The following is a 125233-nucleotide window of genomic DNA, read 5'->3' as shown; positions in this document are numbered from 1 at the left end:
ACGTTTTCTTCTCAGGGCCACCAGGGTCTTTTAAATTGTTAGCTGTCAACGTGTTTCAAGTGATATGGTGGTGACAGGGTGGTGTTAAAGTGAGACCAGCGAGCATCCAACAGAGCAGCAAACTTGTCACCTTCTGGCAATATTTGCCACTTTGAATGTCACATTTGACCCCTGTGTGATTCACGCAGAAGAAGAGGTTTTTTTATCGCGTGCACCTGATGCAGGATCATGACGGACTGCATGTTTGTGATGCAAACTGTTTTCAGTTGCTGTTAAATTGAGCAACAGTACTTTAGCTTGTTTTCATGGCAAAGCCTACTTCATGATCATGTCCTTTCTCTAAAGTGGCTCACTTCTCATACCAGTATAGCAAACAGCGTATGATGTGCATCAAAACATCCACAATATGTAAAGTCCTATGCACCAGCGGCATCTTGATATATGTAAATTCTCCACAAAAGCAGCGGTTTCATCACATTGGCTTGGCAGATCAGTACATCTGGACTACTGAACCCTGACTCCTTCTTCTGTCGGTACCGTGGATTCAATGTGTGCTGCTTGCCATCCTCAAGCGGAGAAAAGGAGAGGAGTGTCTGAGGATGAAAGGGTGTAAAGAAAGAGGCACGTGGCTAAGCAGAGACAACTAGCACTTTCGATTTTATTCAGGCAAAAAGACAATTGTTCAGTCTATAAAATTCAGGAAAATAGTGAAAAATACCCTCCATAATTTCCCAGAGCCAAAGATTGGACTGGCTTCCTTGATGATGCTTGTTGCACCGCCTCTTTAAAACTCTGCACATGCATCATTCTGCACAGTGAAGCTCAAACAGTCAACTGCAGGAACAAGAAGAAAAAACATACGAGAGAGTTTCATTACCATAGTAGTACCATAATAGTCCGCGGCACGCACGAATGAAGAGTGTAACCGAAGGAAGAATAACGTTGCCTTGAAATTAGTTTTCATGGCAACAAATAAGCATTCCAGTCAGATACAATAATGGATTGCCACATTCATCAGCCGGTTTTATCTCATCGCTGTCAAAATGGTTTCAAGGTAGAATAAACATAACCTAACACGGGGTGGCTGTGAGCCAAGGTTGCTACTGTAACTGACAGACTCTCAGCCACAATGTGCCAATGTGGTTCTTCTGGATCAACACACTGGAGCACAGATGACTGACAGATAACAACAGACACATGCAAACAACTTTTTAACAGCTGGGCGCTGTAGTTTTTAGCAGTTGTTACTCAAACAAGAGCATTTGTTGGGGACTTCTTTTCAGTCACATGTAATTGGTGCTCTAGTGAGTATTTGTGGCAGCAGGAAGGTGTATGTGGGACTCAAACTACGGTGCACGTTCTTCATGGTGAAGGAACATGTGAGCCAGTGCAACAGTGCGGCTCATTGACTGTTTTTAATAGTTTCTGAACAACAATGAGGCTCTAGGGTACAGAAGGATGAGCTGCGTCTGGTTTTGATGAGGTTACTTCTTTAATCGGATCAGTTGATCGTTGATTTTGTTCTTTTCATGGGATTTGTCGCCATAAAAAAATATCACCAGCCTTATCCTTTAATGCCACAGCAAACATTCAGTTAAAGCCCACAAAAGCCGGTCTACATGAATCAACTTTGATTATGAGTACAAAAGACCATTACAAAAAAAAAAAGTGTGCGTACATCTGACTAGGAGCTTTCACTGATAATAAAAGAGGCATAGAATATGGTATCAACTTTTCACCAATCACTCACAGTGACTAAGCAGCCAATTTCATTTCCTCACTGCCAAAGAAGTTTCAAGGTAGATTTATTTAGTGCAGGCTGGCTACCTGCCACAGTAGCAACTACAGTAAAGCTGACAGACTTCCAGCCGCATTTCTTCAGCATTTTATCAGTGTGATGGGCAATAATCACCATTTCTGTAGTTTAACACACAGAAGAGGGAGTACAACCAAATTATTGTTGCTGACTGTTTTATGTTATAGACAAGTGTCCAAGTGACAAGTAACAAGACTCAGCTGCAGTGATGTGTTTTTAGTTGTGTGCTGGTCATGTGTCAGATGGGGGTGAACCTTGATTATCTGCCTCTCCAACCAGAGGTGAACTCTCCTGTTAGGCAGATGTTTCAGGCCTCCCCCGGAGTGCCCTAAAATGTAAATTAAATGAAGAAAGGATGTTGTCGATGGAGGCTATGCCACAAAATTCCCCTAAGAGCACTTATTTGATCCGTGTCACTGACAGGCAGTAATGGACGATTCTAACTTACTTTGCATCTGCCAGCGACGGTTCAAATAGGAGCAATGTGGCGTGACACCTTGTCACACTGCACCACATTCACAAATGAGATGTATTCAGTTGAGTGGAAAGAAAAAAAGAAGCAAATTGCTAAATTCCCAAAGGTCCCATCTGTGTCTTCTCTCTCCAGATGATTCTGCTTAGAAAAGTGCTGCTAAAGCTCAGTCCAGCACAACTGCAGTGGTGTTGACGGCTCAGGGCTGATGGCGACAGTGAAGTGTTCGAAGACACAAAGCTCGTTCTGCTGTTTAAACCACAAGCATTTCAAAACTTAAATGGAAGCAAAAAATACTAATCTCTTACATCCATAACAGTCAAAGATCCATAACCTTCTGTGTTTCTGGGTTGTGATTTAACTATTTCAAGTATGAAAAGATGGAATACAACTTGTGAGATTTATTGTTAGAGGAATCTAATCCCTCCGAGACCCTCAAGGAGTCAGCTTGCTTTGAACAAAGTGCTTGTGCTCCATAGCTTTCCCACGTTGGAATTTGGGGTGCTGCATTCAAACCTACCAAAAACAACAAGTGTGCAAACTTCACACAGTGAGACGTACTGAGGCGATGCAGTACAGAGAATTTCAACTTACAAGTCAAGCTCTCTGTTGAGTGAGTTGTTACAACTTGAATCAGTATTTGCTAAAACACACTGTAATGTCATGTAGACATGTAGTGTAGTGGCAAATCAAATACATGGAAGTTTCCTCAAAGTTTCCTCGTAGGTCTAGTGAACAGCGTTCTGGATGTTCAGGTTAAACCTCGTCAAATGTTTGTGTTTGTGAGAGGTCTCTGCAGCCCAGACGTCAGGAGTTTGTCACAGTTAATCACTGGTGACATTTTCAAGGTCGGAACAGAAAGACTGGTGCTGATAATATAACCCATTTTGGACTCTGTCACTATTCTGAACGGTGGTAAGTCAAAGCCAGTTTAATCAACCCAATAACTGGGGTTTTATGCTCCTTTGCCTGACATTTAGATGGAAAAGCGATTAATGTTTCACCCTTTACACTTAGTTGACGATGAGAAGATATGGAGGCTTGTTGCACCGTTAAATCCTGAATGATCTTTCATCATAATCTCTTTCATTCAGGCCGTGAATCAAAGCATGAAGGATGCTGGATGGACTTCCCTTTTTTTGTTGTATTTTTCTCTAACTCTGTGGCTGTTATTGAACCGCGCCTGCAGCCATTCAGAAAAGCCGACATATTGGTTCTTTGAAGGATGAGGAAGGTAAATATTACTGGGCAGTTAGATGACGATGCTCGTTAGGAGTTTACTGAGGCCTCAGGCTGCCACATCAACCTGCATGAAATCCATTTGGACCTCTCCCAGCTGGTTGAAACTTCACTTGGACATGCTTGATTTTTTGAAGGAGCGCATAATCTGTCATTGACGTGTGTGTTCCTCTCAGCTGTTCCTACCTGGAAATAGGAACAGTGTGTTTTTTTAAGCACATGAATATCAGGCAAATAAATATCCTGCAGGGGCCATGGCGCTATTTGTTATGACTTAAAAAAAATGCATCTCAGTCTAAGCATGGCTGTCATTATCCAAAGCGTTGAACAAGGCCCTGGAACAGACAAACCCCCAGAGGATCAAAAATCCCTCTCCCGTCCCTCCACAGCCACTGATTTCAAGTGACGGTAACCAAGCAACCGTCAGCAACGTCATTATCATTCATGTGGTAAACCACTTACTTTTACAGAAAAACTATTCTCCTCGCTGGCCCGCCCGGCTCTGTTTCCAAACATAAATGCTGAGGTCGAACAACGGAGGCTGGGACTGTCTGCGCTGTGGGAGAATAACGTAGATGCAATTTTCTGCAACGTTCTGTTTCCTTTTTTTTTTGTACGTATCAAACAGGGAGATGGGTCTGGCTCTGACAGTGAACAGGAAGATGGCTATACATTGATAGATCTACATTGTACCTCTGTATTTGGGCACTGTGTCTTTGACCCTCAGACCTTTTGTAATTGCTTATTGCGTTTCTATCTGCAATTACACTGAGCTTTTTATTCCACTAATAATGTGAATAATGCCTCGCGTAACAAACCTCATTTAGAGTAAACTGTCCCCTTTCAACAAATTCAGTAAAAATGTTTTATATTCTGTACGACAGACAGACTACATTGTCATGCAGATGCTCCCTCTGATTAGTCTGTTTTTATAATATCTGCAAATTTGCCCACCTCTCTTTTTTTCAAATCCATTGCAGTAGTTTTGCCTGTCTGAGTCCATTTAATTACAAATTGAAGACTTACCACTATTGCTGACCGTTTTCATCATTTCAGTTTTTAGTTTGCAAGGACAATCACACTGCATTGGCTTGAAACTTTCCTGAGATCACTTGAAACTTTCTGTATCCATTTTATTCAAAGCTTTCTTTATCATGTGATAAGCCTACTGCAGCTGCAAGCAGAGACCATGAAAGTCAACTCACAGAGGCTCAAGAAGAGCATCCCATCACAATGATCAGCATAGGGCCTTTGTTTTTGTGTTATAGTTGTGTTACGGCAAGGAGCGACTGTGACTCCTGTTGATGCATTCAAGAACACTGTGACGCCTGAAATTTGGAGTGTGAGCTGTTGAACAGCAAACTTCTTAAAGTGCTTTTCGAGAGCAGAACCTCAAAACAGACATGGAATACAAACCTGAGGAGAGTAAAACCAACCCAAGCTGGAAATAAATAAAAAATTACACAAAGGTAAGTCTACAGGTGGGTGTTCTGATCTGTGTTCACTGTGAACACAAGGTCTAAAGTTTACGGGCCAACCGAACAAATGCACATCATGACTAATGCATTTTTTCTTTTGCTTCGATTTTATGATGCAACTTATCAGCACAATCCTGTTTGGCAGACAGGTAAATGTTTTAAGATGTCAGTCAATGATGAACTACAGAGGAGGGTTTTAAAAAAGGCTTCTGCTCCCGGCTGCAACAGAGTTTGGAGTGTAAGGAACAGGTTGTTGAATTTGCAGATGCAGCTTCTCTTCTTCTGCTTACAGACTGTTTCAGAGTATGCATGAGTATTTGTTTGCCTCTCCAGGGTGTCACAGGTCCATTAAAAAAGCAATGGCAACATCAGAACATAAAGTACCTATAGTGTAGGAACTATGAGACTTTATTACATGACTATGTCCCCTCTGTACTTCACATCTATGAAAAGACATGTGTCTGTACATCAGTCAATATAATCAATTTATGGACAATTGCTTTGCAGAATTTGTGGGACATTTTGCGCCTTTATCACAGGCAGCAGAGTGCTGCCGGGGAACGAGGGAGAGAGACCCCAACTGGATCTGAACCAAGGACGTTGCAGATTATAGCCAGCCTCTTAATTCCTCTGCCATGGGGGGCGTCCCTTTATGAGCAATTATTGAACATATTTCTGATTGCTGGGTTTGGTGCACTTATTACCATAACAGCCCTAATCAGCTGTCATAACCAATTTGTCACTCTATTAAAAATCTATCGAGGGATGATTGTTAAGCTTTTCTCTGCTAGGAAGGCTGACAAATTGGATTTCTGCCCCTTCCGGTTTGTTTCGGAAACAAACAACAGTCGCAGGATCATATCTTTACATTCTGTTTGTGCAGTTTTTTGATTTCCACAAAAGCTTGCCTAAGAATTACGACGCTGTGAACTAAAGCTATGAAATATTTGTAAAGATCAGCTTTATCTTTCATAACGATGCACAGAGGATCAACAAATATGACTAATGCAACTAATTTTCACCGTGCCAAGTTGGACCCAGCTGGTGCAGCAACAGGAAGATAATATTCAAAGCCACCCTGGCTTTGTGCCCCGAAGAGGGGACACTGGTGTTTCCTTCCCATCCCCCAGCTCCTCCTTCTTCTTTCCTTTACCCCACTCTCGTTTCAGGGAGCTAATTGGGCCGTAAAGTTGACTCAAGTGCTAAAGCTCAAATAGAATTAGCCCCGTTCTGCCTCATTTGGCAGAAGCAGAGTAATCCAGCCTCCCGTTGCCGCGCCGCCAGCAGGCCGCTCAGTGGGCCGACGCTCCCTGGTTTACCAGCTGTGGGTAAACAGAGAGGAGGCAGGCTCAAATCCTCCTCCGCCGACGGATGGTCAGCACACAGCACACCGAGCTGCTCAGGTGACAGAGCCAGAACAAACCTGTTGGTTTTCTCTGGTTTGTTTACAATTAAAAAGCTATGTAATTTCTGATTCTATCTCTAATTGTAATGAAGATAACATAAACTGACATCTGGCCTGCAGTAAACCAGCAATTCATCCTCTAATCCCCATCCTCTAATAGATTATGTTTGAGCCATCAAGTGGCTTTCCCACAAAATACTGACATTTCTGAATATATATTCATTTCACATGTTAAAGTGGATATAAATTATTTGGAATTTAATAATTGGGTTGCGCCATAAAAGGTTTTGAAGAAAGGAAAGTTGAATTCCAGTCACTCAAAGCATACTGTCAGTTTACTGTTCCTGGCATTAAGCAGATGCTGCAACAGAATTACTTATATTTCCTCATTTTTGTGGCGGCAAAATAACTGAAAACCTTTACTCAAGTGAAAGCAGCAGCAGCAAAATTCTGAAATATTCCATTACAAGTAAATGCAATGCATGCTTAATGTAATTTAAGTAAAAGGACAGGGCTCCGGGTCCCTAAAGGTTCTTCAAAAAGTGAAGTGAAAGTACTCACGATGCAGCAGTGCCATGTGGTCATACATATATTATTAGATTATTAATGTTTGAATGTGCAAGCATGTTGCAACTTGTCAAATTAATTTCAGCAATAGCAGTGATTTTATAAGCTGATCATATCCTTTGGTATATAAAAAAATGCGGTATCTGCAAAATAGCTACAGAGTACAAACAGAGTACAAACAGAGTACAAACAGAGTACAAATTAGCATAAATCACAACTCAAAACCGTATTTGAGTGCAGTACTTACATTCCACCACTGCTTCACTAAAAGATAACTAATAGATTACAGATACAGTACATTGTGTAGCTTGTGCACAGCAGAGTTTAAGAGTGTTTACCTTTCTCAAAACATGCCATAATGATGCCATAACGTAGACTCAGATGTTAGAGCAAGTTTCCACTCAGTGAAGACCACTGAAGTTGTGCATGTTGAGCTGGGCTTTGTATAACTCAGGCTCCTGATCCTGCTGAATTTAGACCACTGCAGTCTGAGGTCTTATTATACCGCATGCTGACTACTCTCCTCTTTCCTGGGACTCATTTAAAAACTGTATTTTGGCTGCTCGACTGTGCCGTGTGGCATCGTACGCTTGTGACATTGCTGATTTCAGGGCCGTGTCCACAACCAATTCATTCTATTCCTATAACAAACAACAGTTCCAGGTTGTATGAAGAATAAAACAATACAAATATTTTACATTCCTGGCCTTAATCCCCTGGGAACACTGAGATCTTGGTTTGGGGAAACAGATGAGGCTGTGAGCTTTTGTGCATTTTGGACATCTTGACAATAACATCTAATATGCGACTGCTGCCCGGTTGGTCCTGGACTGTGGAGGACGCGTCTCCTGGTGACACTGAGTGGGAGCAGGTTGTACTGTGTGTTGCAGCATTTGTATGAAATACTACCCTGGAACAGGAGGAGGAGGAGGAGGAGGAGGAGAGTGGGGAGGAAGGGAGGTACGGAGGTGGCAGCCCAGAGCTAGTAAATAACACTGGCCCATGTAATGAGCTGCAGGCTGGGCACTGACATTCTAAATTTGTTATTGATTTGGACACACTGGCCTGAGCCACTGCTGTCAGCTGAGGAGGTCTGTGGAAGGGAACAACGATGAAGGATTTTGACTAATTTAGCTATAACAACTTTTTTATTGCATTCTTTTGCTCTCCTGCTTTAATAAAATGAGACAAAAGTCCTGTAGTAACATGAATGAAATGTCTGCATGTAATGTTTTGTAAATCCTGCATTCACAATCTTCCTTCAGCTTCTTGGCCGCGTTCCTCTTAAATCACATACACGCACTTTACATGCTTTATCCGGAGCATGACACATTACAGCAGAAAACAGCACAGAGCGCCAGAGACGGCGTCTGCACCATCTCAAACATTAACAACCCTTTCATTGACACGGTCACCAGCTCTGTAGCCCTTGTGTGCTATTTCGCACCATTAATCTTGTTCTGTTTACTCTAGTTAAAATCACTCACCCAGACACCTGCAGGGAGGGTTTAATGACAACTCCCGTCGACAGACTTGTGTGGTCGGCGACGGTGGGTGATGGCCTGCTAATGTGGTGACTATTAGCCTGCAGGCTTTGCCTCCATTTTTCTTTCCCCACATTCAGACTCGCCGTGTGCATCCTTTTCCTTTTTGGGCTTCAACCTTGCAGCTTTTTTTTTGCAGGCAGGCAGGCCACTCTCCCACTGTGTCTCTCTCTCTCTTTCGTCTCCCATCATCCACTCCCAAACACACAAGTTTAAACTGTTCATCTTGTCTGCTGTCCTCTCAATCTTTTGACACTTTTGCCAGAGTGCAGAAATTGCACTTGATGGTACGGTGAAGATGCTTTCCTCTCTCTCTTTCTCTGTCTCTTGTCTCTTCCTTTCACAGTCTTTTGCTCTCCAGTTCTTTTTCATTTTCTTGCTCTCCCCATCCTCATCCTAGCAGATGGTTATCCTGAAAAATTGTAACCCATTTTCCCTGTATCTCATTTATCTTACTCCTCAAGCAGACTTTTCCCTCCCTATAGATCACCTTCGCCAACTATGGATAGGAAAGTGAACCACTGCTCAGAATCACAAACAAGAAACAGGTCCAACCAAAGAGTTTCCCTTGGTGGAAGAAGATTTTGTTGAGCAGGTGAAGTTAATTTGTTAAATCAGCATGAGTTTCTTTGTTTGTTTGTTTGTTTTTGGTCACTTGGAGATGACAAACGAATATCTTAGTTGCAGACACAGAGAAAGCATTTATTTGGAGTCATGTTTAAGGTGACCTGACAAATAAAAGGCCACTCTTCACTTTCTTTTAGCTCCGTTTTGCTGTCCACCTCTTTAGTTGTTAAATGCTCCGTTATGTTCAACAGCCAATCCCTAAATCCTGCTAACTGTCTGCCATTTGGTGCAGAACAGGTTGCACACTGTGAGCTATCAGACAGAGAAAATGAACCAAAACAGTCAATTTAAGAGCAGTAAGTCAAAACAATGAGCTAAAAGACAGGATAACGCTCAGAAGAGCTCATTAGAGTCACACTTCATGCTACAGATGGTCACTTGATCCAGTGTTGATATGAAATTATTGATTAGTAAACCTTAAAACCATTTTCTGCTTTGAATCTACAAGGACAAAGTAAGAAAACCATCATCACCATCAATATTACATAAGTAAATGCAAGGAAAACTCAAATGAAGAGCAATTTTAAATATGTGTCTGTGTGCACTGAAGCCTCTGAAGCAGCTGTATGTCATCATCACTGCAAAACAAACATTTCTCCACCTCCTCACACAGCAGCAAAAGGAATCAAGAGGAGTTCATTGCCTGGAGGTGGGAGGAGGGGCCAATATCTCAAAGTTCATATTCAAGCTCCTTCTCATTTATCCCTCAAACGTGCGTCATTGTCATGGAAACCATCTCACATAAATGTAGCAGAGAGGTCCTCCTCCAGGCAGAGCCATGAGGTAAAAGTCTCCGGTTACCTCTTTGTGCGTACACTTTGAGACGACTTTGATTCATCGGAACTTTAACGCAAATCTTTACTCCTGCTACTTCAATTTTCCTCTAGTGTAAGAGACGGAGAGAGACTCTCTCAGGAAGCAGCACAGCAAATAGAGGAGACAATTTGGGGAATGGGTTTGTCAGAGCTCCAGACAGTTCAGCCATGGCTCTATAATTTTAATAATGTTATAGATGAGTTGGGTGTGCACTCATATATGCATCATTGGATCTGGTACATGCTCATATCACAGTCATGAGATCTCACTAATACGGCATATTCACAGCCAATTAACTCCTCGCCTGTTAAAAGGACCCGCAGTTAATGCACAGCCATCATGTCAGCCTTGTAGGAGGTGTGAGGTTTCGTGAGCTGCCATGTTCACCTCGCATAATGAGTAGCTGTACATGCGAGGGAGAACGTTAAGCCTGAAGAGGATATCAGCACTCCATACATGCACTGACGAGGGGCAGGACCTTTTCAACGTGTGCATGGAAGTTAAAAATAGCAAATAGCAAAGGGGTCAAGTCCTCTCTGGCTAAGTCGTGGCAGAAAAAAAAATGCAAACGTGGATTCATGGCTCCAGGGATTGAAATGTTGGTCTATCAGTCGGCCCTCCACTTTGGTCCAGACTCAAATGTCTCAGCAACTATACGATGTATTGGTGCACAATTTTGTACAGGTATCTGTGGTTCCCAGAACATGTATGCTTCCAAAATGCGATGAAATTTGGTACACACATTTATGTTCCCTCATAATGAACTGGTGTGACCCCTGAACCTTTCAACTAGCATCATCTTCAGGGGAAAGTGTCAATTTGTCTTGACAACAATACATTTCAAGTGTGATCAAACATAATGATGCTCAGTGTTCAGTGCTAATGAGCAGATGTCGCCATGCTAACCCTCTGGACTAAGATGATGAACTTGCTAAACAGCATACCTGCTAACCATTAGCATGTTAGCACTGTCGCTATGACCATGTAGCATGCTGATATTAGCATTGAGCTCAAAGCACCAGTGTGCCTCACAGAGCCGCTGGCATGGCTGTAGAGCCTTAGTGTTGTTTTGCATTTTGCAGCCCTAATGTTCATCTGTTTATCTGAGCACGAGATACTTGCTGTGGATTCATGCTGTGATGAAGCTCTCACCAGAAGTCCATCCACTTCTCTTACTGTTGTTTTCACACTTACTGTGAAGCTGCTGACATTTGCCATCAAAGGCCAATTAAATTTGGAGCTTTGGTGTGACAAGATCTTGATTACCACCATTCAAATGTTCTCTGTATTTGAATGTGATGCTTGTAGAAAAACTTGCATTCAGATGAGCAGTTGAGGACGAGCTGTAAAGTCTTTTCTATCTGTGAGTCCTGATTTCTTGTTTTTTTTTTTGGGGGGGGGGGTTGCATGTCAATTGGTCACCAATGTGGCCAAATAAGTGCTCTGCATCCCGCAGATACAGAACAACATTATCATTCATTGAGAGTCGTGTTTGTGTGCACTCAGTGAAGTGCAATAGCCACTCTGTTTTAGCTCTGTTTTTGGTCTCCGCCAACTCCCGGGGGGAGAATACTTATTCTTTATCTTAGAAATGCTCCACAATGTTCACCAGCCAGTTGGTAAGGGTGTCTGTCTGAAATAGCCGCTTATTACAGCTGGAAACGTTGCTGATGAGGGTGAACCAAAGTAGTAAACTTGCAGGCTGTGAAAACAATAAGATAATCCTTAATTAATCCCAGAGCAGGGAACGAACAGAATGATGCTAAAACGCTCAGTTGAGAGATGAACTGCAGTCAGCTGGTTAATCTCTGTAGGTTTATCACTATGAGTGACCCCTTTGACATTACAAGTAGTCATTTGCTTCATTTCTGATAAAGAAATATCCAACGCGGTATCACACCCAAGTGTGTCATACACAAGCCACTCCACCATGTGAGTGTCACGTGTTTAGTTTTAGTGCAGCTTTAATGTCATTTAAAAATAAATACGCAATACAGAAGTGACTGACTAATGGCTGACTGTTGCAATGATAGGCAATAAATCATTCCAGTGGGTTTAGGAAGGTCTCAGGTTTGCAAAGTCAGTGCAGAGGACACCAGGATCTAAAGACAATTTCACAGCTGTTAGAAGGAGATAAGATAACCTGTCATCAATCACCAAGTTCACCAAGACACTTTGCTACATATGTATTGCTGGTTACTGTTGGAGTATCAATCAAATTGTTGCTTTTGCTCTGATTTTATTATATACTAAAATATTGTTTTAGAGTAGAATGAAACAATTAAAAGATGTCTAAGTGAAGTGAATTTTAACTGTCGAACCTAAATTGGGATATTGGCCATGGAGGCGAGGCATCAGCGGCTGAAAACTAATAGTGATACAGCAGTCGAAACATGTCCCACCGACAACTCATTACTGCTCAGTTTTAGTGAGAGCGTGGACTCCTGTAGTTCATCTCCCGTTTCCCCAAGTGGGATTAATAAAGTGCTTCTTGCTTCTTCTCATTAATACAAAGCTTACCCAGTGCATGTGAGAGCGCATGTTTTATTATCTTACCCTTTTGTTTGCATGATGCAATTCTGTCACTCATGTTGACTGCGTGTGAATTAAAAATGAATGAGCCGAAAACAAAGAGTGTTCAGGTGTGCTCAACAGCACTGATAAGAGAGAGAGAGAGACGTCGGAGACAGAGGGAAGCAGGAGTAAGGTGTAAAATGTTTCACACTTCTTTTTTATGCAATCCAAAGTTGCAAAAAACCTGGTCGGGACTGATAAATACAGGAGTTTTTTTTTTAAAAAAAGGATGCATCATTATCTGGATCATTATGCAAATACATAGAGAGGAGAAACCAGTGCATCCATACATACAGGAGTGGGTAAACAGCATTTTCTTCCAAATGATCTTCCTCCACATCTACACGAACAGTCCATGCATATTCATCCCACATGCAGAAGACGTGTTGTTTGAATTCACCTATGTGCGACATGAGAGGTGTACTCTGAACAGGTTTCCTGGCACAGAGCCAAGCAGCCTCCCTCTCGTCCTCTGGAGGTATAGCGAGGGCTTCAAGATGTGAAATCCTCCATTTCACCACACTTCAGCCAGTGAGAGGCGGACCATCACGAACAAAGCACAAACAAATTACTCAACGCCTTCTCAATGAATACACAGCTGGCTTACACATACAGCTCTCTGCTGGACACTGTGTGGGATGTTTTTCTTCTTTGTGTGGTAATTCAGGCAGGTATACATGAAGATATTTCGTGGCTACTTTCATGGTTACTGATGCTGCACAGTTCATACTGATGTTGTGTATATACCAATGTATGATCTTATTAGGGCCGAAGATTTTCACGCGATTTCAAATTTGCTGTTCCTGATGAAAATATCACTTTTTTCCTAATGACTCCTCACTTTAAATAACAATAAAGAATTTGTCATTATTATTGATATATTACGTTTATTCATAGTTTCTGATTAAATTCTGTCATTTTCAGATAGATTATGTGGGAGCAGAGCAACAAATTCCTCTTAAAATCTTTGAGGTGTAAAAACTGCACCAGCCATTTTAGCATGTTGTTTCAGTGGTTTGGATTATTATTGCTGGATTTTTAGTTGTGACATTAGGGTGATCATCTGCACTCAACGTACACTTATTAAATGTCTGCCTGTACTCTGATTTTCTTCCGTCCTGCAACTCTGATTAAGCTGCTTGTTGAACTGCCTGCAGAGATTTTGTTTACAGATCCCCTTTGTACACTTCTTCTGAAAGATGTTGATCCACGCAGCAGGACAATTTCCAGTGAAATGTTGATCCAGCTGTACTACTGTAATGGCTTTTTCAAGGCAAGGAAACAGCTGTAAGAGTCATGAAGTAGAGTTAACAAGCTCCGGCAAAGGCGCCCCTACAGCTCACTAATTAAAACTTTACATCTGGTTGTTTTCATTTGTACAAAAGTTGAAGAGTAAAGGCCACAATTCACCTTTTTACGGGAGATTATATGCTAGACTATTTCTTGGCTAAGAGAGGTTGCCAGGCAACTAGCAAAGACTCCAGAAAGCATCTGCTCTCAGCCAAGAAATAGTCCGCCACATAACCAGTAGGTGATTTTTTTGGGGGTGAGGCGAGATGCCACCCCACCCAAATGCTACCAAAATGCATCCACCCTGTTAACCCTCCACCCCCGGCTCTCCATCCCCTCTCCAGAGAGAGTGCAGAGGGATTGGTTGTCAGTCAACTCTGCCTGACTCATTGATCCTTTATCTTACTGAAGTTAAAATCTATGGCCCTGACGATGACTCTGAAGTATCTGAAGCCTCACCCTGCTGTGTATTGATAAATCCATGGTGCTGTCCCTGGTGCTGAATTAGCAGACGGATTTGTGATTGTGCCGTTTTTTTCTCAGTCCTGCACTTCTGCTATTTTAATTTTGGATCTATAATAGTCTCTAAATTATATACTCTAGTTTATAGTTCACACTATGTTGTAGTCTATGTACTCATCGTATAGCAGAGGTTCTCAAACTTATTACTCAAAGGTCCACATCTAATTCTTATTCAAGCTTGTGAATGATTGATGGCAGACGAGGCTCAGACAGTTAGTCCATATTTATTTCTGACAGAGACATATTCTTACAGCTACGTTTACACTGGTTATTGTGTACTCGAGAAAATAAAACTGTTGCGGGACGATTTAGGAGCCGATAGGAAATTCTCCTTTGTATCGTTAATGTGTTAATTAACAAATCACCGGCTGCACATGATTCCTGCAGAACGGCTAGTCGTTGTTCTTTGGGGGATTTTGTTACCTTTGGACAGAGCCAGGCTACCTGCTTCCCCATGTTTCATGTCTTTATGCTAAACTAAGCTAGCCAGCTGCTGGCTGTGCCTTCATATCAAACAGATAGCAGACACGAGTGGTAGATCCTCCAAGCAATAAAAGAAATAAATAAAATAATCATATTTCCCAAAATGTCAAACTATTCCTTTTGATGAAACATGGACTTACACTATGAAAACTGCTCACCCGACATACCTTACATGGCTTCATAAATATAGAAGCGTGCATCTTTTGAGTTTTCCAGGCCCTTTTGTTTTTGTTCAACTGCAGTCGTTATTCCGGACACGTTCTTTGTCTCTTATGCTTGCACAACATACAGCTCACAACAACCTTATATGTATGCAAGCCTCCCCTCTGATCTTCACCTCACTGAGGTTCTTCTGACCACAACAAGCTCATAATGCAGTCATCGTCCCATTTGCCGTTCTGCAGGGCTGACTGAGTGAGGAGAGAGCGCCCGGCTATACGTGAGGGGCATTCATGCTCACTTTCTTGCTGCGTTTATGATGAACCTTTTTTTCCCCCGACAGACCTGCTTTCCCGGTCTCTGTGATCCCTCCACTCCGGTGTGTGGCGCCTCCCTCCCACTTCCACATCGAGATTCCAGGCATTCTGGGAGAAGAGCTTTTCTCGACAGACCTGTGGTGCTGACCTGTTCTCTGGTCACATCAGGATTCTCCACAAGTCTGATTTAGAAGCTAGAGGGCCTTCATATCAGTCATAGAAAAAACAACCTAAAATTCTATTCTAGAATAAAAATCAGCTAGATATACGTACATTATATAGAAGAGTAAAAGAATACTATTGCCAAAACTAAGATATATCTCCATCTTTTTACTCTGACTGTGTCATTACTCTCTTCATTAAAATGACAAAGTGGTGTTTTGAAAACATAGATGCAAATTTGTTGTTTAAGTGTCCTCAATGAGCCGACACGGTGGCTGCTGCAGTGGTGTTCGTCAGTTTTTTTTTCTTTTGTCATTTCCTCTCCTTCAGAAAAATAAGCAAATGTCCTCCTGTCCTGAATTCATCATTGTTGCGCCAGCAAAGCCATTTAAGTGCTCTTTCTTATCTTTCTGTGGAGACATGCATCGTTCTTTTTTTTGTTTTTAACTTTGCCTTTGTCTCCATCAACATGCTGACTTTGGTGTGATTTCAACGGGCTCTGTGGTGTCATGTGAGTCATGTCTTCAGTGGAACAGATGTCACATTTGCACACGACCAGCAGGCTGAAAGATGAATAATGACAATGATAATGATAAAAAATGTTCATGTTTTTCCAAGCACTTGAGAGTTGAAAAGTGAGACAGAAACAAGGAGACAAAGGCAGGTGTATTGACATAATTAAAAGGCAGGGCGTCCCCTGTGTTGCTGCCAGCAATCCTTGGCAAGGACATATTGGACTTATCGAACTCCACAGCAGCCGTCTAACTCAATAAAGACAAAACATCGAGGAATTTCTGCCACACACATACCTGACACCTGTACAAAAACATCAAGTACACATCCAGAACTCACTGTACCTTTAAATCACCATCACTGTCATTTTCAGTAGTTACACAGTCTTGTAGAGGAGTTAATGACGACAACCTCTGAATACTGGTGTGGAAAATGTATCCCTGAGTAATTTAATGATTACCTCTGCTGAAAGAGATGAAGATGAACAAAGACAGTTGGGTAGCTTTCACATCAGATTCAGAATCAGCTTTGGCCAAGTGTGTACACATATGTAAGGAAATCTGACATTTCTCTCACACAGGAATAGACCTACAGCTGCAGCAAATACTGAAGAAGTGAGGGCAGAAGGTGAGAGAGAATCACCAGTGGCTAACGACATGAATAAAAGTCCACTGTAAATGCAAGTCAAATCTTTGGGCAAAGAAAAATATTGAATAAGTGTACGTGAATTTATAAGTCCCACCACTGGGGAGGACACAGTCTCCAATTCAAAGTCACAGCAATTAGCCTTTAGCAAATGAAGTTGAGCTAATGTATCAAACAACATTTTCCTGCTTAGTCCTCCAGCAGAAACAAAGCAATAATATCAACCAATTTGTCTTTCTGGTCACCTGACAAATGCCAGTTCAATATTCACAAAGCCTTTAGGTGTCAGTTGGCCTCCAACAACACCTAAAACATGATATCAGACCAATGAAACAACAAACAAAGCAAAACTTGATTCTTTCTCTGTATTTTTTGCCTGTACCTGCCTCATGGATGTATTAAATTTAGGTTTATCACTCAAAATGTTGGAAATGCATTTATAGTTCAAAGTCAAAAGCACTGTGGGAGTTGGAATTGCTTTTATTTTCCAGTTAAATTGCAAGGTTTCTTCCTGAGATGTTCTGTCGCCCACTGCAGCAGTTCTTCTCGAGGCCTCGCTCTTCAAGAAAAATCATCCCTTTCAGGGAAGCAAAACAGCAGTGGAGAGATAGTGACTCATTCAGGACTGATTATGTTTTCTGTTGTTTTTTTCCCCATCAGGTTTCGAGAGCTCTTAAAGTCATGTAAGTTGTCAAGTGGGGCGCAATAACATCAAAGACAACAACGCTGCTACAAAACATCAAACATACAGTTAGGATGGATGGCTTTGAATGAATTTGCAACATTTTCTTCATAAATCGTCATATAATTAGATACAGAGCAGAAATCTGTGCGTTCGTGCTTTACATGTTTATTGTTATCATCATTTCTGGTGCTGTAGTAAATCATTTTGGTGTGGCTGGGATGTAGAATTCACCAAAAGCAAGCAAACAAGCAAACATCTGCTCCAAATCTACACTTTTATATCGTCTCACTTTGTCCGTGTTCTTGTTCGTTTATTTTGTGTGACAGTTCATAACTCTGTAGGCAAGATTTCCATACATTTTTTTGTGAATATTCAAAGTCTCAATTTTTTTCAATCTATTGTCAAGTCAAGATCAAATCCTCCAATCAACACTTTGTGCCTTGACGAGGTATCTCAAAGCTTATAAGACACTAAAAGACTTGGTGAGTTCTGCAGAGTCAGGTGATAATTCACTGCCCACAAAGCTCCTAATGTCCACACACTGTTTTCTGGACCAGTCATGGGCATTATTTTGCATAAAAACAGACACTGTGGTCCATTTAGTCCAAATATAGCTCATATAAATGATATCCTAATGTAAAATTATCATTTACATCTTGATGAAAACTGTGTTTTTGTGCGTGTAAATTACGTTAATATTACATATATGTTGGTATATGAGAGAAACTTTTCACATAGCAGTTTGCTTCATTGCCAATGTAAACCAACTGATGAGTATACCTTGAACTGTAGCAACAAAATATAACATTTTCTAACTGGCAGATTGCTATGACATGTATTGAACACACTCATCCCCAGGTGATAGACCATTTCAATCTGATGGCTCGAGACCACCATCAGACATTAATTGTGAACTTTTCACAAGGCCACTGATGCGGCGCTTCACTGTAATGAGCTGTGATGCTGTTGACATTGTAGCCTCTGGAGGCAGCTGGCAAGGTTTTACAGTTCTGGTCTTACTTTTTGTTTATGTGCTGTCTCTCTTCCTGGGATTTGTATCTCTTAAACTACCTACATGCGGGATGCTGTTTGTTTTTGTTTGCTGTATTGATTTTTAAGAACTGTGCCCTGCAACTAGATGTATCTATCTGTAGAGCTCAGCTCTTTACCTTGTTGGCTGTATTACTATTGAGCACCACAGGGATTATTTTTCTTTTTGCAAAACTCAAACTGTGCCCCCATTTCGGCTTCTTTTCAGCCATGACAAGAAATGATTTTGCAACAGCAGTGATTTTAGGAATATGAGTTTTGTGTACCAGAAACATTCAAACCAGGATTGTCTTCCTCCCCTGTGGAATAGGTGTGGGATGGGCTGCTTCTGCCTTGGTTAGCAGTGCAAGACTACACGAGCTCAGAGAAATACAAGATGTAACATGGCGTGTGATTACAGCTTTCAGTTGGCAATCAGACTTTGACAGCCTCTGGGCAGAATTTGGCAGTCAAACCATAACAGCATTGAGGCTGAATATGTGTCTTGAAGCCGCAGAGAAGAAGCCCTGACGTTGCATTTTCGTAGGTTATGGCAACCTTCTGGAGAAAAGTGGCAGATGTGCATTCATCATTTGTTTTCATTGTGGGACATTTGAAAACTTTAAGGCATACAGGCTAGTAGAATAAAAAACAAATGTTTTTTTTGATAAAGATGGCCCGGGGACGTAAAGAGCCTCTTCATTGTGGGGAAGCATGTCGGCATTCAAATAAAGACTAATAAAACACTCAGCAGAAGGAGAAGGGGACGGCGCATAACGTGCAGCAGGTGAAGCAAATGAGGCTAAAAGCTGGCAAAACCATAAAAAGAAATCAGCTGCACAAATGGCGAGAGGCAGAGAGGGAAAAGGAGAATAAAAGGAACTTCAGAAAATGACGACCACAAATACAAATAACCTGAGAGGCCACTTCCACCTGAGGGGAATGCATGTTTGTTTATGACAGATGGAGAGCAGCAGGAGCAAACACAGCCAGAACACGGTGAAACAAACCAAAAAGCGGTGAAGCATTAATCACTAATTACACCTGTTCAACATTTGCAACAGTCTGCAACAATTTAATTGGATTTTGCCATTTGCGTCCGCTGTTTTGATAATGTGAAAGTTTTTTCCTCCGTTTCTGAACAGATTTGTACAGTGCATCAGTGTCAGAGCTGCAGTTGTAACGTTAAGGTGGAACAGTCAAATTAATTTCCCCAGTGAATCGTATCTACTCACTCGCATCTATTCTCTCATGTAACCAATATGAATCGCTGTACCGTTGATAAAAAATGAGTTTCCCTGCTTCCACTCTTCACTTGTTTTTCATTTCTTTCCCTCACACGTCTCTTTTTCTCGGATCGGCCTCATCTGAGAGCAAGATTTTCAGACGAGTTGTGAATATTTTCTCTGATCGATGCACTCTCCAATCTTGGAAACTGAACTGACCCGTCTTCCGCTGCTTCCAAACTAGCACTGCACATGCGGTTTATAGTGCTAGCATAGCATTAGCAGATGGATTAACCATTTCAAAATATGAGCAGTATTTTACACAGCTAGCTGTAGCTAGCTAATTCACGCATTCAAGTGTGTGCTCTTGACAACTCGGCCGTCTGCAGCTTATTTTATATGCTATGTTTCCAGCTCACTCACTCTATGTGAACTCTTTCATTGGTTCTCGCAGAAGACGCAGAAATAAAGAAATAGCATTGTTCTTGTATTACAGTGTGCATGTGTGTACTGCATGAGAAAATGGACATGGAAAATGGCCAGAGAGTGCGTGAAAGGCATCAACTGTGTGAGCCTCGCGGTCAACGAGTGAGAGTCGGCAGCCTTGCAGCATCTGTCCTACATGGAGATTGTTCTAATGTCACCTGTAACCCCGCGAAATTATGTAGTTAGCTAACAATGAGCTCACGTTGAGCTAGTGAGTCACATATGCCAAAGTTTGCAGCCTGCATTAGTGCAGATAAAGTCACTGTTTAATCCATTCCTTACACTTTTGCTGTTGCGTTTGAGCGGCCACGTGCACACAGCTGCAGCCTTTGGAGATATCCAAATCCGCGGTAGGCCTGCTGGTTGCTGTAAGCCGTGACTGGACGTTGGCTGTTAGTTGGAGGGGTTTAGCAAATGGTCAGTTGGAGATCATAGCAGCTTTCCCATGGCAACTCTTCCCACACTGCCATCCTCTCAAACCAGCAAGCTTTTATTTGAACATCTCCAATGCTTCAGTGTAGCCTCGCTGATAGTGAGATATCATCTGCCAGCTCTCTCTTTCTGAAGCCTCCCCTGGCTGTGTTACATAACGCAAGCTGCCATCTTAGCCAAGCGGAGCAGATACCAACTCCCTGCTGTCTTTGCATTAATTAATTGTACTAAATGTCAGTCACTGCCGGCGAGGGTGCAGGCGATTAAAGACAGCCATCATTTAGCAGGTCATAATTTTGATAAGGGCAATTAGCCCACAAGCTGCTGCAGAAATCGATGTACAAAGGAAGAGGCTGCCTTCCAGAAATTCCCAGTACTGAGGCCAGCGCTGGGAGGCAGAGGAGGAGATAGAATCACATGAACAGCAGAGAGGTGGATACACCTGAACCCCGAGGCGCCACCATCTCCCGGCAAGCTTTGAAAAGTAAGTCAAAAAAGTGAATAAAATGCTTGTTATGCAAATCAAGCTTTCATGAAACTGTTGAGGGATGATTAAAGTGAGAGATGAAAACGAGAACTTGTATCCAACTTGTGTTATTTAATGAAAGCCCAGCTTTCATAGAACTCCAATCTGAGGTGCGCTTTCATTTCTTCCTAATCATCCGGCTGTTTCGGCGGCCATTATTCAAACACAATAAAACGCTTAATGTCAAAGCATTATTGATTCATTTCTATCTTTCTATAATAACAGTCACTCCCAGAAAAGACTTGATGTGTCAATAAAAGGCTTCCCCTCTCCCGTCCTTCCTATTCATCTCCATTCCTCTGATTATGTGTCCACTGGCAGGTTTGGTTCACATGCATATGTGATGCTGAGGGCAGATAAACCATCCTGTGGTAATGAAATACTCCACAGCCGACAAATGGCACTCTTCACAGCTCAGGCGTTATTAGTTTTAGGCCTCGTTAAACGTCTCCTCAGTGGCTCAGAGAAAACTTCACTTTCAGCTGTGAGGCTCGCACAGCACAGACAATGTTCAGGAGCATTAACTTTACTCGTTCTCAAGGTGGTGTCGGCCTGTCGCCGTCTATCAGGTGGAAACCTCTCATCAAGCAAAGGAAACAGCCATGTGCTCATACAGCACAGCCTCACGGCAGGTCGTGAAGTAGTCACGCGGTTGGATCTATGGCATTTTCCAGACACTCAGCACGACTTTCTAACTGTTGTGTTTCAATTGGAAGTATCTTTAGTGCCCGCACCACATCCACCGCGGTCAAGTCAGCAATGAGAAATATCTGACGTCCAGTTAGACTTTCAGGTTTGGGTCAAGATTAGGATTTCCTTAAAGCGATCAAAGATGGCTATTGGTTTCACGCAGGATGAATGAAAGCGTTGTGTTTGACTCATCCATCCACCCCAACCACCACCACCACGACCTTCCTACACAGACGTTGCTGCTCTTTGTGCTCCATTCGTCATTATTAGTTTGATGGTCCAGTCAGGAAAAAAAAAAAGGGAACATTGTTGTCCGTGTACACGAAACTATAGATTAAATTTCGTGACTATTTCACAAACAGAGCTGGCTCATGTTGATGTATGGCTGAAATTTTACTGTGACATTTTGTCTGCTACGCAGCGGCCATAATATCGACCTGTCGTGTGTGACACGAGAATCTGTCAGTGATACGGTGTTAAAAAGATGATGAAACAGATTGTTTTTGTCAGTCACTGTATGTCACAGGCCCTCAGGTCACACAACGTTTCCTCACACAGAAGTGACCAGACAATAAAGGAATCAGCCACAAGGTTTTCGCAGCAGTGGTGCAATCAGTGCATTTTCTTTTTTTTTTTGACATTTTGATTTTCTGTGGGTTATTTTTCTTCAGCAGATATTTGTCACATTGTGGAAAAAAGGCTTTTCATTGCCCTTCGGTTTCCATGAAGCGCCAAATGTAAGCATTCCTCATTGAAACCTGCTCTGCCTCATAACTTCAGCGCAATTTATCCGGTCTCTATTGGCTTTGATTTGGACTTTCTCTGGTCCAGGAGAGATGCCAAAAAAATAAAGAAAAGAAAAATCACACACATCCACTGGCTGTGTCTCAAACCTCTTTATAGTTCAGCGTTGTAAAGAGTTGACAAGCCATGTAGTGATTTGGAAGTCTTTTCCAAAAGTGTTTGCAGTTCATTCAGCGCATTTAAGACTTTTTTACACTTAAACTCAAGGGAGATATGGTGCTGCTATGTCAAACAGATGCATATAGACTTATAGGTTATCAACCCATCGATACAATAGGTTACAGTCTCCCACACGTAGACGAGGAGCCGCAAAATGGTGATTAAAAACATTTATCATTATAGCAGATCTAAATTAATACACTTTTTTCTGTTTTTTCATTGTTCAGATAAAGGCTCATAAGTGTGTAAAAAAATTCACACACACATGTGAATCCATGTAAATATCTGTATGCGCCTCATGTCATTTACTGTCGGTACACTCCTGCAGCTGCTCTGTGCTCCCCTGCTGTGTTAATAGTTTATTTATCCATCTCCACCTGTGTGGTTCTGCCTTTATGTGCAAGACAGACATATTTTAGACCAAAGTCTAACGCACGTTCACCAACAAGCCATAAAGGCTTATTTGGAGTGTCCAAACCAAACCTGTCACCTTATGTTCATCACAACCATCCACACACAAACACTGTCCTCAGTTAATTTCCACTGATGGCTTGCATGCAGTATTTTTTCACTTCTCTTGACTAGTTGTCCACCAGAAACAGCATTTTGATCTTTGCTGTTGGGAAGTGAAATGTTAATGCTTCTCTTAATTTTCCAGAATTACAACCAGACTACATAGTGATCTATGTAAGATGTGATTTTATGGACCCAGAATCCCAGAAGGAACGACTTGTTAGCTTGTTATTTCCATCATGAAACTCCACGATTCTGTGTCTTGATATGAGAAGAAATGCATCATTTAATGGCAAAACATGTCAGAAAGGAAAACATACGAGCTAGACAGAGATAATTAATTTGTTGTTGGAGCGGCTGATAACAGCAAAGCCCAGACAAGACCTCTTTTCGTCTGTGAAAACTATAGACTAAATGTAGTTTTGAAGATCATGACCTCTATTTTGATGGAATTTGATGACTATATGACTATTTTCAACATCCAACTGCTGGAATCCTTTACAACATAACGGTGATAGGTGAGTTTACAGGTAAGGTGGCCTGTGGTTCATCTACAGGTATGTTAGGAGGTCTCTTGTCTGCTCCCGAGGCAGCTTAGCTAACTGCCACACCTGAATATTTGTGTGATCTTTCATTTCCTGACCTTTCCTGTTGATATTTTAGATTCCTGAAACACCATTAAATGCCATTACAGCTTCACTGGAAATATGTTGGTGCGATGACTCCAGCTTGTACTCATCTTGGATCATTATCTGCAGGAGCAAAAACATGCACCACTCTGCAAAGAGGCATGTGGAAGAGGTGAATCTCTGATGCTCCCAGCATCTGCAGCTGCCTGAGAGAGACTGGCTACACTGGTGTGAAGGTATAAATGTGTGGGGTGTAATGAGGGGGTCTTTGCCAATGTGCCTGCTTAAACAAAGCCTGAAAATTGCTACGATGCAATGCATACACAATCAGCATGGTAATTAATTGCGTTAATCTCCTCTGCCAGACCGTCTGTAATTGTCCAAAAACAACAGCTCTGTCTTTAAATGTGTTGCTGAGTCATGGCAGGAAATAAACACTGAATACAACAGTATTGTTGAGCTGTCTGCTTGCCACTACAGAGAACATGTAGAGAAGAAAAAAATGGCAAAGTCTGTTCCACTTTTATAAAGAAAATGTGTTACAGGACATAGAAAGAATGTAAAACCTTGTTCTTCACACCACCAAATATTCTTTCAAGCACTTCAGCAAAGATTTCTCAAAGAGTTTTGATCCGTGTTCAGATGGTTCAAAGTAAAGCACACCCTGTCATTCCTCCACAATTACAACTTGTGACAAGTCCCACTGCTTTTCTGCCGCTGTCCGTTCCATTCTCATTTCTCTGTCAAAAATGAAAACGCCACAAACTGATAGACGAGCTCAGAAGAAGAGAAAATTCCACACTCTGCGTAGAGCAGTGGGAGGATCACTTCTGTCCCTTTCTCCCTCAAAGTCTGTGCGTCATGACAACATTTCCATTTCGAAGTAAAGCCTGGGAGTGATTCATGTGGCTCTTGATTTTTTACATAAAAAGGTGCTTTATTAGTATCACCTCTGTGCACTTGGGGGAGGTTGAGCTGGGGCTGCTAATGCTAGGAGCAAACACTAACCAGAAAAAAAAAAAATCTCCCACTGGGACGAATAAATGAAACACAATGCATCAAGTGGCAAGCGGATATTGCGGAGGCCAAAGCGTCATATGATGAAACCATTTGTGCAAATTAGGTATTTACTCATCTTTGGGAGAAAAAGAGAAGAGGGCAGATAGGCGGGGGCTGATGTAATGTGGATTCACAGCACAGAGCAGACAGTGTTTAACGATAATGTCCAAATACAAAACAGACCCCGGGGTTCGGGTCGCGCTACACAGCAGTGTGTTTTGTGGCCTAAAAAACACGATAACCATAACCGACAAATCACTGCCATTAATACAAATAAAGACTCAATTTTCTTGGTGTTTGTGGTGCTCAGCCACAGCACAAGCTTTTATCATATTGCAGACACATATCACGAAGTAGAGGACAGTATTGTCACAAAACAATTTTAATATCATACAATTGAAGAGGATACCACACCGACTCAAAGAACAATAAAGCGATGTGCTAAACTTTATAATGCAGCTGTTCTGGAGCAGTCTGCCTTGAGGTTTTCACGTCAGTTGGATGCAGCTCTACTGGTCCTTTGCTGTTGGCGACTGTCTGTCAGCCTATTTATACTGAAGGACGATGCCGTCCTCCCAAGAGGAACGACAGCATCGGTCGTTCCAGCAAGTAAACCAAAACAACATCTGTTTACGTCCAAGTCACAAAGCCCTCCAGCAGCCGCCGTGTGTATGACCAGAGCTGAGTAGGAAGTCATGTGACATTGTTACACAGCGACAATGTCTGTGGGGGATGGACAGGTCGACAAAACATTGCACGTGAAAACAGAGAGTGCCGATGTTTTGTTTTTTTTTCAGGTCCGTAAAGCACGACTCTCGCTAAACCTAACCAAGTCCCCGATCCAGCACCAACATTTTCTGATGACAAACAATATGAATAAGACATGATCTCACAAAATATGCTAGCTCGCTTCGATTATCTGAACGCCAAAGCAAGAGTGGTGAAAAAAGTATGCATGTCCTTAACGACCCTAACCCTAACCCTAAAAACTAGCAAGTAATTTCCCTCAGCTGCAGCTTCCTCCAGCTCTTTGAAGGTATATATATCGTCTTTTAGCTCATTGTTTTGGTTTTCCAGCCGGCAGCTTTAGTGTTTGTACACTCACATGACATCATTTTTAGCCGCAGCAGGCAGCTGTGACCAAGCTCTTGTAAAGACACTGTACACCTCCTGCCAAACACCAACTGGCACACGGACAGTGAGCGACTGGCTGGTGAGTGTAGTGGAGCAGTTAGAGCCAGACATTTGCCTCAAGAGTTTGTACAGAGCAAACCAGAGCGGGAAGATGAGTGAACACTGGACGAAACGTGGCGCTAAATGAATATTAATGTCGCTCTGCGACTGTGTAAATGAGAAACTGCTTGCTAACATGTTTTACAGCCTATCTATGATAGCAAGATAATCACATTTAATGTTCCCAGCTCGTTTCCACTACGCCCAAGTGACCCAATGTTACTGTTTCATTTCAGTGTGTGTGCACATATTGCATGAATACTCAGTCCTGTACTTCAGTGATTTTCTTAAGAAAACAGGTTACTTGACTGTCTTGTGAAAGTATAACAACACTAGTAGGCAATAAGCATACAAGAGAATAAAATTAAAAACCAAAACCCATTTGAAGAAAGCCGATTAAAGCCAAGGTAATGCTGACAGACACGAGCAGTAATAACCACAAATGGCACGTGAAATAAAGCAATTCCAAAAAAAATATTTTGTATTAAATGTTTCTAGAAAAACAGGCAATTTAAGAGATCTATGCATAGAAATAACCACACACACACACATACGTACATGTACACACAAGTAGACTCATTCAGTTACACTGGCAGGAAAACTCTTCTACATCAATGCAAACAACAATGCTCACACAGGCACTAATGATCATAATAACATTCAACACATGTGCATTCAATCACACACCTACACACGTACACGCGCACACACACACACACACACACACACACACACACACACACACACACACACACACACACACACACACACAGGCTATGGGGCTCAGCTCTGTGTCTTTCATTCACTCAGTCAATTACCTTTGTTTTATGATGGACAGTCTGTCCTCTGAGTAAACACCTTAATCTCTCTCCAATCAAATATCCCCGTGGGCCGTGTTGTAAGGAGATAGCTACACACTTCCTAAAACTACCCTGTCCACCCGTTCATTTGATTTTGTGTTTGTTTATAACTAATGGCTGCAGACTTTCTGCTCACGTCTGCTCCAAACAACAAGAAACAGATTATTTTTCTGCTCCTTCCTTCTCTTTTGAGCTATTGTTTATAACGTTCTAATGCCTGAGTCAACATGGCAGCGATTATTTTTCCACCGCAGCAGATTTAGGACAGCAAAGCCCTGAAATAGGCTATTAATTGTACTGTTTCTGAATGTTCCTGTTTGCAATGCATCTCCCCAGTGCCACATCAGAATGATAAGTTCATCATGTCCCTGCAAAACAACACTGTAATTGGAGTATGGATGCAGCACCTTTGGGAGGTCCCTGAAATTACCCACAAGGTCCCTGTAATTGAATCCCCCTCTGATAATACTATAATTCCTGTACTGAAACATAGCAGCCGTAGCAGATGTGTGTGTGACGGGGAGCAACTCCAAAAATCACAGGCAGTTTGTCTCTTATCTCCAGGCTGCAGTTGCATCCCTCTGCCTTGTGTCTGGCTTGTTGTTTTCATGTTTCTGCTACAAGTTCCCACTTAGTCAACTGGTCGCTGGGGAGGAGAGGTCAGCAGATGCAAGAGGAGGGAAAGGAGGACGTGGAGAGAGGATAAAGAGAATGAGTAATGAAAGGAAAGGAAAGGAAAGGAAAGGAAAGGAAAGGAAAGGAAAGGAAAGGAAAGGAAAGGAAAGTGGAATGAGAATAAAGGAGAGAAGAGGAGAGAAAGAAAGGTGAGATAAGGAGAAAGCTAAGGAGGTGGAAAGGAAAGGACGAAAGACAGGTGAGATAAGAGGGATGAGGAAAACAGAAGATATGACAGGAGATGAAAAAGCAAAAACTGTAAACACAAGGAAAGGAAATGGTAGATAGTAAAGGAGAGAAGGAAAGAAACAACAAAAAATGCGGTTGAGATGAAGAGACAAGGTGAAAATGGTAAAAAGAGGAATAGAGGAAAAGAGAGGAGCAAAGGAAAAAGTAAAAGATAGAAAGGATAAGGAGAGGAAAGGAAAGGAGAGGAGAGGAGAAATCAGCCAAAAGTAAAGGAAAGGAAACAGTGGGGAGGAATGAAAAGGGAAGGAAAGGAGAGAAGTAGAGGAGAGGAGCAGTAAATTAAATGAAATGAGAGAAGACGTAAGGAAGAAAGGTGAGATTCAGAGGAAGAGGAGGTGAAAAGGAAAAGAGAGAGGAGGAAAGGAGAGAGGGGAAAAGCAAATTAAAGACAAGAAAAGGAAACAACTGAGGAAATAAGACAAAAATGATTGTGAGAGAAAAAGAGAAAGAAAGGAAAAAGGAAAGGAGATGAGTGGAAAAGAGAGGAGGAGGGCAAAAGGTAAGGCAAGGAACAAGAAGTTAGTAGAGGAGAGGAGGTGAAAAGAGGACAGAAGGAAAGAACATGAAGGTAAGGAAAGGAAAATAAGGAGAAAATAGGCAAGGTGAGTGAAGTAGAAAAGAAAATGAAAGAGAAAAGAGAAAAGGAAAGGAAAGAGGAGAGGAGCGAAGAGGATGTGAGGAGGAGAAGTGGGGGAGGGATGTTCCAGAATAAGCTTGGCTGTTTATCATTAAATTCCCGCAGGGGGGTTGAAATCCTGTGAGAACTGACTACTGTGGAGCCCTGGACAGACTCCATGTAGAGAGGGTGGAGAGGGCAGGAGGCACCGCACACACACACACACACACACACACACACACAGTCTGGAGGAGCCAGCTATGATCAGAGCTCAGCAGGGCGCTAAGTGCTGAGGACCGCTTCACAGCGACTCACCACCTGCTCAGTCAAAATCCATTTTGACAGCAGAGTTATTGATAGAAATATGTTCAGCGACACTTTCATCGAGGCATTAAGTCTGAAGAAATAGATTTTTCGAGCTGCCAGGATGTTAATGATGAATAAGGATGACTGATAGCCAGAATGTAAACATCCGCTTGCTTGGCTTGATCGACTTCTCAAGACGGGCCTAGCGAGGCCGTGACATGTTTTATGAAACGGGAACAAAGGTTATGAACTGTTTCCCATGCATGCATTTGTGATGCTGGGGGGCACTGCGTCCTGAGCGTGACATCACGTAATTCTTGACTGATGCCCAACCGAGCTCTGAGAACGCTACTTTGATGTGTTCCAATTTCTCCTGCGTGTTATGGGAGATTGATGTCTGTATTTCCCTCGGATGACTCCCCCACGGGCCGAGCAGTTCCCCCAGGAACAAACAAGAACCCGACAAAACGTGACGAGGAGAGAGTGAGAGACCGCTCCAGATGTCGTCTTCCCCAAAGCTCGGTTCCCACTTTTACTTGTCCCTTTTTTTTCCATCCTCCCCTGACTGGCTGCTTCGTACGCAATCAAAACACAAATGATCATCCCATCAGTATTCACAGCCAGGCCCTCTCCCTGCTGACGTCTGCCTCTCCGCTGCCCATGCATAGCCGTCTCTTTCTGTCTCGTATTTCACATTTTGCATCTCTTTTTCAGCCCACCTCCTACTCCCCCGCTGAAAGCCACCGCAAATTAAAGAATGAAATCAACTGATGCAGAAGTTTGACATCGAACCTGTGTGTATATACATATATAGATACATGGTCATGGCGGGTATTTCAGAGGCGAATGGTCAAAATGCGTGGCAGCCTGAGTTTAACTCCTACACAAGTTAACACACACGCATGCATGCATGGATGGACAAACACACACCAAGACGGCGTGCTGTATTGATTAACAGCGCCCTGTGAAAGTGGGAGCACATAATGTGACTCCCTGCAGACTTGCACACAGAGCCGTTTTAAGGCTGACCTTTGTTGGATGGGGAAGCTATGAATTCATTGGCATAGTTTAAAAGTGTTTCTGCTGAGCACAACCTGGGCAGAGATCAGCGAGCAGGGGCTTCATAGTGGGAGATCTCTCAGATATGAGTGCGTGAAGGGTTTGCCGCGAGGAGACTGTTGTGCAATCGTGGGCTCTCTCTTGGCATTTTGGAACAATGCCTTAAGCTCTCTTTCACAAATGATAGGCTATTATTTACACAGCATAATGCAGTCTAATGTGCCGCAACAAGCCTGTGTTATCGCTTCGTTTGAAGGAACAACGCCGACATGGTAGCAAAGTCCAGCTGTAGCCGTCACTTTTCCCCTTAGATCTAACAAAGGAATATTTGCCCCCGCCTGATTTCTCAATTATGCTTCATGTTCCACAGCTCAAATATTTATAAATGCACGCTCCCAAGGGAGCGTTAAACTCAAATTGTGGGCACGTGCTCTTCAGGAAAGGCCATGCATACTGCAGGACATTGCTTCATTTTTGAAAAGCGACAGGAGGTACCCGGCTTTGTCTGGATGGAAATGAACGAAGGCAGTCAGTCAAAGTGAGAGGGCGTAGATTTGCTGGCGCTCTACGTTTTACCATACGCAGCTGATTTTGTAATGACTTCTTCAATTGTACACAATGTCCCAGGGGTTCCAAACCCATATTCTCCCCACCGCGCCACTGTTTAATGTACACACGACTTGTGCGCTGCTGCCGCCGCCGCTGCTGGGAGCGTTCCAGAGAATACCGGTGGTTTCTCTTCCATTTGTGTTTGCCAGCCACATAACCCAATTCACCCATAAATATGGGCTATCATGTCCATTTTCCATGTCTGTGCCTCAGACTAATTTACCACGAGTATTGATATGAAAGATGAGCCTCATGTCTCAGGGAAATAGGATTATTCTCATCCATGGGAAGAAGGGAAAATCACATCAGCTTTGACAAAAAGGGGCCCGCTACATCAGAGACGGCGGTCAGAATGCAGCATGGGATGTATGCAGGAATTAGCAGGGCACAGATTGTAGGGGTTTCAGCATCTTGTCATGCAAATAGAGCCTGAGGCTTTAGCATATAGATGAGATGAACTGCTGGTGATGATGGCTTGTGAACTCACGTCTCTCTCTCTGTCTGTTTCACCCACTCCTGTCTCAGACACATAACACACACCTGCTGCTCAGGAACCTTTGGCTCTACTCTCAATTAGCTGTTTGTTTTCACAATATCAAATCATCCTGGGAGTTTACCTGCTACTTGTCTCACTTCCTGTTTCTGTCTTTTTCTTTTCTTCTTCCTTTTTTACCTCCTCTTGTTATTACATTTCCTCTAACATGTTCATCCGTCTCCCATGAAACAAATGGGATCTATAGCATGATAGCGCCCACATATTAGATTATACTATACACCATTTGGAGTCATGCTCACTGGCATACCCATGACATCTTTCATGGTGCTGATAATTACCTGTCCTATCATGCTATTCTCTTCTGTGATCTGTAGGCTTCAAGTCCTGCTTTTAGTTCCACTGAAAAGTTTAACCGGCACATCAAATACCACCCCGCTGAGTTATACATATTCAGCAGACACCGATGTGACCGCTACTGTGCTTGTAAAATTAAATGAAATTACAAGCCGAATTGTTTCTGCAAGTGTTTGTAATTGTCGTATGATGATGCGATGTCGTGCATGAGATTGTCGCTCAAATCACGATTACATTTCAGATGCAGGGGAGCGGATCGGAGAACAGCGAGGCTGCTGTCTGTTAGATGAAAGTCAGAACAAGAACGTAGGAGTGGAACAAGCCGCAGAAACCAGGTAACAGAGCAGCTGCAGCTTTACTGAAAACTCAACAGGGAAACATCCACTTTTTCCACAGTCATTTGCACGAGCCTGAGCACGCCAACCTGAGGGTCTACGGGCTAAAGGTGGTTTTTGACCTGACGACACTTTTTGACCGAGGATGGACGCAGCAGTGCCGTATGAGCGAGGGGCCACGGCAGAAACTCACTCTTCAGATCTATGATGTCTTTAAATTATACCTGTGCCTGAACAGTTCACAATGAACTGGAGCCTCACAATGAACAAAACACATCCCATTGTTGCTATGGCAACTTCTTTTGCTCAGCCAGTCCTGGTTTTATGCTTCTTTACAGTTGAACAAAGTAAGTTTTGTATGTTTATTCAGGCCACATCTTAAGGGCCCTGGAAGCTTCTTCTCAATGGCTGTAAGCGTCGAGCTCCTACTTAAAGTTAGAACAGCGGTGGTTATTTCACATGAGAGATGTCTGTATTCAGGGTTTTTTTTTCCAATGTGCTCTTCTCAGTGGTTTGAAGTGGACGGGGCTCCGCTGGGAAGGGGTGATGTCACTGCGTGCTTGCACCAATCAGGATTTAGCGATCAGAGTCTGATAGGTGGTGGGCTGTTTGCTCATGTTTCCAGGCCTGCGTCAGTGAAATCTCATCAAACCACACACACACGCAATTCTGATGAAGGGGATAAACTGAGTTTTTTGTATTTTTGTAATAAATCAGACATACTGGTGTTTAGTTCTAGGGTACGTCATAAATTTCCGAGGGTAGCAGAGGATGGAATTAGTGGTTTTTGTCTGGAAAAATAACTTTGTTTGCGATCAACAATGTAAAATTGGACCAGGATTTATGAGTAGTCTAATAAAGTGACTGTACATATGATCCAGATCCAGTTAGATCCACTAAAATATGAGGTTACCGAGACCGCCTTTCAGGTCCATTTCATGACTCTTTCAGAGTGAAAGTTCAACTTAGAAAGATAGCAGCATTGTAGGTGACTCCAATAATATGTAAGAGAGTGTAAAACCCTGGAGAATAAGGTGTTATGGCCTTAAGATGTGGTGCTGCGCAGGAAATCAAGCACTTTTGCTAATCAGCGAACAGAAATGATAAAGGGCAATGTTACCTTTCCACATGAGATTCTCTATTCAAAGTAACCTGCCCGCACCAGACAGCAGCAGCTTGAAGCTGGTATGCAGTTGCAAATAGATTTTACATTTACACAAACTGCCCAATAGGCATTGTAGAAATAAGATACAGAGCTACGAGCTGTCCGAAGATACACATCAAAAGCAGGTTATTTTTGTCTCGCTGTCCCTTTAAAACACACTCACGCACAAAAACTTGGCCAACTTCATGACAAACACAACAAGCTGTTACTCACGAACAGGCTGCTGCCATTAAGACACGTCATTAAGGGCTGCGGCGATGAAACAGCGGAGTGCTCAGGTATAATCTTCTTCAAACACCCACCGGCCTGTCCATCAGTACACACTAGACAGTCATTACAGACACTACAGCAGCCCATTTCAACTGACCTCGCTGCTTCACACCGACTCTGCTGCTCCCATGTCACCGAGCAGATATTCTTCTCCGCCGTCCGTCACTCGTGGAGAGACGAGGAGTTCCAGCACAAAGAGCCTGAATAATGGAGGGAGAGACGGGGAGCGCTCAACTCTTTGTTGCTTTTATACGCAGTAATTACAGCTCGGGCCTCGAAATGTGTCGGCTGTTTTGTTAATCTTCAGCTTTTGTTAAACACTTGCTCATAATACTCTTTTAACCAGCATTGTGCCAAAACAATGCTCGAATGCATCATGGCGGTGACAGCCGTGTGTGTTACGTGTCCATCGGGCTGATTGGCTCTTTAACAGGAAGCACTGCTTGGACACGCAGTGTACGTTCATATAGTGCGAAAATCAATCGAGAATTTGTTGAACTGCTGCTCATTTAGTTGTTCATCTTGTTCGTCTGATGCTTTGAAACACTACAGTGCACTATTGTCGCTGTCCAGTGAAAGCCATGTATCTCCATACGTGTTGACTTTGAATTTTGAGGAGGTTGAGGAAGAGGTTGAGAAAAATTCACCTGCTTCTTAAGCTTAGTTAAGCGGTTTAAACCCACCATATTACCTGAGAGGTTTTAGCTCATGAAAAGCTGACATTTTGGAGATACGTGGTTTTTATAGCACACAGTGAACAATATGTAACAACGTGTATATGCGTCACTACTTTTACTTGTATTACCTACAGCTTTATATACATACAATTTGAATAAGACCAAACTAAAGATCAGCTTGATTGGATAATCAGGTCAAACCTAAGATATCTTTTTAACGAGAGTAGCTAACAAGGTGTTAATTGTGGTGCAATTTCTATTAAACAACACTGTTTTATTGGTCCTCATCATGCAACAACATTTCCACTTAGACTTCAGATTCCTCCTTTAGATTCTGGTGGGCGTACTATGAGTAGTAGACCACATTTTCCCTTCAGTGGTATATGCAAGATTAACATCAGCATTCCAGCTCCTCAGATGTCAGGATTTGCCACTTTTCTCATCTTTACATTCCCGTAAATGAAACATCTGTGTGTTGTGGGCGGTTGGTCGGGAAAAACATTTAATAACATCTTCAGCTTGGAGAAATTTTAATTGGTAGTTTCACAGTTTCATGACATTTTACAGACCAAAAGATGAATCAGTTCATCAAAAAATACACCATTAGTTCCAACATTCTTCAAAGTGCTGCTTGCTATTAATGCCACTACTGTAAGACTGATTGGCATGAAAATAGAGATACATACTTATTTCATGTTGCATGAAAGGCTGTTTAAACGCACACGGCTATAAAAGGTCAAATGTTTGATGCAATAACTCTACTTGAACCATGTGTGTTTGTGTTACTTTCAACCTTTGGAAGCTGTTTAAATGTTTCTGCAATTCAAAACTATTCCTTGACATCTTTGCCTTTACTGCAAATTCCCAAACCAGAGTGCAAAAAGACAGATTTCAGGCACAAATATGGCCATGTAGGAAATGATCCCCTGCTGCTCCGTCTCACAAATGCTTTATTTATTTATCTGTTTATTTTAATGCAGGGCAACGCCAAACCCTGCACCGTCTCCTTCCTCCAGCCAGGCCGAATCACCTTGCAGGTCTAATAATCACGTCGCGTAATGCTGCGTGGTCTCTGGAACTGATTGCTCTCGATCATAATGAGCTCCTGGAAAATAGATTTGTCTGGGCAAATTATTTTCCAGGGAAATATCCGCTGCCCAGCCTTGTTTTGTGTCTCAAATCAGACCCAGAGGCCTGACAGCTAATCAGACCACCATTAATGAGACTGGGACTCCATATTAAATGATTCCTCTGAAACACTTCTAAGAGCCCTCCCTCAAAGAGCAGCCGCCAGCCGCCTGTGAGCTGGCTGATAGAAAATATGATCCTACCTCAATAATATGTTCTTGGAAGGTGTAAAGTATCATTTAGATGACAAATACAGACCTCCTGTGAAATTGCCGCATTAAGGACAAGCAAATAAAGTAGGGGGGAAACAACAATGAGTCATCAGTAACAGGGTGAATAATGTGTGTGTGTTGCAGCCACCTCAAACAGGCAGAATGCCACACTAAAAAAAAAAAGGTACGCATGGGTTGTAGCATGTGGGTGCTTGACATTAATCGCCATCATGACCTTTGCCCCCCGGCCACCTCCTGTACATGTGCACAATGCAGACATGCCCCGCCTCCAAAAACCCCCCCCCCCCCCCCCCCACACACACACACACACACACACACACACACACACACACTCACACACACAAACACAGAAACAAACAAATCAAATGTAACTTCACCCCCCCTCCCCCACTCCCCACCCAAATCCTCCAACTGCAAATGATTGTTTGCATGATTTTTGTGCCTGCTGACATTTTGTCCCTGTCTTTTTGAGTGGTCGCTGCACTTAGCCACCATGCTTAGCCTTTTGGAGACGGATGTGCACTCTAACCTGATGATCCATGCCCCGATTCCCAGAGGCTAAGTGCGCGCATGTGTGTGTGTGTGTGTGTGTGTGTGTGTGTGTGTGTGTGTGTGTGTGGAGAGAGGGGTCTGCTGACTTCAACAGCTGGCTTCTTCCAATAGGCTGTCAGCAAGCACATCCGCTTAATGATATCACTGCTGCTTGTTGATGTGTGAGCTAAAGAGAAGCAGGCAGAGAGGAAAAGGAGGCCAAGACAGGACAAACGTACACATATTTATCACTGAGCGTCAGCCTGACGGCCCCTGTGTGCTGCTTTACGTTACGGCACACGTTGACATTTTTTCAAGGCTGTCCATGTGGACGTGGAAAGATTTATTAGTGATGGGAAACAAAATCAACAGTCTCCAATCTGTGCAAAAACTTCTGTCTAAAGCTAATTTGAGGCTTCAGCAGGCCGAGTTAGCCAAATTAAATGAATAGCTTTCAAAGTTACAGTCATTTTAGTGTGAAATTCCCTCTTTGTGCTACTATTCCCCTGCCACAGCTGAGCAAGGAAACAGTCAGTCAAAGAGGAAAAGATGCCCACTTAATTTGAGTAACGCAGGCAGCAAGAAGCCTAAAATTTACACTATTCTCTGATGGCCTCTGTGTTTTGAACGGGGATGCTTCACGACTGAGCATCCGTCAAACACCTTTCTGTCTGTTCGAGCTGGCTACGAATGTTTGGCTTCCCTCTGAAGTAACCTGCCAACGTCCTACAAAACCGAACGTGGAGCACCAGCACGACCGCAAACTGGCCCGTCCGGTGGGAGCTCACCCCGTGCGTCTACATGTGCCGCAAATGCACACTCTCACACGCGCGCACACTCCGTCTTTCTCATGGACTCGCATGCTTTCACATTTGGTAAACGTGCTGGGAAACACTCCGCCAGCTGAATGCGAGCACGCACCGGGCTCTGCCAGACAAGGTGCTGGATTTACTGTCAGAGAAACTCCCAGAAGAACCCTTCAGCTTTGCGAGGACAGTGCTGTTCAAGTGCCTTCCTGACTGTCAAAACGAATGCATTTACTTACACCTCCTCCACTGGGAACGGCCACGTCCTCTGCATTCACCGCACAGATGAGAGCCGCTCTTTTGTTTTATTCAGCCTTTCTCCTAGACATGATAGAGGGAGCAGAGAGACCAAGACCAGTAAATCAGGTTCTGGTCTGACAGGCTCCATGTCTTTACTTAATGACGCATACCGTGGTAACACAAAACGGCAAATGAACCGTTACTCCTCCACTTCCAGTGCCTCGCATTATGGCTGTATTCATGATCCACAGTTGATTCATAAACTGACTCTGAGATCCAAAGCCTGAGCAAACACACACTTGGAAGAAAAAAAGAACTCAGTTTAGGGAATCTCACAATCAAGGCAAAATACCTGCATCTAATCACAAACACCATTAATCCAAGGACCAAAGCATGTTTGCACATATTCCACTCAGGATCATTAAGAGCTGAGCTCCTTCTTAATCCCTTTCTGCCCCAAAGGTCAGATTCAACAGACCAGCGTATTTGCACTTTTCTGTCGGAGCGCTGGCACGAGAGGATTTACGGGTTGGCCCTCCTGGTCCAAGAGTTTCCACACCTTCACACAGATCACAGCTAAAACAGCTTCTCGCTGTGACAAATCTCTTAACGCCAGAGCACGTTCTGAGAGCAGATCCAGACTCCACTGCTGCCTCCCCCCTCTTTCTCAGCCTCTGTTGTGTGTGTGTGTGTGTGCGTGTGTGTGTGTGTGAAAGAGAGTGTGTCAGCACTGTGTAACGTACAAAATGAGATAACGTCACCAACCTGATGCCTTAACTTGCTGTGGAGCCTTGAGATCAGTTGGTTGGTTTATTCTAATAGAGCCAGCATTTTCCCTGACTTTATCATCACCATCATCATCCTAACCATCATTGTCTTCACATCATACAAAATGGCACAACACTGTATCCATAACAACAAAAACAAAGACAATTATTCAGACAGGTCATTTTGTACAACGTTCTGTCGTAAAGCACAGCACATATCACAACTTCACTGTTTGTTTTATAAAAATAAAAAGGACATTCAGAAATAAAAGCATGGCTTCACTGTGGCTTTCTGTTCTGTTCTGTTGGAGCTCTCTCTGGGGTGGTGGTCGGCTCAGAAGCTGCGCGTGGCGGACGGTTTGAAAGGATGCTGCACGTAAAGCTCATCCTGGGAAAGTATTTCCAAGCAGTTACACCTAGAGCGTTCACAAGCCAGTGACCCATGCACAATGCTCAATGCACTCTATAATTTACAATAACGTAAAAAAAAAAGTATGTACATAAAGATCGAGTCCATCATGCATATCTTCTGGTGTCCCTCCTGCACAGTATCTTTTTGAACGACCGCCTGAAGTCGTTGTTGAAGATGGTGTAAATGATGGGGTTCAGCGCGCTGTTGCAATAGCCGAACCAGAAGAAGAACTTGAACAGGGTGCTGGGCACCGGGCAGGACTCGCACAGCGTCATCAGCATGTATGTAAAGAAAAAGGGAAACCAGCAGATGACGAACACTCCAATGACCACGGCGAGGACAAAGGTGAAGCGTTTCTCGCGGTTCTGTCGGCCCTTCCAGCGGCTGCCCTTGGTGCTCGGCACCCGCTTTTGGATGTCGTTGTCCCCCGGTTTGATCTGGCTCAGTTTGGTTTTCCCCTTGGACGATTTCCTTTTGATCGAGCAGGGGTTGTTGACCTTGTGGTCAGAGGAGGACGACTCCTCCAGGTCCACCCCGTTGACCATGCCCTTCTCCTCATCTGCTCCTCTATCTCCTCCCACTCCCTCCTTCAGCTCGATGTCTTGCTCGCCGTTCAGCTTCTCGTGGCAGAGGCGGTCCTCCCCTGCACCCACGCCATTCTCCTTCTGGTTGGCAACAGCGATGGTGGCCGTCTTCGGCATCTCCCTCCACTTCCTGTCTCCCGGTGGCGCCCGCGTTCTCCTCTTGGCGATCTGGTAGATCCGCACGTAGACCAAGACCATGATGACGCAGGGGAGGAAGAAGGAGCCGATGCAGGAGGAGATGACGTACCACTTATCATTATTGATCTTACACACAGGTTCCTCCACGCTGTTTTCTTTCTCCATGGTGATCAGAGGCGGGAAGGAGATAACCGCCGCAATGACCCACACGATGAAGATTATGCACTTGATTCGCCGCGGCGTCCTCTTCAGGTTGTACTCGATGGCCTGAGTGATGGACCAGTAGCGGTCCAAGCTGATGGCACAGAGGTGGGCAATAGAGGCGGTGCAGAAAAGAACATCAAGCGCCAGATAGATCTCACACCACACCTCGCCAAAGTACCAGTATCCCATGAGCTCATTGGCCAAGGAGAAAGGCATCACGAGGGTAGCCACCAAAATGTCGGCCGACGCCAGAGACACCAAGAACAAGTTCTGCGGAGCCCTCAGGGCCCGGCTCGTAAACACTGCTATGACCACCAGCACGTTGCCAAACACTGTCAGCAGGATCATGATCCCCACCAGCACAGTGAGCGGCAGGGAGATCTGCAGGCTGTAAGGGGCCACGTTTGGAAGAGTCTGGTTGGTCTCGTTGTCAAACCCCATTGGAGCAGGTTGGCCCACTTCCTACCTGAGTTCACCTGAGGTGGGAAAATATCATGACCAGGAAGGACAGAGCTAGTCGCTCACAGCAGGGCCGAAGGAGGAGGCAACTGAACCACTCCTCTGATGCTTCTTCTCTTTCATCGCGTGTGGCTCCTCAAGGATTAGCTCTTATCATTTATGTCACTTCATCTGAAAATATGAGGCAACAAGAGGAGAAAATTGGCTGTTTGCACTTTTCAATCAATTATACACGTCTTTTTTTATATACTCACTATCAGCATTAACTGAAGCACTATGTCAGCTCCTTTCCCTGAATGATAAGAGAGCAAGAAGTGAGAATTAATCTTACCTGAGACAAAAAGCGGTGACACGAGCTCTCCAGCGCCGGAGACGCGAAAAACTGTCAGTGTGCAACTTCTCTAAGCGGATCGATGTTGAGCGAAAAAGATCCATGCGGCGGATGAAATCCCCCGTCCGCGTCCCCTCTCTCTCCCCGCACGACGACCCCTGCGCAGCATCCACTCGTTCTCGGTGGCGGACGTAATAGAGCACTAATCATGTTATCCCGGGCGATGTCTGCGCGCGGAGTCTCTCTCCTCAGTGCCGAGCAGCGCGCCACTCCCTCCCTTTATAGCCCGCACGCTGCAAAAAGTGTCCGCGCTCACCGGGTCACCGTGCGCCCGCAGACTGTCAACACAGGCGGACATGTGACACAGACGACGACAGGAGCCGGAAGCGTGCAGCCAGTGAGGGAATGACGGCAGGAGAGGAGGCAACACAGGAGAATCAAATTATTCGCAGGGACAGGTGTTGGACAAATCACGTGCAGCCAATAAGTTCAATGCAATAAAAACAAATTAAACCGCTTGGTATGTTGACTGTACTTGTGTATATATAACAAGTGGGACGTGACACATAAGCATGGTGGTAAAAAGTGAATTGCCTTGCAATAATTACTGCCTGTGTTGACACCATCAGTGTTCATGAAAGTGGTCCTAGTTGTTCTGATGGTGTGAGTTAAAGTGTTTCTGCTATTTTGCCCCTATATATAATGGCTGCAGCCATGTTAATTAAATTAAGGCAAAATTATTTGTGTGGTACCTTTCAAGTACAGATGCAATAAACAAACATAATAATGGCGGGAAATAAAATCAGCAAGAATTAAATGTTGGGTAAAAAAAAAAAATTAAAATGCAAATACACAAACACAGCTGCAGTGCAGTAAGGAGTCTCCCCAAATTCACTGAGAGAAAGCAAAGTGCTGTAGAGCAGTGAATCACTGAGGGAGTTTTTATTCTATATTCCAAAGACAGTTAAGTTAGGGCCTGATAACGAGGAAGTTAGTTTGTGCTTAAACCGAGTTTTTAATTAAAAAGGAATAAAACAGGTGTTGTGTTTGACCACAGTGATCTAAATCTAACTGTTTGATCATAGTTGGCATGGCAACATGGCAATCAGTTGGCATGTTTCCTGACACAGATATGGGATCAATGTCTACTTAACTGAATCTCAACTGAAAACAATAACTGAGAACAGTTTTTTTGGAAGTTTGCAGAAAGCGTAAATCTCACGACCTGTTGGGAGAGACATTTCTTGCAGTGCAGCTGCTGGACTCGGTTGCTAAGCAGCAGCCACACCACATGGATATCAGCAGAGGCCTTTTATTACTTTGTCCAAACTCAATTTATTTAGCCGCCTTTTTACACTTCAGGTGCAACACGCGAGGGAGTCCCCAAACTCCGTGTGAGCAGACCTCAGACTGACTGACAGGAGATTTGCCCAAAGGTGTCCACAGGTACGACCTGGCAGCAGGTGCAGCACGGTTCATCCTCACTGTGCTCAGGTCTAAGCAGCCTCTTGTTGGCGAGTCTTGGAGCTCCCCTCTGTGTTTACTTTGTCAATCTGTGGCCTTTTATAAGCCAGATAAGTTTGATGTGTGTCTTCCCTGTGTACAAACAGCTGAAGATGTCTAACCTGATGTGTGTCTGTTGGACTCGGTGTAACAGCTGCAACAAGGCAAATATTGAACATGACATTCATCTTCCCAGCACTGTTTAACCAGATCATATATGGCCATTAAACGTGCGTCATGTCCCTCAAAAACATCTTGTTGACTTTCTCCACATAAGCAATGATTGCTGATGCAGAAACGCAACAGTGTGAGTACGTCATCCCTTAAAAACAAGTTTATTAGCAGTGTTTTTCATCATCTGATAACAGGATTATGGTGGATTGGACCCTTGATGAAATAAAGCAGCGGTGAGCGAGACAGTGTGTGAGATGTGTGTTTCCTTTTTTTCATCAGCCATGAAGCCCGAACACTCAATTTAACACCGACTCCCCTCATTTACGGATGGAGCACACTGACGGTCACTTTGCATCCTGACAGCAAATGAGCAAAAAGAAACAACGTCTGCTCAGATGTCATCCGTTTGGGGATTCATCATATTCTCACAGTCTTCCTGGAACTGGAGCCTCCTCTGACCACTGACGCTCTGATTCTCAGTTACGCAATTTCATGCACCGCTTGTGTTCCACGTCTTTGGTAAATTTAATATCAGTCATGGGGGATGGAGAAAATTCCCGAGGAGCTTCAGAGGGGCATGGAGCACGCTGCTCGTCATCAGCCCGTGCTGGACGTGGAAATTTCTGCTTCCAATCTGGGAACACATTTCAAAGATGTTTCCTGCAGAGAACTGTGTAATTTGCTACTAATTCCGAGGAAAATGGAGACAGGGTTCAATTTGTTTTTCAATTAAATCATTTCAGTTAGTTTGAGTCCTCAAGTCAGTGTACAACAGGTCAGTTAAGTTGGCAAAAATGTGAAATTGTCTCTGTAATTCATTCATTTAATTCAACCAAGCACTCCACTGCCTGCTATCCTAACTACCTGTTTTTGTCTAACAATGTTCTGGTGTGAAAATGTCACAAAATTACGAATATAAAAAAAACAGCTGAGGTATGTAAGAGTGTTACATCATCCACGGTATGCTGGGTGCCACTGATACCTCATGATGGCACTGCTGTCTGGCTCTTACTAATGAATGCGGACACGATGATGAGGGAGTTTGTTTCTGTCAGCAGAGTGGTGGTGCAGCACCTGGCTGTCAGGTTCAGTGCAGAGCAGCAGTTCCTCTGATGCTGGAGGCCTCTGGAAGATGACGATGACGACGATAAAAGCTCGGACGACATGAGGTCTGAATGTGACAACGGTCAAGATGCCATCCCAAGAGATGTCAGGGGCGGTGGTGGAAAAGTAACTTAGTACATTTACTCAAGAACTGTACTTGAGGATAATTCTGGTGTTCTTGTAGCCTGCTGTATTCGAGTAAACTTCCACTCTACTATATTTCAGAAGTAATATAAGTTCAGTGACTACTTTGCAGATTCAGAAATGAATTATGATGCATTTGGGCCATACTGCATAATCAATGCTTTCACTTTTGGTACTTAAAATATATTTCACTGCTAATCCTTTTGCACTTTTACTTGAGTAAAATTATGAATGCAGCCATTTTACTTGTAACTGAGTACTTCTGTGGTACTGCTATTTTTAATTCTTCTGGTTAGAACCGATGAGAATATGCCAGTCGTTCTCTTGTCTGAGTTTGGGAAGCTGGAGGTTCTCACAAGCCAGGCACTGTGTAGGAAAACCTCAGCCTCCAGCTGTAGTGGCTGGAGAAAAGGAAGAGCTGATGGATGCTCTCAGAGCCTTTGGTTCCAGACACTGAACTGCTTCTCAGAGATTACTGTGCTGACTGCTTTGAGTTTGGTAGGTGTCAGTCTATAGGAAGTTACCACTGCCTACATAGACCAGTTTTAACATGAAATACAGCAGGCAACACTGTAACATATATATATATATATACATTGTGAACACACATATTTGAGTGTTTGTTATTGTTAATAATGAAAATTAACATGCAATATATTTGAATCTGCAGCTTCATCTGTTTTCTCTACTGTAAGTGCTGAGCTGGTAGGAATGTTTGAAAAACATGCATTTAGGCTTTAAATTGAGCTTTTCTTTAAAAAAACAAACAAACAGATGATTACTTCAGTGACTGACTCACTCACACCTGTCCCTGTGGAAAGGGAGGCGTGTCAGCTGACCCTGTTCTCCCCCTGCTGAATCTGGACCTGGTAAAACTTGCCACATTGCAGAAAACACAGCCTAATGGACTATCTGATATTCATTTGCCCAATGATGAACACCGTTTGAGCTCAAGAAGCACAAAGCACCTGTGAGAGGCTTTTAACCTGGAAGTGAGTGAATATTCAAAGCGGACACCTGGGAGACGGTGCGCGCACATACACACACACTCACGCACGCACACAGCATCTTGATAATCCCGTCTGTCCAGGCTGGCTAAAAAAACAACAACTGGAGAGACTGTTTTGGGGTAAACAGCTTTTTGAGCGGCGCATGTGGATGCATGAGGGTGCAGACGAAGCGCAAGGATACAGTGACACCTGTCGTCTCCTGCAAGAGCCTGCCCGTTTCAGGAGGACGACTCCGCGGGGGAAATGATGATTTCAGGGGGGTAACGGCACCGCAGAGGAGGAGGAATTGGAGCAAAGTGCGCTCATTGTTACCTACTCTAACTTTTGTTCCCACAGGTGGAAGAAGGGCGAAATAGTTCCGCAGCTCCACACAGTTCAGTGAAACTACACAATGTGACAGACTCGGTTCATCTGCCTGACAGAAGTGACTTTTACATGACAGCGTTACAATAATGATCAGGCTGCGCGCCGGGCGAAGCCGCCTGAGACGCACCAGCAGCTCCAGCCTGTAGTAATGTTAAGACTGTGGCTCACCAGCAGGGGGCGGTATTGCACTGGAGCAGAGGCACAGCTCAGGCCGCTGGACTAAGACCACAGGAGTAAATCTGAAATACTGACTTTAGACCATACCTGTGGCTGCTCTTTATATCATTTTTTCATCACACATTCTGCACTGCATAGGTGAAATGCGAAAATAACCACTAATAAATCAATGAGTGGAACAGGATCGCTGACAGGTTACTCTGAGAAGGAGAGAAGGAGTTGTATATTTACAGCATATGTGAGAATTGCAGGATATAAAATAATATAATAATAATTTACTTCTGGTATATGGTTCTTGAATACAGAGTGTTGATTTTTAACAACCAAAGTTTATGTCTGAGGTATGTCTAGATTTTCAGCTGCCGTAATTGTGTCAGTTTTTGTAACTGACTGATGTTAAATGCATGTTGCAGTAATAATAATAAGATTAATAATAATAATAATAATAATAAAAATAAATAAAATTCAGATAGGAATAGTTTTGAGGGAGATGCCAGACAGTGTAAACAGTGACAGCAACCAGATCAAGTTGTGCACCTCAGCCAGGTGAAACCTTTACCTTTCAGCACTGCAGTCGAAGTCCCTTTGAAATTGTGACGCCAGCTGTAGGTGACATAACTGCAAAATTATTTTCATACATATGCTCATTGTAGTTTTACCCCTTTCTAAGTCTCTTTTTTTTTTCATAGTTTTTTCTCATCATGTTCTGCTTGTGGTGGTTAGGAAACTGAAATATATATACCGACACGTCATAAATTTGTAAATATTTATCGGTTTATTACAGTTAAAAAGATGTATGTACATACAGAACATCACCAAACATGGTCATTTTCACTCGTTTGCAAAGTAGCACTCTGCAACTAGTTGGTTTCAGGATAACTGTCTTACAATGGGGCGGCATTGATTATGTTTGTCATTTACAACCAAGCACACAAATCAGTGTATTTTTTCTCTTTTTCAAAACAATAATTTGCCAAACAATACTTATTAAATGTGAAACAGAAGAAAACAACAAAAGGATGCTTAGTAAAACAAATTGTTGTTGAATTGCTGGTCCAAATCCAAGTTCCTGCTGCCAACACGCAGCCTTGTATGTACACAGGTAGAAACGCCTCAGACTGGATCTTGGTCACTGTGGTTAGCAATGAAGACTCACATAGAGGTAGTCATGTCTGCATCTGCTCGTCCAGTCAAGAGACAATTGACCCAAAAACTTTGCTTTCAACATCTGTTCAGTCTGTGGACCCATATCCCTTTACTGACACTAAAAGAAAAGAGTGATTATCTGTCTTTGAAGATGAAATCAAACGGTCATAAAGGTTTTGCTTGGTGCACATAAGGCAGTCAAGTAAATGTATGGAGATACTAGAGCGGGCGGCTGTGAGTGAGGGTGTGTGGGTGGGATTCAGGGTTTAAGGTAAGAAAAAGAGCTGGCGGCTTCACATTAAAAGGCCATTCCACCAAAATCAACTTGGTTTAATTATGGAAAGTAGACATTTATGTAGTTATGAAGTTATGAACATGTGGTCAACCTCAACTATCTGAAAAGTGCAAGTCATGTTTGTGTCTCTTCTGAAAACAAGAGTTTTATTCCTTCCTGTACAAAACTGCCAATTCTTGATATAGATGTAGTAAAAAAAAAAAAGTTTCAACAATTACTATTATTATTTAATAAAGATATTATTTCCCTATATGTTGCAACCTTATGACTCAAACCTGATATGACTTGTGAGAAAAACATTAGAAAAACAAAAACAAAAGAAAATCTCAGCCATTCGCGGAATAAAAATGCAAGTCAGTTTTGGTGGAATTCCCCTTTAATGCCAAAGACAAGTGAGACGCAAGTTAATGCACATCCACTTGGTAGCATAATGGCATTATCTTCCATTGCACTCTTTGTCGTGTTGTAAAACTCTCATCACATTACAGGTTTTGTAATACTGAGTCTACTGTAATGTCAGATTACTGTACAGAGTAAAAGGAAAAATAAGACAGAAAGAAACTAGACCCAAATTTACATCATAATGACCAGTTGCTTGTCATCAAGTACAGTCAGTGGCCATAGACACAAGGAATAGCCAAACAAACACATAAAAAAAGACCATTAAGGCTGCTTGTCAATGTAGATTAAGTAGGATAAGCATTGCCACACAATGCTTCGATACCTTTGCAATATACAAAAAGGGAGCATTTGCAGATACACCAAATAGCCACTAAATCGAAGTCCTCTATGCAAAAACGCCCCATTCTGACCCAGACAAATCATGTCAAATATGTGTTCAACATGCTTGTTTCCTGTACAAAATAACCAGGCAAGAAAAAGACAAGTTGTATGATCCAGAAAAGAAGAGCAAAAGGAGCAAAATGACTTTGATTCTGCGATGCTCTCCATGGCCTAAAATCACAGACAATAGAAAAATAAACACCGATTATACTCCAATTATTTTGGATGCACCAGTATGCAATACATCGTCATCATTTTTGATCCACCCAGTCACACCTTTCACTGAATGGGCCAGTCGGTGATCCCCACCTCCTCCACAGCACGTGAAAACTACATTCCAGGATCTGATAAATGCTCTCCGGTCGATTAGCCCAGTTCAGTTTCTGCCCCACCTCCCATCATCCTCTGCGTCTTCATACACAGGCATTCTCAACCTCGCAAAATGGCACATGAAAAACAGAGAGACTGAATGTAAAAATGGGTCACAGCACTCTCGCTGCATACCTAATGCACATCTCACTTTTGAGTACTCGTTGAAGGCATTTTTCACACAATTGTTTACAGCTAAAAGTAAATACACAAAAAAGAAACTTCCAAAGCTTTTATATAAAACCCAGGAATGCAATGCCTCCGGTGTGTTGTAGAGCGTGAACACAGAAAGCCCTTTTTTACATTTTTTTTGTCTTTTTCTGACAGTCTTGTACTGTAACTGCGTTAAGCTCAAATATGCACCTTGTTGTGTTGTCTCATCGTTGTGTCCAAACGATTTGATCTGTGAGAAAACCACCGGGCCTGACGCCAAATCGAAAAGGTCAGTGGATTTGTCTCTCGTCAGGTTTTCGAGTGAAGTCTGTATCAGTGTGGGAGCGGATTGTTTCCCCTCCTCCTGCCCTCCCTCTCACCCTCTCATCCCCCCACCCCTCGTCTTGTACAGCATATGTTTCAGTCCACGGAAAGCAGCAACAGGTTCTGCTGGTAAATTAGAAGCAGTGGTAGATCGTTCCCCTTACCCGGCCCCACCCCGAGGTGAGCTGTGGCACTCTCGTCACTCGGGCCTCCCCGTGTAGGAGGCCGAATCACAGCCCACGAAACACACCAAGCTGCTGCTGCAAAAAAGTAGACCCACACGTTTCAATACAAAACAGAATCATGATTGAATATAGAGCTGGGATGCAACACATTTTCAAAAAGAAAAAAAAAAGTTTGGTTTGATTACCTTTTGTTGGGATTTTTAATGTACAGTCACTTGAAATAATACTAACTGAATACACATTTCGTCATTTAGAAAAAAAGAAAACACTCAATGTAAATTGATTTAAAATAAACAATCCTGATCTGAACTGCAATAAGCCATTTCTCTTGCAATAGAGAAAGCAGGATATGGGAATCTTAAAACATCCCAAAGCCACACAGACCCTTTTACAGTTCAGGAGAGCAAGTTCCTTTTAAGATTGACAAGATAAAACTTCCCCAAACAAAGTTACTAGTATATTCTGAGCCTGCTAAACTTGACAATTATATTTATTGATACAAATTTACATGATAAACCATTTGTTTAACAGATAAAATACTTCTTTATGAAACAAAATGCCCCCATTCAAAATAACCAATGAGAGGCTACTGTGTGTTTTTTGTAATATAGAGGATGCCAATGTGTTTTTTAAAAAAAGTGCATAAAAGCAGCAGCATTGCTGGGACAGTGTGGGACAAAAGATATTTAAAAAAAAAAAAAGAAAAAAAAAGATTAAATTACAAATCTAAATCAAGGGAACATTTTCCATCATGGAACTAAGATTCTTAGGAGACCCTGTTAAAAAAATACAGAAAAATTAAGGATATTAACAAAAGAAGGAAGTGTTACCTGTCAATGTTTTATTATCAAACTTTTTTGAAGCTCTGATACACTCATCACTTGCTCGAGAGACCAAGACGGCTTTTTAAAAAAAATGCTTGATATGTTGGTCAATGACCAATTGAATGACAGCTATGCAGCCCAACACTGAAGATAATATCAAATAAGTAAACATAACTAAAAATTGCACTCAAGGCAACAACCAGGATTTGTATACATATATAAAAACATTTATCATTTATCCCATCACCTGTGTATGTTTGACTTTTTTCAATACCTTTTTGTCACATAAAAGCAGACGGGGGTCACTGCACCACCCATTTTGGAGTCCAACTTTTTTTTTTCCAAGCATGTATGATTGGCATTTCTCATATGAATACCTTACTAGCTTAATGTTTAACAACTACTGCTGCTATTTGTTAGAAAAGATCTCCAATCACCCTATTTTACAACTGATATCGCTTGCTTTAACAGATTAATGCAACAGCAAAAGGAACACTAAAAAAAAAAAAAAAAAACTAAGGTAAAAACAGCAGTAATAAAAAAAGAATTATTGAAATAATTTATATCTTTGTATTCTCATGGACAATTTTGTTTAGAAATGACCCACTGGATCACTCTAAACATAGGCACAGTTTAAAAAAAAAACATAAAATGTAAAAAAAAAAAAAATACAAAAAAGAAATTATAAACACGCCATCATTAGACCTTTGTTCTCTATGGTCAAGAAGCAATTAATATCTTGAGTAAGTTATCTTGAGTGAAGGTGATGTAAAAAATGGGCATATCAAAAGAAAATAAAACAAGATGACAAAGTTAAAATTACAGCAGCAGCAGTAAATATGAAGTTTCAAAGACTCTTTTTGTTTGTTTTTGCATACAATTGTATCCTTGCTCACATAACAGATGCTTGTAATTACTGTAAATACATTGGCAATGGGAGCATGGTTTATATGGTTAAAAGACTTGCCACTTAGCTCACAGTTACTCAATATATATAACTTTATATATCTTCAGTTTTGGCAAAGAGATGGAAACATTTTCCTCTTGTATGATCCGGAATGAAAGATGAGTGGGGGGTGGCTGGGGTCCTAAAAAGACCGCGATAAACTCCGGAGTAAAACTGAAGTCAAGTCTCGAAAGATTTGCCTCGTTTCTGCCCAAGGATGGTGAAAATAACATTTTCTTCCTCCTCCTCCTTGTAGTTGCCCCTGACGCTGATTGTGGCGAGTCTGTTTTCTTTACAGTGTATGATACACATAATGGGGGCGGGCAGGCGAGAGGGAGCAGAGCAAGTGGAGGGTTTGGAGTCGAGTAGGACTGGGATTGCTCTTGGCTCAGACCATGGCACGGTAGGGTCCCTGCATCTTGAGGAACTGGATGATGAAGGAGGGGCCTCCCGCGACAATCTGGGGCGGCAGGTGGCTGAGGGGACAGTTCTCGATGCTCATGATGGACAGCTTGCTGCAGAGGGCCAGCTCGAACGGGAGGCTGTGCAGGTTGGGGTTGTCGTTGAGGTACAGTTCCTCCAAGTTCTCCAGTGTACCTGAAGACACATCAGTTACGGTTAGTTGGAGCGCTGTAGCTAATGCTGTCTTTTTTTTTTGTCTTTTTGGGAATACCAAACCTGACCCTCACCGCTTTGATACAACAATTCCTTTGTCATATTAAATTGTGCTAAAATTCTGTGATTGCAAACACAAGCTTTGAGTTACTGTACATATGCAAAACAGCACATCCTGATACTGAGGGGTGCATGTAACAAATATTTCCAATAGCTATGATCATTTAATCTGAAATGTCAACAAGATGCAGAAAAACTGGCCAACACAATTTCTAAGACTTAAGGTGACATCTCCAAATTTGTTATATCTGACAATCTGTGCAAAGCCGAAAAGTATTAAATATATAATGGCATAGCACATACGCACAGAACACTTGTTATCTTTGTTTAGAAAATGAGTGAAACACTTCATTCACTATCAAAATAGTTGCCGAAAATTATCTGCGAAATGAATAATTATTTCATTGCTGTATGAATTTTTTGTACCACCCCTAGAAAGACATGGACATATGGTTAAAAAAAAAACAATTCTAACTGAAACTAAAACACAGCACCAGAGTAGGGGAAATCAGTAATGACCATGAAGAGATGATGTAGAGACTGGCGTGGTCTTCCTCAAGGCTCTGGTATATGTCACAGTTACAGTAAGATCATTGTTTAAAAGTGGCAAGCCATTAGTGATGATGTTTACATATTTTATGCTGGCATACTAAAAATGCAATGAGAAGCAGTTCTCTCCAAATGAAACCCAAACACCTCAAAGCAACAGGTATAATTCAATGCTAGATCCAGCCTGAATACTCTAAAAATACACCCACCATTAGCTTCTTCCTCCACCCATTTAAATCTCTGGCTTAACTCTTAACCTTGGCAGTAACCAGCCAAGCCATGTTGGACCAATCACTCGGAGGAAGGGTCAGAGGTGGGACATACTGTTAAGCTCTTAAATCCATATGGTTAAGTTTAGCTTTTACCAAGAAAACAATGGTAAACTTAAAAAAAAAAATGTTTATAAGATTTTCAGAAAGTGGCTCCAAATGATGGTTCATGTTAGAGGTTAGCTAATGTGTGCCCTTTACCAAAAGTGTAATTTATATAATAATATGTATAAACACACAATGTGCAGGTCTTAACACCATGTGGGAAAACTGTGGCTAAAATCATTATATACAAATAATACATACTTAATACAAAATACTGAGTTGTTGAGTACAGTTATAGTTTTTATTGTTTTTTTTGTATTTAGTTTGAGGTATTTCTAAGTAATAATCAGTTTTGACAGAATTATGTGCCAAATTCAAGAATGGCTTTTCAGACAATCAGCCAAGTTGTGCAAATATCTATTTCCTCTCATCTTGCAAACCCACAGATTCCAGTTCACTCACAGTGAAGAGTTCCTGGATCAGTTCTGGTTCCCCACTTTCACTAAGTGCACTATCCTTCCAGTAGTAAGTGAACACTTTTCCAACCCTAAAAAGATTACCTGAGCATGTTACTGATCTAGGCAGTTGAGGGTTTGATTAAAATACTTACCAATCTCCTCTGGAAGGTGTTGCAGCAGGTTCTCCCCCAAACCAAGATGAGTCAGGTTGGTGAGGTGGCCGATGCCTCTGGGTAACGTAGTCAGCTGATTATTCGTCAACACCAATTTCTAATGAGAGAAGAAGAGCACAGGAAGTTTATCATGTGCTCTAACGGTTCCCTTTCAGTCCATTCACTCAGTACAACACATCATGCACCCCCAAAGCCTGACATCCCATACTAAGTGTGTTGAATCTTGTTCTTGTTCTTCAGGGACCTGAAGACGTAAAATGTTATAAATGTAACATTTCGTTTGATGAAATGACAATTGCATTTACCAATCACATAGTATAATTACAAAAGGAACCTCAGATTAAGTTACCAAACATTCTGTGGAAATAAAAATATCCCTTTGCTTGTCAGTACAAACAAACCACTTAATACCTGGTTTTATCCTCACTGTCCATTCCTCACAGTGACCCAACTGTGGATGATTATCTACTGGGCAGACAGCATGTCCAGTAATCTGTTCCTTAAAACTACAATTATTTGTATACAGTGAAGGACTATGCTTGTTTTTTGTTTGTTTTAGTGACACCACATCACACTAACCTGGGACTGGACAACAGTTTAAATTGTATTGATATTAATTCTGATTTTGCTAACTGATTCAGGTTCTCATTAACCTGTGGATCTAATTACTGGCCTTCAGTCCTCCAGACTGCGACCATTTAGCCAGACCTTGTGAGCATCTCTGGAGACAGTGTAACTAAATGTTAGAACAAGGAGCATCTAGCTCACTGTCATGTGAAACATCAGGAGCAGTGTTTCCCCATGGCAGCCATCACAGCAATCAAACAAAAAAATCACAGAAGAAAACAAAACATTCTGCAATTAATCATCTGATCCACTTCATCAATAGGCTACATACGTGGTTGTTCACGCACAACACGTTAATTTACACAACAGACTCGATCTATCCCAAGGAGAGGAAGAGGGAGTGAGAGGGTGCCTGGATGCAGCGAGAGGTGATCCATGGTTTCAAAAATGCAGCGTAGTGAAAACACAGCCATTTCATATGTAGATGTATATAATGTGGATGTAACTGGTGCACATTGGACCCACATTGGACCTGTTTATATGAGTGAACCGTCACTCTGTCTGTTAGTAGAGCATTGAGTCTGCAGCGTAGTTCATACACTTAACTGACAAATCAGAGAACATCTAGACTTCTGTTCATACTCTCATGCTCCCTCTCTTGTTCACATCAGTTCTCTCCCTCCACATCTCTATCTGCTGCAGTATTTTTAATCACACGAGTTGCCAGAATCTGATTTTTTCAAATTCGTACCTCCTGAGCCATGATCTAAAAATGAGCCTTGTTAAATGCAGTTTAAAGTAAAAAGAAGTTCAGCTTGAGGCAGTGAGAACTTGAGGGGGATAAAAAGAATTTTGAAACTTGTCTCCACATCTCTAAAAGTTGTTGTTTTCTAAAGCAACAGATATGTACATACAAACCTAGACACAACAAAGTAACGTAACAACCAACAACAAAGAGCCTCGAGTAAAATGGAGAGAACTCCATTTCTAGAAAACTTACCTGTAAATCTTTAAGATAAGCAATTTCATTAGGTAGACATTCCAACTTGTTCTCCTCCAAGTCGAGCTCCCGTAGCTTTCTCAAATTCCCAATACCATGTGGTAACTTCTTGAGAAGATTATTAGACAATATTAAAACCTGTTAAGACAATGAAGTTTTTCACAATTAGCAGTGACAGTCTGGCATCAAGACACAAGCAACAAAGCAATCACTCCAGACACAGAGTGATTACATCTTATTTTCATTGCCTGTCTTAAACCAAAACTCAGGTCACTATAGTTTTCAGGAAATAGGTCTGTGCAGTAGTTATGTGTTTTTAACCAAACCCAAAACTTAACATCACAACTCAGTGTTGCTAAGCAAGCCCTATAGCTATCTATGTTTATTACACTAGCCATCAGTCTCAAAGGTTAACTCATAAGATAAGGGCTATTACAGCCCGTATCTTCGGACATAATGGCTCCAACACTATTCTTAATTACTGGTTGCACAAATTATAGGAATTATGTAATGAGACTTTATACTTCTTCAATAAACTCTGGGTACTGCACTGACAAGCTAAATTCCTACTATGTGTGTATAAAGGAGACTAACCTCCAGAGAGACTAAACCACAGACGTCCTCTGGGATCTTTGTCAGCTGATTGGTGGCCAGGTTAAGCTCGACCATGCTAGTCCATGTGCCAAAGTCCAATGGCAGAGATGTTAACTGGTTGTCCTGAAGAAGACAATGGCATACCTTTATTAGCAAAATAAGTGACAATTCAGACAGTCAACACAAGGACAGCGCTGCTCAAGAGGCTGAGTATACCAGTGCACTAAGCTGGCTGTGTAATCTGGCAGCAATATAAATTGTTTCCAGTGGAGATTTAAGTTCAAACTACATTCCGTATGGACATACAAGTTAGAGGTTTTTAGTGCCTGTCTGTCAAGCCTGTACAGACATGTAGGCTGTGAAATGAACATTTAGCCAAGCCAACAGTACTCAATGCTGAAGACATTTTGTTCATGATTTAGAACTTCAGTATTACTCAGTGATTTTTTTTTTTGACACAGAATAGCTCAGGTATGACAAGAAAATCCAATTCAATCTCTCATGTTCCCACAAGCATTTTCCACTGAATATGTATTTGACATGTCACAGCAGGAAAAACACAGGTGTAAATTAAAAAAAAAAAAAAAAGTAGTTCAGTTTCAGCGTCCTAGCACTGTCAATGCTGGCTCACTGCCATGGCTAACTGGGAGACTTGAACAGAACAGACCACTGCTAATGTTACTAGTAACACCTGTGCTTTTTACTAATATGACGTGACATGAATCATGATTCTTGTTCAGAGTTCACAATTTCAATATTGTTTAGAAATCAAAAAAGCAGCTGACTTAAGAATTTGTGCCAGTAATATACCTTCATGTTAAGCTTGCTTAACACTTTGGCCCGTGAGAAGATACCAAAGGGGATCTTGTTGATGCGGTTGTGCTCCATGTTGAGGGAGTAGATGGTGGAGAACTGGGATGGTCCACCCACAGGATACGACTGGAAGCAGTTCCTCGCCAGTGTTAGACTGGTCAGGTTAACCAAACTTGACAGTAGGCCCTGGTAAAGCGCAGAAACAGAGATGTGACAAAAACCTCATGATCAGAACAGGACTGTCACTATGGACTGCGATGGTTACTCTGGATGCACTTGCAGCACTCGGACATACACAAGAACTTAAATAGATTAACTCCATATAAAGGCAAACTTGAGGTGTTTTTGATAAATATGAATTCTAGAGCACAGATACAGAGGGCTGAAGGCTCCAACATCAATTTGTTGTTTGCAGGAAATGGCTGATGTTAATGTTAGCATAATACAAATTAAGACTGAAACTGGTGATTATTATCAATATTTGTTATTATGTAGCAATTATATTTGAAATTATATTCTATTTTTGGTTTTACTCACCTCTGGCAACACTGAAATGTTGTTGTTTTCAAGGTTTAGCTCCTCCAGTTCTCTACATTTGGCTAATGATCTGGGGATGGCTGACAATCTGTTGTATCTCAGACCTAAGCGATTTATGCTTGCCAGATTGCCTACAACAACAAAAGAAAAACATTATTTATTTATTTATTTTTACAACGTTTATTGAATCTAGTGTGACAGTAGGCATAGAGTGGTAAAATAAAACAAAACGCATATATTATATATTAATAAAGACACAAAAACCTTGCTTTTGATTCCCAAAATACACTTGACTTACCTATAGTCTCTGGAAGGTCTAAGAGCTCGTTGTGCTGCAAGTCGAGGTTGGTGATCTGTGTGCAATTCCCAATCTCCTTCGGTAGGTGCTCCAACTGGTTATGAGCAACATCCAGAGTTATGAGGTTGCATAGCTCCCCTGCAGAGAGATGCACACCAAATTCAGATGTTTAGCTAATTCAGCTAATAGCCTCTGCCCCACTGAAGACTTATCATCTGATTTATCTCATTCTCTGTTTACTGTATCAGCATGGCATTGGTGCAGATATTGGGACACCTTACCAAATTTTATACGCAGGACTCTCTGACAGTAAAGTTAGAATGTGCACAATGGGAAGCTGAATTCATTCGTTCAGTAACTTGTATGTGATTTCAAACAGCACAGGATGACCTGCACTCTACATTGAGATCAACACTAGCTAAATGCTATAAATGCAAAGGTAGCCCTGCCTGCATGTGAGGAATCTGTTGTGTCTTTACACAGAGGATTTTGCTCACCTATCTCTGCAGGCAGCTGTTTAATCTTGTTCTCACGAATGCTGAGCATAGTGAGTTTGGATAGGTTTCGGATGTCCTTCTCCACTGTCGTGATGCGGTTGAAGCGCAGGTACAGCGTGGTCAGCGATGTCAGCCGGTAGACAACAGCCGGGATCTCTCTCAGCTTGTTGTGCCGGAGGTCGAGCATTCGAAGCTTCTTAAGGGAGTCCAGGGAGTCTGGCAAACTGGTCAGGGAGTTCTCGCTCAGGGCCAAAGTGACCAGGCCTGACAAGCAACCCACCTCAGCCGGCAGGCTCTGCAGCTTGTTGCTGTATAAGTAGAGTTCAGCCAGCTGCGTCAACTCCTTAATGGAGGTGGGCAGCATGTGAATGGACCGTTTCGACAGATCTAGTCTCATTGAGTTCTCCTCCCGGCACTTATTAAGCTCTTTGATCACCTCGGCATTGCTGGACTTCTTGCGTGTACCTGGTGCCGGGTTTGGCCGCTTTATCGTATTGTCAACAGAGAAGGCAACACCCGGTGTTGAGCTGCTGGTGTCCTTCTTTCCTTCTTTGGCATCTTTCCCTTTGGTCTTCGTTTCTTTGCCACCATCCTTGACTAAGCTGGCTAGAGCCTTGGCCTCCTTTTCCCTTTCTTTCCCCGCTGGACCACCTTTGGGGTCCTTTTCTTTCGAATCTTTTTCTTTGCCTAAAGTACTACTCATGTCGACGTTATCGGGCCTCCTGCAGAGTTGCTCATGGGAGTCTCTCTTGTCTGGTTACTTATTCAAAAAAAATGGGACACAGACAGCCAAGAAGGCTTTTAAAGAAAACATCCCTGTGCAGGCCCACACATTTATGATTATCCTTGAAATAACGGCTGCGTGATCCAAAGGTTTTTTGGATACTTTTGATACTTTGTTCCTTTGTTAAAATGCCATGGAAGAAAAAATGCTTTGAAGTAGCTGGATTGTGGCACCCATGGGCCGCATGCTTAAGTATTTGAACTGCATACAATCCCAGGACCTTCGGATAGAAGTTCTTTCAGGCTGCAAAGGTCATCAAGGTTTTTCTTTAATCCCTCGAAGACTTGCTGTTGAGGATAAGAAAAATAAATTTTGGTCACACTTCTAATTTAATTCTTATACTTTACAAACATCCTCAGCATTTTGAATTTCAACAATTGAGTGGTCTGGTTGAGTGCTCTTTGTCACTCGCTCCTTCTGTTTGAGAAATAATAAATTCCTCAGGCATATCCATCTTGTTTTTTTTACCAAATTTACAGAGAGAGATAAACTTTTCTGTTTCAAAGGAACACAAGGAACAAAACTATTTTTGTCTAGATTTTCTGTCCTTACGCATCCACAACTTATGTCCTTCCTACTAGAATAAGACACTGCACAACAGAACTTACAGTAAACAGACACTGCTAAAATGTTTGGTGATTCAAGTGACTTCTTGCCATCGTGTATGACCATCTACCATCATCATAGCAATTGACTTTACAAGCTTCTCCGCAGCATCATGATCCAAACAACTTTTGATGAACACTACTGGCTACTTATTTGCTCTGGCAGGCAGCATTCAAAAATTCTCCGCTTTGCTCTGTTAAAAAAATAACACTGCATAGCGACGAAAATGAGAAATGAAATCAATGAAATCAAATGCAATAAGCAGTTTCAAATACTAAAGACTGACGACATGTAGCCGCAATAGATGCATGCAGGAACACATTGTTGGCAATTTCCTTGTTTTGTACTTATTTCAGCGTCATCTTGCAGGTTAACCACACCTCCAAAGAATTGCTTCAAGTTTGCTTTTCACCATGCTGAAAAGAGTCTGTCCAAGCTATCCTGCCCCAACAAAGCCAAAATGACACACTCCTCCCTTAACAGATACGATGATAATCATATAGGATAATATATGAAATATTACAAATATATTTAAATAAACTATCATTCAAACATATTGTAATGTGGCCTACAGTGGGCTTAGTGTGCAATATATGCTGCATTATGTATAAAAAAAAACCCTCCCAAATACAATAAATAGGAGCCTTAATAGCTTTACAATATTCCTCCTTATGCATGAGACAAAAGTACACTACAAACAGGTTTGGTTGGTTGTCAATACCATGACTTACGTGGTATTCAGAGTGTTATGCCAGTCCAAGCAAATCTGTTGAATGTACAACACATAACCTTACTCCTACTAAACAAACATGGCCCAGCGGGTGTTGACATTACTGTAAGCCTACAGCCCCACCTAAACATGCATTCAGCTATTTAGCTATCCTCTATATAGTCTGTAAAGCCACAATCACATTGAATATTTACGTCTCGAAGACATCCATAAGAAACACACACCCCTTTGGATCTTTACATGACAAACTGAGCCAGGACGTCTCTGGCTGCCTGTCTCTGTTTAGTCTCTGTTGCTGTTGTCTCTGTGACTGTGTAAAGCTCTCCAGCACTGGTACAAGCTAAGCCGTGGCAAAAAGAGAGGCAGGTTTGGCTACGGATCAGAGCTAAGTGAAAAGGTTAGGACTGCTGAGAGCAATCTTTAGAAGTGGCCTTCAAAGCATGAAGCCCCCACAACAACAGGTCATATGACCTTTTAGGTAAAAGAAATGTTGGGTCAATAGCAGCAACCCTTACATGATAGAATGCTTGACAGTGTGTTCTGTAAATAAAAAGGTATACATTGCTCTTTCAGTCATAAATAAGAGAGTTAACATCTAAGACTGGCAGTAATGGACATACCTGCGTACAAAATAATTATTAACATAAAATGAGAATAGCCAGGCCAGCCCAATTGCTGGGGCCATCTAAACCAAACTGTGGAGCCACTTCCTTTTATGGATGTACTCTCCATGTCCCTGCCCTGGTAAATCATTCTGTTTAAAAGACACTGCATGTAAACATTATCTGTATAGATTTATCTCTGTATTTGTTTATCTCTGTATTATATATAGTTTAAAGTTTAACACCCAGCTAAGCAGGTTAATTTCCTAGTTCATTTTTACAATTTGTAATGACATTTATGACTATGATATCAATACTGACATTTTTGGCAAAGAAAAAAGTTTAGTAGAGCGTGCTGGAACTTGCTCAGGTCATTAAAACCAAATATTAAACAGACCAAAGCAGGCATACTCTTAATTGCAACTTTCAGATTCATGCAGTGGTTTCTGCATGTAACTGCACAGCAGTTCAATATTGAGGTGACCAAAGAAGCTCTGACTTCTGAGGACAGAAAGGAAGACAAAAGAAACAAACCTGTTCATTGTAGCTGTGCTACAATACCACTCATCCAGGGATTCATGAAATCCAGGGCACAAGATATCCTTGTGGCATATGCTGGCCGAAACCATTGCAACTAACAACTATTTTCATGATCAGCAAAATCTGCCAATTATTTGCTAGAGCCCTAAGTGACTTTTACAATTGCTTAATTTGCCCAACCAACAGTCCAAAACCCAAAGGCACCTCATTTACTATCACCAATAACAAAGAAAATCAGCAAATCCTCACATTTGGAAAGACGAAACCAACAAATGTTTGAGACTTAGCTTGAAAAAAATGACTAACTATTAATCGATTATCAAAATAGTTGGTAATTAATTTTCTTTGCCACAACATATCAATCGATTGATCATTGCAGCTCTAAAATCAACAGGCAAGTGATCCTGCTATCGCATAACTTGCAAGCATGCTTTGAGTTCAAATAAATTAGTACTACTCATTTAGTAGATGCAAATATGAAGTTCAAATCATATACAGCTTTGGAGAAAAGCTAATGCATTTCCATCAACACTAACACAACACCATAAAGTGCTACTAAACACTTGGACTTCGTGGCACTTGCAACCCACATAGAAACTAATGAAGTTTCCATTAAGGATATCTTTAGCCCATCTGATAATGGTAGTGCATTTAGGCCCAAGCAGAGCTATCTACTATTATCATACTTCTGTTTGTGCTCGACGATGCCTTTTGGTTTAATTAAGAAATGCATCAATGTTAGCTAATTAGAGAATACAACATACGTGTAAAGTAACGAACAGTGCTATGATACGACAAAATGCACAAGAGATTCGGATTCAGGATCTATCTAGTTAAAATCCTGCTTCTGTGTTATTGCTTGACAGTATGCTACCACCCAAGTACAAGAAATTAGAAAGCAGGGATAACCTGGCCTATCGTTTTACATGGTAATCCGTGTAATATTGTGGGGGAAATAGCAAAACAGAGGTGAGGTGGCAGCTATCAGCCATAGAAAGCTACTGCTACTACACGGCACTCCACAGGACGCAGCTAGCTTGATGGCTACGTGTGCCAAAGACAAATCCTTGGAAACAGATTAACGCTGCCGACAAAACGGTACCAGGTCGGGAAATCAAGTCGCCTTTCGAGGTTAATTAATTTACATAATGTGACCAACTAGGGAAACCACAGCAGGGTTGGGGCTATAGTAGGTCATTGAAGTGACAATAATAACGTTACCTTGACGCGGAATAGTGATAGTGCTATGCGTTACGTTGTGACTGTTAACCTAACATCAACTAGCTAACTAATTGTCGCTAGCCAATTCGCGTAGGGTGAAAATGTCTAATGTTAGCTGACTTAACCCAGCCTTGAATCTGACTCAGAGAAAGTACCTCCAGTGCATATATCTAGCGAGCAATCTTCAAAGAGAGAAAAACACACTGGCTAACCCACTAAAACGACTGACAACAAGGCAGGAAATAAAACCAGCTAAGCTAAACGTCAACAGCAAAGCAAACGTCAGTTGTTGCAGACTGCTAACATGCTAACGTCAGCTAGCAAGCAAGTTAGCCCACCAGCTAACAGTATTTTAGCAAACGATCTTCTGAGTCAAACGAGAAAGAGTAGCAGCGCGGCCAGAATGGGGCAATAAAACAAATGTCTATTGCTCGGCGTATTAGACGGTGCAAATTGTGTTGAGGTTTCCCTTGACATATTCACTCACATTCAGCGGTTAGCTTTACCTCAAGCATAGTTAGCTGTGTCTGTAGGCCCGAGCAGAGCGGCTGTTGGACGCGGACCGACCCCTCCGCCGTGAGTTCGACCGAGGAGGGGAAACCTCTGCTACAGCCAGCTGAGCGCAACCGGGCAGCAGACACCCAAAGAGGACAGCCGGTGGAGACAGTTCATATCCAAGCGGAGCGACCACTGAAGGCATACGAGGTGTGTACTGAACTGTAGCACAGCATCGAAACGCCGTTCCCGTATTGAATATTAGCCGAGGAAAAAAAGAAAACACTCTGAAAAACAGCGGCCATTCCGAAGCTGAACAAAAGAGTGTGTTCCTGCTCGCCACCGCAAAATGACACTTAAGCGTTACACACGCCACAATGAGAGACCGACGAGTGGCATTATCTCTGGAGTTGTGCGTAACCGTGCTGTGGGGCTAAAACGTCCACTGTTAATGTGATAGTATAACTGTTTTACCTTCAGAGGTGTGACTCCGCCATCCTCGTTGCTTCCTCCTCTTTTCCTACACTGCTGCTCCGCTCCCCTCCCTCCCCTGCCACCAAACTGCGTCATTCGCACGCCTCACCAATGTTATCACGAGACTTTGAAATACAATCAAATATTCCTGGATAAACATTGGTTTTATTTACATATTTCACAAGTAAATGACTCGTTTGGTGTCAGTTTTCTGCAATTGTTCTACTAATAATAATGCTTCTTTATAAGTAAAAGTCCTACATTCAACATTCTACTTAAAGCCCCCCTCCAGACTTCTTGACATAATCGGCTTGGAATAGTATAATAATGTTATGTATTATATTATTAGATGTTATTATTCATGCTACATATAAGTAGTATGTTCATGTTGCAGCTGGTGGAGCTGGAGAAAATTTTAATTATTAAAAAATATTGTGTAATGTAAATTCTTAATGTTGCTGTCGAATAAATGTACATGAGTCAACAGTAAATAATTTTTCTTTGAAATGCAGAAAAGTTGCAGTATAAATTAGCATAAAATGTAAATACTCAAGTGAAGTTCCAGTACCTCAAAACTCCACATAAAGAATAGAACTTCTAAGTGCTTCCAAAAAGCAATTGAACTCGCTAGTGGTTCTAGAAGATGTTTCGCCTCTCATCCAAGAGGTTCTTCAGTTCTGAAGTTCTGAAGAACTGGATGAATGAGAATCTTCACAGGCATAAAGAATAATCTTGAGTAAATGTACGTTCTTTCTACCACTGAATGACTGCATAAACACAATGAATAAAATTAACAAAGGCACTTAAAACATATTAATTCCTAACGTATTCATCACTGGAAAATAAAGGTTTTATGTTCCTGTATTTATGTAAGAAAAATCACTGTAAATGTAATTGGCTAACCGGATGCCTACTATATTTGTTGTATATATTTAATTTAGTTTGCTATGTATCTGTATTCATGCAAAACTCTTAATTAAACTATTTAACAGTGGAAGAACCGAACATTATGATCATGATTTTTAGTTGTGTTGTTCGCGCGAGCCGCCTATAGATGTCAGTAAAGCATTGTGCCTAGAAATAAAGCGAAGAAGAAGGGCATGTGATTCTTACGGATGCGTTGGCCTGACAACCGCTGTAATCTTTTTTCCTGGTGCTAAAGGTGGGATTATCAACAATTCAGTTTTATAAGAAGTGTTTATGATTTAAGGTGTTGACGACAACACGACACAACGAAAACGACAACAGAAAGATATTACAGTATATTATCAGCAGTAGTAACCATATTTGACAGGTAGTTGAGTAAAAGAAAGCAATCGTTACTTTAGCTAGGCCAATGCCTTGTCGTTTAGTTAGCTAGGTGCTAGCTAGCGTTACCTTTAGCAAGCTATTATAATTTACGAGTTCCGATTTTTACTCCCAATCTTAAAGATAGCCCAACGACTCAATGACTGTGCTTTAAGGTTAAAGGTTATATATGCGGACATTAACTCGCTAACGTTGATGTCGATCATCAAACCAGCCAAATAGAATGGAAACGTGAACATTCAACATATTGCAACAGCTAAGTTTCAAATATACCACAGGACTGCGCTGATGCTTAATCATTTTTCTTTTAGAATGGTTTGGCGTAATCTGTGTCCGAGTTCTGCTGTGTTGTATTGTCTTATTGGATTAAATTAGGCACACACACACACACACACACACACACACACACCTGTCTGCAAACTAAATTTCATTCATTATCAACGGAGAAATATCCAACAACAACAAGCAGCTATTTTAATGACAGTGTCAATTTCTTTTTTAAATCTTTGTCTTCTCAGTGCTGCTTACATTCACAGATATTAAGTGCACTACCCGTTAATACTTTGGTTTTATTAATATACGTTAGGGAAAACATTTTAAGTGTAATAAACTAATATGTTTACCTTTCAGCAATCACTCAGAAGACACAATGCCAGAAGTCAAGTCACTTTTCAGAGAAGTTCTGCCTAAACAAGGTCTGTACCACAATGGTCAGCTATTTGGACAGCAGTAGTCACAAACAAAAGATTGTTTGTGGAGCTCAATACAACATACAAACTGTTTAGAAATTTGCAAAAGCTTGCAAAATTAGTCAGTGGGTGTTCTGTACTGTGTGCTCCCTCTTTACAGTCTCTTTCACAGCTCAACAGCATTTACATTGTTGCTGTATAAACAGTTATGTAATTTGAATCAGCACCATAGCATGATAGCAATATATCTCTAGTTTTAAAAGTGCAATGTTTTTTAATGTGTTCAAGCTGTTCAGGGGCAGAGCACCAGTTGTGTAAAATTTCTAGATGTTTCATGCAGTGACAGTAATTGGTAAGAACTGACCATCAGTGCAACAAAACACTGGTGACCAATTGCATAATGAGTCACAACTGAGGGTCAACAAATATGACAACCCTCCCGATTGCACCAACCTTGAAAATCCTGGGGGCTGCATCATACCAGAGGGACACAATTGTAACCGCGAACCTGTTTGGAAGTGATGTTTTCATAGTTGCAGTACTTTATTTAAAAGTTTATTTAACGCTAGAACATTTCTCACTGCTACTATGCAAGAGGCATTTGTGAAAAATAGCAACAATCCAGCCAAGTCTTTTAATTTGCAATTAAGCCAAGATTAGTTGATGAAATGTGAGAATTCATGTGGACATTTTTTTTGTTTTGGCAACATCCACAGGGCAACTTTCCATGGAAGATGTCCCTACCATGATTCTGTGTAAGCCAAAACTGCTCCCACTCAAATCAGTCACTCTGGAGAAACTAGAGAAGATGCAGATGGAGGCCCAAGAGGCCGTCAAACAGCAGGAACTGGCAATGAGGGAGCAGTTGCAGTAGATGCCCAATGGAGGATTCGTAACAGCAGGAACAGTCGAATTGGCAGACAATTCCTTTTGATGAATGGCACAAACCCAGCGTTTTCAAGCACTGGTAGAACAAGCACTTGTAAGGACAGTGAAGAGCAAGGCCAAGAAGTTACTAATGTTTGGCTTCAGAGCGGATCAGCTAAGGAAGAGCTGCGAGTGTAGTCGCCTGAGCTTAACCACTCTCAGAAGTCTTGCTGTTAACTAGTCATTAATGAATGTTCTACTCCCTGTCATTAGTAAGGATTACATCTATTGGTTGAGTTTTTCAAGTGCAGTTAGCTCAGAGTCATAAGACTTCAGACTTTCTATTTGTATTATTGCATTTGTAAAATGGCATTAATGCAAATGAGAAAGCAGTTAGCCGCTTTCTTGTTGATTGATTGTAGGTCAAAGCAATTAATGTTTCACGTCAAAGAGTTAAGTAGCAGAAAGTTAAGTTAAGCTGCATGTAGTAACATGTTGTTAGTATTGTGTGTTAACATCATGACAGTCACAAAAACAGTCTTGGATTATTTAATAGCGATTTAATGAACAAACAAGGAGCAATACGTGGTACATTTCACACACCAGTATTCCCCAGATATAAAAATAAACACTCTAAACACCATTTTGTGAAGATACCAGACTGGTATTTGTGTTTGCACCGTACTCATGTCTTGACACCTTCAATAATGACACCTTTGTGCAATTTAAAGGGTAAAAAGAAAAAAAAAGTCAAACACAGCATAGAAACAGCAGCTAGTTGGGGAGCCAGTATTGCATTTAACCAACTTGATACCCCCCCCCTTTTTTTTAATACCCCTTTATAAAGCTCTTGACACAAACCAGTCATCTCTGTACAAACACTGCTTTCTAGAAAACACAAAAGGAGTGGCAGTGAAATCAAGAAAATACTGTACAAAACAACGTGGAATGACTGACACTGAGAGGTGTGGCACTTTAAGGGTTAGCTTATGTAAATGTTTATACTGAAACACCTTGGAGGAAGTCATCTACTTCAGTTTCAATCAAAAGTGCAGTTCTGTTTTGTTATTTTTACCTCACCTCAATTTCAGAAATGTACATTCTTTTGACTGTATTGTACCTAACTATTTTGAAAAATATGCGAGTAAAAACGTAGCTTTATCGTCTTCTTTTCAGGAAATCTGGCACATAAAAAGGACTCCTCAGTAGCTTTCAACTTTGACGACACCACCATCTCCCTCGCTGACAAATCTCTTCCGGCCCCTGACAGGACATAGAACACATTATTAAAAAAAAAAAAACTCCCTTCAGAGCTGAGTTTGAGGTCTGTCAAAATCAGCAGCATGCACTTACCGACAGGGACAAAGATCTCTTAGCTTTACATCAATGATTCCCATACTGAAGCTCTTATCAACAAACTGCTCCAGGATGAAGTATGCACGAGGGACATCAATGTTGATTTCAGCAATGTCCATATAAACCCTTTCATAGCCCTACGAGGAAAAAGGAACACTGTACATTTAACAGGACCTTATAAAAGTAAATTAGTGTGTGCAGTGCGTAATTCAAACACCAGGTGGCACCTTACCCTTCTCATTTGGTCCACAGTGATGACAGAGGAGACAGAGAGAGACTTGAGTAGCTGCACAACCATTTTGAATGTTTTTTCTCCTTTGGACTCCAACACCATCACTATTGCCTGGGTGAAATAACAGATATATTCACAGCCTTGTATTAATACTCAAAACCCTTTGATACCATCTCCTAGGAGCACTTTGCACTTATTTTATCTAAATATTTTAGTTGAGACCAGGCTGGGATGTTCTGCTTCACACTAAAGCAAAAGGATTACCTCATAGACAAACTCGTGGTGGAAATGGGGAACCTCCAGATCCCTCAGGCATCTCTCAGCCTCCTTGCTGTCTCCAGACAGGATGTACTCCTTCAGCAACAGGTTCATCTGACAGGACAGAGGACAGGAAATTACAATTATTAGCCTGTGGTTCATTTTTCATACAGCTACAGAGAGTTGTAAAAAAGAAAAGAAAGAAAAAGCAACCATCAGTCATAGTTGTAGGGATTTCTGGGGTATGTTGAGGTTCTTTCAGTAGAATTATAAACCACAGTATCCCAGTTAATAGTCTAAGAAATCCCCTGCTGAAAAAAAAGTACACCAGTACATCAATACAAAAGAGTTAATGTAGTACTGTTTGTTCTTGAGCATTTGGGAAAAGGACCTGGGAGCTGTATGTCAACTGGGTGCTGTATTAAAAAGGTTGGAACAGTGTTTGCACAGAAATGACAGTTGAAAAAAAAGGGTACTTTCTCAGTACATTTCCTAGTTCCATTTTTCCTTTGTGTTCACAGCCTTCTTCACAATTTAGAAACAGTTCTACTGAATTTTGGCTGGAAAAGGAGAAATAAAAAACAACAATACCAAACATAAATAAATGAACATAAATAAATGAACATAAAGACCAAAGACCAGGTCTACTACCAGTGTCTGCTTTATGTAATATACCTCTTTGATGAGCTGTGTGACAGGTCTCTGGCCCCCGCCTGTCCCCCATTGGTTATCTATGCGTAGGCCACCCAGGCTCATCTTCAGCAGCACCGCCGCCCGGTCTAATGCCGCCCTGGAAGAGAAAAGACGAGCAAGGTTTGTGGGGCAAAGTTGTAACACTGCAACACTAACATTCATCCCTATATTAATTCCTGTCCCTTGTCCTCGACCGACAGTGAACAAACTGCATCTAACGCAAAGAAAAACCAGTGCTGGCCATATTCATTACACCGGTTTTACTGATGTTCCCGCTTTGACACAAAAGTTGCATGTATTGTTTGAGAACCTTTGTTTATCATGTTGTCGTACTTACTGAAAGACATTTTCGGTCTAACTTTTCTCTTACATGTGACCTAGAAAATGCACAATATCTTAATTCTATTTGCTTTATTAATGCATCTCTACACTTGTTTACATGCACTAAGACAAACCCCGAAGAACAGTTCAGGTTCTCCTGCTCTTTCTTACCTTCCCTCCTGAAGTGACCACTGTTTTTATGCTATACTTCAAGCTATGGCTATTATATTTACATGAAAGCACCTGTATGATATTGTCGACTGAATATGCTCCTATCTTTAGAAGTCAGTCAATCTCACTTGCAAACACTTCAAACCCAGACATTATCTCATGACAAGACTTTCATGACAATGGTGTAAAACAGGAAATCAGGAAACTAAAATTACAAACCACATACCTTGTGTATTCACAGTCAACTCTGCCTTTGTAGCCCTCGATGTAGCTCTTGGACAATATTTGGTCGCTAACAGCGCGTGCAATGAATTGGCCCACCAACTGGACAGTAAAGACAAAAATGGGGAAAAATGTAACCAAACGGGAACAAATTGCATAGCACCATATTGAACAAAGCACAGTTTGACAGAAACCTAATTCTTAGACCAGTTATTCTGTCCCGTCGTCACAGAGCAGGTCCTTTGTTTAATGTGATTTCAAAAGTTGATGGATGTAGCCTGTAGCACAAAGTCAAGGGCCTCATGTTCATGAATAACTGACACTTTTTTTGCAGAAGCATTTCAGGAATGTAGTGAGAAACTTTAGTGCAGAAAGACAGTGGCATTTTTATGGCTCAGTGTTTTGTTTTTTGTTATTTAGATGATTTAATCTGGGAATTCATTTGTGCGTTTTCTATATAGAAAAGGCCAAGATCACATTTAAGAATAAATAATGCTTAGTGTTTTATTCCATTGGTTCAGGGAACAGTGTCCTCTCAGAGCAGTAAACAAAATAAGTTTTTGGTGCATGAGAATATATAAAATATCATGATCCACTTCATCCACGCCTTTAAAAAAGTATTTTTTTTTAAATCAAACAAATAAACAAAAATCAAGTCAACGAGCAAATACCTGCAACAATGCTGTTATACATGACTAGTTCACAATAACAAAGTTCTTTCAGTTCTTTCCTCCAGTGCTTCAACACTGGAGGCCCCACAAAAACACTGAAATCACTGACAGTGACAGTGGCCTCTGTGGCACGTGTGTGTGTGTGTGTGTGTTTGTTTACAGTAGTGTGAGCACATGATTTAGGGAACCGAAAAGAGCTGGCTTTGCTCTTCTGGTCTCCACAAAGCCTGCACTCATCACTGATCATTGTTCCTGTTCAGACAAGAGGCAGCTACGTCTCATCTGACCCATGGTTGTGGCTAGACTGGCAGGCACAAGAGGAGTGTGCAAAGTGTGTGTGTGAGACAGAGAGAGAGAAACTGAGCAAGAGAGAGGTAGCGGGTTAGGGAGGAGGTAGGGCAGTGCAGAGTCATAACACCTCTTTAAACCCACAGAGAACTGTGAGAAATGACTTGGGAGCCCAACTGAGGCTGTGAAAGGAGGGTGTGGGGGGAGGATGACCAATAACCCTTTGAGCGTCCTTCGCTGAGCTTGCATTTTGCCTGACAGACAAAGGCCAGAGATCTCATGTCTGTGCAGGCTGAAAAGAAAAGAGCTCAAATATACACACGCCATCAGCTCGCTTTCTTTCACGCTTGCTTGCACACAGACACACACACACAACCACACACACACACAACCACACTGCTGTTCCCTTTTGCTTCACTACAGACTGAGAAAAAACCCAAACAGAAAGCCTATTTTACACTCTGACTCTGACGTGACTTGTGTGCTCACTGTTCACAGATATGAGCCAGTTCTGTTGATCTGTTTGTTAAAATGTCTGACGTGGCAACAAAAAGTATAAATGTCCTATAACGCAAATAACAGGGGAAAAAAATGCTTGGATTTACTGAAGCTCCAGGGGCTCGCCTTATTGTTGCTAATGAGTCACAGCTACAGGTGTACACACACCAGCAGACTCAGGAGACTCACCTGTGGGGCCCCGGGTGTATCCAGGACCAGATCGGGCAGCTCTCGGAGCAGTTTGTCAAAGGAGTTTTCCATGTCGCTGCGGGACAAAACGGACCCGCACAGGTCAGCCAGCAGCCTGGAGGTGAGCTCCCGCTGGCTGGCTTTGGCTTCCAGCGCCAGCGATACAGCCAGCGAGGGCACCTCGCTCCGCATGGGCCCCAGGTTCAGTTCTGCAAGCAGCTCCTGGATGTGGAGAGAGACGTCAACTTGGCGCGGGCTTAAAGGTTGTGTTCATGCCTTTCCATTGTTGCTATTGGCAGGTTTAATGGTTGTTTCCTTACCGCTACTTCATTTGTGTCTGCATGTTCAAAGTACTCCTGTACAATGGGGATGACTGTCTTCTCAAAGTCCCTCTCATCCAGCGGGGGAACCACAGTCTCATACACACAGTTTTCCTGCCAAAACACAATCACATTCCAGGTCTCACATCTTACTTACTTACACCTAAGCGGACAGTTATTATGTCTACTTAGGTGGTGGTGTTCCATCTTCCACACGCCTCTATACCCCACCAGGAAATTTTCAGAAACCGAACATTTTGCCTGGCTGATTTTGCTGACAGGTTATGTACTATCAGGGGTCTGCACAGGGTGTTTTATTTTGAAAACTGACCAGATTCTCTCTACAGTCTGATTTCCTGTTGGCCTAATCTGCCCCGTGCAGTTTGACCTAACTTCTATCAAAAATAGTCACGTATTTTTAGCATAGCAGAGCAGAGAGCTGCTTCTGGGATGCATCTGAAACGTGCTGCAGCTGTACCCGGTGGAATCAAGCATTTACACATTACAGCCGCCACATGAATAATACTTATTGCAGGGCTGTGAAATGGATTGCACTAGATTTTCCAAGTTATCGTGCTAATTGAAACACATAACACATAATGAAGATGTGCAATATCAACACCACAGTCAGTACCTGAGCTTCGTCATAGTTGGGGTCTTTCTCATCCACCTCCTCCGGTTCATAAACTTCACCAGATCGGCCCCATACACCTTTTCCTCCAGCCCCGCCTGCAGACAAAGGTCACAGACAATGTTAGACATGATATTTGATAACGTTCCAATCGCTCATGTTAAGGTGAGATGGTGGACATGGTTTGACAAAAGGTCAACCAGTAATTTAACATTAAATGTGCGGGGAGGTGCTCTGTGTTGGACTCACATTACAGGTGATTCTCCACTTACTGTAGGATTTCTGTGTCCAAACAAACCCCACAATCACTCCCTGTCTAAGTACATCATCGCACGCAGAACAGACGAGTTAGACTTCTGGAAGGGCTTGTCCACTGGTCAACAAAGGTAACACTATACTTGGTACAATAATATTGCAATTGTTATACAGATCATTATCAGTGTGTATAATCTGTACTAATTCCCATGACAGATTCTTTAACCCAAGGACCAAACATGCTGTTATATAATCCCTCTATTTGGGGAGGTAATGCCTTTGAACGTGTCACACAAACAAATCTGCTTGGTCTGAGGTCAGCACTAGCAGATTGCAGACAGTTTAAGAAGCCCTGTACCAAGCAGCTTGTGTCACATGCTTCGAAACCTCCATTAGTCCCACCCAGTATGTGGCATATGACATGGCACTATATTTAGCTCAGCCCACATCGATGTGCAAACCTGTCCCACTTCAGCATTAAAGCATGGGGCGTGCTTGTTTTGCTCTCGCCAGAGATTCTGCACATCCACTGCACTTGTCTTTCAAAAATGTAATGCATGAACATTTAATGCAGGAGGGCTTGGATCTCAAATAACTGGGCTCCACTGGCGCAGCAGTTCTGTTATGTAACCAGAAAAATGAAAATGGCCAGACGCTGTGCCAAGAGAAACTACACTTGCTCCAGTTCCACTGCCCATGGGAAGAGCAAAGCGACTGAACTGTTCTACAGTCTACATACACACTGAATGCTTACATCACTGAATGCAGATGCACAGTGTGAAACAGCTCGACTATCCGAAGATGTTGACACTCGCCAAATTCTGATCTACTTATGCGCTTGTGATGCACCACAGTTACTTATCAAAAACAGTGACAAGCAGAGAGAAGGCAGGTCAGAGGAATGATGCGTGGTTTGTTTTGTAAACTGGATAAGGAGGCACAGTGACTGCAAGCCATTATGCAATACTATCGCACCCAATAAAAGTTTATCTATAGCTATCACTGTGCCCTGGTAAACAAGAGCATCTCACTTCAGTGACAGAACAACAGATAATAAATCAAACTCCTATACAGGACAAGCAAACACAGACCATATGAAAGTAGCTTTTAAGATAACAGCCAGCATGTGAAATATCCACATCCCACCCAATGCAGGGACAGAATATCACTAAGCAAAGCAACTTCTGGTACACTATACACAAATGTTGCCAAGATCATTCTTTGACTTCTAATCGAAATTTCCAGAAAAGCTTTGCTGAGCAGATTGCCAGAAAAGAAAAGGGTGCTTTGAAACAGGTGTGATGTCACCTGGCCATTTGTGTACATGCCAACTGGTTTATGACTCCTAGAAGGAGCAACATGAGGTCTCATTGTGACAAAGACCTTCCCTTTGTAGCACTGACATGCCAGTGGCTCTCTGATTACCTTTTAGTCACCTTTGGCAATGACCAGCAAATGGTCATCCTTTGAAAATGGGAGAAACTGAGACATTTGATCTCTCTGGTGTCACATAGTTACATGGAAACGTCACATTATCAAACTGCCATACTTTAAAAAAAAAAATGGACTGACTTCTACATTCATGAAAATGGTAAATCCTCTTGCCTTTCTTTGGCAGACCTCTTCCCTTGCCCAGTCGAGACTTTCTGTCTAGCAGCTTGCTCTTGGGGCTGGTGGGTGCCACCGAGGTTCCCCTGACCACATCCCCAGTGTCGCTGAGAGAGTCCCCCCGGCCCGAGTCCCTGGAGGAGTTCTTTCTCAGCCTCCGCTTGGCCTTCGCCTTGAGGCGTGCTTCTTGAATACTGTTGCTGGACGAGGACAACCAGTTGCCATTGATCTCATTGTTGACGTTTTTGTTGCAGATGACTAATTCTCCATTGTCTTCGTCTCCAGATGCAAAAGAGTCGCTTTGGTCCCCTGCCTCTGTCGGATTAGGAAGGAAGGAAGAATGGGGGAGAGTTTATGTTAAAGTTCCAAAACTATGAGAAAGAAGCATCTAAGTGCAAATCAGATCTGGGAAATTAGAGCTGATACATACGTGTGTCACTGTTTGTTTGTTGTTTTTAGAGGGATGTGCAAACACAATAAACTCTTACAGTACACTATAGTCAATCTCTATCTGCAGTCACCCACAAACTGTAGGATAAACAGCAGAATGAAATCAATGACAAATTCAGGAACCCCAAATACTGCAGGCAGTGCAAGAAATAAGCAATCAACCACTTCCGCATGAAAAAGTCCCAGTGCCCTACATCAGATACAGCTGATGAAGCATTTAAATCGCTGTGACTGGCTCTCACTTACCGACGGGGTTTGCATTCAGCCAGGCCTCGCAGTCAGTTGCCATGTTTTACAGAAGAAATCAGATTTTGCAGCAGAGCACCGAGCAAAATGGAATAAAACTCAAATGATACCTGCAACGTCCGAAAGGAAACAGAAACTTCAGACGCAGACACGCGTTAATAACATGCCCAGACACGGTACGACGCAGTAGCCGCCCCTCCCCCCACTCATTCAAAGTCAGTGTTGGTAAACAATGGCTAACGTTAGGCTAGCTTCAATGTTCTCTGTTAAAGGGAATAGCTGCGCCAAAAGACAAAACGCTGACTTCCTAACTGCAAATATAAAGACACTGCTACTCACACACATACTCAAAATCCACATTTACATTTTCAGACCTTCTTAAACATCGCTGAGTCGTCATTTGTGTATTGTGGAAGCCCCAGATTAACGTTAAATCTAAACTGCAAGTACATCTTTTCGTGACATCGATAAAATCGTTCAATCCTCGACAACACTGACATAAATAACGTAAAATATGCAATAATATCTCCTTTGCTCGGTCGAGCAGATAACTCACAATAAAATCACTGACCGTCTGTTGCGTTCACGCTCCAAACTCTGACACAAACCCCGTTGTTTTTGTTTCATTTACCCAGCAACTCAAGCACGTAGGACTATGTTTTCCATCTCTGATTGGCTGGAGGTATGTGGGGTTTTAAAACAAGGGACCAATGAAAATGCAACACGGGATTTTCTTCTCGCATGTTCTCTCGGTCTATGTGGCTGAAAGATTGCCGCCCCCTATCGGCCGCACTGTAGAACAGCTCTTTCTGTTCTGGAAAATTGCCTGTTTGCCACTTTAACTCCAACATTCTGGTTAATTGATGATGATGGAGATGACAATATGACAATAATGATTGATTGACTCTGTTCTTCTGGCCAAAGCATGTTAATCATCCTGAACAGCTAGTTCAGTTCAGTTTAATTTATTTTATCTTTATCTTTTTATTTTTATCTTTTTATTTATTTATTTTTTTTAAAGGACAATAACTTTGGAAAAGATGAATGTCAAATATCCAAACTGATTTTTACACGTCTATTTAGAGATTTAGTTTTAGCAGCACGCAAATGTGTTTTGTGCCTCAACACTTGGGGGAGCCCTTTATCAACACACCCACTCAAGTCTGAACATAAAAACAGCAGGAAATGGATGGAAAGATGGTGTGCTGTCTGTGGGTGGTGTTCATGACTGTACTACCATAATACCACAGAGCATGCATATTTTAGATGCAATATTCACTTGAGTTATGAGCAAAATACCTGTTGAAATAAGTTTAAAACGTTTATTCAAGTTTTTATGTTATCAGAAATCATATGAAAAGTTTGTCAGAAAATAACACTTGATGTCACAGGATGAGTATTCACAGTATACAAAAACAAATTCGGTCTTAATAATCCCTCTGAGCAAATTACTGTAACATGAAATATTTCATTTTTTTTTAACTCTGATAAATTAAAAACATGGTCCAGTTTAAGGTCTTCAATACTTAAAGCACTACATATGTTGGCAGATGTGACTGGGGTTGTCTTATGAATTAAGGCCGACATAAAACTTCAAGAAAACATCTTTTGCATAGTTGCATCATTATCAATCCAAATGATGTACATTTTACCTGACGGATATTTTAGTGCACAAACTGACACAAGATAAAAGAAAAACAGCAAGACCCTTTAAAGCCCGACATATAAATAAAAATGCAAATGTTGTGTAATAACTGAAATCTGTTCAACAAATACAACAAACCTGAGAATCTGCCTCAGTTCTTTAACTGAGAAAAAAATTCCTTGGCACATACTTCAAGTCATTTTGCAGCTGTAAATGTACTGTAGTTAGGATGAGTAAAATTTAACTCAGCAAATGGACTAACATTAGCCCTTACTGTTAAAGTCTGTATTCTCAGTCATTAGAAATCATTGTAAATACATTCCTATTCCAAAAAACAAACAAAAAGAAACTAACAAATAAATGTCATCACGCACAATCCAATGGAAAAACTTTAAGAAAATGTATAAACAAACAAAAAATAAATAAATATTATAGCCTCGCTATACATTACACTTCAGATATGTACAAGATTGAGATCATCTAAGGCAAACATTGTCCATGCAAGACATCCATCCCATCATCCCTGAGAGCCAGTGCAATTGTTCACATACTCCAGCCTCCATGTGTCACATCCATGCTGCAGTTGTCTACAGCCTTGCACCAACATCACAAATACATGTATCTTTTCTTTCCTCCACTGTGCGCTGGACAAGACATGAGAGGTCAAGCTGATGTATGTCACTGTGCAGCTGAGGGTTCAGCAAGCGCGCCCGAGACACTCTCCTCTGCCAGCTGGGACAGGTATTTCTGTGGACGAGAGGAGGAAAAGAAGAAAAAATCAAAATTAATAAATAAATACATTATATATAGGGGCAAAAAGGGCAAAAACTGAGCTAAAACTATTAAACACAACATGTGCGCACACACACACACACGCAGAGCTTTGACAGACAGCACAACTGTTTGAAACAGTTTTTTCCTCTTGGAATGTAATCCATCAAATGTTAGGGAATCGCTGCTGCCTTGCCTCAGCTGTGCTGCCGGGGGACGAGAGAAATGCAAGATGGCTTGGCACTGAACGCCCAATAATCAGAAACCTAACACCGTTGCAAGTTTACATGCAATGCCTATGTTTGTGTGTGTATGTGTATGTGCTCGGATGTGTCAGTATACTGTATGTTGTTGACATTTGTCTGAGTTTGTGTCTGACTGCATCCCTGCATTTTTCATTTTTGATTAACCTCTTACTGACTTTCATGTGCATTGTACAGTTCTATATATTATATAATTCTGGACTGTATTATATTATTTGGCTAACACATGCACAAAACATAATATACTGCAATGACCCTTTATACCAGTCCATTATCACTGCTGTGCCTCCTATTGGTACTATGTGTAATAACCACTATTCTATGTACTATTGTATTGGCTGTACCTTGATTTAATTGTTCACCATCTTTATATGGTGTTCACCATGTTTATACAGGTCTAGATATGGGCACACAAACATAGCATTTATATTCTATTTTATTACAGTAGTACATCTTACTATTTATATTTCTCTTCTATCTTATTTATATCCTTTTTTATTTGACTTAATTTTTTATTCTTATTCTTATTTGTGCAGTAGCACCTTGGGCCTGTGAGGAACGACATTTTGTCCAGCTGTGTACTATGTATATAGATTAACGACAATAAACAAACTTGACTTGACTTATTATATTTTCAATAACCTTTAAGTCCATAAAAGGGTAGAAAATAATAAAAATGGCAGCAGAAGTTTTCAGAGCCCCATGTGTCTAACAGTACTGCCTTGATAAATGACTTCAACAGTAAATATTATATAAATGATAATATAATTTTTCAGCTGTTTCAGCTGATTAAATAATAGTTTTAGCACTACTGTGCATATTGCCAAATTCCAATCTAACAGGGAAGGTGTTCAAATACAAAAGAAAGAGCAAGTTGGGTGATTATGCTTGGTGCTTAAACACACTGTACAGTTTATACGGTACAGTGCTGCATGTGCTGCATGTATATGTGCGTAAGTGTGAAGAATTACTCATTATCCCAGCGACAGGTGGTGTAAAAAATGTTGCTACCAGACCACACTGACTGTGGACCACACCAGCAGTACTGTGGAGCATGTGGGCGTATAGATTTTCAATATTACATTTGCTGGTATAAAAGGAGTGAGAAGCAAATGCTCAGGCAGACATGTTTTACATGAGCATACAGAACAAACATTCATTTTAAGGTACACAAATCTACGGCCACGAGGGTTAGCATGCTCAAAACATTCATGGAGGAAAAAATGAATAAAGTCTGGAACTGTATAATTCCATATCATGATCTTATTCCTTATTGTCATCAGCATCACCTCCTGAAGGAGCGTAGTGTCACGGTGCAGTGTGTACCTGTAGGTTCCTGTAGTGCACAGTGCTGCGGCAGTGAGCGGTCTTTGCTGTGTCCTCGCTGGTGTAGAACAGTCCACAGAGTGTGCAGTAGAAGCCGGTCCTTGGCACAATGAACTCCACTCCTATAAGACAGCAAACACTGCAATTAGAGTTCAATCATCCCAGAAATCAGCACCTGACAGATCAGGCTTCTTACAAAAGGGTTTACAGTGGTAGTACTTGATGTAATTGATAAAATTGATTGATTTTAGTTAACAAAAAGGGTTCTAAATCAAAGAACATGATAATTAGAATGAAAAAAGGACAACATGTATCACTGAAAAAGATTCAACCAAGCTGAAAACTTTTCTTTCCTCTTTCTTCACTCAGATATGAAACACAATTCAAAGGGAACTCTGTTTGGTGAGGAACTTCACACGGTGACAGTGAGATGTGCTGTATCTGAAAACAATCAACTCTGAAATCATGAGATTAGATTTAATCTGCATATAAAAAATGTCCACCCCAATTTTACTTTCTACCATGTTGAATGGATTAGAGAGGATGTGAAAAAAAAACATTAACGAGTGTATCTTTGATGCTAGCTGAGTCAGCTATGTGTTAACAATTATACCTTGATCACATGAAATTAGACAGTAAGAACCCGTATGCATGTTATTTCAACTCAGGCGAGTACCAAGGTACATTTCAGCAACACATATCTGGCTGTCAGCTTCCTGTTCCAGACAAATATGACAATAAACAATTAACAAAATGGCAACAACAACAACCAGATGACTCATCTGTGTTAAATTTGTCTCAGCCATGCTATCAATGGACAGTTTGTTCTGTCCACAAACACGCACATTCTCGGGGCATCATACAACAGGAATAGCCACACTCATGTGTCTGGACTGTGGTTTATTGTTGTCGTCGCACTGCACCGGGGCTTATGTTAGTCTCCATGCAGCAGGCCCAACACTCGCCATATGCATGGCTGTGTCATTCCAACCCTAATGATAATATACGTATTCATCTCTCAGGGGTGCATTTCACAACCTGAGCACGGAAATAGGCCAGCAAGTGGCAGAGCAATGCCAGTCAATTAGAGTGCTAATGCAACAGGTTGCGGGTGCACATATTAATGCCATCCATGATAATGCTTTATCTTTAGGACTAAGACCACAGGCTCAGGGCTCCATGAACTTGTATCTGTGGCAACAATTAAATATAGACCAGTTCAAGGACTCTTGGTCTCGGATTAATCCAGCCACAGAAATCTGATACAGTCTTCATCATTATTGCTTGAATCCTCTTTGCATACCCTGATATTTGCTGACAAAATGACAACTATGCAGACTAAATTTGAGATCCTCAGTGGTTTTACTTATGCTCAGTGTATTTTTAAAACATTCACATTAAAATGAGAGTGATAATAAAATCTGCTATGCTTACCCAAAGGGATGCTGTGTTCACTGACAGCTTTGTCTTGCTCACGAGATGGTGCAGGGGCCTCAATCTCTGTAGAAGGCATAGAAATTATGAAAGCCAAGGTGTACAAAATCTTACAAATTATGGAGGATTTTTGCCTTTATTCAAATGTGGACAGTAGAGAGGTGATGATGGGAGGGGGATAATAGCATATGGCCCATGTTTTTAGCACTAAGTGCAAAATACACATGTATTTTTGGACACAAGCTTAAATGCAGGACATATCTGAAATTATTTCCTCAGCGAATAAAAGAATACCAGTTGTTTTTGAGACAAACATTCCTGCAAGCAATGTTTGTATTGTGTAGTTGTAATAGTTTGTGTGCAAGTGTAGCTCAGTCATGATTAACTGTCAGCTAATCAGTGAAATTAGGGTAAACCGTAATAAGGATAGATAGGGAACCAAAAAAAAAAAACAAACAAACAAACAAAACGCTACAGATGTAGCATAACAGCTAGGGGAAAAAATCCACAGACCTCATTCTTATTAAAGACACAAACTAAAGTTCAGCTGAAGCTTGTGTGAGCATAAGTGGATAACTTCCAGTTTGTCTTTTTGGAGGAAAATTCCCTCTTTTTTTCACAATCCCTTCATCACAGCTCAACAAGAAAACACTGTGCGGGGAAACACAGAGAGGGAACTTGGTACTTTAAAAGCAGCGGGAAAAATATTCACTTGTTCTTTGAACTTCGGGATGCAATTTTGGAAGATATTTAATTGACCAATTGACTAATTTAAATGATTAACTGACTAATCTATCTTATTAGGACCGACTTGAAAAATCTAAACCCATCTTTTGCTTAATGTCACATAATATAATGTACTGCAATACATTTGGCTTCTCGTCAGAAAAGTACCTTTATTAAGACTGTCATCCTTGTCTTGAACCCCGTTCTTGACGATCTCTGTGGCCTGTTCTACTTCCAAGGTTTTGCTGTCCTCTGATGCACAAACGTGGTTTTCCACTGACTCTTCTGATGGCCCACTTTCGGTTACTTTATCTTCTAAACATGTCTCCTCCAGTGCAGCTTTGAACTCCTCACTGGGGAAGTCACTAAGGTTAGTGAGTGGTGGCTCAGGAGCCACTGGACCCTGTGGCCACTGGAGTTTCTGGTCTTCAGGACTGGTTACAGTTAAAACATTCTGTGGTTTCTCAGTTCCAGATGCTTCTCCCTGGTCTCCACTATTCTCACAGAACTTTTCCTGGTTAGACTTCTCATTAGATGTCTCCTGCGCCACTGAGGAGGAGGTGGGTAGTACAATATGCTCGCCCACTGCTTCTTCCTCTGCAGACTCTTTGGAGCAGGATGCATTTTCTAGCTCAGGAAGGTCTGGCTCAATAATGGAATCATCTTCTCCTCCCACTTCATCTACAGTGACCAGTTCCTCCATGTTCTTCGGATACCAACACTCCTCATCAGTGTCATCACCACTTTCCCACTCCTTCACCTTATGATGGATGAAGAAAAGAGCTGTTAATACTCAGTGACCTGCAGCTTTAAAGGGGGTAGGAACATGTGTACAGTGGACCTGTGGTCTTAGATAAGGGTCTGAAGAAGTGTGAATGTGTGATAGAGATCAGAGTGCTTACTTACTGTGCTTCTATTTTTACTACATTCAGTAGCCTCTTTTAGCTTATTGCTTCGCTGAGGTGACACAGATTTCTCTTTTGACTGGCGATCCTGGGAAAAGAAATGACTTAGCAGCTGGAAGGATGTGCCACGTACAGCAGGTATACAACAAAAATACACCTTTCCAGCAGTTACTCACAGTATTTTCAGGAGCATTTTCTCTCTCATGTTTTTCCGCAGTGGCGTGCCTCCTGCTTGTCTTTTTGCTCCTGCCCCTGCCTGGTGAACTCTGCCTCTTGTCTTCTAGCGTTCTGCGAAGCGGCTCATCGGTCATCTCGACTTCCAAATGCCTCGATCTACTGTGGTAGTCGCCACCGTCCCTCCTCTTTGGCTTTGGATCATGCCTTTGGTATGGAGGTCTGGGCGGCTTGTCTGACTTGTACATTTGTTCCTTCATGTAGAAGTCATCCTCAATGTTCCTGTAAGAGTTGAAGGACATGCCTTGGGGGCTGCCCCTTGGGTACCAGTCTCTGTTGCCCCTCATCCCTTCGCCTCCACCTCCACCTCCTCCCCCTCGCTCATCTGCAGATCTCGAGCTGATATGATCCGAGGGTTTCTGGTAAGCCTTCCGACGGTCGGGTGCCCGTCCGTTAGGCCGATCGTCATCCACGCTGCCCCCATTTCTCCACAGGTCGTCCCTCTCCCTTTCGTCCTCACCCCGTCTTAAGTGTGACGACCAATCCCAAGAGCCCCGACGGGGGCCCATACCATTGCTGCCTCTCTCCGGACCCCTGCATGTCCCCTGGGGGCTGTGGGCTGAGCTGCATGAGGTAAAACTGGGGCTGTGGGAATGAGGACTCAGAGAGCGGCTGATAGGGCTGCGGGAACGCGCCCTCTCTGGCATGTAGCTGGAGGAAGATGATGGGTGGATTAAATGGAAAAATCTTAGAAAGCTGTACTTTGCGTTTGTCATTTTTGAGAATAGGTACATCACACTGATTCATCTTAAGTAATAATCATTAGTGACTTTCACCTCACTGAATTTCCACTTTGTTTTCCTTTGTTAGTGACTCAAAGAACTCAACAACACAAAAACAGGCAGTTGAGTCAGAAACTAGAAGGAAAAGTTGCCTTACTGTTCAAGTTCTTGCATCTCATCTCTCTCCCGCTGAGAGCTGATATCCTGGATGATTGACTGAACATCTTTACCAGGTTTCTGCACAGAAAAGAAATTCATGTTTAGCGATAGGCTAACACAGTCAACTATAACCTGCTGTTTGAGCTGCAATCTTACCTTGAGTTGTAGCTCCTTGTACCTCTTCGACATTCTAATGAGAAGTTTCTGATTGTTAATCATAGCTGGAGTGAGTTGGTAATATTGAACCATGGCCTGAGCAGCTTCAACATAAGCCATCTCCAGAAATGCCTGAAGGGAGAAGAGAAAATTGCTTCAAACAATAATCCCCCTCTCACAGATATATGGTCTGTCTTGCAGGACATCTGCACAAACACATTTCACATCTCAGATACCAGACTGGGATGCGAGCAAATCTTTGAAAATCACCATTACAAGGTATCACATTTCATTACCAAAATAAATCACCAGAACGGTCGCTTTAATCCTTGTAACCAAAACCACGATTTTAGTATGAATGGTTTAAATTTGATAGGGGTGGTATTCATGTTGCAGTTCAGTCCTGATAACTGAAACCTGGGAGCCTGAATGAGCTGTCATGTACTAGCAGTTAAACAGCCAGTAAGTTATCACAAAGTACATGATATTACATAACAGCTGCAGCAGAAAAAAAGCTGTTGATAATCATTAAAATGCACAGAGATAATGAGGTGATTTGCATTTTGACACATTTCTTCCAAAATACAGGATCATCAAGAGCTCATCAGGACAGACGCAAGACAGAGAGCAAGACTTGTCAGATGATTTTGAGTTTGAACCAAGGTAGCGTGCGATTAATGATGCTGCTATTGGTTATAAAAGCCCATGGACCTACATTAGGTCTGATCATCGGCCGTACTTTGACGACACACACACAACATACAAAATACAGAAGATGACTGTCACCCTGTGACCCTGTGTGTATGTCTTTAATAATGATGTACAACCAAGAAAGCAAATTTGAAATGAAACTATTTCTTAATATAAACTTGAATAACAAATAATTGATAAATAATAATAATAATAACAATATTACTATTGTACCTGATGGGTAGAGCGCATGAGGATGTAGTTGGTGACTTTGCCAAACGGTAGTCCCAGGTTGATGACATCATTCTCGGTGCAGCTGCCTTCAGGGAGGTTGCAGATGTGAACGACTCGCCCTGCTGTGGCCTTTCTGGGTGGGAATGGCTGCAAAAAACCCCAAATATTGTTTTAAATACTGAAAAAAACAGTTTCTGAATTGAGTCAACTATCTTCATAATGGAATATCAATATTTAAACCCAACCACAATCAAAATAATGTAACACTATAACCAGTGTACAGCGGGCTAGTCACCTGGTCCTGCTCTGTTGCAAACCTGCCCACTCCATACTTCTGGTCAAGGAATCTAGTTGCAGTGTCTTCTTTTGGATGTTTACACGGGCAAACGTACGAGATAAAATGTCTGTGTGATCTATGCACAATCTGTACTGTAGGAAGCCAGTCTGTCTAACATCAATGTAACACGATCACACCACACCTCCTTCATACAGCCCACCTCATTGCCTCTATTAATAGTTCCTTGGCAGTCGCGCAGCAGTGATAATGAAAGTTTTCTTGTTTGGATTTAGAGACTTGTCAGCTGACTGTCCCCAGACATTTCACACATTTGACACAAATCCCTCTAAGCTGCCAAGTGTAGTGACCTGCATTGCTCAACATCCCTTTGTCTTCCCCCTTTTTCAAATGAAAACAAAGAGGGTAAATGACCAGTTAATTATACTTTTATTCATGAAGACACCCAGTAGGCTGCACAGAGACAGTACAGAGAAGGTGAAATGAATTTCATCTGTTTTGTTTTTACATATTGTATTACTGATATTTTTAAGTCTATTGCTTAGATTCTTTTCCTTCCTTTCTTTCTCTTTCAGATGTTTTATTATTTTTTCCAGCTCAAATATTTTGCAGCCGACAATTTCTATCATTACCTCCATCTTTCCCTCTTTGACTCACAACCACCCAGTTTTCTTGGCAACCTTGGCCTCTATCCAAAGCAGAATTTAGAGAACAGAAGCTAACAAACTTAATCTAAGAAGCTCTGTCATAACGGGGACTCTGAATGTTGGTGGTTCAGAGGCATGCAGAGAAGAAGACTAGTGTTGTATGCACCCCTCTTATTGCTCTGCACACCCCCTTTTAGTGGATGTTTCACCTTCCCCTTTGGTTCCACTGAACAATGTAGTTTAAAAGCAAGTTTAAAAACACCAAGGCGAGCACCACTTTCTGATTTAATCTGTCTATCTATATTCATCATCAACCTAGCCAGTGGGCATAACGTTGGACACCCCATGTTCCTTTTAACATCACTGCAAAGCAGTAGTAAATTCAGCTTGTCATATCAGGGAGTCCTATTTCTGCAGCCATTGTGCTGCAACTGCAGTTTTTCCAGTGCCCCTCCTCCTCTTCCTGCTTCTCTGGCTGATAGACCTGACAGACAGTTCCATGTGTGGGACTGTCTGGGGTCCTAATTCCACCTAAGATCAGCAGCCAGGGTGTCTGTTTTTATAGGGAATTTGTTCAGAGAAAGCCAAACACTAACATACACTTCACACTGGGTCCAATAGCCATCAAGTGCGGCATGAATAAAGGAGAGGAGGAAACTTTTACAATCGCGAAGTCACTTTACAACGCATGTCGAAACATAATCAGAGGGAAGTGTATCTGTATTCAAAACAAACAAATCCAAAATAAAAGTCCATAAATTACGTGTGATTGTGTCTTACAAAAACCTGATGGATAACTTTATCAGAAAACATAAACAGAAAAGGTGCAGTAGTTAATAAACTGAGGATTCATACTTTCCTTTCCTTTACTTAGGGTTCATTTGGATAATAAAAACTCTCTTACAAGATGGACTGTGTCTATTCACAAATCTGGAAAGGCGCATTACTGCTCATACAGCCACAACCAAAAGATGATCTGGATAACTGATAACTGAATTTCTATGCCACAACTTAATGGTTTCTGGCCAGCAAGCTGACATCAACAGCTTCAGATATAAGAGTGATAATTCTATTAACAGCTCTGTGCCAGTGCCACTGCCACCACCAGAATACATAAAGGTCAATGCAGGTTGGGCTCAATAAACAGATCCAGGAATAGGCTGTTTATGTCCTTGGAATATTACAGAGAACAAGAGTCTTGCTCACTGTACTCACTAATGTCTGACCTGTAAAATGTCGTCTGTGTCTGACAGGCCAGACGGTTTGACCGCAGCATTGATATCACTGTCAAGGTTGGCTCGGGCTTTGAACAGTAGCTGTTTCTGTTAACCGCAAACCAGAGGCACAGAGTTATGCCATGTCATTGCCTACTCACAAGGAGGCACTACACACACTGCCAGGGCCTCCTTAACCGGCCTACTTTGCAGATGGGTCTTTCAGTTTAAGGAACCAAAAAACCCCCCACGACTTCCAGAAAAAATTAACCTGAAAATAAGAAATAATTAAAAAAGAAAGATAAGAATTAAAAACAAAACTACAGGAGGAAATACATGAAATACTTATTTTGTCATAACGAGGCTAACTTGTCTGCTCTAAATAATTGTCCGAAAAAAGCTTTTAGTTGAAATAGAAATCAGCTATGATTGAAATATATATTGTGTAATCAAACTACTGTGAGTTAATTAAAGTTTGTCTATAATGTGGCCTTGTACTTGTCAGTTGCCATTCTAAAATAAGCCTAAAGAAAACAGTTATAAAAAAACATTTGTTAATTTCCCTTAAATGTATTTTCCAGAAATCTATTGATCAGACAATTTGCACCCTTCACTACAGACTGCAGTCAACAGAGTCTCTCTGTCTCTCAGACTCATACTACGACCGACTGAGGTAGGGCTAAATGGTGTAAAGGATAACAACCATTTCACACTGTGTTTTCCTGTTTCTCACTGACAGCATGCTGACGTTAACTGGATTCTCTCCTGAGGATATGTCTGTTTATGTGTGCAAAGCAGGATCCATGTTGGGAGGATCCAGGGAGATGGTCAGTCTGGTTTCACAGTTTCTCCCCACGTTCCTACACCGAGCGCTTGCACGCTGATCCCTCAGATTGCTTTACCAGTCTCTCACCAGTCTGAAACTTTATACCGCCGCCTGGGGGTGTGACCCGGGGGTCTTAAGGTCTGTGCTCCTAACAGCAGTTAGCTGTAATCCTGTGTTTATCTCCGCTTGAGTTATGTTATCACATGAAGCTACCGTGTTACTTCAGGCTGGGCTGATGGACAATAGGAGTGCTGTGAATGTGCAAGCATGCATGAGTGTATGCATATGCAAATGTGAACTTCTACATACAGTTTACAGTAATTATTGTTTTTCTTTACTTTGATCACAAAATCACTTTAGTTGAAATTTTTGAGTGATTTCTAGAGTACGTTTCTACAACCGTTACTTTAAAGGTGTTTCACTTTTAATTATCAATGCATACATACACAAATAAAACTTAATACATAAAAAGTAACCAGATGTTCACAATTGATCATGGCATGTGGTTTGTGTGAGTGTTGTTCAACACACACAGTAAAGTCCCACCTGTTCTGCTTTGACAGGTGTGTGTTTATAGCAACTAACATTAGCTCATGTAGCACAGCCTATAAATATTTTTCCACTGATACAATAAAAGCCGTTGTCAATAACCAACCAGTGAAGCGTATGACTCTCACATCACTGAGTTAAGGCTCCTGTTAAACAGGCTCTGCTGGCAATGAAGCAAAGAGCAAATGGCCGAGAAAATCAGAGGCACGTTTGTTGGAATGGAAGATGTGGTTTTACAGTGAAAGGGATGTAATTTAAACAATATGGCCAAAGAATCTGGAACAGCCCCCGTCAATTATACGATTCTTTAGTCTAAGATCTCAAACATATGAGATCCTGTAAATGTTAATATTACTATTCACTAAACTTTATTTTTTTACTAGTGTTTTTTTATTTTTCCCTTTCTTATATTTATTTCATATTTATATCAGTGCAATCTGTTTACACTGTATAAAATGCAAAGCATTTTACATTCTGTGAAAATATCAAAATGTCCAACAATAACAAAAACATCAGGCTGAAATACACGTAAAAATGTTTAGAAATTGATTCACTAAACATTGAAATATTTTCGATTAATATGGTCTAGCAAAAGAAAAAAGTAAAATAAATAAATTAAATTAAACTAATAACCTGCACACATTGCTGGTAGAGAAAAAATCCATTTGTAATAATGTTAATAGTGAATAACATTATTTTTACTATTCTTAAATGTTATCCTACTTTGCAGGCCTACACATTCTTTGCATCATTATTAATTGATTGTACATCTTTTTTTTCTTTTTTTTTTACAGCTATCAATTGTATAATTAACAGACATCATATTGTTTTAAACAGTTGGTATCAAAAAAGTTTATATAAATATGAATACTCTGACAACTTTACTACACATTCCCACAATGTATTACAACTGCACCCTCCACTGTAATCCAAGTGCTAAATTTGATATGTTTGAAGATTGTGGGGCCGCGAAATACAATTAACAGGACTGAGAAAATAATAGTTTAATTCTTCACAAATAAAATTCTGTCTATATAATATGAGCAAAACAATCTGGACTAACGCTTGTTATTTTAATATTCCCATCATTTATTGTTGGTGTACCACCATTACTATTTCTTTTAACTATGTCATGCGAGCATAACTGCATCCTATTCAAATCCTGCATCAATGTCCACAACAGTTATATTTAGTCACAGTGATTACATGAAGTCTTCGTACATGTAAGCAGAGTAAAAAAAGATTTCTGAAGTGCAAATAAACACTTTGACTTAACTCTGCAGTTACAGTACATGTATACAATGTAGTGGGATGTGGGCCTGCACAAAGCGTGTGTAGACAGCTGCTTTAGTTAACATGAAACTGCTTCTGTTCTGAAAGGCAGGCAATTTAAGACACGGCTCAGGCATGTCCAGTTTAAACACATTTTTACAGAAGGACGCACTTAAAAATGTGAAATGCCTAAAATGGAACAGATGAAATCAGTTAATAGAATTTGCAATACTAAATGATAAAAAGTACAAAAGGCAGCATAGAACACGTACATAAATTCTGAATAATTTCACACATGCTACATAACATCTTCCTCAATACACGAGATATTTTACTACATATTTCCATTTCACAACTCAAATTGCATCTCGGGGCTGGACAGTCACGAGTGGTGGAATAAGGATATATGACAAATCTCTGCCAGGATAGTGAGTTGAATGGAAATGAGTTGTCAAGGCCGGACAAAGCCCGCTGTTGGACCCCAGCAGCTGTCAACAAGGGGATCTGGGTCCATTGCAAAACACATTCGGGGCCATTCATTATGCACCTCATAGACATTTTACTAAATCTTTAAAAAGACACGAATGAAATACAGGACACAGACAAAATGCAGCGTTAATTGTGACTAGAGATAAAATATATGTATCAGTCTGATAATCTTACTCTGCATCAAAAAAAAAAACAAAAAAAAAAAAAACAAAACAATGAAAACTGTCCAGCAACCTCAGAGTCTATTATTGTAGGATTATTGATATGAGTCAAACATTAATCATGAATCACTTTAAGCATTTCCATAAAACAGCATATAATCAAGTTATAGTTCGATTCATGTTTTTATGTTCTGAGATGACAGCTGCTCCATACTAGTATTTCTTAAGGCCTGTCACAAAATTTGCTTTATATGCCGAGGGCAAACTAATCCTGAGGAAAAAGTCATACATTTGTCTGACCTTTGACTCTGGCTGGTGTGAGGCAAATCCTGTGTCTGACATGGGATAAGTCTTCATGGCTGCAGCTGGTAAGTATGATGTATTGGCTCCTGAGGATACATCTGTGAAAACAATGTGTGGGTAGAAAGTTACATTTATTGACTTCATAGAAATATTACCTACAAACTGTATCATTCAAAATCATTACTCATTTTTTTTGCTTTTTATCATTTGTATATTTTTGAAATCTAAGAAGACTAGTTTGGACTAACACATGCAAAATAAAACATGCATCAGTCGTAAGAACTGGCATCTGGCAAGTGTGGTGATACTCTGCTGTGATATCATATACCCTCAGGATCTCAGCTAAACCCTACGATTTGTCCCAGTAGTGTGTTGGTGCTTACAATGGATAGTTTGAAAACTCTAAACTTTAAATGGAAGTTTGGGGGCACCTCTATAATTTACATCCAAATGTTAAATTTATTTCTAAAGACAAGACTTTCTAAACGTACAATTGGTTGAATGTGCCGTACTCATTGTGATATGGCTTCAGGATGTCTCTAAAGGGCTAGTGGTGCTGGCTCACTACAACAGCTGTGTCTTGGGGTGTGTCTTTTATACTTATTGTTTTCCAGCCTTTCTAAACACTGAATACTTAATTTAAAGAGGAAATATCAACAAAAATATCAACATTACGTACGAAACAATGGTTCTCTGAGCAAAGAGACTATCTCTCCAACATGTGGCGGCTCAAAAACCCATTCCGTGAAAAAGGTTAGGCACGAAGCCTCTTTCATGCTGTCCACGCACGTGGTATGCCTTTAAGTCATTGTACCCAGGGGAACAGACAGGGGGGTATGTAGGTATAGGGTGGACAAATAGTGCTGACATGAAAGAGAACAGGTGCAGAACTTGTTGTGTGAAAAAGCACTACATGCGCGTCATCAGCTTTGTGGGACTGCCATTATAACGTGCACCAAAAGTCGTAAAGCCCCAAAAAGTGCAAATTAAAATACGGGTTTGTGTTGTGGTCCACTATATTTTGGATTTCAAAGCACTTTATTTTAACAGCAAACATCGATATATTAAAATACACTGTGCCAAGCTAGAAAAACATGCTGCCTCATACTCTCACGTAACTCTATAAATACTCACTGAGCTCCATCTATTGCTCTGTTTAAGATTTTCCAGCGACAAGAAAAACATCACTCATGGTATTGCTAGCAAACAGGGATACTTGTGGTGACTTAAGGGTTATCCTACCTTGACTTGCAGCAGAGTAGACCATGGAGTTTGTCCCTCCGGTGTTCAGACCTCCATCAGAGGGCCTGCCGACAGCGTAGTGAACAGCTCCAGCTGATACGGCTGCGGAGCTGCAACAATCATAGAAGGCTGATTTTAGCTGCCTCTCCCCTGCCTTCCTCACTCCTATCTTGTGACAGAGCTCATATTCACAGAAACATTAAGACAGCTGTATATAGAGCAAGGAAAAGGAAAATACCATGCGTCCAACACTCAAGAGAGATATTTGCTCCGGACTGATCATTATGGTGCATTTAAACACAGCTTGGAAGCACGTGGGGAAATAACCAAACCTCGGTCAAGGATAATAAAAGCAAACATTTTTACTTATCAATCAACAAAAACAGACGAAAACCAAATGAAGCCAGAAGCTTTGTAAACATTTAAATTGTCACTCAGTAGCAAAACAACAAATACAATCTACTTTAAACTCTGTCCAATTAATTTCAGAGTTGCAAAAAACTCACCTCTCATTTGTGTACAACATTCGGTTCTGCAAGTGTAGTTTTCCCTTCACGTGCTGGTCCCAGTCCTAAAAACACACACACGGACACACCATCCAAACATAGACTCAAACGACTTGGACACACTGCCCGCCCTCCCATGGTAGCTCTTTCATACCCCTTGAATAATGGTGCGTTCCATTTCTCTTGGAAGTTGGAAAGGGGAATGAAGTCACACCCGAGTGGACAACTTTCCGCTCACGACAAGTTGGAAAATAAAGATGGACGCCTCCAGGAAAACAAGGATAAGAAAACATGGCGCAGCATTTTGCCAATACAAACGCTGTAGCAACATGTCCACAGGTAGATGTTGGACAGTATTGTGTGTATGACTGATTTAATGAGACACAAATATTCCAAATGTGCTAATAAACAGTATATTACTGCAGCTTTGGCATGTTTATGCATGGAGCAGAAATCTTGTGGATTTTGAGGTTGGGGTTGGTGAGGTTCTGCCAAGTCGAAATTCCATATGGGAGCTCAGAAATTCTGACTTCCCAGTTCAAATGAAATGCACCATAAGCTCATGGCTGAGAACAATTTAATTGTAAACTTGATCAGTAAGTTAGTGGTTGGCCATCAAATCAAAACATTTAGTTTAAGTATATCAGCTATTTTGGGCTGAAATGCTCATTTTCTCAGCCAAAGCAAGGACCTAAATTTTAGGGCTTTGGAAATGTGTTAGTGGACAAATGCTCAACATGCAGATTAATGCTTCTGTTTCGCTTCAGGTGTTTTACAGCACTCCTCATACACCTCCATTCATGCATTTATTCTTTGACTGATCAGTACACTAACCTTGAGGTTGTAGACCTTCTTGTCACAGATGCTACACTGGTGTGGCAGCTGAGTGGGTGTGACAGCGTGGTAATCGTTCACTTGGTAAGGCTGAAGTGTCCTGGTGCCTGAAGATAAGGTCTCTTCGCCTCCATGCAGGGGCTGGTAGGCCCCAAACCCCTGTGTGCCACTTGAACCAAAAGAGGAAACCCCACTACTGGGATTGAACTTGGGGTCAGGGGTCGGCTCCTCTGGGTTATACAGTTCCGTTCTGGGCCGAACTGGCTGCCCAGCCGCTGTCCACACAGCATTAGAAACCATATCTGCCTTTCCAGTGTGACTCAGGTTAGCGGGGCCTTTCCATTGCTCCTTATGCCCAGTGGAGTTATAAACATTCATGTTCTGCTCATTGACATGAAACCCAGTTTGTTGCCCCACCATATCATGCCCATAGAAATCTCTCTGAAAGCCAACACTGTTCATGTTTTTTGGCTGAGTGTTAATGACTGAGTACTGTCCATCACCAGCTGTGGCTGATGCTGTAGATGTCCCCCCAACTAAGTTGTACTGAAGTCGCCTGTCAGTATCAGAGGGGTAAGCCGACCCTGGCTTTTTACCATACTCTGTACCCTGCTGGCTCACTGTGCCCCCTCCACCAGGATTGTTTAGTCTCACATTGCCTGGGTTTTGGTTGAATCCCCCACCCACCAAGGCCCCCAAGGTTGAATTTGAAGAGGGAAAACCCAGAACTCCTGAGGGAAAGGCAGCCTGAGGGTTCCCAACCATTGCCGAAGTCCGTAGCTGATTGAACAGGGGTTGAGACATGGCGACATTGGAAAGAACCTGATTGAGAACAGTGGCGGCAGCGGCCGTATTGCCCCCCTGAGCCAGTTTGAGACGATGGAGGGTAAGCTGGGCCTGGAGCTGTGCGAGCTGGAGGCTGGCTGGCGTCAGAAGGAGCTGTTGGTTCTGCTGCTGAGGCCCTGCCTGCACACCAGCTGGCAGCTGGCCCCCCACCTGGAGGCCCTTCTTATCGGCGCTGTCCACAGGCACTGTACTGATGCTGAAGAGAAAAACAAAACATCACATTCCTCAGGAATCTCAAACTGAAGTACTTGTCTTGTTAGATGTCACCCAATTGCTGAGAAGTAACTGCTAATGTTTGCATCCTTGATCAAATGCATGGTCCAGAGGTGGGGTTCAGGCTAGGTGCCTTTAACAGGCTGTTGTGAATCAGATCCTGTGGCTTCTCTCCAATCCTCATTATAAATGGTGTTATGTGGATTGAGTCTGCAACTCAGAGTTGCCAGCCCAGGAACTGTTACCACACAAGTTTGATGTACAGCAGCAGTTGCATGAATCCAGCCAATGTAAACTGCAGGAGACATGAATGCAGAAACAATGCCAGGAGGAAGCAGGACTGAAGTTTAAGACATTTGTTTTTAAAGATAAATGCTGGTTGAAGAGGACATGGAAGCATGGCTGGTTGAATTGTTCAGGAAAAGGAAGTGTCTGGTAGACAATCTAACACAGATTTGATACACCTGATACTGTCTACAGAGAGACTTAGTGGAAGGTGATTGGGTCTGGTTTTCAATTTTCAATTGCCAGGCGAGACATCTGGCATGGCAGAGCAATGCATGGTCAAAACAGTGAATAGTGCATTCATTCCAAATGGTATCTATATTTAAAGCAGCATGTTTCATCTTAATATCCAACAAAGAAAAAAAAATGTTCTGCTTATAGTTAATTTCACACTGTTTACAATAATTACTGCAATACCATAATTGAATGCTAATATAACTACTGTGGCTCTGCTACATTTGTAGCATATAACGCAGGAGTCCTGGCAGGAGCAAGTGTTAAGGCTTTATGCAAATATAACAAAAACAAATCAAATTGTATACTACTACAAAACCACCAAACAATGACCCATCGTGTACATCTGGGATGGTTTAATGACTGTTTACATGAGGCTCTGCTAACTAGCAACTAAAAAACTATACCACTGGTATTACAAAAACACATATAGTCAGTACTCTAGTGCCTTCCTACTGCTCCCTACATTACCACAGCTGTGTTCCTCACAGCTAGCATCAGCAAACAAGACAAATCTTACAAGTGATCAAGCAGCAGATGGCCGGCAGTTGGGCACAGCCATCAGCTGGCTGTCAGTGCTGCTGGGTTTAGGATAAACCAAAGGAAATAATCAGTGCCAAGAGGTATTACACAGCAGTTTGCTGGTGATGAAGTTCATCTCTTGCAAATTCTCATTATTATGAATTGCAATGCCCCCAAAATATCTTAATATTTTATAATTTCATAATTTCTTTTCTATATACATGTTTTGGTAAGTCACGATCAACCACTGCCCATGAGCTTCAGAATGTCAGCTTCCACTGTATAGTGTGAACTACAGAGCAGGAGAACCTTGGAAAATTGTTATATTGTTGGCATACTAAACTAGGAATATGTTAATTATGGAAGGCATGATGTGGACTCAGGGATACTGAAACCTAGGGTTCTCAACTCCTGTCTGTTTCCTGGTTTCACAAATATGATTGTCCAGTTTACTGACAAGAAAACTCACCCAGTAGCTCAGTGAAATCCTGCAGAGACACTTGATGGTTAGGATCTCCTCTAAGACCATAGAGAAATGGAGACTGCAGCCTCTCTAGGCAAACTACGGTATCACTAGACCGGCATATTTGCCATGGACAGACTGGCTGTGTCTGCTCCATTACTTAGTCGCTACCGTTATGGCTGACAACGTCAGTATAATCTGTTGAAACCAGAGCTATCATTTATAAGGTGATGCAAATGTTAATTAGTGGGGAATAACTTTCATGTAGCCAAGTCTGGTACTACTTTTAGTGTGTACTTTGTGTCCGAGGACATTTTCATTCAGCCGGATAACAATGTGAGATGATAAAACAAGACTTATTCTAACGCTCTGAAATTGTTTGCAGTTCAAACATCATTTCAATTACTTCTCACCAACATATGGAAAATCATCGTCCACAGAGGTCACAGCACCTCTGTCACGGACCAGGTGGTGTAACTTAATTTAAATTCCTTGAATCAAGAGAGAGTAGCTGAAGTAAAAGAGGGACAGCTGTACGTAGAGCAAGGGTCAAATATCAAGAGGTTAGCTGCCGAAGCGCCCGCATCCCTCCGGCTGCACTGCACCGTGCACCAGCTCCCTACAACATGAACTGCTGTAACTGGACCACTTCGAACCACATCGTCCACTGGTGCTGTGACCCTGTTTGACTGGTCTGTCCTTTCAATTTCTGATGAATGCTCTCACATGCTGTCTAAACTTAGTCCACTCAACTGCTCATCACATCATCTATGTTAAGCACCTGACACTGCTCTATCGAGCCACTGCTCCAACCAAGCCTGCTGAAAGGTGACAGAGCAATCAGATTAGACATGGCCAAATCCCAAATTGTTCGAGACAAAGATTTGTCAGCCATTAGGATTTGCATGCAGAGACACTGACTGCCTGGAATTGTGGTTATTATCCTTTTAGGCTGTACTGCACATGTGATAATAACCACATGTGAGGAGATGTTTTGCAAAATCTGTTGTGGTTGTCCTTTTTTAATATAAAAAGTTTGAGAGGCATTTTCAAATATGAATTTATGCAACTGAATCTTGTGGAGGATTATCACCTACTGGCTTCTGTAGTTGTGATGTGGTCTTGCAATTACATTGCCACATCATAAACTCATCATATCACAACCATCACTCATACTCCTTCTGAGCTATAAACTATCCAGGACATACGGTCCAGGAATCACACTCCTGAGATGACGAGAAAATGAAAATTCAAGCAAACTATGGAAGCATGTTTAGCTTTTTTGAGATGACTGAAAAACACAAACACCGTAAATGACATCAGACGTAATGTTAAAACACTGCATTTATTCAGAGGTTTTTAAGGTCATCTAATGCAACTTCATGATGTTGTGTAAAAGCTGACAAATAACGACAGCATATTAAAGTAATTCTAAAGCCATAACTCAACTAAACAATCCAAAGTTAATTTACAGATCACTGATAATGTTTTCTATATCTGCAGTCTTCATCACAATGACTTAGTTAGATCGATATAACTTTGCTTTCTGTGTCCATTGACCAGTCATACTCTATCTTATGGTGTACTGCCATGATATCTATCAGCTCTGACAGACACTGGGAGTCAGGCTGTTCGCCAGTTAAGACTTCTAATACTTCGGTCAGAAGTCTGACACGCTCGACTTCAAATAACAAGATCCGTTGAATTTTGCTGGCCTAAATATTCAAAACATAAATGTTTAGAAAAGTGGCTATTAAATCCACTGATGCTGCTGTTTTCATACAAAACTACACATTCAACTTTTTGCTATTTTACTATTGTATCACTTTCATTTACTGTTGACACACCAATTTCACAAACAGTAGATAACATTGTAACACGGATTTTATGAAAATTTGATTTAAGGCAACTTCAGTCAATAGAATTATTACTGATGTAACAGATGATTGCTAAAAAGACATTAACATTCTACTTCAAATTATATTTAAAATATATTTTAGGTGTTCTGTTTAAGTCCAACCTGACAAACATCTGACGAGAAAAAAAAACAGTTAGCTGTGATTGCACTTCTCCCTGTAAACTGCTTTGTTCAGAAAAGTTTTGTACAAAAAAGTATGATTAATACTGTTTTTGTATGGTTTAGGTTTTATATTTGCAAAACATAAAATAGAAAAATACGAAATAGACCTATAGTCATACAAAATCAAATACCATAGTCAAAGGAGTTGCACACATAATTATGAGAGTTGACTCACTTTGGACAATTGACAGTCCCCAGTTTCACTGATTGTACACTCTCTGGAGTGAGCAAGCATGCTGATGTAGAGATACACTTAGACCATTCTAGCTCATGACTCAAAGCTATAAATACTGGAGTCGTCCCCTGTCATAGACTAATATGGCCTCTTGGGTAGCTGGCACAGTGTGCTAGACACTTCAGACCAATCCTGTGATGAAGAGAGGAAAATAGGTGTCAAATAAACTGCAACCAGGTGTGAGAAGGGAAGTAACGCAGGAGATTATGTAGATAACATGACAAGATAAAAAAGCTTGCTCATTAAATTCTGAAGAAAACAAGATGTCCCTCTGTGATTTGATCATCTTCTTGAGTCCAAACAGCAACACCAGGACAAGTCCCAACTACAGCTGGGGTGAAATTGACCTCTTTGACAGAACATATTAACCTTTTGTTATTTCCATTTCATTCTCTATTTAGAATTTCTAATGAAATTAAATTGCAGGTTAAAATGCGTTGTTACAAATATTTGTAACTATATGCCAACAGGATGAAGTACATAATAATCCGGTAAAGACTCTGCTGCTCTTTGGAGTAAATGACCAACAGACACTACTAACTAAAACATACCCAAGATCTGCTAAAATAGCAAGATGTTTTTTATGCACCAGCTGCTTTTTTACCAAACATTTCTACTAGTAATACAAATGGCTTTTAAAAAATTTTAATAAACTGTGGAGCAACCCAGAAAGGTCACTCTGAATATTTGCCCATTTAAAAACAAATTACTGAAGGATTTAATCCGTCAGTCACTCTGTATCATTAGGAAGGAAACAAACCAGAATTTAAAATACATATCTTTTTTTCCATACTGAAGAATTATCTGAAGGAGGCAAACAAAAACGTAAATATGTGTATAAACCTATTTAGGAAAAATACCAAATTCAATAAATGGGAGCCTGGATCGAAGCGTGCTTGTTCTCATTATCTTCAGTCCCCCGACACACTTGTATTGTTACATCCCAAAGGGCTTTTTCAAACATGACGCCAGTCTGCTTGTCATGTGTTACTGTTGGCCTGCTCTGTACCTTTCACAGCCGAAAAAAGCCTCTCACAGTCAAAGCCGTGTCACAGCAGAACTTCTCTGCCAGCAGACAGCACTAGCTCAGCCTTAAGAATAGCTCCACGTTGTCATTTACAAACACATTTGCAAATATACATGGCTCAAGCTAGTTCTGTTGTGTTCCACAATTAAAAGCATAAAGAACTGGTCAAATAAAAAAATGTCTAGAATTCTAGAGAATGTATGATATCAAAATTAAAGTAATAAAATCTTTGACAACCGCAAGTCATTTGCTGTGTTCAGGGTATTTGGACCTTCACAGCTCACAATGTTAGAATTTTAGATCAAGTCAAGTCAAATTATCTATCGAGCATATTTAATAAAAACAGCCCCGGGCGTGTAATGTGAGGTAAAAGTGATGGCTGACTTCAAAGAATTTACATCAGCCAATTTGTCTGTATTCTGGCTTTAATACAAAGTCTGAACTCCGAGGCCTCAATCAGCAATGTGACTTCTATTTTGTGAATTCTGCCAGAATAAAGTTATATAAAATATATACTTAAAGAACATGGGGATTTGTAAATGTTCATACTGCTTTCAATTGTTGAAATTTGTTCAGCCAATAATCACATATTATGGAGACATGACTTTTAATTCATGTCTGTTAATGAGACTCTTTCTCATCAGGTTAAAAGACTGAGTACAGGGTGTGATGGTCGTAGCATGCCTTCTTTTCCTGCTCAACAAAGAATCCTACAAGCAGAACATCGCATCATGATGTCCAGCTATGTCTGCATATTAGTAATTAATGACAACACGACACTTGTTAAATACAACTTGATAAAACTACACAACAGAAAAGGTAAGATGTTATTCTGTCTACATTGAGAAAAACAACTTGGAACATTTTTTCAGAAAATTCCATGGTGAACAAAAGACTACATGTAAAAATTAAATATGAAGATTTACTGGCAACAAATCACAGTTATTACAGGCAAGTGTCAGTCAATGCTGCATCATTCAGTTTGCAAAAACAGAAATCACCTGGGATTTAATACGTTCATATGTAAATGATAAACAACTGAGATCAACATCAATAGATATTGATGGCTACAGGTTTCCTATCATGTATTAAAAGCTTTCAGGATACTGCCCAAAATTTCACCCATCAAGTTAAACATGCGTAAATATTAAAAAACATTTCAACTGATTTGAAAGCTCAGTGTCTGTCAAATAGTCAACAGATGGATGCCCAGTGGCCTAATAACATGGTAGACGTTATGATGCATCAAATCATTTGTCAGAACACACACATTCTGTTTTAAAGCCTAACACTAAGCCACATGGTCCTCGCAAAAAGTAACCAAACAACTACGGAGAAAACACACTCACTTTTGCCAAGATCAAAGGCGGCCACATAGTCATAACAAAATGCCACATGGGCCCGATCAGTCCGCAGAGCCTCATCGGAGGAAATAACAGATTAGAGGAAGGATTCAAGTCCAGTCAAGCCACAGAGTAGCCCTCCACTGAGCCATCCAACAAAATATCCCACAACGTCCAAACAAACTGCAGCTGCACCAGACAGCTATAAATCCTGCCTCTATGCGAATCCCCAACACAGTCCAGCTGATCAGACTCACCACCACGTACACAGCGCTAAAAACAGGCTCATACTGAGAAGCACACCTGGAGGTACTGAAGAAGCACACCGACCTTGAAAAGACAGGCAGCCAAAGTCCAAGTTGCACCTCTGAAACGAAACCTGGTCCTGCTTCTCTACAGCCTGACCTCTGCCCAGCAGCTGAGACTGACGTGTGTCTCGACCCTCTAACGTGACGACTACTGCTAGCACATGTACATTAGCATAACATCACTGCTAGTGGTCTGCACCCTATGTGAGAGACGCTGCGTCTCTGTGTTACTGACCACTGGACAGGCGGAGGAGACGCATGTGATAAAAAGTCACAAGTGGTCAGCATGTGTGCGTGAGGACGGGGGTAGACCAAAACATAGGGAGGACAGGATTTCCAGAGGAGGCCTGGGGGTAATGCTGTGCAATCCTGAAGTTATTGCAGCCACAGCGGCAGCGCTTAAAGCTGAACCCACATAAAGCTGAATGGACAGTCAGCAGTCAGGTTCAAAGCGGTAGAAAACAGCACACTGTCTGCTTAGTGCTGACCTGCTAACATATCCATCTTTTGTTAAAATATATGTCACAAAACAAGTCAAAGATTCCATCTCACAGCTCTACGAACTGTACATTCTTCAAGCTTCAAGCAACGGAGAAAAATCTCTGGTCATTTCAAAAAGAAAAATGTAGAGACGGCCTGGATGGCTGGCACTAATTTGTCAAGATATACAGGCACCACTCTTTATAGCTTCCAACAACTACAATAAAAAATTAATGTGAAATCATATTTACTTGTTTGAATCTATTTTACTGGACACAGTTTCAATGGAGACATCTCTTCACAAGCTGTGTGCAGTTTTGCTGTACTTGTAGTATCAAGTATCAAGAAGCTGCCCTCCGTTTAGCTGAGTGCACAAGTTATTTTTCTTTTGAACAATTAATAATTAAAACACATTCAAACCTTTTAAAAAAAGGATTGTTTGCTAACTAGAAAAGCAAATACCTCAAACAAAAGGGGTATTTTTAAAAAATAATTAAGATAACTTATTGACAGTAAAGTCAATGAATAAGCCAACTGTTGACTCTTCTGATTGAATGACTAAACAACAAAATGGTAGATCAGGCAAGTTGAAATACTGTAATTTTAAATTAGACATGCTGTGCATTAGGCAAGCTGAGGCTATAAAATTGTCAGATAAAACATGACATTTTCACATTCGAATCTCTTTGTACAAAGTCAAAGTCAGCTTTATTGTCAATTCTGCCATATGTACAAGACAAACAGAGAATCGAAATTGCGCTACTCTCAACCTCTGTGACAAGACATATAGTAACCACATTTCTGACGACTACACAATGATATAATGATATATAACAACATAATATATGCAGAGTTGTTTTGACTTGACTCATTTTTAATGATACATCCCTAATTTGTGCTTTCTCTTCAGCAGTGTGACAAGCTTGAAACACACCAGCAACCAGAGTGGCCACTATTCTAAATCTAACTTTGTGATCTTTATGTCCCGTAGTGCCTGCACTTTGTGAACAAATTCAGAAAATCTAATTAAATTATTTTTTAATTTAAAATAATTCTGTAAGAATATGGCGTTACTCTCTGTTCAGGTGAATGCAAATTCCCACTGGCAAAACAACCTTATTCAGAAATACACAATACAGTTTGTTGCAGTGTGTAACACTGTAAAACTGACTGGTGTCCAACCAAAGAATTATTTTACAGCAGAACACATGTAAGCCTGTAATTTCATCTACTACGTCAATTATTTTTCTTTCCTGCCGTCTTCTATCGAGCTCCATCTGTAGATTTTTAACAGCTGTAAATGAGAACTTTGCCTAAGCACACAAGCATTCAACTCAAAGGGAGGTATCACCCTGACAAATTTACAGTCACTCCATCTGTTAGTATCACACCCAGACAGCAGGGAGAACAAGCCGCTTTTTATCCAGTGCCAATAGCATAAGTCCTATATGATAATCAAAAGGGATATCAGCTAAGTATATTATTACGATTATAATTATTATCATTATGCCCGCTAATGCAGTGAACTAATATAAATATGGAGAAAGGGTTCAGGTTGCATAAATAATCAGACCTGGACACATTTTATGCTACCAAACAAAGTGTCCACTGAGGGAGTCTTTTATGTGGGCTCGCAGGTGCTACCGCCTCCTGCAAGGACACGTCTGTCCAAGACTAAAAGTGATGTTAATCGCCAACGCAAATGTATGACCTTGTATGACCAATGTATGATTATAATTATGACATAAGTATGGCAGGACATATTTTCAGAACTGCATTTCTGAAATTGAAACCAGTCATATATCTTACAAGAGCTGAGATCCAATGGACAAATGCAATAACACTACTTCATGTCACTGTTGTCTTATGTATTTTAGTTTATGTTTGTTTGTTTTGTTATTTTGGTTTTATTTGAGAACATTTTTTTTTAAAGCTTTTGCAAATTAAATGTCTTGTGATACTGGGACCAGTCTAGAACCCTTTGGTGGGCAGGGGGGGTTTGATCTAAAATTACAGCTGCAAACAGAGCTTTGACAACCAGATATCTCAGAAAAATCTCCAGCATTCACCTAAAACCATTCAGCTCCTCACTGACTTGGCTCACTGTATTTGTTGTTTTGCAAATCTTCTGTTTCCTGCCATTGTGTTGTGGGACACGGCAGAGTTTATGATCATGGGAGGGGAGATCATGGGGAAAAGCACACAGTGTAAGTGACTTATAAAGCACTTTATCCGTGGCCCACTAGGTGGTGCCATATATTGCCATAACAGGGCCCTGGAGGTCTGACAGGGATGTATCAGCCTGCCATATGAGGGCACTGTACTCATTTTCATCAGCGGTTCCTATCCAGCCTGCGAGAATGGCAGTCACAATGTTTACATTTGCAGGCAGTGACTTACATACTGTGCCTTAAAACATATTGTCACTTTGGTTGGTCTTTAAGAGATACATTTTCCAATCCCTCACACACAGTAGGCTAAACGATTGCTTTGCTGCTTTGCTATATATATATATATATATATGCACATTGCAGACAACAAATGCACACGGATGCATGAACTTCAGAATACGTGACTCGAGGCACTTATCACGAGGAGACCATGCAACCTTTACTCTTCCCAATATGGCATAAACAGTTACTGACATTCCAGAGCCTCAATTTAACTTTTCAACAAATCAGACACATACCACCCGCGGCGTGCATAGTCAACATATAGCCACCATCATGCCACGAGAGACGGTTTCATGGGGCGAGGTATGGGTGAGGAAGCAGGGTCAGCTTGCCTTGCTCTGCATTTGGCAGAGCTGCAAACAGGGGTGGTTCCTGATTTATGGCGCCCGAGCAATGGGTGAGATATCTTGGCCACAGAGACATAGGGTCTGGCCCCTCACCACCACCACAAGGCAGGCGCGTCCACACAGAGGAGTCACTGTGATTCATACCATGTTTCTCTGGTGATGCTTGTAAAACAGTTAGATTTATGTTGGGGATCAATCACAGGGTTTTACGAAGTGATATCAAAAAGTGAACTAAAGTTTAACTAGAATCGCAACGTGCCGGCCTTGGCCTACCACTGTCAAATAAGCCCATAAGATGTCACATGCCTGACATCCCACCACACAAACACAGATGGACCCAGAGACATGCAACTGAACCCTGAGAGGCTTACACTGGACAAGCATTTTTCCCCACTTCTCTCTCACATACACATGGTAGCTGTCAGTGATCGCGTTTCAACCATTAGGACAGTGTCAGTCGGGATACTGGAGTCAAAGAGAAACGTACAGGTCAAAAGGAACCTTCTGACTTGACAGCTGCCTCCCAACTGTGGAACTTTAAGAGCATTCCCACCAAAATGTCCCCTTGCAGGAAAACAGCAATTAGTCCTCAGAGATCTGCTGACATAGTACCCACTGGAGAACATTAGAGTGACACCTGTTTGGGGCATTTGCTGAGAAATAAAATATCAGTGGAAGCTCAATGACAGACCTCTAAAAATGAAAAGAAACAAGACTCGAGAAGAATGTTTTACAATGGTGTAAAACACACAATTTACAGGTTTCTTGGCTGCACTAAAAATGTGCCCACCATTTACATTTCTTAAGTAAATCTGCAAAGCTTTCAAATGTAAACCATAAATTCCAACACCACTGATTTTCTGACAGATTATCAACACTTGCCCCTCTTTTCTGGCCTATCGGGTGTTCTGTGGTCAGTTTTGATGCGAGAGTGCTGACAAGAGCTAAGAAAAGCCTTCCAGTTACCTGGGATCTGCTGACATTGAGTGTCAAACTGGGTGCTGAGAGCTGGGGGCCAGGTGACTAAGTCTCCGAACAGCTTGCTTGGACTTTGGACAGAGTGACATCAGAGATCCATCTGGCTTGTCAAAGTCGCTGCTGGCAAAAAACAAGTATGAAGACCACACAGGCTGAGGGGAGAGTCTAAACTTTGAGCAGCTATAACTCCTGTTACAGTAGCCAAGAGTTTGAGAAAAAACAGTCCTCGTTCCTTAATCCCCAAGTCAGTCAAAAAACTGACAGACAGGAAGGTGTGTGAGGTAGAGAATTATAGAAAAGATCCCAAATCAGGCAAAAGAAAAAAGAAGAAGAAGAAGAAGAAAGAATTTTCAAAGCCAGTTAATGAAGTTTGAATTTGAGAAGTCAGGCAGGGATTCTAGCACAGGAAGCGTCACAAGACTCAGAGGTGAAGTAATGTGAGGTGAGGGGGAAGACTGTGTTGGACTTGACAACTGAGCCTGACCGGCCATTTTTCCTGCTGCTCTGAAATAGTTATTTATAGCTGATGCCTGGTTGTAGACTGTAAATTTCGTTTTCACTGGCTGTTGCTGTGCTGTCAAGTGACACATTAAAACTAATAAATAAAAAGTAGTCTTCTTTAATGAAATTCTGCAGTTCCAACTAGAAACATATGAGATGGACATTACATTTTCCGTAGCCTTGCTAATTTGTTCTTTTCATGAGCAGCTACTCAGTACAGTAAGAATCACATAACTGGAGTCTTCCCCGACAGTGGTCAGCAACATCAGAGCTATATTGGTGTACACTGTGACGTAGCGATGAATCCCTCAACCCCCTCTTCTCTCCGTCCTTCCCTCCTTTCATATCTCCCTCTCTTCCAGCTCTTACCTCACTCCCACTCTCCCCTGTCCAAAGCAAGCTCTGCATTTTACCATCTGTCACTGCTGTCGCACTTACAAATACCCAGTTACGTCGCCCCACTAACTGACTTCCTAGCCAATGGCAGTACAGCTTCTCACGTTGCATCATTTGAAATTGATTCATTGTCCTTGAGCAGTACTCTTCGGTTTTCCAGCAATATTTTCATAGTACTGTGTATTTAGGGGAATCAGGAAAACTTCCGATTTGTAAATAAAATCATAACATAGCATTGGTGATCCAAAAAATGTATTGGGAGTAAACAAACAGTCTACGCACAGCACCACTGTATGTCCATGTGCCTGAGCCATAGTGTAAGACCTGTGGTGTGACTTCCACGGTGGAACTTACCAATTCACTTTTTCACGGCAAGCATGTGATCAAAAATGATAGTGAACCAAAGCAAGCATGCACAAAGTCAGACAGAGGAAAAAAAGCAGAAGAGGAAGAGAAGAAGAAGAAATATATCTTTTAAAAATCAGGCAGAGTAATTTAGTAGTAAACATGTTCCTATTGTTATTCCCATGTTGTTCCCAATGTTTCTATTTTTGTGAAGAAATTAGAAAGGATAGATGATGTCTATTATTATATGGGAAACTACAGAGAATTATGCCCCCCCACTGCAAAAAAAAAGAAAAAAAAAAGAAGTACACACTTAGGTAAATATTTTAAAATCAGAAACTATAGAATTTTTGAAAGCCACATGTGCATGATCAGTTATCAAGAAAAACAAATAGTTTACGTATTAAGTATCTGGTACACTGTGTTTAATTTGTATGGAATTATTAAGGGACCTCGGGTTTAAGAAAATACAGTGATTTGCACTGTACGTCTATGACAACTACACACACAATAGACTATTTTCATGCATGTTGCATGGTTGCACTGGTCCCGTGCAAATAGGTCTAAAGCAAGACAGAGATAAAGACATGATGAATGATGGTGTGCAAATTATTCAGTAACATAAATTAGTTCAATATTTGGCACATTTAGGCAACTCAATGTTCAATACTGACAGAGAAGGTTACAAGATTTATACAGAGTAAATAATGGATCACAATGCCAACACTTGAGAATCTGCTGGATTTGCGCATCCAATATTAGTTTCTGCTAAAATTCCAACTGTTAAATTAGCTGTTAACACTTGAGAGGGATTCCACCCAACATGTGTTCAGTATACTTCAGTCATCTTTAATAAACAATGAAAATGGATTAATATGGTTGTCTCAAGTGTCTTGAAATGTTGAAATACAGTATCATGCTATCATGTTAGCATGCTAAATCAACAGGCACGCCACAAGGCAAGACAGTGAAGATGAAAAATGACTCAAAGTGAGGATAACAGATGGGTGAAACGGCCAATCACACATGCACGCACACACGGTGAACACAGTACAGGTCTGCGAAGGGGAAAACGCTGCGGCCATATGGCTCAACACGTCTCATCCCAAGAAGCTGCTGGCATCACGGGCTGCTCAAAGACCCATTAGCACACTTTACACAAACAATGAAAGCGAGTGAGCTCAGCAACTTTTCCAACAGCTGCTCTGCAGAACCCCCAAAATGACAAATGAACAAAAGGCAGAAAAGGAAAAAGAGAAAGTTGCCCAGCAAAACCCCAGTGTAAGTGAGAAATCCCCCTCAAAGCCGGTGGACAGAATGGGTTGGCTATGCCCTGGAGTAATGACCATCGAGGGATTTCTCTGTGGAGCCTCGTCATTGAAATAATACACACTCATAAAACAGAAACGATAAGATGTGACTATTAAGTTGGTGTTTTATCTTTTTATGGTAACAAATATACAGTATTGAGATCTAGTTTTGGTTTCATGCGCATAAAATTCTACACTAAAAGAAAAATTAATCAACTTTTTTCCACACAGCATCTGAGGAAACCAGAGCTAGCTGGGGGAGGGGCGAGTGTGTCAGATCTGAAGAAAAATGTCATGGTAGGATTTGAATTATCTGTTCACAAAGTGCTTGTGCATTACATGGGGAGGTATTTTTGATGCCTGTGCAAGACAATAAACTTTTAAAAAGCCAGTCTGAGATGGAGAAGTTTTATCTTCAGTTTTTCTGCAAGGCGGAACTGGCAAATCCGCACCGCAGGGAGGCAGGAAGGTCACTGCCCCGCTATCTTCACACTGATGAGTCACTGACAGCTGTATCTGAGCAGTTCCAGACCCCCCCCCACACACAAAAAAAACCACCAATGTAATGTTATTTATTTCATGTGCACTGCACACTCTCACTCCACCAGTTTTGGCTATGGCGGTTCATGTTACTCAGATAAATGTGAAAGAACAGATTCACATCAGCAGTGCAATCATAGCGAATTACTTAATAACGACTATCTCACAGGGGAAGTCAGAGGCCTCCATCTGTGCCCTCCCACCTCCCTGAGGTGCAATTGATCACCTGGGAGGTTAATTGACAGGAAACTTTTCGGTATGAGTTTTGACCTTCTGCTGATGAACAGAGACACTCGAGGCCCCCTCCCTCATCACACTGGGTATTTTAGGTGGCCAATTAGCATGCCTGATTTCTAATCTCTTCCTTGAACTGCCAGGCATTGCGGCACTGCTCGAACATTTTCTCTTTCTGTCTGTGCATGCATCGACGACCTTTCTGCCTGTTGAAATTTTTTTTCCGTTTCACCCTCTCTGCCTTCTCACTTTCTTCCTCTCTTTCGCCATGCCTCCCCAAACGCACACACAGACATCCCTTCACCCGTCTCTGTCACTCCCTGATAGTGGCAGTAGTGAGGCTGATAGCAGAATCCAGAAATAGAGGTTGACGTAACATTGGAGTCCGCACCATGAACTAATGTTGGAAATGGGAGTTGAAGAATGCAAAGGCAGTCTTTATGATATAGAGGACTTGAGGATGGAGGATACAGAGAATGTCAGTTGATGAAAGTTCATATAAATACAGTTTGTAAGCTTCTTCTTGCGGTGAAACCAGTGTACTTGTTTGTTTTCCTTGACAGTCTCAGCTGTAGCTTGATGACTGTCTTGTCCAGTATGAACACTGGAGAGGATGACCTTATGGCAAGTCCATCATTCTTTCCTAATGTTGGATGAATTTGTTTGAGCTACACCCTCCAACAAAATCTCAAACCAAAAGCAGAGCAAAACAACCTTGTCCGACATGGGTTGGGCTGAAGAATAGGTGTAATGACACTTCTAAGTGTGGGTGAGACTATGCATATGTGCACAAATGTGAATGTAAGTGGGAAGAGAAAAATACGATAATGTTGGAAAAAGAACAATGTGTAAAACACTGAAAGAAACAGAGTTACATAACAGTGATGAGTCAAGTGCAGTGATAAAATGAAAGGCTTTCATTCACTTGTTCGCCCTTAACCTGTATGACCATCGATCTAGAAGACCAATAATGACATCGCTATTAAAGCTAAAGAGCTCAAGCATTTTCAATAAAAATTCTCACCAGCACCAAAAAAAAAGAAAAAAATCAATCTGATTTACTTTCAGTTTCAAACTTGTTACATCAACACAACGATGATGCTTGTCCTGACCTACTTTCTAGAATAACTGTTTTGATGTTATGTAAGGTTTGTGTTAACAGACAGTGCAGTGACTCACTCCAGACCCACAAACCTTTACATGACTCACCATTACACTCAAAATATACTACAATTTGAACTCTTGCTGCTCCACACTTTGAGACGCTCAATGACGCTTCAATTGAAGAGCTTCATCACAGATCAGACATTTTTCTTTTCTCTCCGCCTCTTCTATTGAGGGAGGACTGAAGACAAAAGGTAGATTTATGCTTCTGTATCAGGGTGCAAAAGGACGTACCCTCCCAGGCGATGCTGCTGTAATGACATTCGCCTCCTTAGAAATCTATATGCTGAGGCTACATGTGTTCTGTGGAAACTATGTGTCGACTGCACAAATTCTTACTGGTAAACTTAGGCAGGTTTGGATTTTCTCTTACCTGAAATATTTTAATTTAGACAGGAAATAACCTACCTTCCTCATAACCACACCTTACAGCAAGCCACTTCATCTCTTAAACCAAACTGCGGTTGTACAACTCAAATCCAAACAAATGCAGTATAAAAATATTCTTCGCCCTCGCACCGCAGAGCCTCTCACTAAGACGTTAGTCTGACGGCTACGACCAAAAAGAGAAAATAAAAATCTTCAAGTTGCAGAGTCATATATCGCTACAGGTCATTTATAGAACACTGCTTTTAAAGCACTTTAAATACACCAGCCTCTGATGATTACTAGCCAACTGCATGTAAATGCATATCATGACCATGTTATTACACAGTGCATAAACACATTCTCAAGTTTCCTTTTCCTATATCCCAATCTCTCCCAAACCTGCAATCTTTTTATTTATTTATTTTAAATGGAAAAGCATCTGAAAAAAACATTGGACACTCTAAGGTGCGAGGCCACTGTTACAGATATGCACTTAACGCAGTGTCTGAGTTTAGAAAACACATTCATAAATGACTGCCCTTAACTTATTTACTATTATAGTGCAGAGAGTCTGGCAAAGTGCCATGGTTTTTGATTACAGGAAAAATAATACAAAGTGGGCTTGGTGACAGATTGAGTGGCTCTCACTGGTGGCAATGTGGTCTCATGAGAGTCACTCTCCTTATTGCCATCCCGCGCAGGCCATTTAAATCTAATCCCTAAATGTAAATCTGTTCCAGAGTTCTGTGGGATCCCACTGGTGTAAAATCTGCGGCTAAAGTGCGAAATAGCTTCAGGAAAGAGTGGTTAAGCTGGTGTGTAACTGTAGCTGCAGGTTTTCTGCAAAATAAGAGTTCTTTCATTGAAAAAGTTGGAACAGAAAACACTTCTCTCGCCACAGCAACTGACAGACACTGCAGACGGCATCATCATTTTGCCTACAGGAAAAGGCCAACGCCAAAGTAATGCATTTTAAAATAATGGGGGGAAATGGGTCAAACAGTAATGGGTATATTGTACTTTGATTGCAGAAGATGTGAAATTCATTTTCAGGATGTAAATCTAAAATAAATGACTGGTAAGCTCTTCATATCATCTGACTGAAACAACCCAGGCAAATAAATAAAGTAAGTCGGCAAAGATCTCAAAGGTTACAGTCTAATAGCTTCAACAATCATGTAAAAAACTGTCCATATTTAACTGCAGCTAGTTAATCTTATCATGGAAGTAAATCCTGATCAAAGACAAGTGCAAAATGTGATAGATTTGCTGAAGACTTCATATATATGTGAAGAAACTACAATAAAATAGGAGAACGGTGACACATCTGTTGCCGTTACCATAAGGTTAAAGTGCGAACTCGCAGCTTTAATTTCAAGATGTTTAATTTGATTAGATAAACCACGTAACCATGTTGCCATTTTTTATATATAGTTCCCAATTTTTAAGGGATGAGACAGTTATTAAGTACGTTAACATAAACTCAAATACAGTCATCATATTTACCGTGTCTTCACAAATCCTTTACAGTCAAAGACTGTCCTGACGTGAGTCCTACACGGCTCACCTAATATGTATAGTATGTGAACATCCACAAACATCCTGAAAGGTAAAAGTCAGCGCCTTAAACTCAAACACACTTGTTTCATTTCAAATGCTATGAGCACAAAATCCATGACTGTCTTTAAACTGTCTAACTGAACATCTCTTAATTATCTTCCATACCACACAGTATCAACAACCTTCATTTATTCTGACACAGGACACAAGGCAGCAAAGCGTTCTCCACTGTCAACAACTCGACATAATGTCCCGCTCACCTGCTTCCTCTGCTGCCAGAGGCTGCTCACACAATGAAGCCCCAATACTCCACAGTGGATATCTGACATTTCTATCCATTAACATTGCTGAACATCACATTGAAAAACAACATTGCTGAATTGTACAGTTATATATTAACCCTTTACCTCTCACTACCACCCCCTACACCCCCTGACCCCAGTATTCCCTACACTCCTGCTGGTAAATACAGGAGGGAAGGGTTGGAGGGTGGGTTGGAGATATGGCAGGTTCGATAATTTATACACTGCCCACCTGGTGCCCTCTGGATAGCATATGTTCTCAATATGTCAGCCTACCACCTACTGCCTCAGCCCAGCTTTCCCCTTCGCCTCAGACGAGGGAAAACAAATAGGAACGGGTCGAAAAGCAACATGAGCCAACCCTATTACATGTCCAACTGTATCTTAATACCACCATAAATCACCAAGCTTCTTCAAGCTGCCACTCATTACCACATATGGTCCAAAGCGTACAGAAGTGTGAACAGTGCCGACGGAGCCTCTGCTACAGGTTTACATGTAGTGTAATAATTTGGTGAGAACACAGAGGCAGTCAATTGGACTGACAATGATGTAATCACCTTTCTTTGAAAAGAAAAAAACCTCTATGCCCTTGTGGGACACTGCTGACCCCAGATCCATAAATCTGGATCTGTAACATGCTTGCTTTACAACCTACACATGTTGTTTTATTACCTAAACAACAAACAAGTCAGTATAGTAATTCTTAAGTGCTTTGCACACGCAAAATAGACATGGAAAACAAGTAAACTGCTTCGTGGTAGACTGTTTTAATGGAAAAATATCATTATGGTGGTCGAAAACCGATTTCACGTAGTCAGACCCCTGGTAATGGGATGGGGGCCACTTGCTTATCTTTACCCTCACTATGACAGAATTCTAGACTGAATAAAATATAATCACTAAACAGTCTATTGTGTTTTTATATAGCAGACTATTTTCAAATCCTTATTTCAATTTCAATTTCCGGACTGTGCATATTAACAGAGATTATTACCATGTGGTAATACAAATACACTGCATGTTGTGAATGTATGTTAATAGATTAGTTTACATTGTGCACACACAGGCTCAGTAGTATACACACAAACACACAAATATACACAGCAAACACAATCAAACACAAAAATCTACCCAAAAACAAAATCCATACAGACACAGACAAATTCCAAAACACTTTAAAGGAGCTAAGCTAATGTAAGAATTTTAGTTTCAAACATTGAAAAATTTGATGTTATGTCAAAGACGTTTATGTATTGTGTTGCAGAGATGTCTACTTAAGTTAGCATGCTAACCAGCTAGCCCAAGCTCGCTCTATCTCATAATACCACTTTGTGTCTCAACAGGAGTGAGTCACAGCAGCGTCCAGTCTGCCCTCAGTCCAACATGAGAGGATGAAGAAGCACTGCGCCGAGGGTGTAGTCTAACCTCGTCAATCATGTTGAAGGTAAACTGCACCCGGTTAGTCAGTGAATGTAACAGTAAAAGTAACATTCGCTAAAGCTCGTGGCAAGCGACCATTATCACCACTGGCCAATTCTTAGATAATACCTTTCAAAATGAGCCTGAGCTGCTCACCTAAAGCAGGTGTACAGACCTGATATGTGCATGTGAATGTGCGTACTGTGCTCTGAGCCACCAGAGATGATTCATGGAAGGCTTTCAAAGTACAGCAGAGCAGTAGACTGTTTGCAAACCCACAGATTACATACAAAAATAATGTTGGGTTTGAAGAGAGCCATGAAATGAGACTGCCATGCTTACTGTGGCAGATTATCTAAACTGATGTCCATGAAGAACTGAAATGCGTGGAAACAAATGTCTCCTAGATGAATAAATCAGCCTCTTATCTGTGGGTATAGTTCTCTAAATTGCCAATACAAAATAGATTTTCTTACCCTCCTGGGTGTGTGTGTGTGTGTGCATGTGTGTGTGCTGCACCTGTGTGCGGTGGAGGTACAGTAAATTTGATTTCCTGTACTCTGGCCCTCTCAACATGTGGACAACAGCAAAATGCCTTTGGGGTGAGCACACGTGCTACAATCTCCCCTGGCCTCAGCTGTTGGTGTCGGCCTAACGGAGCAGAGCAGAGTGGCTGCTTGGGAATTAAAACAGGAGGTGGGTTTATGTGTCACTTAGACACCCCTGCTCTCCTACTGGTAAATCTGGAGGGCAACATGCTTCCAGCACATTCTCCAAATTTGTGACTGAGGCGGTTCAGTGAACTGTGCGTGTGATGTGTGACCTTGCAGTGATGTTCACATAGCTGTCTCGCAGGGTCATATAAAAAAAAAAGTGTCTCTACTAATTAGAAAAAATGGAAGACACAACAAGCTATAGTTTACTAAAGTCAATAGTGACTTATTATTTATAATATTAGTCTTATCCAAAACGTCTTGTTTTACATTTCATCTTTCTTACTTCAAGGTCAAAACCTTGGCGTTAATCAACTGCAAACACACAAACAGGTTTTCACACACAGCTGAAACATATCATAAAAACATCAAAATTCTAGTTTATTAGATCACTCTGCATAGTTTGTAGCTGCAGCAAATGATTTTGATTTGTAAATGATTTGTTCAATAAAGCCTAAATTAAACTTTTCACATTCGGGTTGTTTGAAGGGATCTGGAGGGGCCATGTGACATATATTTTGTCATCTGCACATTCCAATGTGGACCCATGTGGATTTCTGTGCACCGTCCCAAATTCGTGACCACGCTGACTGCACACGCCTACAACCTGCCAACTCTACACTCTACTCCGGGGAACACATCCTCGTACGCAGAAAACTTCTCTTTGCCCAGAAAAAGAACTGGCTCTGCACAGCGAGGCAGACACCAGGCCGAGGGAGTGGGTTGTCCTTTGATCGTCACAGCGTGCTCCAACACGGCCTCCTCGGCTCAGCGAGGTCCCGGTGCCTTCGGTGTGTAACAAACAAAATGCTAGTATGTGCTGAATTGTCGTGAAGGGACTTTGTATGTGGCATGCAAAGTAGCAGCAGCATTTAATCCTCCTCGTTCCCTCTCTTTGCTGTCTCTTGAACAAATACAATATCCGATTGACATCAATGAGCAGAGGCCTCCTACTCACGTTGGCCTTGCCAGAAGAGAATAGCACGGAAGCCACAGCACTGATAACATCTTAAAACTGAATCTGACTCACTTATGAATCATGGAACCAAATGTGGGAATCAATAATGCTTAATTCAGGCAAGGTGCCCACATACTCCAGCCTACCTACACTGCCTAGTACCTACAATACCTGCTCAACAAAATGGGACAGGACATTTTTAAGAAAGCATGCTTTTTTCCCTCTACATAGCTAAGTAACTTAACTCTACTTATCCTTTACTGCCACAGAGCCTGTCACTTTTCTCAAATTTATGCATTCTTTTTTCAAGTCTCATTAAAGATCTGCAGGACTTACACATTTTCCAAATGAATAAATAAAAGAAGGAAGAAAAGGAGGTTCCTGGTGCATAATGGGAACAGAAAAACTTCATGAACAAAGCTTTGACCATATTAATTCAAGAATTAATACATTTTAAAGAATATACAGTATTACATTCTAACCACATGATAACACAATCCCTGGCACCGCACACACTACTTGTGCTGCTATTATGGCTATTTTTTTTATGAAATCCCAACAGGAGCAGCACCGCAGAGCAGCTTTCCTTCCCGTTGTAGTGACGGTCCAGTTTCAACAGGGTTTGAAAAAAGTCAAACGTTTCCCTCACGGTCTGTCATTCACCCTCTATTGGAACGAATGACTTCTGCTTTCCGCTAATCCGAAAAGCCTATGCCACATGGTTTAGATGTGTGCAAAACTGTTGTCATTTCTGTCTGCCATTTTTAAGATTTTGACCTCAGCACTAGCACTCTTGTTTGCATTTGGCCTCACACTCTACTGCACTTCTTTTAAAATGTAGTTTACTTGATTTTATGCACTCTATGTTCTCTATTTCTAACTGTATTTTATTACTTTTATACCATGGGTTTTATTTTCATTTATCTCATATTGAGCTTTCTCTTCACTCCATTTTCATTTTATTTTTACGATTATTAATCAAGTGGATTTTCTATTCCTGTTTTAATGCTCTATATCTTTTTTATGAGAAGCATTTGGTGCATGTTATTTCTTTGTTGTACAGAACTTTGAGCTGTATTTATTGTGAAAAGGTGATATACAAACACATTTGATTACTATTATTAGTAGTAGTTGTATTGGTTTTAGAGACCAAAGGGATGGCCTTGCAATGGCAAATACAACAAAATGTCAATTGGGACCTCAAATTATTTCTAGACATAAAGTTCACTGTATAGTAAGTTCTTTAAAAACTTTATAAAATATGGGATCATCGAATGTCCCTAAGAATTGATAGGTGGAGGACTACACTGATGTCATGTCCCCTTCTATCTACCAAAATTAAAAACAGTCACTAGAAAATTATATATCTATTATATATACATGTATGCCGTATTCTGTAAGGAAATACTAATGATCAATACTGTTGTTACGCAAATTTGGACTCAATCGAAAAAGTTTAAAATCTATACAATTTAAATTTATGTACATACAAAAACACACACACACGACACACACACACACACACACACACACACTAGATAATGAAAAAACAAACAAAAAACAACACAAAGTATACACACACAGACACACACAGATGAATTTAAGATCTTCAGTCTAATCTAAAATTTAACACTTGCATATTTGTCTCATTTTAACACCAGTCTTGCTTGCTTACTTCATATTTCCCAGGGGGCAGTGCACCAGTTTCAAATGAACAACCCTTTAAATTTAGATAGTGTTCACATCAAGACCTTTAAACTCTGCCAGCTCACATATTTAAGCATTAGGGACAGCTAAGGTAGCGATGAAGAGATGATCCCGTAGGACTGATTGTCTCCTGATTAATGTCCAACGCACTTAAATGAACTCTTTTTAACTTGACATTTTTGGTCTGAAGGGTAGTTTATTCACCACATGAAAATGCCAAACCTGTTCTGACAGAATACGTCTAATCCAATGAAATATAGCAAAACTCCCTTTGGAAAGATTTAGAAGCTATTGGCTATATCTATTTTTGTTTGCATTGTACAGCACCTGGTAACTCTGGCACTCTTAATAATTCTGCTAATCTTAATGGTTGGTGCTAGCCAGACACAGAGCAGAGGACAGCACTGTAGAATCATGGTGTGGAGGATACACAGCAATGTAAACTGATAGAATATGATAATTCTGTATGCTAGTTCTAGCTCTAGTTCATCAGCATGAACAGATAGCTGTGCAGCCATATGTTTCATCTGTATGTGAGTTTGCTGCCATTACTGATGGCTCCGGGCAACTGTAATGAAGCAAATTATCATAATTATATCACAGCTTCTCGTTTTATCAAGCTGACAATTTGTCTGCATCACATCAAAAGACCGTCACACCCGTTGAGTCACATTGCAGCTTCATTTATAGCGGCCCCAGACCAAAACTCTGAAACTGTTTTGATTTCTGGATTAACTGGCGTATCCCACTCAAGCCTGTCCAAGTTAAGCGCAAATCTCATTGGTAAATATATATAGATGAAAATATCTGACAACACTCTTTCTCTCTATCCCTCCATCTATCTAACCCTCTATCTTTTAATGCTGATGCAGTGTATAAAGACATTTAAGCCTCTTTAACTCTGTCCACTCTCATTGTTCCAGATAGTTAGCCCTGCTAAGTCTACCAACTCAACACCTGTAAACCCTTTTCCACAAGAACATAATACTGTATGCTGCAGGATGAAACCCACCGATTATATCAAATCTACACCATCAAGGTTGCAAATCTCTCGCATTCCAGTAAAAAGAAAAGCAAAGGACAAATACAACCAAGTGAAACCAACCAAATGTTCAAAGCAGAAGCGTTACAGCACATTTTAAGCAGCAGTAGCTGAGATTTTCATTTAAAAATTAACCTTATCTGCAATATTCCCTGACTATTTGAGGGGTATCCGGGGTATAATGGTGTTTTGTTACATATTTTCCAAGCTGTATGCTAAAATAGTTTAAGAATACGCAATAGTTTTGGCTCTGGAATCACAGTGCGAAAAAACGTGTGTTGTTGAATCAAGTGATGTGTTGCAGATCTTAAGAAAGGTACTGTGCCTAAATTCACAAAGTGGGGCTCCGGACAAGAAGATTATTCCATCCCCATTAGGAAATTAGTTCTCTGCATTTAACTCATCCTAAGTATCAGTAGCAACTCCGAACCCACTACACACTTACACCACACAGCATGGACACACGCACTTTATCACACACACATTCATATGGTGGATTCCATCACACATACATCTAAATGCTGGACGTTATCACACACACATCTATATGCTGGACCCAAGTGTGGACAAACCGACTATTGCACACTGTTATTTTGCACAACTGCACTACTGTGCACATATTTAACTGCTCGAATGTTTATCCTGTATATCAGATGTTTATCCTGTACAGCCAGATGTTAAGATGTTTATCCTGGATAGCCTAGTTCTTTATTTTTATTTCACAATTTTTTCTTATATTGTTATTTTGTATTTTGTATTGTATTTTTACCTCTTACTCATAAGTTGTTCATTACTTGAAAGTAGTTCTTGTTCTTATTTTGCATGCCCTTGTGTGTCCACCTTTTGAGCCGCTGGAACTGCAAATTTCTCTTTGGAGATGAATAAAGTATCTATCTATCTGTCTATTTATCTAGCAGTGGGCAGCCACTGTGCAGCACCCGGGGACCAACTCCAGTTCTAAGCCAGTGCCTTCGTCAAGAGGAGACAGGAGAGTTAAAAACAACATACTCTGCGTGTTTTTGATAGTGGGGGAAACCGGAGCACCCAGAGGAAAACCATGCGAACGCAGGGAGAACATGCAAACTCCACACAGAAAGACCCTGGACGAGCAGGAAATGAATCCAGAACGCTCTTGCTGTGAGGTGACAGTGTTCACCACTGAGCCAGCGTCTGTTGTGCTGTTGTGCTCTGCAGGATGTTTGCTGTTATGCTTTGTCACTTTGAAGTTGAACAAAATTCTTCTTCTCATGGCTGACATCATGGGTATTTTAGGTGCATTATACTGATTTAATGGTGTAATTACAGGATGCACCTAGACTCCTATGCCCCCCTGAAAGCAGACGCCAACATGGCCACTGTAACTATGAGGCCTCAGGGGCCCCTGCCTGATGCCATGCAACTGTCAGCCATTTAACATCAAGATTAGCCACAGTTGCTGCCACGTGTCAACACAGCAATGAACACATGCTTAAGGTGGTGGTGGGGGAGGGACATGGTAGTAAAACTACAGAAGGTGACACAACAAATAAACAATTCCTCTAAGCAAAAGGAGAAAAAATCGTATCACCTTGAAAATAGCGCAAGGATGTAAGCAATCTACTGCCTCCGCAGTCTGATGTATCCTATAATAAGAACTGTTGCTGAAGAAGAGATAACATCTCGTCCCTGGGGCAGTGAGGATTTCATGTTTAAATCACAAGCAACCCCCTAAGGAGGCAGGAGGCAACAGATTCACCTCCTTGAACTATGAACCACTGTTGAGCTATAGGATTAAAAGACAAAAAAACATTGTGTCCTTCTCAAAATAAAATACTCAGGGCATTGATTTTGCTCAGCCTTGTTTAAACAAATGCTATGGATTTCCTGTAATGCCAACTCACTCGTCTATTGCCACATCTAAGTCCAGACAAGCATTTGGGAAGAGCCACATGAGGTGTGGGAGAGCCCGCCAGATTAGCTCTTGTTAATGACCATCAGTGGGATAAGACTGAAACTCTCACCAGTCAGGTTGAGTTATCTATGGGAGGTTTCCTGTAATATTCTGAAAGATATAACCACACATCCAGTCAGACAGATCACTGATCACACACTGGAACAAAAAAAAAAAAACCTCCTGCTCTGGGCAGACAGATCACCTGTCATGACAACAATATTAGGTGCAATTAACAAATATTGTTGACTTAAGGATGTAGACAGAAATAACTGCTGTATTTGTTCTCATTCAACCATGGTTAAACAAATTAGTTGAAAATGTAATAAATAAATACAAGGGGATTAAAATATCCTTGCATTATTTTTGTAATAACTCCATCATTACCTAATCGCCTGAATGCTGTTGAAATTGGCATAAGACACAGTGAGTGACGCAAAACAACTAGCAGTTTTTACAACTAGCCACAAGACGAGACGGCACCATGACATCTGAAGGGTTTATTCTCAACTGCTTTACGGCAAAAGGCACCTTTTACATGCTGAGTGTCAGAAAAGCAATATAAAAACATCTGGTGCCTTCAGGTTGTGCCAGGAAACGTAGCTGCAGCTTTGCTTGGCACCACAGTTCAAGAGAAAAATCAAACTTGCAAACACATGAAGTGTGACCCCCAGTAAAGCAGAATAAATGAGAGAAAAGCACAACTCAGAGAGATTTACCTTTCCTGTGGCATTTTCCCACGTCAGTGTACTGATAAAGAGCAGTAGAGACTGCAGCACAAGGTACAGGGTCGCTGAGACAACTTTCCCCTCTGACATGCTGTCAGAGTGATATAGAGCCAGCAGGTGGGAAAGAGCGGTGAGATGAGGAAAGTGAAATAGGAAAAAGGGAGACGGAATGAATGCTAATGTGAAAATGATGAGACAAAACATGTTAACCATGCTTAACTAATCTCTTTGACCATAAATCTGCGGAGGCACAATCCATCAGAGAGCACTCATCATCAAACCAAAGGGAAAGCGAGTGTCCTCGGCCATAACTCCAGCCACCTGGATCCTTCAGTCCGACCATTATTCAACACACCATTTGTCCCTGACAGGTCTTAAGATCTTGCTCTCGTGACTTCATAATATGGAGCTTCGTTATAATGTTGGTGTGTTGACTTAATGAATCACGTCTTGGTTTTTCTTGAGCCTTAATCTTAATTTGACTGACTATAACAACAGTTTGATCCTGTATTTCTAACAATTTTATGGTCATTTTGTTGTTGTTTGTTATTTCAGAATTGATTTTTATGTCTACCTACAAAACCTATTGCACTCCTGATTGTCTGGGATCGAGGATCTCTCCTTGAGTCCAAAGACTCCAAAGTTTCTCCGCATCCTGCCCACCCCTTTTTTTTAAATTTAGGCCCCTGAAGGGATTTTTGTTTAGAAATCTTGCGCTGGGCCAGGAGCCATTGTTAATTTGGGCATAATAATATAGGCCTATACAAATAAATTTGACTTAAAAAAAGACAAACTAACATTTAAAATCTATCACTCAGGAAAATAATTCAATTTTGTGTTTTCTTGCACGAAGCTGAGCTGCATTTTTAATCTGTTAATTTTTGAATTTGAGGTTTTTCAGTACTTTACCATTTACTAACCAACAAGTATTAGAAAATCTTAAAAACCAGTAGGGTCAAAGGACTGAGGGTTGAACAGATCGTAAAGCCCCTTTACAAAGTCATCATTTAGGATTCCTGGGCTATACAAATAAAAATGACTTGATTTGACTGAACTAATTGTGCTGTGAGTCTTAAGTATTTGCAATTTCAAGCCAATCAATACATTTGAGTGTAACTGTATTATTTGCAGTATATATTATACAGTATTTATTGCATCAATACAGCAACTAGAGAGGAATGGTAACGGTAATGGTTTAAGTAGTTCTCAATGAACAGACCTTCATAAGTAAATGTTTCTCAGAAGTAATCTCATTGGCTAACACAAAATCTTAAGACAACCCTGCAGGATATCAGGTGGGGCAGCACATCCGCAATTTGTTGACGATCTAAAATAAGCAGCAGCCTGAAAATCCATGTATGGACTGCTGGACTCTTTCAATTTGTCGCTTCGCAAATAATCCAATGCAACGTCGCCACCAACACATTTACACAAAATACACACCCACAATTTACTCTAATTCATTATCCCTCATGGGTCCATGGCAAATAAAGCCTGCTTTCAGTATCATCCAGTATAGCACGCAGTAAGGCTGCAAGGCACAACATTTTCTTTAATGGTGACAATCAGATATTCAGCCTTTAAGACAAATAACATGATTGTACCCGTCACTGTTTGCTAATGTGGACAACTGCCACATTAGCAATTAATGAACTAAAAAAAAGAACCATTTAGCCCTCACTTAACATGCAAAGCTGCACAACATTCGACTGCACTTCAGCTGCAAGATATGTAAGTCGTAACCTCACACATGTTGAGATACAGCTATATAGCCTAACTGACAGACCGAATGTTGTTTTCACAGCAAGAGGTCTGAAAAGCGTTAAGCGTTTATTCCCTTGTAGGTTAAGATGCAAGTTCTAAGATAAATAACAAAGCAAATAATTAATACTATTTAATATGTGACCATAAAAAATGTAAAGGCCTTATAGTGTTCTAAAAATGTGCTTGTGACATTTTTGTAATTACACGGGTTTTAAAAAATACAGTCATTCTTTTATTCTAACTTTTCAACCAGTTTAAAATTCTTGTCTTTGTAAAAACAACCACAAAAGATTTGATTCACTGGCAGTTAAATTTAAAATGATGAGTTAGTAAGAATAGCCAATTAACATTTTCTTTACTTAAAACCAGAACTTAAGAACTTAAAATAAGGAACACACTAAATAATTAATTGTTCAACAAACAACATGTAACAAATCAAATCAAGTCTCAGCTTTACTCAGGCCAGTTTTTGTCATATACAATTTGACATTTGCTTAATTTTCTTCTCCCTTTTTTTATAATACAAACATTACTTCAAAAAGATGAGACTAATAAATATTAGATAACACAAAAGACATGTTAATGAAGTGCATATATTTTTCTTTTTTAAGGTAAGTTTTACAGTGTTTCTTTACATTTAGATTATTACTTTAAGATTAAGAATATATTACACACTATATATATATATATATATATATATATATATATCTGTCCAAATACTTGGTCCTGAGACAGACTGCAGATAACGGCTTTATTAACACCAAATAGCAGACACACTGCGGGAGATTTCATGCGGGCAGACATTCCAGCACGGATAGAATTCATCTTCCAGACAGACTTCCCACCAGCACAGCTTCTTTTTGAAATTACAGTGTACTCATGGATACCATCACCCAAATCCCCGTGGAACAAATGCATTTTTCATACAGTCATGTGACCACCAGGCATGTGCCAATACTGTACATACCTCCTAATTCTGTGGTAGACATAATTTCCTCTTACCTCTGCAAGAGCTCACTCGTGTCAGGAGGGTATCCGCCACTTTGTCCTTTTCCCAGCATTTTTGTATGGCCTCTCTTGACACTCTCAGTGCTACTTGTCCGATCCCAAGCTTGCTGCATGGCAAAACCAACTCCCTAGCACCACCTGCAGCCTCGACACCCCTAACCTCACCAAACACCCCCCTCAAAAATAACTTTCACAGTCCAAAGACAGCAATTTCGATGGGTCAACTTTCCCTAGCCTGCTCTGTTCTTCTCTGCCCCTGCTGCATGGGCAGATGAGAGAAAGGCCAGTAGGCAGGAAAAGACCCGCTACTAAGCACTTCAGCAGGGTCTCTTCCACTCAGCTACTCCTGATCGACAGCGGCAAAGGCAACAAATGCCCCCTTTAGCCTGTTCTCTCCAACTCCCTTTGCCTATAAACTGCGCTATATATCCTGACAAGACTTTCTCTCACTTCTTTTCTTCTCTCCTGTGTCAAAAGATGGGGAAATCAGAGCAGAGCTTCTTCAAAGGGAAACAGGAGGTTGACTGAGTGACGTTTAAGAGGGAATAACAGACGAGGTGGACTCAGGGGACAGCAGAAGGGGGGTGAGTTGAAAGGAACCAACTGGGAGTCCCTGCCCGGGACAGCTCCATGCGGCACAACAACAGGGACAAGAAAGTCCCTCTTGCCACTGCTGATTATCACCTCTACAGTCCCACACAAACACACAACCACAGACACACGCACCCTCACATAGTCTGGCCAATGAAGGGATGCACTGGGGTTCTGGGAATGCCATCAGTCACTCAGTAGGTGTCGGGATCAATTTAGCTGCTGAATCATTGGAGGGGTCCAGTCTCCAGCCCTGGGACACAGTGTCAGATTATTCACATTTTGTAATGGTCTAGCAGTCTGAGATTTCACATATGTGAGCCAAAAGGTGGGGTGTGTTTGGTAATAAATCATGATTAGGGGAAGAATAGCACTGAGTGAGAGAACATCAGCAATCCTTGAAGATTACACCACACCTCAAAAGGAAGAGACGGGGGTCTGGCTTCAAGTGTATTTATTTACTCCTTTATTTATTTTGGTGGGATAGGGAGTTGTTATTTGGCAGGGGAACTGATAGTGTGACTGGAAACATAGACTTTCTCCAAAAGATCAGCCTCAGAATCTGAGTTTGAATTTCACAACCCTAAACCTAAACTCTGTCCCCATGTAAAAACATCATTTGAAACAAGATGTGTTAAAAAAAGGATTATTTGACTTAAGATTTTCAAGAAATGATGTCTCCTTAATTAATGGCTTAAATAAATAAGGCAAAGCAAAAACTGCATTCTGTCTGATCTTTCTCAAATGTGAGTGTGTTGTGTATTTTGGAGTTGTTGTCTTCTACAGAGAAACTGTTGACAGCTCAAATCTCAGCTGCAGACCTCAAACAAAAGCATGCTGCCTCCTTTCCATCAGTGTAAAAGAGCCTGAATTATAAACCGCGGTAAACCATAAACAAAGAGAGGAGGCATTCTCTCCATCTTCACACTGTCTGCTTCAATGATGAATGGCAAAACTCCGAAAAATATCTGACAGATTCCTCGCTGACAACCACCGGGAAACTTTTACTACGCGTTGTGTGTGTGCAAGCACTTGCATATATTCATGTGACAACTCTACATAACAATCCCCCCATTTATTTTTGGCCCTGTGAGAAAGCAGATACCACTGTAGCATGAAGTGGCTTCTATAATGGTGCATGCCTGAATGACTCAGTGTTGAGTTTGGCAGTAACAGAGGTGAATTACAATTAAACTGTTTGTCCTGGAAGCTCCTGCAATCTTCCAAAACCATCAGACTCCACATCCACGATGCAACATTGACCTCCACAAAAGCTATGAAACTTACACATACAGAGTAATGGTCTCTTAATTTATACAGAAAATGCCTCATCAAAAAACATACAACAAATCAATATTCACATATTTATATTATACATTACATTTATATACCTACAAATAAAATCAGAAGATGGACAAGAAAAGGTAATCGCAGATATTAATTTCTTTCCTTGGTTTGACATGTATAAACATTAGATAGGATCCTGTGGCAGGAGTTAACAGTGGAAGAAACTCATTTAAAAGTCATATGTTATCATATAGTGTTCACCGTCTTCTCTGAAAGGAAAAAAATATGAACCGAGACACTGCAGCCGTAGCAATTTAGGGAATGGAAATTTTTATTTTTTTTTTTAAACTAATGCACATGCACACAACAGACATTACTGCTGCTAATCCAATCACACATCAAAGAATGCCACAATCATGCATCTGAGTGGGTCCGTGTACTGCCTATGTAAAAATGCTGTCTGGTTGTAATCATTATGGTGTTTGGTGTACACTTTATTTTTTACACACTGCCATTTGCTGATACTCTTTTTGTGCAATACTTTTCACTACTACTGCTATTTTGCTATTTTATTATCATGTATATAATTTTTTTTACTGCTCACTATTTTGATATTTTATTATGTATAGTTTGTTCTTTATAGTCTTATTTCACAATTTTTCACTTATTTCACTGTGTGTAATGCTGCTGCTGCACTGAAATTTCCCAGCTTGGGATAAATCAAGTATATCTATCTATCTATCTATCTATTGTCGTCAATCAGAATATCAGTAAAGTTTTCTCACTACTCTACAAGTGTGCCATCAAACCACATTTCCCATAATTCACCAATTCACCCTGCTAACATTCGAAAAGATGTATTCTTGTGAAACGAGAAAAACACTGAGCAGTGAGCTGTCGTATTCAGTGTAGGCAGCTGTGGTCGAAAAGAAAAATTCACTTTTGATGAGTGAGAGAGTCACAACGTCCCAGTACTCAGAGTTTGCCGGGACTTTTCTCATCACTGAACATATTTATGATTCAACAATATTTGCTTCCAAATGTGTTTTAAGTTGTTTCGGTTTTCACTTATTAAAGCCTACAGAGAAAAATAGCTTAAACCTTTTATTTTTGTTGCATTGTATTTTCACAGTTAAAATTATGAAATCTATATGCTGAATCTAAATTTTAAAAGATATTACATCAGTGCTACAGAATATTCACCTATGCCGCAAAACGTGCAACGACTTTAAGACTGCAGATACATGTACAGCCTTGGTAGCTAGACCTGCAGGCTTTACATAATCGGAGAAGTTGGCTCAGTCATATGAAATATATGATTACATTTAACAGCCTGAAATATTGTAGATCTATGTGTGAAAGAAACGAGATCTAGAATTATTTTGGCAAACAATCATGACAGACTTTAAAGACATGAGGCCGTATCTTGTGTGTGTGTGTCTGTGCTTAAGCTTAAAATAGGTGTGTCCAAATTGGTATGTGTGGCTTTGAAAGTAATACAGCCTATCTAGCATGTATGAAGTCATTATTAGGAAATTAAGAAGTATTTAGAGTGTCTCTAGTCTTACAGGGATAAAGGGAACACTGGGATGGTTTGTCCCTTATACTAATCCTGTTAGATGAGAAATGTAATGGCACCACAACTTCTCTGTATCAGTATCACCATTATATTTTGTGACACAATAATTCAGTGAAACAAAGACAACCATAACAATCCATGCCATTTGCCAAATGCCGAAGTAAGACTGTGCTAAGTAAGAAGCAACTCCCTTTCCAGGCGATCGGTTCTCCAGGATTGCTCCCAGTGCAGCTGAGAATGCCTCTCTGGAGCGGAGCATTCCCATGAAGAGGGGAATGTTTATTTTGCAGAGGATTTAAGCTGACATGTGTGAAGCTATTAAGCAGGCTTAGTTTGTTAATTAAAGCCATTCTAATATTCTACCTTTAGCCTCATTAGGGTGAGACCTCTATGTTGAGAACTGAGCAGGCTGCAGTATGTGACAAGCCAAAGCTTGCAAATTCATTCATGAACACATGTGACATGCATACATACACACATACGCGTTGAAGGTCAAATGTGGTTATGGTGATCGCTTGAGATGAAGGTATCGATTTCAGCAGGCCCCATTTATTGTGTGCACATTGTAACAGGCACAGCACAGAGCAGCGCTGGCATACACAAACATACAATCCTGTGCATCTGGTTTTGGGTTGAAGCTGATTATATCTTTTTTAAATTATTTATTTTCTGTCAAGAAAAACACATTTTTATTTATTTGTTTACACGATCACATAAAAGTCAACTCACATTAATCCCAATGCCAAGAAAATGTTTGGGTTTCTTGCCATCTCATCAAAGTAAAGGTGTGCTGATTTCATTGCAAGTCCTGAAGCTGCTTGTCTTAAAACATAGCTTAATTTCTCTCGTATCATTAGTGTGCCAACTGGTCAACTTACATATCTGCCCAACCCAAACACATACATCACACACAGCCAGGGAGATATACAGTTTTAATCTAAATCACTACAAAGACTTTGGCAAATGTCATTTGCATTGTAGGCATTGTGCCCTTGTGGCTAACCCAGACATCAGAGAAGTTATGACCAGCTATCAGCATTTGGCCAAGGATCCAGACAACATATGACCTCATAAAAAGAGCTTAAAAAGGAATGAGGCACCAGCAATCACTGACAACGGCTTGTAAATTCCAGTGTTCATGACAGCAGTTGCATTTTTTTATTGTTGAACTAAAATTACACAGTGACACCGCAGTGCCGCAGCATATACAATCACTATCGTCCAATCACGTTGCTGGCTTTATGGAGGACAAACAGTAAAAAAGGCCTGTTTTAAACAGGGTTTACAAACAGTTCAAGTTTTATAGACCTGAACGATACTAACAGCAGCAATGCAACCTGCATCAGATCCTGTGTAAACGGATCTAGTCCCAAACCTGAGAAGCCTTAAACAGCTCAGGTTAGGAGAGTGTTTATTAACACGTTCACATTTTATAGACATGAACAGCACCGACACCAACTTGCAAATACCTAACTGCCATGTCTTGTAAAAAGACAGATTTGTGCAATTAAATTGGTAGCCTAACTTCTTGGGGTAAAAGAAATTGAACTGTGTATTTACAACTTCACACTTACCCTAAAACTGCCACGATAATCCTTTGATGGGCGAAAGCGAGTAAAGACGGCTTACTCAGTCGAGGTTCCTGTCAGGGATGAAAAGAGTATCAGAACACTTTTATGAAATACAAGTACAATTACGTGACTTACATATTAGTCATGCATCACGTTGACAAAGGATCTCTGTGCTTTCAGTCACCTGGTTACATGTGTAACATGTGTATGTGGACTAAGCAGACACAAAGTCACTTAAGGTGAAACTGAATCCTTTAAATGCGAAATATGTAGCATTTCTACATTATAATATTTAAAAATGAGAAATCTGTATTTTTATTCAAGGCGATTTTCATTTGGTTGCCTGTCAATGACAACACGGGGGAACCCCACATGAGAGAAAGAGGAAGGAAGCTGGCGAACGAGACTAGATCTAATGTGAATAAAACTTTAATAAATGACCTCATCCGTGGACATTTCTGCCTGAGTCACATCGGGTATATTTTCAT

General features: G+C 41.1%; 4 protein-coding genes across 6 annotated transcripts; all 4 read right to left on the bottom strand.

Moving 5' to 3' along the window:
* Positions 1 to 35535: 35535 nt before the first annotated feature.
* On the bottom strand, positions 35536 to 39842 carry adra2a (adrenoceptor alpha 2A). Its single transcript, XM_041933117.1, has 2 exons — positions 39605 to 39842; positions 35536 to 39444 (listed from the first exon to the last, which is right to left on the bottom strand). Exon 2 carries the CDS (start codon positions 39253 to 39255, stop codon positions 37993 to 37995), a length of 1263 nt encoding a protein of 420 aa, XP_041789051.1. The 5' UTR covers positions 39256 to 39444; positions 39605 to 39842; the 3' UTR covers positions 35536 to 37992.
* Positions 39843 to 47343: 7501 nt separating this feature from the next.
* shoc2 (SHOC2 leucine rich repeat scaffold protein) lies at positions 47344 to 61096 on the bottom strand. 2 transcript variants are annotated; one of them, XM_041966444.1, is made up of 9 exons: positions 61035 to 61096; positions 55583 to 56653; positions 55086 to 55223; positions 54788 to 54918; positions 54248 to 54436; positions 53438 to 53560; positions 52844 to 52981; positions 51256 to 51373; positions 47344 to 49704 (listed from the first exon to the last, which is right to left on the bottom strand). In XM_041966444.1, the coding sequence occupies exons 2-9, from the start codon at positions 56283 to 56285 to the stop codon at positions 49496 to 49498; spliced, it is 1749 nt and encodes a 582-aa protein (XP_041822378.1). In that variant the 5' UTR covers positions 56286 to 56653; positions 61035 to 61096; the 3' UTR covers positions 47344 to 49495. The 2 variants fall into 2 exon arrangements, with proteins under 2 accessions (XP_041822378.1, XP_041822385.1); XM_041966451.1 differs by lacking the exon at positions 61035 to 61096 and adding an exon at positions 60572 to 60963.
* A 3337-nt stretch (positions 61097 to 64433) lies between these two features.
* pdcd4b (programmed cell death 4b) lies at positions 64434 to 72939 on the bottom strand. 2 transcript variants are annotated; one of them, XM_041966461.1, is made up of 12 exons: positions 72879 to 72939; positions 72308 to 72417; positions 71609 to 71926; positions 69752 to 69846; positions 69118 to 69231; positions 68798 to 69019; positions 67156 to 67253; positions 66420 to 66534; positions 65751 to 65858; positions 65487 to 65597; positions 65252 to 65391; positions 64434 to 65161 (listed from the first exon to the last, which is right to left on the bottom strand). In XM_041966461.1, exons 2-12 carry the CDS (start codon positions 72348 to 72350, stop codon positions 65101 to 65103), a joined length of 1425 nt encoding a protein of 474 aa, XP_041822395.1. In that variant the 5' UTR covers positions 72351 to 72417; positions 72879 to 72939; the 3' UTR covers positions 64434 to 65100. The 2 variants fall into 2 exon arrangements, with proteins under 2 accessions (XP_041822395.1, XP_041822406.1); XM_041966472.1 differs by having other exon boundaries at positions 72864 to 72905.
* Positions 72940 to 74614: 1675 nt separating this feature from the next.
* Positions 74615 to 119830, bottom strand: rbm20 (RNA binding motif protein 20). Its single transcript, XM_041934229.1, has 14 exons — positions 119712 to 119830; positions 89911 to 90952; positions 89077 to 89141; positions 88571 to 88680; positions 87326 to 87426; positions 81573 to 81719; positions 80649 to 80780; positions 80491 to 80570; positions 79554 to 80262; positions 79379 to 79465; positions 78641 to 79232; positions 77747 to 77812; positions 76313 to 76434; positions 74615 to 74699 (listed from the first exon to the last, which is right to left on the bottom strand). Exons 1-14 carry the CDS (start codon positions 119828 to 119830, stop codon positions 74631 to 74633), a joined length of 3441 nt encoding a protein of 1146 aa, XP_041790163.1. The 3' UTR covers positions 74615 to 74630.
* Positions 119831 to 125233: the final 5403 nt, after the last annotated feature.

The sequence above is a fragment of the Chelmon rostratus genome, chromosome 3, assembly GCF_017976325.1.
Source record: "Chelmon rostratus isolate fCheRos1 chromosome 3, fCheRos1.pri, whole genome shotgun sequence".
NCBI classification, from domain to species: Eukaryota; Metazoa; Chordata; class Actinopteri; order Chaetodontiformes; family Chaetodontidae; genus Chelmon; species Chelmon rostratus.
Note: the sequence above shows the minus strand (reverse complement) of the source record. Positions and strands in the feature narration are given on the sequence as shown.

Bases quoted from the DNA above. Each gene is read 5' to 3' on its own strand.
- pdcd4b (XM_041966461.1), bottom strand. From the start codon at position 72,350: ATGGCAACTGACTGCGAGGCCTGGCTGAATGCAAACCCCGTCG. The intron at 66,535-67,155 runs GTATGTGGTTTG...TTTCTCTTCCAG, and splicing joins GTTGACTGTGAATACACAAG to GGCGGCATTAGACCGGGCGG. The intron at 65,392-65,486 runs GTAAGGTGCCAC...TTTTCCTCGTAG, and splicing joins CTGTGGACCAAATGAGAAGG to GGCTATGAAAGGGTTTATAT.
- adra2a (XM_041933117.1), bottom strand. From the start codon at position 39,255: ATGGGGTTTGACAACGAGACCAACCAGACTCTTCCAAACGTGGCCCCT.
- rbm20 (XM_041934229.1), bottom strand. From the start codon at position 119,830: ATGCAGCAAGCTTGGGATCGGACAAGTAGCACTGAGAGTGTCAAGAGA. The intron at 81,720-87,325 runs GTCAGACAAATG...GGTTTTTTGCAG, and splicing joins CACACCAGCCAGAGTCAAAG to CCATTCCCACCCAGAAAGGC. The intron at 79,466-79,553 runs GTGAGTAACTGC...TTCTTTTCCCAG, and splicing joins AAAATGCTCCTGAAAATACT to GATCGCCAGTCAAAAGAGAA.
- shoc2 (XM_041966444.1), bottom strand. From the start codon at position 56,285: ATGAGTAGTACTTTAGGCAAAGAAAAAGATTCGAAAGAAAAGGACCCC. The intron at 55,224-55,582 runs GTGAGCAAAATC...ATCTCTCTGCAG, and splicing joins ACAGCTGCCTGCAGAGATAG to GGGAGCTATGCAACCTCATA. The intron at 54,437-54,787 runs GTGAGTAAAACC...GCGCTTTACCAG, and splicing joins ACATTTCAGTGTTGCCAGAG to GGCCTACTGTCAAGTTTGGT.